The 130,579-nt window shown below is 44.1% G+C and overlaps 4 protein-coding genes and 1 long non-coding RNA gene across 9 annotated transcripts in view; 2 read left to right on the forward strand and 3 right to left on the reverse strand.

Annotated features, from left to right (window-relative positions):
• The window catches only part of LOC139416935 (S-adenosylhomocysteine hydrolase-like protein 1), a 52,301-nt gene extending 22,899 nt beyond the window's left edge, over positions 1–29,402 (reverse strand). Inside the window, exon 1 of one of the 2 annotated variants that reach the window (XM_071166119.1) lies at positions 28,962–29,402. In XM_071166119.1, coding sequence (XP_071022220.1) covers positions 28,962–29,153 — 192 coding nt within the window. In that variant the 5' untranslated portion in view covers positions 29,154–29,402. Of the gene's footprint in view, positions 1–4,542; positions 4,737–28,961 lie in introns of those variants that run through there. The other variant, XM_071166120.1, reaches the window with a different exon arrangement.
• A 7,285-nt stretch (positions 29,403–36,687) lies between these two features.
• LOC139416937 (nuclear transcription factor Y subunit alpha-like) lies at positions 36,688–55,395 on the reverse strand. Of its 3 annotated transcripts, XM_071166123.1 has the most exons (10): positions 55,295–55,366; positions 50,710–50,836; positions 47,108–47,254; positions 46,738–46,914; positions 45,063–45,168; positions 44,672–44,826; positions 43,049–43,192; positions 42,770–42,799; positions 39,751–39,855; positions 36,688–37,934 (listed from the first exon to the last, which is right to left on the reverse strand). In XM_071166123.1, the coding sequence occupies exons 2-10, from the start codon at positions 50,785–50,787 to the stop codon at positions 37,869–37,871; spliced, it is 1,008 nt and encodes a 335-aa protein (XP_071022224.1). In that variant the 5' UTR covers positions 50,788–50,836; positions 55,295–55,366; the 3' UTR covers positions 36,688–37,868. The 3 variants fall into 3 exon arrangements, with proteins under 3 accessions (XP_071022224.1, XP_071022223.1, XP_071022222.1); XM_071166122.1 differs by lacking the exon at positions 42,770–42,799 and having other exon boundaries at positions 43,019–43,192; positions 55,295–55,395; XM_071166121.1 differs by lacking the exon at positions 42,770–42,799 and having other exon boundaries at positions 43,019–43,192; positions 44,672–44,844.
• Positions 55,396–56,695: 1,300 nt separating this feature from the next.
• On the forward strand, positions 56,696–58,235 carry LOC139416938 (uncharacterized). Its single transcript, XR_011635146.1, has 2 exons — positions 56,696–56,975; positions 57,149–58,235. It is a non-coding gene; the product is annotated as an uncharacterized lncRNA (long non-coding RNA).
• Positions 58,236–60,442: 2,207 nt separating this feature from the next.
• LOC139416939 (sortilin-like) lies at positions 60,443–95,118 on the reverse strand. The gene is made up of 19 exons (XM_071166125.1): positions 94,568–95,118; positions 86,200–86,259; positions 84,153–84,226; positions 83,940–84,042; positions 83,490–83,651; positions 82,690–82,763; positions 80,042–80,091; positions 78,851–78,978; positions 78,542–78,686; positions 77,720–77,875; positions 76,072–76,281; positions 70,970–71,138; positions 70,319–70,509; positions 69,921–70,110; positions 69,272–69,388; positions 68,779–68,890; positions 68,311–68,423; positions 62,086–62,209; positions 60,443–61,886 (listed from the first exon to the last, which is right to left on the reverse strand). The coding sequence occupies exons 1-19, from the start codon at positions 94,829–94,831 to the stop codon at positions 61,872–61,874; spliced, it is 2,457 nt and encodes an 818-aa protein (XP_071022226.1). The 5' UTR covers positions 94,832–95,118; the 3' UTR covers positions 60,443–61,871.
• A 6,907-nt stretch (positions 95,119–102,025) lies between these two features.
• Positions 102,026–121,524, forward strand: LOC139416940 (synaptophysin-like protein 2). Of its 2 annotated transcripts, none has more exons than XM_071166126.1 (6): positions 102,026–102,196; positions 102,381–102,458; positions 105,439–105,560; positions 106,166–106,367; positions 119,117–119,308; positions 119,919–121,524. In XM_071166126.1, the coding sequence occupies exons 1-6, from the start codon at positions 102,179–102,181 to the stop codon at positions 120,051–120,053; spliced, it is 747 nt and encodes a 248-aa protein (XP_071022227.1). In that variant the 5' UTR covers positions 102,026–102,178; the 3' UTR covers positions 120,054–121,524. The 2 variants fall into 2 exon arrangements, with proteins under 2 accessions (XP_071022227.1, XP_071022228.1); XM_071166127.1 differs by having other exon boundaries at positions 102,039–102,196; positions 102,390–102,458.
• Positions 121,525–130,579: the final 9,055 nt, after the last annotated feature.

A 130,579-nucleotide genomic window follows, 5' to 3' on the forward strand; every position in this document is an offset into this window, starting at 1 on the left:
CTGTAGTGGGTCAGAGATAGTCAGTGAGCCTGTAGTGGGTCAGAGATAGAGTATGTGACATAGAATTCCCAACTATGGACTTTTATGTAGACCTGGTACAGTGTTTAATGAGGAAGGGACCAGATCTATGGAGTTCTATGGCTATAATATTTTATGGGTAGCAACCAATCAGTCAACCCAGGTTTGGGCTCCCCCAAACCTGTTCCTGGAGAGCTACCCTTCTGTAGGTATTTAACCCAAACCTGTTCCTGGAGAGCTACCCTCCTGTAGGTATTTAACCCAAACCTGTTCCTGGAGAGCTACCCTCCTGTAGGTATTTAATCCAAACTTGTTCCTGGAGAGCTACCCTCCTGTAGGTATTTAATCCAAACATGTTCCTGGAGAGGTACCCTCCTGTAGGTATTTAATCCAAACCTGTTCCTGGAGAGATACCCTCCTGTAGGTATTTAATCCAGCCCCAGTTTAACTAACCTGATTCAGTTGATTAATCAGATAATTATTAGAATCAGGTGCACTAGATTAAGGTTGTAGTGAAAACCTACAGGACAGTAGCTCTTCAGGAACAGGGTTTGTGTTAAAATTAATGAATTCAAACATTTTTACCCATATACCAATAGGTTCCCTTCTTTGCGAGGCATTGGAAAACCTTGCCAGTCTTTGTGGTTGAAACTTTGTTTGAAATCCACTGTTTGACTTATGTATGTGTGGGGTACAGTTAAACACTATTATCGCATAAGTCCAAGCAACTTATTACATGACTTGTTAATCTAATATTTACTCCTGAATTTATTTAGGCTTTCCATAAAAAAGGGGATGAATACTTATTAACTCGAGACATTTCAGCTTTAGATGTTTAATTAATTTGTAAAAAATTATAAAAAACATAATTCCACTTTGACATTATGGGGTATTGTGTGAAGGCCAGTAACACAAATTCAAGCTGTACAACAAAATGTGGAAAAAGTCAAGGGGTGTGAAATCATTTCTGATGGCACTGTATGGTGAGCAATATGTTTGGAAAATCAAATCACAATAAAATCAGTCTTGAATCGCAATACTCTCTTTCCATCAATTCGTTGACATATATGTTGAAGACAGTGGGGCTTAAACTGCATCCCTGTCTCACCCCACCTCTCAGTGGAAAGAAATGTGTGTTTTTTTTTGCCAATTTTAACTGCACACTTGTTGTTGGTGTACATGGATTTAATAATGTCGTAGGTCCCCCCCAACACCACTTTCCATCAATTTGTATAGCAGACCCTCACGCCAAATTGAGTTGAAGGCTTATTTGAAATCAACAAAGCATGAGAAGACTTTGCCTTTGTTTTGGTTTGTTTGTTTGTCAATTAGGGTGTGCAGGGTGAATACGTGGTCTGTCGAATGGTCATTTAGAAAAAAGCCAATCTGACTTTTGCTCAGTACATTGTCTTCACTGAGGAAATGTACGAGTCTACTGTTAATGATAATGCAGAGGATTTTCCCAAGGTTGTTGTTGATGCATATCCCACGGTAGTTATTGGGGTCAATTCCACTTCAACTCCAGTCAATTTACAAAGTGCACTGAAATTCCAATTCTCTTCAATGCCGTTCCATTCTGAATTGAATGCAATTTAAATTTAATTGACTCCAACTGCATACAAGTAGATGTGTCATGGCCTCCCGCATCGCATGGTACATCACATCACATCACATTATTATGTAGTAAGACACGTTCTGATTGAACCCACATTGTCAGGTGTAGATGATTAAAAAGACACATTGTGATCTTTCTGCCCACCTCCAAAGGTCTAACTGTGTGGCACTGCATCTCAGTGTTAGAGGCGTCATTACAGACGTGGTTCGATTCCAGACTGTATCACAACCGGCCGTGATTGGGAGTCCCATAGGGCGGCACTCAATTAGCCCAGTGTCGTCCGGGTTAGGGTTTGGCCGGGGTAGGCCATCAGTGTAAATAATATTTTTTTTCTTAACTGACTTGCCTATAAAAATACAAAATGTATTTATCATTATACCGGCCCCTAAAATCATTGACAGGTTGACCTAAAACAAATAAATAAATCTTATTTTGAAATAATAATTTGCAATTTTCCTGAAAGAGACCATACAGTCATTATCTACAGGGAGCCTGCACAACAACCTGAAGGAGACCATACGGTCATTATCTACAGGGAGCCTGCACAACAACCTGAACGCAGGTGACAGACAGGTCAGGAACACCTAGATAGAATGGTGAAGACAGCGATCAGACTGGTTTCATCAGGATAACAGAATGGCGAAGACAGCGATCAGACTGGTTCCATCAGGATAACAGAATGGTGAAGACAGCGATCAGACTGGTTCCATCAGGATAACAGAATGGTGAAGACAGCGATCAGACTGGTTCCATCAGGATAACATAATTGTGAAGACAGCGATCAGACTGGTTCCATCAGGATAACAGAATGGTGAAGACAGCGATCAGACTGGTTCCATCAGGATAACAGAATGGTGAAGACAGCGATCAGACTGGTTCCATCAGGATAATAAACATTGAAACCTGCCCTGGACCTAAAGTAGACCCCAGAAATAGAATAGATCTTTATTGTCCACTTGCATGGGATAGCCTTATATTTTAGTTGTTGTCGGCACACCCAACCTGACACCAAACACACACAACACGACAGGCTGGGAGCAGCATAGGGTCAGACACAGAGCATCGTCCCTGGCCAGCTTGCAACTCAGCCTTCAGACACTGATGTAACAGTGATTTCCCTGTGGTCATTTCACCTCATAACGTTTAATTAATAGATAGTGTCCTCACTCCTCAATGACACTTCAACAGAACCACACTGTCCAATGTCCACCAAAACTCTACTTCAACAAGTATGCCACACTAGGTCTGTCTGTCTGTCTGTCTGTCTGTCTGTCTGTCTGTCTGTCTGTCTGTCTGTCTGTCTGTCTGTCTGTCTGTCTGTCTGTCTGTCTGTCTGTCTGTCTGTCTGTCTGTCTGTCTGTCTGTCTGTCTGTCTGTCTGTCTGTCTGTCTGTCTGTCTGTCTGTCTGTCTGTCTGTCTGTCTGTCTGTCTGTCTGTCTGTCTGTCTGTCTGTCTGTCTGTCTGTCTGTCTGTCTGTCTGTCTGTCTGTCTGTCTGTCTGTCTGTCTGTCTGTCTGTCTGTCTGTCTGTCTGTCTGTCTGTCTGTCTGTGTGTGTGTGTGTGTGTGTGTGTGTGTGTGTGTGTGTGTGTGTGTGTCTGTGTCTGTGTCTGTGTCTGTGTCTGTGTCTGTGTCTGTGTAATGTCTATAGGTTTGATCCCTAAGCAAGAGTTGCAGACATTACTTCTTTAAAAATGTGTCCCTCAGCTATTAACGTACGCAACTCAACACAACGTGACAACCTTCCTGAACCCCGGCCAACCAACCATACATACATAGGTCAGCTTCCTGTACGGTCTTGTTGTTATATTTGAGACGTCTGGGGGTCGTGTTTATACTGAAAACGACATGTGTGAAGATGGATGAGTTGACACAACATGTAAGAGATAAGGCAGACTAATAACTACAGTCACTTGGCTATTATGGGTCACATTGACGTATGAAGCACACTCATGTGTTTAGGGTCAGTCATTGCAGAGTCATCCATGCTTTATAATAAAAAGGTACCTAAGTCAAAACCAGTATTTTGAGTGACAATATTATAGAGAGATCTAACCCAAAACATAGAAACAAATGTCATGTGTTGACACTTACAACCATGGCTGAAACTCTTAAAAGATGGCCTGTTAGTGATAAGTAGAGTTGGTTAGTTATAGTTATATACTTAGTTAGTAGTTTCAAGAGTAGGAGCTAGTAGCCTACATCTAGCTATCCATTGAACTTTCATAACCTAACTACAAACTCTGTTTAAAGACAGAAAACAGCATGGAGCGGGGAACTCTGCATGTGGCTGTTTTGGCAACTGGATGTGTGGCCTATAGTGGGCTCTCTCGTTTTAGTGGGAAAGCATTTGGTGTTTGCTTTGCATCTAGGTAGGGTGCATTTCAATGTTCTTCCTTCCCTAACATGGTCTCTCTGTCTCTCTCTCTGTGTATCTCTCTCTCTCTGTGTGTCTCCCTGTGTGTGTGTCTCTCTCTCTCTCTCTCTCTCAAAACCATAGTTGTTACAGAGTAATAATCATGGAACTAGTGATCTCCTGTTTCTATGGCAATAACCACTACTCCAACAGTTTTTCCTCTTAACCTTGATCACAGTGAATTAGAGAATCCTGACCTCTACATTCTATCTGCAATCAAATCTGTGCCTCTTATAACACAAGCTAATCATCTACAATTCAATTTAGTTTCAAACTTGAAGAGATGGCCAACGATTAAACCCAGATGAGAGCGTGAAAGCCAGAGCCAATCAGTACAGAGAAGAACACAACTGTAAAGGTCTTATCCAGTAGGTATCTGATAACAGAATACAGACATATTCTGGACTAAAACAATTCAACTATTGAATAACTGAGTCTATAGGTCTAGATAAAGAGTCATTACGGTAAGTGACTTCATATGGAGTAGGTTACTTACCTGCTCCATCCCGTGCCGATGCCCAGGCCCATATCCATGTTGTGGGTTTCTATGTGTTATGGTTCCCTGTTTGTCCTTCTCCATGATCAGCTCTTGGTCTCTAGCTCTTTCCCTCTGTTTCTCTGTCTGAGTGATGGTCCCTGTGTTTCTCTGTCTAAGTGATGGTCCTGTGTTTCTCTGTCTGAGTGATGGTCCTGTGTTTCTCTGACTGAGTGATGGTCCTGTGTTTCTCTGACTGTGTGTCCCTGATGTTACGTTGCTACTGGGTTATTATTACTGAACACACACACACCTCAGACCAGACAGATAGGGGGAGGTTTCTGTGTGGAGATTACCATCATTTCTAATGGCCAACATGTAGGAGGCGAGGGTGTCCAAACTATCTGACCTGAACAATCCCTCCTCTCTCCCTCTGTCGGTCTTGGTCTCGTCCTTGGCAACTACATGCTAGCTAGAACCGCAGGCCATTTGTTTGACACCCCTGCACACAGCACACAAAACCCCACAGACACACAGCACACACACACACACAAAACCCCACAGACACACAGCACACACACACACATCACACACACACACACAACCCCACAGACACACACACACAGCACACACACACACAAAACCCCACAGATACACACACACAAAACCCCACAGACACACAGCACACAAAACCCCACAGACACACAGCACACACACACACATCACACACACACACACAACCCCACAGACACACACACACAGCACACACACACACAAAACCCCACAGATACACACACACAAAACCCCACAGACACACAGCACACAAAACCCCACAGACACACACACACACACAGTACAAACTATTTGTCCTGCCTTGCTTAATCTATTCGTGCTCGTCATTTTCCTGCACCTCTCTGATTCAGAGATGCGGAAGACATTTAATATAGATATCCCCTTTCCTTCCCGATCTACCTGAGGCAAGATTATAAAGCTGTTGTATGTTCCTAATCAGACAGGCCTTCTAGCTAATAAAAAGGGAAATGAGGGCAGGGTTGGCAGTATCCAGATGTTCATATCGTCATACAGTCCTTCTCTCATCACGCGAGTTATGGTATTAGCGGCTTAGTACACAAGGGGATGCCCAAGAAATACTCTAAATAGCCCATTGGGCATCTATTACCAGAATGCTAAAAAAATTAGCACAATTACATGCGAATTTCAACGGTGGCTGATAGCTAAATATGCTAAGGAGCATACTGGGGCGGCAGGGTAGCCTAGTGGTTAGAGCGTTGGACTAGTAACCGGAAGGTTGCAAGTTCAAACCCCAGAGCTGACAAAGTACAAATCTGTCGTTCTGCCCTTGAACAGGCAGTGTTCCTAGGCCGTCATTGAAAATAAGAATTTGTTCTGTAATATACAAGATCTGGGACCTAGTTAAATAAAGGTTAAATTAAAAAAATATATATATCCACCTGAGTTTGTGGGATCTTGTTTTCTGTTTAGTTTTTTTGCCTGACAGATAGATCTGTGCGCTTTCGTTTTCACTTTTGTTATTTTGTTTGAGTGTTTTTGCATATTAAAATCATGAACACTTCAGACGGGGCGAAGGTTCACCTTCCAAAAGGACAAAGACCCTAAGCACACAGCCAAGATAAAGCAGAAGTGGCTTCGGGACAAGTCTCTGAAGGTCCTTGAGTGGCCCAGCCAGAGCCCGGACTTGAACCCGATCGAACATCTGTGGAGAGACCTGAAAATAGCTGTGCAGCGACGCTCCCCATCCAACCTGACAGAGCTTGAGAGGATCTGCAGAGAAGAATGGGAGAAACTCCCCAAATACAGGTGTGCCAAGCTTGTAGCGTCATACCCAAGAAGACTCTATGCTGTAATCGCTGCCAAATGTGCTTCAACAAAGTACTGAGTAAAGAGTCTGAATACTTATGTAAATGAGATATTTCAGTTTGACATTTTTGATACATTTGCAAAAATGTCTAAAAACCCGTTTTTGCTTTGCCATGATGGGGCATTGTGATGTCATGATGGGGTATTGTGATGTCATGATGGGGTATTACGATGTCATGATGGGGTATTGTGATGTCATGATGGGGTATTGTGATGTCATGATGGGGTATTGTGATGTCATGATGGGGTATTGTGATGTCATGATGGGGTATTGTTATGTCATGATGGGGTATTGTGATGTCATGATGGGGTATTGTGTGTAGATTGATGAGGAAAAAAACAATTTCATGAATTTTAGAATAAGGCTGTAACGTAACAAAATGTGGAAAAAGTCAAGGGGTCTGAACACTTTCCGAATGCACCGTAGGTAGGAGCTACCGAATGTCATTTTTGGTGAGTTTGGATATTTACAAGCGTATGTGAATCAGAGGCATTGTCCAAATGAACAAAGTTTCGATGCATGCTTGTCTAAAGGAACAACAGTTCTGGCTCCGTGTGTGTACACTCTGGATCTGTGTGGAGTCGCTAGGGCAACAGGCCTGACTGATCTGTGGGAGGTGCAGACAGGCCAGAACAGAGGAGAAAAAAAATCAAGAAAATCAAGATAGCAGTGTCAGCTGTACAGATAACTGATCCAAAGGGCTTTAACTTCTCAAACACGGCAGAAAGCTAACCCAATATGATGCCCCGTCCTTTATAGCCAACCTGGTCCCAGATCTGTTTGTTCTTTATAGCCAACCTGGTCCCAGATCTGTTTGTTCTTTATAGCCAACCTGGTCCCAGATCTGTTTGTTCTTTATAGCCAACCTGGTCCCAGATCTGTTTGTTCTTTATAGCCAACCTGGTCCCAGATCTGTTTGTTCTTTATAGCCAACCTGGTCCCAGATCTGTTTGTTCTTTATAGCCAACCTGGTCCCAGATCTGTTTGTTCTTTATAGCCAACCTGGTCCCAGATCTGTTTGTCCTTTATAGCCAACCTGGTCCCAGATCTGTTTGTTCTTTATAGCCTAACCTGGTCCCAGATCTGTTTGTTCTTTATAGCCAACCTGGTCCCAGATCTGTTTGTTCTTTATAGCCAACCTGGTCCCAGATCTGTTTGTTCTTTATAGCCAACCTGGTCCTGCCTAACCTGGTCCCAGATCTGTTTGTCCTTTATAGCCAACCTGGTCCCAGATCTGTTTGTTCTTTATAGCCAACCTGGTCCCAGATCTGTTTGTTCTTTATAGCCAACCTGGTCCCAGATCTGTTTGTTCTTTATAGCCAACCTGGTCCCAGATCTGTTTGTCCTTTATAGCCAACATGGTCCCAGATCTGTTTGTCCTTTATAGCCAACATGGTCCTGCCTAACCTGGTCCCAGATCTGTTTGTGCTGTAATATACAAGACCTGGGACCAGGCTATAGTCTAAGCCTCAATAAGCAGCCATCCATTCCTATAGCCGTCATCATCTTATAGCTAGCTATATCTGTCTCAGGGACCATAGGCCTATAAGCCTACACTGCAGTCCAATACCCATATAGTCATTCTATAACAAAAAATATTCTTCCGTCTCTTAGATGGCTGAGCAGGTCACAGACTTCGGCTCCCCTGGCCTCTGTGATCCCCTAGTGAATGTCAATAGAACGTGTAACAGTAGACAACAGGCTAAGTATAGAGGAAGGTGTAACAGTAGAGAACAGGCTAAGTATAGAGGAAGGTGTAACAGTAGACAACAGGCTAAGTATAGAGGAAGGTGTAACAGTAGACAACAGGCTAAGTACAGAGGAAGGTGTAACAGTAGAGAACAGGCTAAGTATAGAGGAAGGTGTAACAGTAGAGAACAGGCTAAGTATAGAGGAAGGTGTAACAGTAGAGAACAGGCTAAGTATAGAGGAAGGTGTAACAGTAGACAACAGGCTAAGTATAGAGGAAGGTGTAACAGTAGACAACAGGCTAAGTATAGAGGAAGGTGTAACAGTAGACAACAGGCTAAGTATAGAGGAAGGTGTAACAGTAGAGAACAGGCTAAGTATAGAGGAAGGTGTAACAGTAGACAACAGGCTAAGTATAGAGGAAGGTGTAACAGTAGACAACAGGCTAAGTACAGAGGAAGGTGTAACAGTAGACAACAGGCTAAGTATAGAGGAACGTGTAACAGTAGAGAACAGGCTAAGTATAGAGGAAGGTGTAACAGTAGACAACAGGCTAAGTACAGAGGAAGGTGTAACAGTAGACAACAGGCTAAGTATAGAGGAAGGTGTAACAGTAGAGAACAGGCTAAGTATAGAGGAACGTGTAACAGTAGACAACAGGCTAAGTATAGAGGAAGGTGTAACAGTAGACAACAGGCTAAGTACAGAGGAAGGTGTAACAGTAGACAACAGGCTAAGTATAGAGGAAGGTGTAACAGTAGAGAACAGGCTAAGTATAGAGGAAGGTGTAACAGTAGACAACAGGCTAAGTATAGAGGAAGGTGTAACAGTAGACAACAGGCTAAGTAGAGAGGAAGGTGTAACAGTAGAGAACAGGCTAAGTACAGAGGAAGGTGTAACAGTAGACAACAGGCTAAGTATAGAGGAAGGTGTAACAGTAGACAACAGGCTATGTATAGAGGAAGGTGTAACAGTAGACAACAGGCTAAGTATAGAGGAAGGTGTAACAGTAGAGAACAGGCTAAATATAGAGGAAGGTGTAACATCAGTATAAGTATAGAGGAAGATGTAACAGTAGACAACAGGCTAAGTACAGAGGAAGGTGTAACAGTAGACAACAGGCTAAGTATAGAGGAAGGTGTAACAGTAGACAACAGGCTAAGTATAGAGGAAGGTGTAACAGTAGACAACAGGCTAAGTATAGAGGAAGGTGTAACAGTAGAGAACAGGCTAAGTATAGAGGAAGGTGTAACAATAGAGAACAGGCTAAGTACAGAGGAAGGTGTAACAGTAGACAACAGGCTAAGTATAGAGCAAGGTGTAACAGTAGACAACAGGCTAAGTACAGAGGAAGGTGTAACAGTAGACAACAGGCTAAGTATAGAGGAAGGTGTAACAGTAGACAACAGGCTAAGTATAGAGGAAGGTGTAACAGTAGACAACAGGCTAAGTATAGAGGAAGGTGTAACAGTATACAACAGGCTAAGTACAGAGGAAGGTGTAACAGTAGACAACAGGCTAAGTATAGAGGAACGTGTAACAGTAGAGAACAGGCTAAGTATAGAGGAAGGTGTAACAGTAGACAACAGGCTAAGTAGAGAGGAAGGTGTAACAGTAGAGAACAGGCTAAGTACAGAGGAAGGTGTAACAGTAGACAACAGGCTAAGTATAGAGGAAGGTGTAACAGTAGACAACAGGCTATGTATAGAGGAAGGTGTAACAGTAGACAACAGGCTAAGTATAGAGGAAGGTGTAACAGTAGAGAACAGGCTAAGTATAGAGGAAGGTGTAACATCAGTATAAGTATAGAGGAAGATGTAACAGTAGACAACAGGCTAAGTACAGAGGAAGGTGTAACAGTAGACAACAGGCTAAGTACAGAGGAAGGTGTAACAGTAGACAACAGGCTAAGTATAGAGGAAGGTGTAACAGTAGACAACAGGCTAAGTATAGAGGAAGGTGTAACAGTAGAGAACAGGCTAAGTATAGAGGAAGGTGTAACAGTAGACAACAGGCTAAGTATAGAGGAAGGTGTAACAGTAGAGAACAGGCTAAGTATAGAGGAAGGTGTAACAGTAGAGAACAGGCTAAGTATAGAGGAAGGTGTAACAGTAGACAACAGGCTAAGTAGAGAGGAAGGTGTAACAGTAGACAACAGGCTAAGTATAGAGGAAGGTGTAACAGTAGAGAACAGGCTAAGTATAGAGGAAGGTGTAACAGTAGACAACAGGCTAAGTATAGAGGAAGGTGTAACAGTAGACAACAGGCTAAGTATAGAGGAAGGTGTAACAGTAGAGAACAGGCTAAGTATAGAGGAAGGTGTAACAGTAGAGAACAGGCTAAGTATAGAGGAAGGTGTAACATCAGTATAAGTATAGAGGAAGATGTAACAGTAGACAACAGGCTAAGTACAGAGGAAGGTGTAACAGTAGACAACAGGCTAAGTATAGAGGAAGGTGTAACAGTAGACAACAGGCTAAGTATAGAGGAAGGTGTAACAGTAGACAACAGGCTAAGTAGAGAGGAAGGTGTAACAGTAGAGAACAGGCTAAGTATAGAGGAAGGTGTAACAGTAGAGAACAGGCTAAGTATAGAGGAAGGTGTAACAGTAGAGAACAGGCTAAGTATAGAGGAAGGTGTAACAGTAGACAACAGGCTAAGTATAGAGGAAGGTGTAACATCAGTATAAGTATAGAGGAAGATGTAACAGTAGACAACAGGCTAAGTACAGAGGAAGGTGTAACAGTAGACAACAGGCTAAGTATAGAGGAAGGTGTAACAGTAGACAACAGGCTAAGTATAGAGGAAGGTGTAACAGTAGACAACAGGCTAAGTAGAGAGGAAGGTGTAACAGTAGAGAACAGGCTAAGTATAGAGGAAGGTGTAACAGTAGACAACAGGCTAAGTATAGAGGAAGGTGTAACAGTAGAGAACAGGCTAAGTATAGAGGAAGGTGTAACAGTAGAGAACAGGCTAAGTATAGAGGAAGGTGTAACAGTAGACAACAGGCTAAGTAGAGAGGAAGGTGTAACAGTAGACAACAGGCTAAGTATAGAGGAAGGTGTAACAGTAGAGAACAGGCTAAGTATAGAGGAAGGTGTAACAGTAGAGAACAGGCTAAGTATAGAGGAAGGTGTAACAGTAGACAACAGGCTAAGTAGAGAGGAAGGTGTAACAGTTGACAACAGGCTAAGTATAGAGGAAGGTATAACAGTAGAGAACAGGCTAAGTATAGAGGAAGGTGTAACAGTAGACAACAGGCTAAGTATAGAGGAAGGTGTAACAGTAGACAACAGGCTAAGTACAGAGGAAGGTGTAACAGTAGACAACAGGCTAAGTATAGAGGAACGTGTAACAGTAGAGAACAGGCTAAGTATAGAGGAAGGTGTAACAGTAGACAACAGGCTAAGTATAGAGGAAGGTGTAACAGTAGACAACAGGCTAAGTATAGAGGAAGGTGTAACAGTAGACAACAGGCTAAGTATAGAGGAAGATGTAACAGTAGACAACAGGCTAAGTATAGAGGAAGGTGTAACAGTAGAGAACAGTCTAAGTATAGAGGAAGGTGTAACAGTAGAGAACAGGCTAAGTATAGAGGAAGGTGTAACAGTAGAGAACAGGCTAAGTATAGAGGAAGGTGTAACATCAGTATAAGTATAGAGGAAGGTGTAACAGTAGACATCAGTATAAGTACAGAGGAAGGTGTAACAGTAGACAACAGGCTAAGTACAGAGGAAGGTGTAACAGTAGAGAACAGGCTAAGTATAGAGGAAGGTGTAACAGTAGACAACAGGCTAAGTATAGAGGAAGGTGTAACAGTAGACAACAGGCTAAGTATAGAGGAAGATGTAACAGTAGACAACAGGCTAAGTATAGAGGAAGGTGTAACAGTAGAGAACAGTCTAAGTATAGAGGAAGGTGTAACAGTAGAGAACAGGCTAAGTATAGAGGAAGGTGTAACAGTAGAGAACAGGCTAAGTATAGAGGAAGGTGTAACATCAGTATAAGTATAGAGGAAGGTGTAACAGTAGACAACAGGCTAAGTATAGAGGAAGGTGTAACAGTAGACAACAGGCTAAGTATAGAGGAAGGTGTAACAGTAGACAACAGGCTAAGTATAGAGGAAGGTGTAACAGTAGAGAACAGGCTAAGTATAGAGGAAGGTGTAACAGTAGACAACAGGCTAAGTATAGAGGAAGGTGTAACATCAGTATAGGTATAGAAAAACATTAAAACCACTTAAAGTGCCACCACTAATACCACACCATTTGACAGAATAGGACATGACAGAACAGGACATGACAGAACAGGGCATGACAGGACAGGACATGACAAAACATGACAGAACAGGACATGACAGAACAGGACATGACAGAACAGGGCATGACATGACAGAACAGGACATGACAGAACAGGACATGGCAGGACATGACAGAACAGGACATGACAGGACAGGACATGACAGAACAGGACATGACAGGACATGACAGAACAGGACATGACAGGACATGGCAGGACATGACAGAACAGGACATGGCAGGACAGAACAGGACAGGACAGGACATGACAGGACAGGACATGACAGAACAGGACATGACAGAACAGGACATGGCAGGACAGAACAGGACAGGACATGACAGAACAGGACAGAACAGGACAGGACATGACAGGTATTGACAAATTTGGAAATGACAGAACAGGACATGCCAAGACAGAACAGGACATGACAGTACATTACAAAACAGGACAAAACAAGCCATGACAGAACAGGACATGACAGGTATTGACAGAACAGGACAGGACAAGACAGAACAGGCCATGACAGAACAGGTCATGACAGAACAGGTCATGACAGAACAGGACCTGACAGAACAGGACATGGCAAGACAACACAGGAGCAGAGCAGGAACTGACAAAAAAAGGACAGAACAGGAAATGACGGCGGCAGGTTGCAGGTTGCAAGTTCAAACCCCCGAGCTGACAAGGTACAAATCTGTTGTTCTGCCCCTGAACAGGCAGTTAACCCACTGTTCCTAGGCTGTCATTGAAAATAAGAATTTGTTCTTAACTGACTTGCCTAGTTAAGTAAAAGTAAAATAAAATTTTAAAAATGACAGAACATGACAGGACAGAAGAGGACATGACAGGTATTGACAGAACAGGACATGACGGAACAGGAACTGACAAAAAAGGACAGAATAGGCCATGACAAATCTGAACATGACAGAACAAGACATAACAGAACAGGAAATGACAGGACAGGACATAACAGGACATGATATGACAGAACATTTTATGACAAGGCAGGAGAACACAGGACCTAACAGAACAGGACCTGACAAAAACGGACAGGACAGGACATGACAGAACAGGACATGACATGACAAAACAGGACAGAACAGGACAGGACATGACATAACAGGAAATGACAGGACAGGTATTGACAGAACAGGACAGGACATGACAGAACATTTTATGACAGAACATGGAAGGACCAAACAAGACCTGACAGAACAGGACCTGACAAAAAAGGAAAGAACAGAACAGGACATAACATGACCTGACAGAACAGGAAATGACAAGACAGGACAGGTATTGACAGAACAGGACAGGACAGGAAGTGTAAATCAATAATCCCTCCACAGCCAACGAAGGGCCACCAGAATTACACTAAAATCTCTCGCTATCTCGCTCTCTCTCATAAAACACATCACACACAAACGTCACCTGTGTCTACATTCCACAGAGGCATGACGGCTTAGACCCAACTAGTGTTATGAAAAACAGACAGGCTGATAAACCCCCCTCTTCACTCTACGACCTTCAAGACCACACTGTGGCCTTTATAGCTGCTGTGTCCTGACTGAGTGTCAAGAGGACACTAGGCTATGCAGCCGTTATGCACATAGGCCAAGCTGCCAACCAGACGAATCCATGTGAGAGGAACAGTGTAACAGCAGGGATGGTGAATTGTGTTTTCAGATGGCATGTCTTTCTTTTAGCGTCAAAACATGGAGAAGACAAGGCCAAATGTCAAGGACCCTGAGAACTCAACTGACCCGAGACAGGTAGGCACCGTTAACAGACCTGAGACAGGTAGGCAACGTTAACAGACCTGAGACAGGTAGGCAACGTTAACTGACCTGAGACAGGTAGGCAACGTTAACAGACCTGAGACAGGTAGGCAACGTTAGCAGGACTGAGACAGGTAGGCAACGTTAACAGACCTGAGACAGGTAGGCAACGTTAACAGACCTGAGACATGTAGGCAACGTTAGCAGGACCAAGACAGGTAGGCAACGTTAACAGACCTGAGACAGGTAGGCAACGTTAGCAGGACCGAGACAGGTAGGCAACGTTAACAGACCTGAGACAGGTAGGCAACGTTAACAGACCTGAGACAGGTAGGCAACGTTAACAGACCTGAGACAGGTAGGCAACGTTAACAGACCTGAGACAGGTAGGCAACGTTAACAGACCTGAGACAGGTAGGCAACGTTAGCAGGACCGAGACAGGTAGGCAACGTTAACAGGAACCGAGACAGGTAGGCAATGTTAGCAGGACCGAGACAGGTAGGCAACGTTAGCAGGACTGAGACAGGTATGCAAAGTTCAATTTGGAGACATTTGCCTGTGTCATGATGTTGGCCTCTTTGGGTATAGCAAGCCCCATCCCCCTCTCCCTGCCTCCCCCTTTCCTCCTTCAACTAGGTTGCTGTGGTCAGAGAGACGTCGTAAATTCCTGAGGATCTCCTCATGGACACACAGTATAGAGAGAGTAAATTTTCATAGAGCACAAAGCAATTCCTTCCACCTCACAGAACTTGAGGTACGAACAAATTTCATGTTCCGGAGAAAGTATAAAAGATCGGTGAAGAATCCAGCTATGAACTGGTCCATTTGTCACAACTTGGGGAAGCTCTTGGGAGACGGTGTGGCCACATTACCATAACTCTGTTTATATAATAGCCTCAGATATGAGGTTTACATCTAATTGTTGTATAAGATGAACGAGTGAGTATGATACTGTTTGTAAAATTGTGTAATATGATTTTGGACTGTTTAATGAAGGAAAACTCAAAAGGGGGATTGGAGTTAACTAAATCAGAGGACCGCCCCTGGGCCCAGCGTCCTGGGACAGCCCTCTTCGGCCCTTCCGAATATAACCCCCACTGGGGTTTTCAATCAGCAGACCGAGCTTACCTCAATTACGAGATGGCTAAAGGTTGCAGACCATGTTTTTCTCCATTAGGACGACAAAGGTTGCAGACCATGTTTTTCTCCATTAGGACGACAAAGGTTGCAGACCATGTTTTTCTCTATTAGGACGACAAAGGTTGTAGACCATGTTTTTCTCTATTAGGACGACAAAGGTTGCAGACCATGTTTTTCTCCATTAGGACGACAAAGGTTGTAGACCATGTTTTTCTCCATTAGTAGGACAAAGGTTGCAGACCATGTTTTTCTCCATTAGTAGGACAAAGGTTGAAGACCATGTTTTTCTCCATTAAGAGGGACAAAGGTTGCAGACCATGTTTTTCTCCATTAGGATGACAAAGGTTGCAGACCATGTTTTTCTCCATTAGTAGGACAAAGGTTGTAGACCATGTTTTTCTCCATTAGGACGACAAAGGTTGCAGACCATGTTTTTCTCCATTAGGACGACAAAGGTTGTAGACCATGTTTTTCTCCATTAGTAGGACAAAGGTTGCAGACCATGTTTTTCTCCATTAGTAGGACAAAGGTTGCAGACCATGTTTTTCTCCATTAGGAGGGACAAAGGTTGCAGACCATGTTTTTCTCCATTAGTAGGACAAAGGTTGCAGACCATGTTTTTCGCCATTAGTAGGACAAAGGTTGCAGACCATGTTTTTCTCCATTAGTAGGGACAAAGGTTGCAGACCATGTTTTTCTCCATTAGGACGACAAAGGTTGCAGACCATGTTTTTCTCCATTAGGACGACAAAGGTTGCAGACCATGTTTTTCTCCATTAGTAGGACAAAGGTTGCAGACCATGTTTTTCTCCATTAGTAGGACAAAGGTTGCAGACCATGTTTTTCTCCATTAGGAGGGACAAAGGTTGTAGACCATTGCTGAATCTTTTAACCATACCACGTGGTTAAACTCTTAGACTATCGATACCGACAGAATAAGAACAAGTCTATAACAAATGAATGAATGTCACTCTGAACTATCCACTATAACCACGACAGAGAGAGAGGGAGAGAGACTGACAATTCTACGAAAGACGACACACCGAGCGTAAATATATATATTGATTGCAATTGTTCCCGATTGAGTGAGCGTTCATGTGCAAAGGATTAGCATTTCCATTGTTATAATTATCACTCTGTAGTGACTTCTTAGTCGACCCCCACTTCCCCTTTGGTCGAACAAGCCACCATGCTGGTTTAGCCCACTAGGGCGCATTCTCCTATCATTGCTTGTAACCACATTTACCTTGTTTGTTTGTTTGTTTATGCATTTCTGTGAATTACTTAGTTAGTAATAAATAAATGATTTAAGACAATTGATGTATGGATGACTCATAGTGAAGACTGGATTCGTGCAGATAACCAACAATTTACGACGTTTGGAATGAGACTAACGTGAGGTAAAGTAAATAATTAATTAATTCGAAGACTAATTGATCAGATAAAATATCTGAAAAGTTATTTTAGGAAATGATAACTTTGTAATCTGAATATTTTTCCTTGGTGCCCCGACTTCCTAGTTTATTACAGTTGCATGATTAATCAGTCAGCGTAATAACTAATAACTAATTACAGAGAATCTTTGATTAAAAAACTATCAGTCTTCAGTTAATGATAGTAGAGACATGACACCTGCATTACAAATGGCATCGAATTCCCTTTATGAGGCACTAAATCTGTCGCTCTGCCCCTGAACAGGCAGTTAACCAACCCACTGTTCCCAGGCCGTCATTGAAAATAAGAATTTGTTCTTAACGGACTTGCCTAGTTAAATAAAGGTAAAATAAAATTAAAATTAAAAACTTGTTTTGACCAGGGCCCATTGGGCTGTAGAGACGTTCTAAATGTCAGGACATTACTTCAAAACGAGAAAGAAAAATGTTCTTGACCAGTCAGTATGAATGTGCCAAATGTCTCCGTTTATCGCTACTTTCTCTCAGCGTTAAATGACTCCTACGCTGATAGTCAAAACACTGTGTGAGCAGCATAGCACTGCAGCACGACACATTCAGTACTGTGTGAGCAGCATAGCACTGCACAGCACTGCACAGCACGACACATTCAGTACTGTGTGAGCAGCATAGCACTGCACAGCACTGCACAGCACGACACATTCAGTACTGTGTGAGCAGCATAGCACTGCAGCACGACACATTCAGTACTGTGTGAGCAGCATAGTACCGCAGCACGACACATTCAGTACTGTGTGAGCAGCATAGCACCGCAGCACGACACATTCAGTACTGTGTGAGCAGCATAGCACTGCAGTGTGACACATTCAGTACTGTGTGAGCAGCACAGCACGACACATTCAGTACTGTGTGAGCAGCATAGCACTGCAGCACGACACATTCAGTACCGTGTGAGCAGCATAGCACCGCAGCACGACACATTCAGTACTGTGTGAGCAGCATAGCACCGCAGCACGACACATTCAGTACTGTGTGAGCAGCATAGCACCGCAGCACGACACATTCAGTACTGTGTGAGCAGCACAGCACGACACATTCAGTACTGTGTGAGCAGCATAGCAGCACAGCACGACACATTCAGTACTGTGTGAGCAGCATAGCACTGCAGCACGACACATTCAGTACTGTGTAAGCAGCACAGCACGACACATTCAGTACTGTGTGAGCAGCACAGCACGACACATTCAGTACTGTGTGAGCAGCACAGCATGACACATTCAGTACTGTGTGAGCAGCATAGCACCGCAGCACGACACATTCAGTACTGTGTGAGCAGCATAGCACCGCAGCACGACACATTCAGTACTGTGTGAGCAGCATAGCACCGCAGCACGACACATTCAGTACTGTGTGAGCAGCACAGCACGACACATTCAGTACTGTGTGAGCAGCATAGCACTGCAGCACGACACATTCAGTACTGTGTGAGCAGCACAGCACTACAGCACGACACATTCAGTACTGTGTGAGCAGCATAGCACTGCAGCATGACACATTCAGTACCGTGTGAGCAGCACTGCGCAGCAATGCACAGCACTGCACAGCACTGCACAGCACGACACATTCAGTACTGTGTGAGCAGCATAGCACTGCAGCATGACACATTCAGTACTGTGTGAGCAGCATAGCATGACACATTCAGTACTGTGTGAGCAGCACAGCACTGCACAGCACTGCACAGCACGACACATTCAGTACTGTGTGAGCAGCATAGCACTGCAGCATGACACATTCAGTACTGTGTGAGCAGCATAGCACCGCAGCATGACACATTCAGTACTGTGTGAGCAGCATAGCACTGCAGCATGACACATTCAGTACTGCTGGTAATGTCAGACATAGAGAAGTTCCTCAGAGGAATAGGTTCCAGAATAAACATTTCTATCAATAGAGTTACTGTGTGGTATCAGTGTTGAAATTAGATTCTAGATGTACGAGGCACCAGAACCTTGCTCTCATTAAAGCTTCAAGTTCCTCAGTGTCCACATCACCAACAAACTAACATGGTCCAAACACACCAAGACAGTTGTGAAGAGGGCACGACAAAGCCTATTCCTCCTCAGGAGACTGAAAAGATTTGGCATGGGTCCTCAGAAAGTTCTACAGCTGCACCGTCAAGAGCATCCTGCCTGACTGGTTGCATCACCGCCTGGTATGGCAACTGTTCGGCATCTGACCGCAAGGCACTACAGAGGGTAGTGAGAACGACCCAGTACATCACTGAGGCCAAGCTTCCTGCCATCCAGGACCTCTATATCAGGTGATGTCAGAGGAAGGCCCCAAAAATTGTCAAAGACTTCAGCCACCCAAGTCATAGACTGTTCTCTCTGCTACCGCACGACAAGAGGTACCAGAGCGCCAAGTCTAGGTCCAATAGGCTTCTAAACAGTTCTACCACCAAACCACTAGACTGCTGAACAATTAATCAAATGGCCACCCAGACTATCTACTCACTGTTTATTTTCTATACAGTCACTTTCATAACTCTACCTACGTGTACATATTATCTCAATTACCTTGACTAACCGGTGCCCCCACACATTGACTCTGTACCAGTACACCCTGTATATAGCCTCACTATTGTTATTTTATTGCTACTTTAAAAAATAAAACAAATATTGAAAATACAACAATATTTTCTTAAAACTGCATTGTAAGTTAGCATTTCACAATAAGGTCTACCTACACCTGTTGCATTCAGTGCATTGTGACAAATTGAATGTTGATTTGATAAAGACCAACAGAGACAATAGAATAGACTGCTGTACATTAACATAACATCTCTTTCTATGGCTATATGGTATTCCATTCTGTGTGTTCTTTAAACACATGTTAATTACATGTAATTGTAATTAATAAAAATGTATTAACTGTATACTAAAATGTCCTGAACTTGACCTCGACATAAACCAAAGTGCAATGTACCATACGATTCTATCACCAAATAAAGTAGGTTGAACGTTACAGAAATTGTTACGGCTTTCTTCCGTCCAAGGAGAGGCGGACCAAAATGCAGCGTGGTTATTTCAATACATCTTTTAATAAAAGATAATAAACACAAACAATACAAAAAACATAACGTGAAAACCTAAACAGCCTTATCTGGTGCAAACAAACACTGAGACACGAACAATCACCCACGAAAACACTCAAAGAATATGGCTGCCTAAATATGGTTCCCAATCAGAGACAACGATAAACACCTGCCTCTGATTGAGAACCACTCCATAGACTTTTCTAGACAACCCTACTAACCACAATCCCATACCTACAACAAACCCCTAGACAAAACACACCACAAAAATAACCCATGTCACACCCTGGCCTGATCAAAATAATAAAGAAAACACAAAATACTAAGACCAGGGCGTGACAGAATGTCGGAGAACATTTCCTAAGAGGTCATCTTTCATGATAAGTGACAACAAAGACAAAAGCATGAATAGATGTAATATAATAATGAATCCATTCTTGGTCACCTCCCAGGAGGTGTGTTGTGTAACTATAGTGGGTAGATTAATAAAGAGGAGGGAGTGCTATTGTGTGCACACAACACGCACACACGGACACACACACACACACACACGGACACACAGACATGGACACATAGACGGACACACACACACACACACTGGAGATTCGGTGGGTGAAACTCAATTCCATGTTGTGGCTAGTAACAGTGTAGTGACAGTGTAGTGACAGTGTAGTGACAGTGTAGTGACAGCGAATACACTAAATATGCCTAGAATTACACTCCCAACTTGCATAACTGTCCAATTTACTGTCATGTGGTATGGAGAGGGAGACCCCGGTTGGTAAGGGGAGAGAGACCACGGTTGGTATGGAAAGAGAGAGAGAGACCACGGTTGGTATGGAGAGAGCAAGACAACGGTTGGTATGGAGAAAGAGACCACAGTTGGTATGGAAAGAGAGAGAGAGACCACGTTTGGTATGGAGAGAGAGAGAGAGAGAGAGAGACCACGGTTAGTATGGAGAGAGAGAGAGAGAGACCACGGTTGGTATGGAGAGAGAGAGAGAGACCACGGTTGGTATGGAGAGAGCAAGACCACGGTTGGTATGGAGAGAGAGACCACGGTTGGTATGGAGAGAGAGAGAGACCACGGTTGGTATGGGGAGAGAGACCATGGTTGGTATGGAGAGAGAGAGAGAGACCACGGTTGGTATGGAGAGAGAGAGAGAGAGAGACCACGGTTGGTATGGAGAGAGCGAGAGAGAGAGACCACGGTTGGTATGGAGAGAGCGAGAGAGAGAGACCACGGTTGGTATGGAGAGAGCAAGACCATGGTTGGTATGGAGAGAACGAGACCACGGTTGGTATGGAGCGAGAGAGAGAGAGACCCCGGTTGGTATGGAGAGAGAGAGAGAGAGAGAGAGAGAGAGAGAGAGAGATCACAGTAGGTATGGAGAGAGAGCGAGACCACAGTTGGTATGGAGAGAGAGAGAGACCACGGATAGTACGGAGAGAGAGAGAGACCACGGTTGGTATGGAGAGAGACCACGGTTAGTATGGAGAGAGAGAGAGACCACGGATGGTATGGAGAGAGAGCAAGACCACAGATGGTTTGGAGAGAAAGAGAGAGACCACGGTTGGTATGGAGAGAGAGAGAGAGACCACGGTTGGTATGGAGAGAGAGAGAGACCACGGTTGGTATGGAGAGAGAGAGAGACCACGGTTGGTATGGAGAGAGAGAGAGACCACGGTTGGTACGGAGAGAGAAAGAGACCACGATTGGTATGGAGAGAGAGAGACCACGGTTGGTATGGAGAGAGAGAGAGACCACGGTTGGTATGGAGAGAGAGAGAGACCACGGTTGGTATGGAGAGAGAGAGAGACCACAGTTGGTATGGAGAGAGAGAGAGACCACGGTTGGTATGGAGAGAGAGAGAGAGACCACGGTTGGTATGGAGAGAGAAAGAGACCACGGTTGGTACGGAGAGAGAGAGAGACCACGGTTGGTACGGAGAGAGAAAGAGACCACGATTGGTATGGAGAGAGAGAGACCACGGTTGGTATGGAGAGAGAGAGAGACCACGGTTGGTATGGAGAGAGAGAGAGACCACGGTTGGTACGGAGAGAGAAAGAGACCACGATTGGTATGGAGAGAGAGAGAGACCACGGTTTGTATGGAGAGAGAGAGAGACCACGGTTGGTACGGAGAGAGAGAGAGACCACGATTGGTATGGAGAGAGAGAGAGACCATGGTTGGATAAACAAATAAATATTCTATTGGACATGTCTTTTGTTTTAGAAAACCATAACACTTATTTATCTTCCCTCCTCACTGCAGCAAAATAATGATTTTCTTAAAATAATTGCCATAATCCATGTTCAACTTCAGTGTTTTAGATAGTCTTATTCACTATTTTGACCCTGTAAATCCATCTTCTTACTCAATACTTTAACACTCTACAGGTGTCACAGTTTGACCACAGCAGGGAGCCCTGGCTCTCAGCCTCTCACATGAATTCATAACACAGAGATTTATTTTCCATAAGAGTCGAGACCACATTCCTCCCATATCCAGTGTGTTTAAAACCCGTAATCACAAAGAACATCAGAGCAGGAATGCTGATCTAGGATCAGATCCCCACTGCTCATGTAATCTTTTTTTTTTTTTTGTACGATCTAAAAAGGGAAAATTTATCCTAGATCAGCACTCCTACTCTCCCTGCAGACTGAGGCTCTGGGAAACTCAGTCCACATATTGCCAGGTCTAAGAGGGGCTCTGCAGCAATAAGTTCTGGGTTGTATAAGCTCTGTGATGTGTTCCAAACAGCAGCCTAGTATTCCCATATGGAAGCCCTGGTCAAAAGTAGTGGACTATAACAAGGGAATAGTGTGCCATGTGGGACGTATCCCTGGCTGTCATGCTACAGTATAAACCAAAGACTTGGGTTGTATACATTCTGGGGATACTAATCATTCAAATCCAGACAGTGCAGTACAGTACAGTGCATCTCAGTCAGTGCAATTGGCAATTAGATAGTACTCAGTCCATATATTGTCATGGCTAATCAAGGGGTTTCAACTCTCAGCAGTGATATGTTCTGTTTTTAATGAATCCAAACCCAGAACTAGGCTCCCGAGTGGCGCAGATGTCTAAGGCAACTGCATCTCAGTGCTAGAGGCGTCCCTACAGACCCTGGTTAGATTCCAGGCTGTATCTCAAACGGCCGTGATTGGGAGTCCCAATAGGGTGACGCACAATTGGCCCAGCGTCGTCCGGGTTTGGTCAGTGTAGGCCGTCATTGTAAAATAAGAATTTGTTCTTAACTGACTTGCCTAGTTAAATAAAGTTTAAATAAAATGTTAGATAAATGTTAACTAAATGTTGAATAAAGGTAAAATAAAGGTTAAATGTTAATAGTCTATCACAGTATGCATCGTAAATGGCTCCTTTTTGGCCATGGCCCATAGTGCTCTTGGGGAAATGCCATTTGGGACCCGGATACAATCGAGAGTTACATAAGCTCAGTGCACCTCAGTCTATCGTTGTAATGCACATCCCTCCGTGATATTGAAGCGAGTGTTTCCTCCTATAAGCAGCCTACTGTCCTCCCTTCACTATACTGGCTCTGTCTTTACTGAAACACTCTGGGGATTCAACTACTTAGTCTCTAGCGGTTGTTTGCCAATGTTTTTTTCCTAAATTGGTCAAGGCAGGGAACGGGACATATTTAGGTACATACAGGGAACACATTCCTAATAATAAACAAGTTATACATTATTTTTTGAATAAACAATATAAACTCTCTGAATTTTTAATTTTAACTTTATTTATTTAACTAGGCAAGTCAGTTTAAGAACAAATTCTTATTTTCAATGACGGCCTAGGAACAGTGGGTTAACTGCCTGTTCAGGGGCAGAGCGACAGATTTGTACCTTGTCAGCTCGGGGATTTGAACTTGCAACCTTCCGGTTACTAGCCCAACGCTCTAACCACTATGTTCCTCAATATGTTGTAAACATGTTTAAACAACGGCATGTTTTAACAACAGCAATCTGTTATCAACCAGAACATAATAAAGAATACGCTAATGTGTCATTACAGACACTGATTCTCATCCTCAAAATGGTCTCTTATATATGCACATCCCTAAAGCCTTCCTTCAGTCTCTGACTGCAAGGCACCTGCAAGGCACCGTGTCAAAAGTCTGGAACTTTTGGAACTTTTGACACGGGTAGCCTAGTGGTTAGAGCATTGGACTAGTAACCGAAAGGTTGCAAGTTTATATCCCCGAGCTGACAAGGTACAAATCTGTCGTTCTGCCCCTGGACAGGCAGTTAACCCACTGTTCCTAGGCCGTCATTGACAATAATAATAATAATAATAATAATTGTGATTGTTTTTGCTGTTCTCTGAATAGTATTTTAGAGTTTTTAAATTGTGTAGAAATACAGTAAATGAACTTCAACACTGTAATTTTGCCATACCCTAAGTTTATGTGAACTGACCCCACTTTGCCATACCCTACATTTATCTGAACTGACCCCACTTTGCCATACCCTGTTCAGCTGAAATCATGTCCCAATTTAGCTGCATTTCAAAATAACTGGCCAAAACAAACTGGCTACAATTGAGAGCAGGGGTGCAACTTTCCCTGGCCACATGGGAAAGACCATCTCAGAGCGGTCGAGTAGGCTGTTTGGTTGTTTCAGCCAGCTGGATTTAGGACCACGTGGACACCACAGAGCATGCAGACAGGCTGTGCAGCTTCTGACCAGCACGGTGCTGCTGTCTGTGTGTTGCACTTTTCCTCAGGGTTGTAAAAGCAAGCAGAGCAGAAACTGGCTAATCTTTATTTGGCTGATGTAGCTGGCAAGGTAACAGCTGTTTGACTTAACTGGGAAAAAAAGTATTTATTCCCAGTGCTGAGCTAGTAGTGTAACTAACATGAAACGTTAGTGGTTGAAACATGGCTAACGTTAGCTAGCTAGCTCACTTACTTTAGGTATTATTTAACGTTAGAGGATGAAACATGGCTAACGTTAGCTAGCTAGCTCACTTACTTTAGGTATTATTTAACGTTAGAGGTTGAAACATGGCTAATGTTAGCTAGCTAGCTCACTTACTTTAGGTATTATTTAACGTTAGAGGATGAAACATGGCTAACGTTAGCTAGCTAGCTCACTTACTTTAGGTATTATTTAACGTTAGAGGATGAAACATGGCTAACGTTAGCTAGCTAGCTCACTTACTTTAGGTATTATTTAACGTTAGAGGATGAAACATGGCTAACGTTAGCTAGCTAGCTCACTTACTTTAGGTATTATTTAACGTTAGAGGATGAAACATTATCTCTCGACTAAAGTTCTCTCTGAAGAAAATGAACTAGCTAGCTAGCTAGTAGCTACCACAGCCAGTTCAGCTCTAGCTATCGGTCAGTGTTGTAGCCTTTTTGTCCCGTTTCAACAAAAGTAAATTAACTTGGTTAGTTTTCACCAGTAGATGTATCATTAGAGCTAGTTGGCTAAAAGTTGGCTAACGTTAGCTAGCTAGCTCACTTACTTTCGGTATTATTTATGCCTCAATCACACCACAGTAGACTTGAATCAAACGATGAAACCTGAGGTCAAACGATCAAAGACCGATATTCAGACGTTTTTTTGACAGCGCAATGTGAGTTTTTAATTAGATTCAGTATAGTATTGTAATGTTATTGATCTGTCAGTTTCCCTAGCTAATTCCCTAGTTTTCACACTGACACGGCATAAACAGCTCTACAGGCTTCACTGTCATGGTGCACAGTCAGTACACAACGCAATATTGATGATGATGAATGGATACAGATACTGTATGTTTGAATGCCCAGTCCTGTTCATATAAATTCAGACATCAATGACTGCAGTTTCAGGCCATCCATAGAACATACTATAAGCAAGTGAAACTGAATATCATGCCCACAGAAATGTTATTCCTCTGCTGGAAGTGTAAAACACAAAAGGGGACATGCTGTATTTGCATTATGTGAAGGCTGGAATATTTGTTGTTGTTGTGGAGCAGTACCAAATAGATACCCCCCCCCCCCCCCCCCCCCCCCCCTCTCCGACCCCATGGCACACGAGTCACCCGTGGGATTTTGCCCCTGTCCATTGAGGAGGCCCGCTGGGGATGCCACGTTCCAAGGAATATGGGGTTTGTGACCCTAGATGCACAAGGCACGCCTCTCTCTCTCTCTCTCGCCTCGAATGAGCTCTCTCCCGCCATTTCATGGCTATTCATTGTTTCATAACATTCATTGTGTACAGTGTTTTTTGCTGTGTCTGTCAAATCACCAGTAGTGAGTCTACATTTACCGTTAATTCCCATCATTTATCATCTGCCATGCTTGTTTGGTTATGGTAATTTATGTTAATGCATTCAATATAGTACTAGTACAGTCATTTACAGATGTCATTGTCGGGAGTAGACATGTATTCAGCAGATGTTAAATGATACCCTCTTGAGAAACACGTTTTGTTTATTTCATTTCATTTACAAGTTTTGACAATTTATTTATTCATTTTTTTTTGTTTGAAACGCGCCTGTCATTGTTGAGTAAAGACGCACACCTGATTATGCATATAGAAGTAGGACTAGTCTACCTGGCCTGTGTGCAAATGCAGGCCTATAAATGTGCCCATTTGAGGATGTCTGACAGTATTTCTGACTGTCTTGACGAACCAACACTAATGAGCTGTGGAAGTAATTTTTTCTTCACCTCAAACAGCAAGTAAACAAAGTCTGTTTTTAGAATGAATTGAGAATGACAATAGTTTCGAACTCTCTCCCTTTTGATAACCCCTCTGCATAAAAAGGGAAAAATGTAATGCTCTGATCCAGTGGAAACGTCATACAATACCTGATTACCTCTTATCCTTTGCACAAATAGTCTACAGCTGTGTCCTGCCTCAAGCTCACTGGAGCTGGAAACTGAATGCCCAGAATATTTGATATAATGTCTCAAGATTGCTAGTCTTAGTTTTGGGGCCACCCAGTTGATAGCTGATACAATGTCTCAAGATTGCTAGTGCTAGTTTTGGGGCCACCCAGTTGATAGCTGATACAATGTCTCAAGATTGCTAGTGCTAGTTTTGGGGCCACCCAGTTGATAGTTGATACAATGTTTCAAGATGGTTGAAACATTGGTTATTTTCTACCTGCTGGCTGAAATGTTTTTGCGTTGGCTTTATGTAGGTTATTATTACATAGTTGGCAATAAAAGTTACTTTTAGATGTTGTATCATTTTCATTTAGATTTTAGATCGTCTGTGGTTAATCAACGTCCTGTGATTTTGAGATACAAAGACTATTATAAATTAAATGAAACTGTTCCAAGAAAAAGTGCATTATGCAAATCATAACTGGGCGAGCAGATGGATAAAAATGGCGAGATAAATTGACACCGCAGATGGAAAAGGTTGCCGACTGTTGGTGTAGCCTTTTAACCGGCAACGTCAGGAGCAACGAGAGGGTTGGGAACAGGGTTTTTTTTTTTTTTCATTTTTCTGGTTAGGCTATCTCGATCTCTGGCTCCCTCGAGTCATTTGTGTGTCGTCATTATTTAATCAAACATCGTGCTTAAAGCATCAGACAAGGTCAGTACAAGTTCAAACACACAGGATGTGTCTATATAGGCCTGTGGGAAAAAAATAGACATTTTAAACTTTTGACTAATCGGTTGGAAAAGACCACACTTGGTAGATCAATATTTATTTTATTCAGGGACAGTCCTAGTAGAAATGCAGGAAATTAGCTTGAGACAATTCTGAACCCCCCCCTGAGAGATTCTGTCCCGCCCAAAAGCAAAGTTACATGCCTGATTGGGAGTATTGTAGAGTTTGGTCATTGTTTTTGAAGTAGCCTACTGATGAATAATGCAGTTAATGAATTACAATTATGCAGAGGTTTAGCTTGTCTATCTGGGTCTGAGTAATAGATAGATCAAGATGCTCACTGCTCAGCTGGGACACTGACTGGTAGCACTTGCATGGGTCTTGAATAGCCTTATATCTCAAATGGATTCAATTGTTTTTCTTTAAACTCATCAATCTACACATAATACCCCATAATGACAAAGAAAAAAAAGTGTTATGAAATTTTTGCAAATGTATAAATAAAAAATTTAAAAAAAACAGAAATACCTAATTTACATAAGTATTCATACCCTTTACTCAGTACTTTGTTGAAAGCACCTTTGTCAGTAATTACAGCCTCACATCTTCTTGGGTGACGCTACAAGCTTGGCACACCTGTATTTGGGGAGTTTCTCCCATTCTTTGCAGATCCTCTCAACCTCTATCAGGTTGGATGGGGAGTGTCGTTGCACAGCTATTTTCAAGTCTCCCCAGAGATGTTCGATTGGGTTCAAGTCCGGGCTCTGACTGGGCCACTCAGGGATATTCAGAGACTTGTCCCGAAGGCACTCTTGCGTTGACTTGGCTGTGTGCTTAGGGTCGTTGTCCTGTTGGCCGTTGTCCTGCCAGCTCCAAGAATAGTCTTGGTGGTTCCAAACTTCTTCCATTTAAGAATGATGGAGGCCACTGTGTTCTTGGGGACCTTCAATGCTGCATATTTTTTTTGTACCCTTCCCCCAGATCAATTCCTTTGACCTCATGGCTTTGTTTTTGCTCTGTCATGCACTGTCAACTGTGGGACGTTATATAGACAGGTGTGTGCCTTTCCAAATCATGTCCAATCAATTGAATTTACCACAGGTGGACTCCAATCAAGTTCTAGAAACATCTCAAAGATGATCAATGAAAACATGATGCACCTGAGCTCAATTTCATGTCTCATAGCAAAGGGTCTGAATACTTATGTAAATAAGGTATTTCAGTGGTTGCTTTTTTATAAATTTGCAAACCTTTCTAAAAGCCTGTTGTCATTATGGGGAATTGTGTGTAGATTGATGAGTATTTTTTCTATTTAATCTATTTTAGAATAAGGCTGTAACATAGTACATTTTTATTTTATATTTTAGAAGGTCAGAGACGCAATAGGATGATTTTTCTTTAAGAAACATTAGTCACTATGGTACAGCAGGCAGATCCTGCACCCATCCATCCATAATACCGCATAGATGCAGTTTTCCTACAATTATCCTATACTGTACTGAATGTTGATGACGGTGCTCAGTGCTCACGCTTTTGGCAGTCTTACCTTCTTGACAGATTTGAGAGTGGGCACCGCAGTGAATGCGGCGGACTGCAATTCACCGACATTCATGTTCATGTCGCTGTTCTTGCTAACGGTCATCGCAGAATATTTTTCCGCGACGTTCTCGGTCTCTTTTACATATTTCGTTGCCTGTTTCACCAGCTCCAATTTACCGTCTACGACCGCGTCTGTCATCTTCGCATTCAAGTGATTCCGACCTCTTGGTTGAGAATTGTGATAATGTCCGACTTGGTAGGCTAGTCTTCTCTCTGCTGCTCGCTTTTCGTTGACCGGTGAGCTTTACTGCTTCGTGTTTGGATTTTCTGAACCGAAACAGTCTGCTGAGCGCAAAATCAAGAGATGGACCATGTAACGTTACTATACTGAATATTATTAGTTGGCGTGTAAGCACTGAGCAGTGGAGAGTGTGTCGTCAACTGTTGTTGTCGGTCATCCGCCGGTTTACCAGTTACAGTCGGTTGTCTCAGTCACAAGCTCAGCATCCGATGTGGGCGTCTTTTTAGAATCAGTCACCTGAATGAGTGGGCGGGATGTGGAAGGCTCTCGGGCAATGGCCAGCCGAGAAGGTGTGAAGGGACCGCACGTGTGCCCAATGAGAGCTGGACTGGACCCGTCTCACTTTTGAAAGCATCATGACCACTGCTAACCCACAGTCAATTTTGTTCAAGTTAAGATTTTTTGTGTATTGATGATCAATGAAGTGTATCAATAGCTACACACCATGTTAGTATAATTTAATGAACAGATGTTACCCGAAAGAGTTCACAGTCAAATAATTTGTTATCCAAAAACGTGAATCTCCTGTGGACAGATTCAGTGTAAATTACAAACTTTAGCAATAATTTTACTTTTTGAAAGCCGAGATTAGTTAACCACAATTTGTTTGATCTATCATCCCTGAAGGACTGCATCAAAATATGACCAAAAAAATACCCCTTAAATTAAAACCCGTTTTTTTCTGATTGATGAGATAAAGATGGTGAAGAGTCGGTCCTCTTTTACTCCATCACAATCGTACACTGACTCGTTTATAGCATAAGGTGGTCATAGCAAGGGGCAGTAGGGGTGCTGCAAAACAGTAGTTGTATAGTTAAGAACAGTATCTTGCAGGATTCAACCGTTGGAATTGTAAAAGTGAATCCTGAAAGAACAAAAACCTGTCCTTTTCTCTGTGATGTCATTCTAATGGAATCCTGAAAGAACAAAAACCTGTCCTTTTCTCTGTGATGTCATTCTAATGGAATCCTGAAAGAACAAAACCCTGTCCTTTTCTCTGTGATGTCATTCTAATGGAATCCTGAAAGAACAAAACCCTGTCCTTTTCTCTGTGATGTCATTCTAATGGAATCCTGAAAGAACAAAACCCTGTCCTTTTCTCTGTGATGTCATTCTAATGGAATCCTGAAAGAACAAAACCCTGTCCTTTTCTCTGTGATGTCATTCTAATGGAATCCTGAAAGAACAAAAACCTGTCATTTTCTCTGTGATGTCATTCTAATGGAATCCTGAAAGAACAAAACCCTGTCCTTTTCTCTGTGATGTCATTCTAATGGAATCCTGAAAGAACAAAACCCTGTCCTTTTCTCTGTGATGTCATTCTAATGGAATCCTGAAAGAACAAAACCCTGTCCTTTTCTCTGTGATGTCATTCTAATGGAATCCAGAAAGAACAAAACCCTGTACTCAAAACGTTTACATCCAAAAGGTGTAAAGTTAAGAGGCAAAGACACAAAACATCCACATTAAATTAAAGATGTTTCTTTGATCAAATAGCATGTAAAACAACCACTTTTTGTGCATTATTAATTTACCATGCTTACAGACCACTTAATGTATTGTGCACAGGCTGGTCATCTAGGTTTGTACATGTATACTTTCTATCACCATGGAGATAAAGCAATGTACAAATACAGTAATTTAGTACATTGCGATAATGTGATGATGTGGCTCAGTTGGTAGAGCATGAAAATGTATGCACTTGCTACTGTAAAGTGCTTTGGATAAGAGTGTCTACTAAAAAGGAATGAATAGCTGGCAGCACCCCCCAAACAGACACCTTCACATGTAATATCATAAAAGGACAAAAGTTTACAACAATTGCAAAGGTGTGGGGAAACCTCTTCTATAGTAGTGATGTGTTACTGACTGGGTCAGAGAATAATGAGTGTTCTTTAGTCCAGCTGATCTTCTGGAGGGGAGTTACTGTGGGTCTAGTGGTACATGTTTGAAAAGTGCATCATCATAATATAACACTAAACAAAATACACCCGGATCCACCCCCCAAAAGTCACTGGTTCTCTTCCTCTTGACAGACCATGTGACCACACCCAGGTGCCAGTGTATGTTCTTCCACTTCTCAGCTGTGTCCCCTGAGTTAAATCCCTAAGAGCCTAGTACACACTCAAGGTAATCAAACCTCTCTGTGTGTTGTCAGGAAGCTGCTGTCTCTCAACACTGGTCAGGTCCTCAGACAGGTTGGCAGTGTTGGAGTCCAGAGTCACAGAAGCTCAAACAGAAAGAATAGAGGATCTCAATACTAGACAGTACCAGTCAAAAGTTTGGACACACCAACTCATTCCAGGATTTGTCTTTATTTGACTATTTTCTACATTGTAGAATAATTGTGAAGACATCAGAACTATTATTAGGGGTTTCTTTGCAGCAATTAGACCATGAATGCCTGATTCACACAGTCTCCTCTGAACAGATGTTGAGATGTGTCTGTTACTTGAACTCTGTGAAGCGTTTATTTCGGCTACAATCTGAGGTGCAGTTAACTCTAATGAACTTATCCTCTGCAGCAGAGGTAACTCTGGGTATTCCTTTCCTGTGGCGGTCCTCATGAGAGCCAGTTTCATCATTGTACTTGATGGTTTTTGTGACTGCTTTTGAAGAAACTTTCAAAGTTCTTGACATTTTCCGTATTGACTGACCTTCATGATCTTCAAGTAATGATGGACTGTCATTTCTCTTTGCTTATTTGAGCTGTTCTTGCCATAATATGGACTTGGTCTTTTACCAAATAGAGCTATCTTCTGTGTACCACCCATACCTTGTGTTAGGGTTTTCTTTCTCCTCTTCCTCTGACGAGGAGGTGTAGCAAGGAAAAACAAGAAACGTAACACGAAAACCTAACAGCCTATACTGGTGCAAAACAAACACTGTTCCTGTCTCTATCACCCACGAAACACTCAAAGAATATGGCTGCCTAAATATGGTTCCCAATCAGAGACAACGATAAACACCTGCCTCTGATTGAGAACCACTTCAGGCAACCATAGACTTTCCTAGAGAACCCCACTATACCACAATCCCAATACCTACAAAACCCCAAGACAAAACACACCACAAAATAAACCCATGTCACACCCTGGCCTGACCAAAATAATAAAGAAAACACAAAATACTAAGACCAGGGCGTGACAGAACCCCCCCCCCCTCCAGGTGCAGACTCCCGGCCGCACACCCAAACCCATAGGGGAGGGTCCGGGTGGGCGTCTGTCCACGGTGGCGGCTCCGGCGCGGGACGTGGACCCCACTCCAACAAAGTCTTAGTCCCTTTGCATCGCATCCTTAGATAGGCGACCTTCGCCGCCGACCTTGGACTAGTAACCCTCACCAAGGACCCCACTGGACTGAGGGGCAGCTCGGGACTGAGGGGCAGCTCGGGACTGAGGGGTAGCTCGGCACTGAGGGGTAGCTCGGCACTGAGGGGTAGCTCGGCACTGAGGGGTAGCTCGGCACTGAGAGGTAGCTCGGCACTGAGGGGTAGCTCGGCACTGAGAGGAAGCTCGGCACTGAGAGGAAGCTCAGCACTGAGAGGAAGCTCAGGCAGGTAAATGGCACTGGCAGATCCTGGCTGACTGGCAGTTCTGGCAGATCCTGGCTGACTGGCGGATCCTGGCTGACTGGCGGATCCTGGCTGAATAGCGGATCCTGGCTGAATAGCGGATCCTGGCTGACTGGCGGATCTGGAAGATCCTGGCTGACTGGCGGATCCTGGCAGACTGGCTGCTCTGGCTGCTCCATGCTGACTGGCGGCTCTGGCTGCTCCATGCTGACTGGCGGCTCTGGCTGCTCCATGCTGACTGGCGGCTCTGGATGCTCCATGCAGACTGGCAGCTCTGGCGGCTTCTTGCAGACTGGCAGCTCTGGCGGCTCCTTGCAGACTGGCAGCTCTGGCGGCTCCTTGCAGACTGGCAGCTCTGGCGGCTCCTTGCAGACTGGCAGCTCCGGCAGCTCAATGCAGACTGGCAGCTCCTTGCAGACTGGCAGCTCTGGCTGTTCCTTGCAGACTGGCAGCGCTGAACAGGCGGGAGACTCCGGCAGCGCTGTAGAGGAAGGCTCTGACAGCGCTAAACAGGCGGGAGACTCCGGCAGAGCTGGAGAGGAGGAAGGCTCTGGCAGTGCTGGACAGGCGAGGCGCACTGTAGGCCTGATGCGTGGTGCTGGCACTGGTGGTACTGGGCCGAGGACACGCACAGGAAGCCTGGTGCGGAGAGCTGCCACCGGAGGGCTGATGCTTGGAGGTGGTACTGGATAGACCGGACCGTGCAGGCGCACTGGAGCTCTTGAGCACTGAGCCTGCCCAACCTTACCTGGTTGAATGCTCCCGGTTGCCCTGCCAGTGCGGTGAGATGGAATAGCCCGCACTGGGCTATGCAGGCGAACCGGGGACACCGAGCGCAAGGCTGGTGCCATGTAAGCCAGCCCAAGGAGACGCACTGGAGACCAGATGCGTAGAGTCGGCTTCATGACACTTGGCTCGATGCTTACTCTAGCCCGGCTGATACGCGGAGCTTGTATGTACCGCACCGGGCTATGCACCCGCACTGGAGACACCGTGCGCACCACAGCATTACACAGTGCCTGCCCGGTCTCTCTAGCCCCCCGGTAAGCACAGGAAGTTTGCGCAGGTCTCCTACCTGGCGTAGCCATACTCCCTGTGAGCCCCCCCCCCCAATACATTTTTGGGGCTGACTCTCGGGCTTCCATCCGCGTCGCCGTGCTGCCTCCTCATACCAGCGCCTCTCCGCTTTCACCGCCTCCAGTTCTTCTTTGGGGCGGCGATATTCTCCAGGCTGTGCCCAGGGTCCCTTTCCATCCAATATCTCCTCCCATGTCCAGAAATCCGGATTTCGCTGCTCCTGCTTCCGCTGCCTGTCACCACGCCGCTTGGTCCTGTTGTGGTGGGTGATTCTGTTAGGGTTTTCTTTCTCCTCTTCCTCTGACGAGGAGGTGTAGCAAGGATCGGTCCAAAATGCAGCGTGGTAATTTTCATACATCTTTAATAAAGATAACCTAACAGCCTATACTGGTGCAAAACAAAACACAGAGACAGGAACAATCACCCACGAAACACTCAAAGAATATGGCTGCCTAAATATGGTTCCCAATCAGAGACAACGATAAACACCTGCCTCTGATTGAGAACCACTTCAGGCAACCATAGACTTTCCTAAAGAACCCCACTATACCGCAATCCCAATGCCTACAAAACCCCAAGACAAAACACACCACAAAATAAACCCATGTCACACCCTGGCCTGACTAAAATAATAAAGAAAACACAAAATACTAAGACCAGGGCGTGACACCTTGTCACAACACAACTGATTGTCTCAAACTTATTAAGAAGGAAAGAAATGCCACAAATTAACTTTTAACAAGGCACACCTGTTAATTGAAATGCATTCCAGGTGACTACCTCATGAAGCTGGTTGAGAGAATGCCAATAGTGTGCAAAGCTGTCATCAAGGCAAAAGGTTGGCTACTTTGAAGAATCTAAAATCAAAAATATATTTTGATTTGTCGAACACATTTTTGGTTACTACATGATTCCATATGTGTTATTTCATAGTTTTGATGTCGTCACTATTATTCTACAAAGTAGAAAATAGAAAAATAAAGAAGAACCCTGGAATGAATAGGTGTGTCCAAACTTTTGATTGGTACTGTATGTTTAAGCATATTTCTACAGATGCTTCATCTATTGGGATGCAGTCATGCTTTTTATGTTTCTTTGAAGTCTAACACACCAAACAGGCTGTTTATCATCCAGACAGCAGAGCTTGACTTTCTCGCTGTGCAGACTGCAGAGCACCTGAGACCCAGCTGAAGCTCTGCCTCCCCTCCTGTACCTCAGACCCAGCTGAAGCTCTCTGCCTCCCCTCCCCTCTTATACCTCAGACCCAGATAAAGCTCTCTGCCTCCTCTCCCCTCCTATACCTCAGACCCAGCTGAAGCTCTGCCTCCCCTCCTGTACCTCAGACCCAGTTGAAGTTCTTTGCCTCCCCTCCCCTCCTATACCTCAGACCCAGATGAAGCTCTGCCTCCCCTCCTATACCTCAGACCCAGCTGAAGCTCTCTGCCTCCCCTCCTGTACCTCAGACCCAGATGAAGCTCTCTGCCTCCCTCCCTCAGACCCAGCTGAAGCTCTCTGCCTCCCCTCCTATACCTCAGACCCAGCTGAAGCCCTCTGCCTCCCCTCCCTCCCTCAGACCCAGCTGAAGCCCTCTGCCTCCCCTCCTGTACCTCAGACCCAGCTGAAGCTCTCAGACTTCTATCCTACAAAGACCTAACCACAGGTTTCTTTATTAAGACCAGGTCACAGGAAGGTCCATTGAAAATATTTTTTGAAACACTGAAAAATTCCTGAGATTTCTTCTGTTTCCAGAATTTTCCGCAGACAAGACTTTACAGATGCTGTGGGTACATGGTAGAAAAACTAAATCCTTGAAGATGTTACTGCACACAGGACAGGAGAAATAGTCTTCAGAGAGAGCAGGTTCAGAAGATGCCATTTTGTCGCCACCTTCCCTCTTCTGTAATACGATTCTGAGAAGACGATTATTATTTTGAGAAGTTGTAGCAGTGGAGTCAGTAGCTAGAGGTTTTGATGTTCTTTAATTGTTGTTTTGAATCTTTAGATGGATTTTAATAATGACAAAAAAAAAAGTTTTTTCACCTTTATTTAACTAGGCAAGTCAGTGAATAAGAACAAAATCTTATTTAGAATTGACGGCCTACCCCGGCCAAACCCTAACTTGGACGACGCTGGGCCAATTGTGCCCCGCCCTATGGGACTCAAAATCACGGCCAGTTGTGATACAGCCTGGAATCGAACCAGGGTCTGTAGTGATGCCTCTAGCACTGAGATGCTGTTGCCTTAGACCGCTGAGCCGCCCGATAAGTCATATGTTGTGTTCTGTAGGTTGAATTCTGAATAGCTGAATGTTAGTGCTATTCTGAACATCCTTCCTGCTAACAGGTTTGTCAGGGTTGGAGCTACCTGGAACGTATGAGACTGTGTACATGTACAAGGGTCACAAGGATACAGTAGTTCTCTGCAGTTGTTTTATCTACTGTTAAAAGTGCTAAGATACTGTGTGTGACCACTGGCCACCAATTACGTGCCTCTCCTGTCACCTGCCGGGCGAGACAGAGGAGAGGAGCATCATTGGTGGCCACCGGTCAAGGTTCGCAAGTATAGTTCTCTGTGACTGTGTTATCTACTGATAAAAGTGTTAAGATACATTGATAAATTCATCCTCACTAGAACCTAAACAGGAGGAAATCAACACACACACGCGCGCGCACGGACACACATGGACACACACACACACACACACTACACACACACACACACACACACACACACACACACTAAAATATGATCAATGAAAACATACAGAACCAGAAAAGTGACTTCAAGTCAACGTAATAGAATTTAATGAACAGATGAGCTCTTTGAAACAATGGTGTCAACCACAAAAAAAACAAAACAATAATGTTTTGGAGGACTGCTTCAGAAGAATATAAAACGTACTCTTCAAATAAAAAATAAAAAAGACGCCCTAAAGTAAATCAGACAAAGTACACGGGTCACTCAGACGTCGTGTCAACATCAATGTGTCTATTAAAAAAGAAGTCATATAAAATACACATTCCCTGTACAGACAATAACTGGGGGCTGGATATTGAAAACACATCTGAAATGCAAGACTTGGGGTCACTTTCATTTCAATTCAGGAAGTAAACTGAAATTAAAATGTTCCTCTATGAGAACATTTTGAAATTGGACCCTGCTGAGAAGTGCTTACAAAAAAAACGTTCTAACTAATATCCATTTTGGAGACAATATTTGACAATCCTTATGGACCAAGGCTGGGCTTCTATGGTGTTGCATGTTTCAACAAAAGACACATACAGGGCAACAATAAAGTGTTCCATCATTTTGACTCTTTTACAGCTGAATTTGTAAACAGTTTTTTTTGCATTTGTGAAACACACCGACAACAACAAAAATTAGCTGCTTTTACGACCAAACAAAATGTATTCTGCAACTAACTACCGTCAGTTATGACTTCGTCAGCAAACATGAAATCATTGACCGGTGGTATTATGCAGGTGAAACATCTCATCGTTGTCTTGGTTTCCAGGACAGAGCGCTACAGTCCCAGTAAATCTTAACTTTCACATCTTACTGAATACCTCAGGCACTGCAGTCAGTCACAGAGCCAGGTCTGGAAGACCAGGGAGTTGGGCGGTCAAGGGTTAAAGTTAACTCATAGTGACCCATCATGGAGGACACCAATCATAGGGATATCATATTGTTGAGTATAGGGGCAAGAGGTGGTGGGAGAATACAGGTTTATGTCTGCCATGGTATTATCCGGATAGGAGCTACATATTTGTAGTTCTTGGATGAGTTTCCTCCTTACATTGTAAAGAACTTTGAGTGTCTGGAGAAGTGCTCTATCAATCCAATCCAATTATTATTATTCTTAGGAGATGAGAGGTGTAGCTGGGTGCTGGCTAGCTGGGTGGGGGGGGGGGGCTCAGAGGGCCTCGACTGGCTGACGGAGGAGTGGTCGGGGGTTGTAGGTGCTAAGAAACTCGGACCATCTGTGCTACATCGTCTTCCCCTGCCTGGGCGGCCAGCTCTGCCTGTTGCTGAGGAAGAGAAGGCGAGAGAGTGGAAGGATGAAGGTACCAGTCAACCTAAACATGTATCATGTACATTCTATAACATCATGTACAGAAAGTATTCAGACCCCTCGACTTTTTCCCTCACATTTTGTTACGTTACAGCCTTGTTCTAAAATGGATTAAATAGCAATGAATCTACACACAATACCCCATAATGACAAAGCGAACAGGCTTTTAGAGATTTTAGCAAATGTATTAAAAATTTAAAAAACAAATACCTTATTTACATAAGTATTCAGACTATGCTATGAGACTCAAAATTGAATTCAGGTGCATCCTGTTTCCATTGATCATCCTTGAGCTGTTTCTCAAGTCCACCTGTGGTAAATTCAATTGATTGGACATGATTTGGAAAGGCACACACCTATAAGGTCAAACAGTTGACAGTGTATGTCAGTACAAATACCAAGTCATGAAGTCGGAGGAATTGTCCGTTGAGCTCCGAGACTGGATTGTGTCGAGGCACAGATCTGGTGAAGGGTACCAAAAAATTATGCAGCATTGATGGTCCCCAAGAACACAGTGGCCTACATCGCTCTTAATTAGAAGATGTTTGGAACCGCCAAGACTCTTCCTAGAGCTGGCCACCCGGCCAAACTGAGCAATCGGGGGAGAAGGGCCTCGGTCAGGGAGGTGACCAAAAACCCGTTGGTCACTGACAGAGCTCCAGGGTTCCTCTGTGGAGATGGGAGAACCTTCCAGAAGGACAACCATCTCTGCAGCACTACACCAATCAGGCCTTTATGGTAGAGTGGCCAGACAGAAGCCACTCCTCAGTAAAAAAAGGCACATTTTCAATAGGCACCTAAAGACTCTCAGACCATAAGAAACAAGATTCTCTGGTCTGATGAAGCCATGATAGAATTATTTGGCCTGAGTGCCAAGCTTCACGTCTGGAGGAAACCTGGCACCATCCCTACGGTGAAGCATGGTGGTGGCAGCATCATGCTGTGTGTAGGTTTTTCAGCGGCAGGAACTGGTAGACGAGTCAGGATTGAGGGAAAGATGAACTGAGAAAAGTACAGAGAGATCATTGATGAAAACCTGTTCCAGAGCGCTCTCAGGACCTCAGACTGGGGCAAAGGTTCACCTTTCAACAGGACAACGACCCTAAGCACACAGCCAAGACAACGCAGGAGTGGTTTTGAGACAAGTCTCTGAATGTCCTTGAGTGGCCCAGCAAGGGCCGGACTTGAACCCGATCTAACATCTCCAGAGAGACCTGTAAATAGTTGTGCAGCAATGTTCCCATCCAACCTGACAGCGCTTGAGAGGATATGCAGAGAAGAATGGGAGAAACTCCCCAAATACAGGTGTGCCAAGCTTGTAGCGTCATACCCAAGAAGACTCTAGGCTGTAATTGTTGCTTCAACAAAGTACTGCGTAAAAGGTCTGAATACTTATATAAATGTGATATTTCATTATTATTATTTATTTTTAATTTGCAAAAATGTATTGTGTGTAGATTGATGAGGGGAAAAAACAAATTAATTCATTTTAGAATAAGGCTGTAATGTAACAAAATGTGGGTCAAGGGGTCGGAATACTTTCCGAATGCACTGTACATTACAGCATTTCCCATTCTAAAAGCTATTATTATTATTATTATTATTATTATCATTATCATCTATGTGTATTTTTATAAAACCTGAAAAGGCTGGCACTAGTAAGGATTCTTTAAATTGTATAATGGCGGTTATAGTGAGGAAGCAGCCAGTAGAACCTCAACTCGTCCCCTCCTGAATGTCTGGTTGTGGTTCCCCTTCACCGGCTCTCTTACCAGGGCCAGGGCCATCTCCTCCCTCTCCTTGGGAGAGAAGAAGCGTCCTCCGTCTCCCCTCTTGCGCTGCATGGCGTGACGGTGACGGGACTCGTGCAGGTATTTCTGCAAAACAGAGACAGACAAATGTTAGTCACTAACAACACTGTTTTTTTTTCAGTCCAGCATCAGAAGAACATAATCAATTCCCATACTCCATAGTGACAGCCCTTCAGAAAAGTGTGAGACCATTCTGACTCATCCTCCTCTCTTTGGGGGGTCTTTCTCTCAGCCTCTAGCTTGGCGCTGTCATACTCTACTACGTCAGCTGATGCTCGCAACTATCACAGATAACAAAGAGAAACACTGCCGCAAGCTGCCCCGTGACGCGAGCCTACCAGACCAGCTAAATTCCTTCTTGCTTCGAGGCAAGCAACACTGAACTGTGCATGAGAGCCCTAGTTGTTCTGGACGACTGTCTGATCTCACTCCCCATAGCTGATGTGAGTAAGACCTTTAAAACAGGTTAACATTCACAAGGAAATACAAAATAAAAATGTGTTCACAAAATAAAAAAACACATTCAAAATGCCGCGGAGCCAGACAAATTACCAGGACGCATACTTAAGAGCATGCCCTGATCAGCTGGCAAATGTCTTCAGACATTTTCAACCTCTCCCTGACCCAGTCTGTAAGAACTACATGTTTCAAGCAGACCTCCATAGTCCCTGTGCCCAAGAACGTCAAGGTAACCTGTCTAAATGATTATCGCCCCGTAGCACTCAACTCTAGCTATGAAATGCTTTGAAAGGCTGGACAGGGCTCACATCAACACCATCATCCCAGAAATCCTGGGTCCAATCCAATTCGCATACCGCCAGACCACAGATGATGCAATCTCTATTGCACTTCAAAAGACCTTCGCTTGAAAAAGCAATAGTACTATTTTGAGAAGCTGTAGCCAGTATACACTTCCTCAAAAGTCAGAATTTATCTAAAATAACTCACTCAATAAATCTGTCATTAACTTTGATGTTTTTGCCAAGGAGAGCTTAGCCTCGCAATTTTACATCTAACTAATTTATTATTAACCGTTTTGAGTAGATGTCCTGGATGGGTGGAAGCACGGTCCCAGTGATGTATTGGGCCGTTTTTACCACCCTCTGGAGGGCCTTGCGGTAGTGGATGGAGCAATTCCCTTACCGGGCCATGATGCAACCAGGACACTCTCGATGGTGCTGGGATAGTATTTGGAGGACCTGGGGCGGCATGTCAAATTTCTTCAGATTGTGCAAAGCCTTCATCAAGGCAAAGGGTTCTTTGAAAGAATCTTTGAAGAATCTCAAATATGTTTTGATTTGTTTAGCACTTTTTTGGTTACTACATGACTCCATATGTGTTATTTCATAGTATTGATATCTTCACTATTATTCTACAATGTAGAAAATAGTCAAAATAAAGAAAAACACTCTGCATATAGTGGGGTCGCCATTTTAGCATCAGAAACTCCAGGACGAGTGAACAGCAGCTCGCAATGTTTTCATCTTCGGTATGCTAGGAACTGTTTATGAGGAAACATTCCCCGACCGACCGACTCTTACCAGAAGCCACTGTTCGAGTCATTGGAAATACGGAGAAGACATCTGGTTGAATAGCAGAGTCGAGTGTGTTGTCCGTAAGACACGCCTCAGTAAAAATAAAGACATCCCTGATGTCCCTTTGCGTTTGAAGCCTTGATTAGCCATCAGAATATGAGGAAGACGAGGCCGTGTAGCCCGTCTTTTCAGCCTAGCTAGGAGTCCCGCTTTCCTTCCTCTTCTCCGTCGTCGTCGGCGTTGCCTTAGGTCATCAGAAGGAATTATCATGGTCCACATATACAGTCTCGAAGATGGCACGACAACGCCTATCCCCCCCTCAGGAGGCTGAAAAGATTTGGCATGGACCCTCAGATCCTCAAAAATGTCTACAACTGCACCATTGAGAGCATATTGACTGGCTGTATCACTGCTTGGTACGGCAACTGCTTGGCATCTGACCGCAGGGAGCAACAGAGGGTAGTGCGTACGGCCCAGTACATCATTGGGGCCGAGCTCCCTGCCATCCAGGACCTATATACCAGGCGGTGTCAGAGGAAGGCCCTAAAAAAAAAGTCAAATACTGCAGTCACCCAAGTCATAGACCGTTCTCTCTGCTGCCGCAATGCAAGAGGTACCGATGCACCGAGTCTGGAACCAACAGGACCCTGAACTTTTACCCCCAAGCCATGAGACGGATAAATAGTTAAATAGTTAATCAATAACAAACTGGACTATCTGCATTGATCATTTTAGCAATAACTCTGGACTCATCACATTCGCTGCTGCTACTGTTTATTATATATCCTGTCGCCTAGGCACTTTAACCCTACCTATATGTACATATCTACCTCAATTACCTCCTTTCCCTGGTACACTGTGCAACTTATTGTTAAACCAAAGTTAAACCCTTGAATGAGGAGGCGTGTCCAAACTTTTGACCGGTACTGTAGCCAAGTTCTCGTTACTCATTGTGTATTTATTCCTGTGTTAAATTATGTATATTTTCTTTTTTCTCTCCTCATTGTTGGGAAGGGACCTTAAGTAAGAATTTCACTGTTAGTCTGTTGTTTACGACGCATGTGACAAATAACATTAGATTTGAAGCCCTACCCTAACCCAGGCTACTCACCCTCCTCTCCTTGGGGATCTTGCCCTCTGCCTCCAGCTTGGCTCGGGCCTGTCGTCACACACTAACACTAACCCAGGCTACTCACCCTCCTCTCCTTGGGGATCTTGGCCTCTGCCTCCAGCTTGGCGCGGGCCTGTCGTCACACACTAACACTAACCCAGGCTACTCACCCTCCTCTCTTTAGGGATCTTGCCCTCTGCCTCCAGCTTGGCGCGGGCCTGTCGTCACACACTAACCCTAACCCAGGCTACTCACCCTCCTCTCCTTGGGGATCTTGCCCTCAGCCTCCAGCTTGGCTCAGGCCTGTCGTCACACACTAACCCAGGCTACTCACCCTCCTCTCCTTGGGGATCTTGCCCTCTGCCTCCAGCTTGGCGCGGGCCTGTCTTCACACACTAACCCAGGCTACTCACCCTCCTCTCTTTAGGGATCTTGCCCTCTGCCTCCAGCTTGGCGCGGGCCTGTCTTCACACACTAACACTAACCCAGGCTACTCACCCTCCTCTCTTTAGGGATCTTGCCCTCTGCCTCCAGCTTGGCGCGGGCCTGTCTTCACACACTAACACTAACCCAGGCTACTCACCCTCCTCTCTTTAGGGATCTTGCCCTCTGCCTCCAGCTTGGCGCGGGCCTGTCTTCTCTTCAGGATGCGATGGTACTGTTTAGCGTTGACATACAGAGGTTCCTCCTCTAACATCTCAGCCCCGGGTAGAGGGATACGCTGCATAGCAGGCACCGCACCTCCACTAGGCATCATCTAGCAGGGAGAGACAAACTAGTTAGAGGGACAAACACACACATGGCATGTGCCTGACAAGAGACAATTCTTTCCAATAAAACACCCCCATACCATAGAGATTGTGTAATATCTAATTCACTGGCAAATACCTTACTGAGTCTAGGTAAGAATTATGTGTGTGCGAATTCAGTTTGGGCTCTAATAACCAGGAAATGACACACTACAGACTCTGTAATAACCAGGAAATGACACACTACAGACTCTGTAATAACCAGGAAATGACACACTACAGACTCTCTAATAACCAGGAAATGACACACTACAGACTCTGTAATAACCAGGAAAGAGCACACTACAGACTCTGTAATAACCAGGAAATAGCACACTACAGACTCTGTAATAACCAGGAAATGACACACTACAGACTCTGTAATAACCAGGAAATGACACACTACAGACTCTGTAATAACCAGGAAATAGCACACTACAGACTCTGTAATAACCAGGAAATAGCACACTACAGACTATGCAAGGACACACTACAGGCTCTGCAACGACACACTACAGGCTCTGCAACGACACACTACAGGCTTTGCAACGACACACTACAGGCTCTGCAACGACACACTACAGACTCTGCAACGACACACTACAGACTCTGCAATGACACACTACAGACTCTGCAAGGACACACTACAGGCTCTGAAACAACACACTACAGACTCTGCAATGACACACTACAGGCTCTGAAACGACACACTACAGGCTCTGCAATGACACACTACAGGCTCTGCAACGACACACTACAGGCTCTGCAACGACACACTACAGGCTCTGCAATGACACACTACAGGCTCTGCAACGACACACTACAGGCTCTGCAACGACACACTACAGGCTCTGCAACGACACACTACAGACTCTGCAATGACACACTACAGGCTCTGCAAGGACACACTACAGGCTCTGCAAGGACACACTACAGGCTCTGAAACGACACACTACAGGCTCTGCAATGACACACTACAGGCTCTGCAATGACACACTACAGGCTCTGCAATGACACACTACAGGCTCTGCAATGACACACTACAGGCTCTGCAATGACACACTACAGGCTCTGCAATGACACACTACAGGCTCCGCAATGACACACTACAGGCTCTGCAATGACACACTACAGGCTCTGCAATGACACACTACGGGCTCTGCAACGACACACTACGGGCTCTGTAACGACACACTACAGACTCTGCAGCGACACACTACAGACTCTGCAGCGACACACTACAGACTCTGCAGCGACACACTACAGACTCTGCAACGACACACTACAGACTCTGCAACGACACACTACAGACTCTGCAACGACACACTACAGACTCTGTAATGACACACTACAGGCTCTGCAACGACCAGGAGATAACAGACCCGGTGATCCAACCCCCTCAGTGATCTAGGTAACAGGATGTCTGGGTGTATCTGCTGGTGCCTTACCATGACCATGCCACCGGTGTTCATCATGTTGCCTGAGACCGGCAGGGTGACGGTCACGGTTCCCTGCTGTCCACTGTTGGTAGTGGTGGTGCTGGCGCCCCCTGTCTGTACCATCTGGGCCCCCGTCAGACTGCCTGCTGGGATGGTGATCATTCCTGGGGAGAAAAAGCCTCCTTATCACCACCACCATCACCGTTACTATAGTCATCAGATTGACATTTCACTCACGGCACCAGAAGGTACAGTATGTGACAGCATTTAACTAACATCTTGTGAGAATGTACAGAACGTATATTACTGGAAGTGTGTGAGTGTGTGAGAGTGTGTTGAGTGTGTGTGTGTGTGTGTGTGTGTGTGTGTGTGTGTGTGTGTGTGTGTAATGTAAACAAACCCTGTTGCAGGACGGTGCCGTCTGCGTTGACCGGCTGGTAGACGATGGTCTGGCCGTCAGCCGTCTGAGCCAGCTGCTGGCCCTGCTGCAACTGGATCTGCTGGCCCTGTAGGAACACACCGGAACACACAGGACTGGGTCATATAATGACTACTGGACTACTGCAACTGGATCTGCTGGCCCTGTAGGAACACACTGGAACACACAGGACTGGGTCATATAATGACTACTGGACTACTGCAACTGGATCTGCTGGCCCTGTAGGAACACACCGGAACACACAGGACTGGGTCATATAATGACTACTGGACTACTGCAACTGGATCTGCTGGCCCTGTAGGAACACACCGGAACACACAGGACTGGGTCATATAATGACTACTGGACTACTGCAACTGGATCTGCTGGCCCTGTAGGAACACACCGGAACACACAGGACTGGGTCATGTAATGACTACTGGACTACTGCAACTGGATCTGCTGGCCCTGTAGGAACACACCGGAACACACAGGACTGGGTCATGTATGACTACTGGTAAAGTACGTAGCATGAGCCTTGGCTTGTGCGAACTGGAACGGCTCATAGGAGTAGGAACCCGTCTCCTGTTTCTGTAGCGTGAGACAACTTGATGTACAAGAACAGGACCTTCCCCCCCCCCAATTTTTTACATCTGCGTGTGTAACGGACGTGAAACGGCTAGCTTAGTTAGCGGTGCGCGCTAAATAGCGTTTCAATCGGTGACGTCACTTGCTGAGACCTTGAAGTAGTGGTTCCTCTTGCTCTGCAACGATGCTTCGTGGGTGACTGTTGTTGATGTGTGCAGAGGGTCCCTGGTTCGCGCCCGTGTATGGGCGAGGGGGCGGTCTAAAGTTATACTGTTACACGTGCAGTTTGAAGGGAGTTGCTAACTAGCGCAGTTGCCAACTAGCGTTAGCATAATGACTGTCAGTCTATGCTAGCAGATAGTGCAATGACTGTCAGTCTATGCTAGCAGATAGCGCAATGACTGTAAGTCTATGGGTAACGCTAGTCAGCAATGGCTCACAAAACGACCTCGAACTTCCTTCTGGGGAAGTAGATAGTGGGCTTCATTGCCAAAAATCCAGAAGAATCCCTATAAATAACGCCTCAATTGGAAAGGAATTACTGAAAGAGCCACTCCTGACCCTACATACGGTAACACACAGTACGGGGCCACTCCTGACCCTATATACGGTAACACACAGTACAGGACCACTCCTGACTCTATATACAGGAACACACAGTACAGGGCCACTCCTGACTCTATATACAGGAACACACAGTACAGGGCCACTCCTGACTCTATATACAGGAACACACAGTACAGGACCACTCCTGACCCTACATACAGGAACACACAGTACAGGACCACTCCTGACCCTACATACAGGAACACACAGTACAGGATCACTCCTGACCCTACATACAGGAACACACAGTACAGGACCTCTCCTGACCCTACATACAGGAACACACAGTACAGGACCCTCCTGACCCTACATACAGGAACACACAGTACATGTGTTTGTTTGTGTGTGTGTGAGTGTGTGTGTGTGTGTGTGTGTGGGAGAGTGTGTACATGTGCATGTGTGTGTGTGTGTGGGAGCGTGTGTGTGTGTATATGTGTACATGCGCCTGTGTGTGTGTATATACCTGGTTCTGTCCGGCTGTGATGGCTTGTTGTGGCTGTTGGATGATGATCTGTTGGGTTTGACCCTGCTGTCCCCCGAGCTGTAACATCTGTCCACCCTGCAGCTGGATCTGCTGTCCCCCTAGATGGATCGTCTGGCCGTTCTGCAGCTGGATCTGCTGTCCACCCTGCAGCTGGATCTGACAGTGAAACATGATCAGATGATAGCTTTGTGTTCATAATATCGTTTCAACTCCTGAATCTGGCTCGAAGAAATATGATTACTAGAATGGGAAAAGCCACTAAGACCACTGCAATTTGACTGCATCCTCATTGAATGGGTTCTAGTAAATATATTTCTATATGTTTTTTCTTCTTCATCCCATTCCTCACCTGTTGTAGTCCCTGTCCTCCAGACACAGGCACTTGCATGATGGTCTGTCCCTGTCCCCCACCCATAGCCTGCACCATGATGGGTTGCCCTGACGACGTGATCAACTGCCCTCCGCTCACCTGCACCATCAGGGGCTGACCCTGGACCTGTGTGGGGAGGGGAGGGGGGAGGGGGGGTTTAAGTTCATTGCTTTATTTGTTTTTTAAATTGTCAATAAAAATCATCCAATGTATAGCTTGATATAAAGTAACCGTTTCATGGCACAGCCAGAGTTCCATAGAATGACATGCATGCCATTCAGGCGTATGAATTGACATTTCTGACAAAGCATGGCTGCTTATAGGAAATAAAATGATAAATACACACACACACAGAATGGAGCCAGTTCTTTGAGTTGACACTACGAGGAAAACAGAGTCAAATACGATGAACAACAAGATGGCCCCGAATTATTGTTTCCAAAATGTTGATACCTCCATTAAAAAAGGAGTTACAACGCAGTTCAGAACAGCGATAGCCTAATTAGCATGCTAGCGGTGCTCAGGGCACTGAGATGGGTGGGTGGACGAGGGTCATGCAAGTACACTGTGACACTGAGTGACAGTCAGGCCGGCGGTCACACCACTACCTGGAGTGTCTGCACCTGCTGGCCAGAGGCCGTCATTACGGCCGCCTCCGTCTGCAGCTGCACTGCCGTCACTGTGCCCTGAGTCTGCAGACAAGGCAGCATACAAAGCATACCGTTGGATCACTTTGAGCAAGGCGAGGAGCAGAATCGCTCATCTTGATCACATCACCGAGTAGATATATTTGGGGATACAAGGCGATGTTGATATCAGTGATTCTCCATAACAAGAGACGCCTCATCCCAGAGAGGTGTAACAAGAGACACCTCATCCCAGAGAGGTGTAACAAGAGACACCTCATCCCAGAGAGGTGTAACAAGAGACACCTCGTCCCAGAGAGGTGTAACAAGAGACACCTCGTCCCAGAGAGGTGTAACAAGAGACGCCTCGTCCCAGAGAGGTGTAACAAGAGACGCCTCGTCCCAGAGAGGTGTAACAAGAGACACCTCGTCCCAGAGAGGTGTAACAAGAGACACCTCGTCCCAGAGAGATAACAATTGTTTGATAATATAAGCAGTATAATTGCATTTCCATGTAAAATGTCCCATGAGCAATAACAAGTGAAATTCACCAAATTGGGTGTCAAATGAAAGCTAATATATATATTTGTTTTTTATTAAGGCATATATTCATTTTTTTTTTATACCACTTTCCATCCTAAAAATGAGGACTAAGCAAAGGCTTTGATTTCTGGTCAAACAGATGAAAAAGAGCCTTAGAAAACTAGCATCTAGCATTATACATCTAGCATAACATTTAGCATCTAGCAAAACATCTAGCATCTAGCATAACATCTAGCATAACATTTAGCATCTAGCATAACATCTACCATTATACATCTAGCATCTAGCATAACATATAGCATTATACATCTAGCATAACATCTAGCATCTAGCATAACATCTAGCATAACATTTTTGGGTGACCCGACCAAATTCACATAGAAATGTGAGTTGTAGATCTGCCATTCTCATTGAAAGCAAGTCATGAGGTGGTAGATCAGTTCTGTGTGTTCTATTTCTATGCTTCCCATTCTTAAAAGTAGTTTTTTTTGCATCTTTTACTTTCGGGTTTTGTCCACCAGGTACAAACAGCTAAAGATACAATATTTTTGGTTATTGAAAATATATTTCCCAGCAGTTTAGATGGTACAATGAATCTACACTATACATGCTTGTTGTGTCACATAACCTGAAATTAGGCAAACTACTAGAATTTCAGCAACCAGGAAATGGCGGTCAATATTAGAATACATTTTTTTATTAAAGTTCTAGAAGACAATCAATCACAGTACCAATAATTGCTTCTATTACACTCGAGGTGTGTACACTACATGACCAAAAGTATGACCGAACATGGGCATTTATATGGAGTTGGTTGTTCCACACCGATCTCGACAAACCATTTCTGTATGGACTTTGCTTTGTGCACAGAAATGGAAATGGACTTCCACAAACTGTTGCCACAAAATTGTAAGCACAGAATTGTCTAGAATGTCATTGTATATTGTAGCGTTTACATTTCCCTTTACTGGAACTAAGGGGCCTAGACCGAACCATGAAAAAACAGCCCCAGACCATTATTCCTCCTCCACCAAACTTTACAGTTGGCACTATGCATTCGGGCAGGTAAATTTCTCCTGGCATTCACCAAACCCAGATACTTCCAAAAGACGACCAGATGGTGAAGCGTAATTCATCATTCCAGAGAATGTGTTTCCACTGCTCCAGAGTTCAAAGGCGGCGAGCTTTACACCACTCCAGCTGACGCTTGGCACTGCGCCTGGTGATCTTAGGCTTGTGTGCGGCTGCTCGGCCACGGAAACCCACTTCATGAAGCTCCCGACAAACAGTTGTTGTACTGACGTTGCTTCTAGAAGCAGTTTGAAACTCGGTAGTGAGTGTTGCATCCTATGATGGTGCCACGTTGAAAGTTACTGAGCTCTTCAGTAAGGCCATTCTACTGCCAATGTTTGTCTATGGAGATTGCATGTCTGTGTCCTCGATTTTATACACCTGTCAGGAATGGGTGCTGCTGAAATAGCCGAATCCACTAATTTGAAGGGGTGTCCACATACCTTCGTATATATAGTGTACTTGAACCAATTATTTTATTAAATAATGTAATTGTAAAATATATATTGTAAAATATATATATATAAATCGCACACAGAAGAAGTTTGAAGGATAACTTAGTTGCTAATGGCAGCCTGCAGTACCCTGGTCAGCCTTCAACATGAGTAACTCAATGAGAGCGGGCAGCACAGAGCTACCCTACAACGTCATTTCCTGGAGTAGAGCTACCCTGCAACGTCACTTCCTGGAGTAGAGCTACCCTGCAACGTCACTTCCTACTCACTTCCTGGAGTAGCACTGCATGAAACAGAGGCGTGCTTCAAAAGAGTTCATAAGAGTTCATAAGAATTAAACTGTTCTACCTTGTTAGCGAGCAAATAGATCCAAGTCGGAATAAAGATTAGCTGGCTACTCACTAGCACATGAGCTTATGCTTGAGAGATTGTTTATGAGACCTGTGTTAATTTTCTATAATGCCTGCTACACAAAGTTGGTAATTATTAGTGAATATGCATTATGCATGGTTCTGGTTAAATTTGGAACAAAAAGGGCATTTTCAGAGACTGACTTGAAAGCCAGATCAGTCATTATTGCCAAAAAAAAATCTGGTTAAACTGTTACATTATTAGTGGGTGTTATGGTTGTGGAAGGCTTATATTTAGCCTAGGTGTACATTTCATCAGCTCCAAATTCATTAGATTATTGCGGACTGTTTGAAATGCAGTGTATTTGACCTTTTAAATTGTACAACAAATTTGATTTAGAGGTCAAGATATATATTGTTAAATCACCCATAAATTTGAAAGAAAATCTAGATATGATTTTAAGGCACAACTGATTGAGAGGTTTGAACATGAATTAATTCAAACCAGCAGCAGCTCATAGTAGATAGTTACCCACCTGTTGTTGTATCTGTCCATTGGATGTCTGCACGACTATCTGCTCCCCAGTCGAGGTGGTGGCGGTGGTGTACTCCATGGTCAGCTAGTCACTTCCTGTTATTGTCACTTCCTGTTATAGCCACTTCCTGTTAAGTACAGAGTTTTGTCAATAAAATGTGAAGCAGGTTGGGATGTCAATACCAAGGTTAGGGTCACAAAAGCAATAATAGCCTATGACAGTGTTTTCCCAATATTAATTTAGCAGCAGAGGCCTCATTGTTCCCACTGCTGCATTTAAAAAAAAATTTAGTCATATATGTTTCTGCCAAGACTCGCTTAATTTGATAGTTGTTGGCTCAATGACTGGAAGTCTATAGGAACAGGTAGCATGTAATTGCTAACATTAGTGGCAATGAAACACCATTTTCCAACAGCATGCTAGCAATAGATAGAACAATGAGCCAGATATTTCACCGGAAAATATAAAATGTGCTTCCGGTTGCCGTTTCCACTCACTACCAAATATGGGGATGAGGGGAAGCCCAGTGGCCGGCAGTGGGAGAAGATGGACTTGGGTTGACATTTAGCAAATGTTCTCCTCAATTAAATATTTTGATGTCAATGCAGTTTTCAAAAAGTGGACTACATTTTGTAGACTTTACCAAAGTTAAAAAAATTTTTTTTTTTTTAAATGATTGTTTAAAAGGAGTGCAAGGGTGAATTGAGTTATTGCACACGTGCACTTCACAGAGTAGGCGTTCTCTGATGGAAATATGCACATAAAATGCTAGAAAATGCCAAAAAGATCTCGCTAGCTCGTGCTTGGCTCTGCCCACCTCCTTGCTTGTTCTGCCCACTATGTTTCATTTGCTCCCATTGGAAACTCCAGGCTCTGGTCTATCTTGGGTTAGTCCCGGATGTTGTGTATAGACTACCACAGTATGAGTCATAATACCCATAAAAACCTAGTGGTCAAACAGGGAAATGGTTGCGATCGTTTTTTCCCCCCCATCATTCATTTGTCCCCATAGGGGATTTTAGAAACACTTAAAATAGGGGCTGTTTCGTGTAGGCTTTACCCTGACGTGACGTTTTTATAATCGTGTAAATCCGTCTAGCACAACGTGACTTTTATCAATATATTTGCCTCTATTTACCCCCCAAAAATTAGATGCTAAAGTGGCTGCCATAAAGAACTAAAAATGCCATGATAATCTGGACGAGACTGCCGAACGGAGGCAAAGGTTAAACAAAATCTCTGGATAATGTTAGCTACATGTAGTAATGAATAAATTGGCGAAAAAAAATAAAAGAATGGACAATTGTGTGAACTGTCTTGTGCAAGTTTTAAAATTTACAAAATACCAGTTTGCAAAGGTGTCCGCTAGAGATGACGTGCAAGAGCTGGCTGGGATTTGTAGTTTTGCATTTACATGGTCATCAAAACATCACGCCAGGGTAACCTCATCTGGCATTTCTACTTGCCTTGTTATATCTGCCAAGTTGCTCTCTCAGAATATCATAATGGACCTGCAACTTTGACTTTTTCCACTTCCGCTCTACAATCTCTCTTTAATGGATGAGGTGAGGAAACAAATACAAGGGGCTCTCTGTTTGGATGTGGCCATTTTCAACCTTACTGGAGATCTGGCATCGGTGGTATCCCTTCATTTGTTATTAAAAGTTATCAACTAAATCCTCACAAGAGGAAGGCAGAATAGGTGATGGTGTATTGTTCAGACACAATAATAAAATATGTAGCAACTTCAGAGGTCAGATAGTGCTTCTTAATAATGTGTTCAGGTACGTAAAAAAGTTTGTAAAATATACAGTGTTGATCAGATAAAGCAACATCAACAATAGAGGATATGTCAATAGAAAGCCCCTTGGTAATAACCAGGTCCAGTAGAAAGCCCCTTGGTAATAACCAGGTCCAGTAGAAAGCCTCTTGGTAATAACCAGGTCCAGTAGAAAGCCCCTTGGTAATAACCAGGTCCAGTAGAAAGCCTCTTGGTAATAACCAGGCCCAGTAGAAAGCCCCTTGGTAATAACCAGGTCCAGTAGAAAGCCCCTTGGTAATAACCAGGTCCAGTAGAAAGCCCCTTGGTAATAACCAGGCCCAGTAGAAAGACCCTTGGTAATAACCAGGTCCAGAGTATGGCTGTGGTTATGGCTGGGCCCAGTAGAAAGCCTCTTGGTAATAACCAGGCCCAGTAGAAAGCCCCTTGGTAATAACCAGGTCCAGAGTATGACTGTGGTTATGGCAGGGCCCAGTAGAAAGCCTCTTGGTAATAACCAGGTCCAGTAGAAAGCCTCTTGGTAATAACCAGGTCCAGTAGAAAGCCCCTTGGTAATAACCAGGTCCAGTAGAAAGCCCCTTGGTAATAACCAGGTCCAGAGTATGACTGTGGTTATGGCTGGGCCCAGTAGAAAGCCCCTTGGTAATAACCAGGTCCAGTAGAAAGCCCCTTGGTAATAACCAGGTCCAGTAGAAAGCCCCTTGGTAATAACCAGGTCCAGAGTATGGCTGTGGTTATGGCTGGGCCCAGTAACATTTTGGATAAAGTCCATAGAGCCAAAAACAAAACATAAATTCAATGGCCTTGGAGTCAGTCTGTCAACATGAATATTAAAATCACCCAACACAATGATTTTTATCATAGTTCTCAAGGACAACATACAATAATTCAGAGAAATCAGTAAAGAAAGTGGGGCAGCACTTTGTTGTCCTATACAGGGTTATAGTCAGTATAGCATGATGCTCAAAATACCCAAAGTTGCCAAATTAAATGTCCTTACAGCTGAGAGCATTAATACCTGTTTTCCGATCGAGTATGAAAAGCTGTAGTCCAGGGGGAGGCTTCAATAAGAGCAGCACTAGTCGGATGACAGCCATGTTTCAGTGAGAAACATGCAATCAACTTTGCGCTCGGTAAAGAGGTCATTCACAAGAAAGGTTTTTTACTTGTGATTCCTCTAACATTTAAAAAGCACCACATTCAAATGAGTGTGGGCCACTCCCTCGAGGTAACCAATGGAATACCAATCAAATAATGAAAGTTACAACCACATTTTCTGACAGTCTCCAATCTTTTAGAATGGTAGGAGATGAGTTTGTATAAACTCACTAGAGTTAGAGGAACCTAAACTAGGTTACTCACAATAACCGAAGTGCCATTTCTACAGGAGTCCATTTGCTTTCCAAGTCCTCTGGTTGCTTATTCTGACAGGGAGAACTGGAGCACTACCAGGCCCTGTCTGTCGTCAGTCTCTAAAAACAGTTTGATGTCGCTGGAAATAATCCAGGAACTCCATGCGGTTAGTGTGAATCCTGTCACTTTTAACTTTAACCTCCCTCTCCTAAACCCTTGGAGAAATGAATTAGAGAAAGACGTTGAGGAAAAAGTAACTAAAACATGTTTTATTATGAACTGAAACCTTCACTCTTTGTTTGCTACTGTTGTGAGCAAAGCGTTTCCCTTAGGTACTGTACATCGCTAACGACAGTTAGCTTGAGAAAAGGCCAAAATATGATCTTACTGGATAGTTTACTAACTAGCAAGAAAACACCTGAAACTGTCTTGAATGAAAAGGTCATATTTTTGCAATTTCCCAAAACCAATGCGATCTCTGAGGAGAGACTGTCCATCTTGCATTAAACACTACAATTGTCTGTAGTGGGGCACTACTCAGTTTACATGTTGATGTACAGAGTAATTAAATCATTTAGCAGCATTTGGTTAGGGGTGAGAGAGAAAAAAATACTGCTGCAACCAGACTGGCTAAACATTCAGGATTAGCATTTAGCCACAGGTGGTTGAAAATTGTGTTTCATAAGGAAAGTATGCAAATGTTATCCCATTAAAAGTTAAAATGAGTAAATCGAAGCTTATCCAGCCTGAATGGAGAATGTTTTAGATACGAATGTATTGCCGGCTGCAATACAATGCGTTTAGACAGCAAAATGAAACGACTCGGCATCGCCATCTGCCGACCATAGAATGCAGAATGGCCTGCATACAACAAACACCATGCAGCAAATCAATACAAAAGATAGCCACGTTTGTCGAAGGGCATATTGTGGCGCCGAGTTTTGTCTCGTCTTTGTTCTAGCTAGCCAACAATTACTGTAGCCTACCAAACCTTCAGTCTTTGTTTGATACTGTTGCTAGCAAAACGTGTCGCTAGGTACTGTACACCGCTAACGTTAGTTAGCTTGAGAAAAGGCCGAAAATATGATCTTAGTTGGCTAACTGGATAGTTTACTAGCTAGCAAGTAAAACAACTACGGTAGTCTGTAGAAAGTCTCACATACAGAGCGGAGGCATGTTGGAAATGCATGCATGTTTGGGTATATCACTAGCTTGCTTACAAAAAAACGAAACCATTAATTATTGGCTTCATTCAAACGCAACGTTGCATTTATCGTGCAACTCTTATCTCGGTCGCGCCAGTTGACTAGCAAGCAATTAGTTTCTATTAACATCACACTGAAATCATTAAGAGTTGGTAATTTAAACATTCGATTCCTGTATTTTGTAGCGTTTAGTAATTTGGTTGGTCAATGACAAACCAATCCGTGCCTTCAATCGGACTTCTCTTACCGTGTCTCCGCTGTCCGGTATCCTTCTGATTGGCTCCAGTACAGGGTTCTAAAGCCCAATCACCAAAGTGAGCGAACAAAATGGCGCAAATGGAAAAACAACAGCGATGCCGAAGAGACTCATGTGATCTTTTAGACGAAGATAGACGAAAATGGCCGATCTATCACCCGGTATTTATTTTAGTATGTAATCTCTAACAAGCGTTACAACTGCATAAATTAGTTTTTTTTTAAATGCATCAATATCAATGCATTTAGGAAAATAATGGTTTGTGGTCTGGTATTTTCGACCAAGTAGAGACTTTTTTTTACATGTATTTTTATATCCCGCTCCAGTAGATGGCAGTGTGTGCAGATGTAGGCTGTAGAATGTTTGCGGAAGTGCCACATTGTTTCCACGAGATAAGCAAGCATAGCCAGATATTTTTAAGCAAATTATATCTGGTCTAGCATGAGAATATTATTTGGTTGAATAAAACGGTTATTTTGTCTATCCATGTTAGCTAGACACCTGGTTGTTGAACACGTTGTGATATGTTAAATGGATGTAAGTTAGCGGAAAGGAGTATGCATCTAGATATCTAAGGCGTTCGGCTCTGTATACTAGCTACGGTTACTTTCCATTGCATTGGGGTTACCTTTTTAGCTAGATCTAACCAGGGGGAAATAAATCTGCCAGATTTAGAGTTTTGTTCAAGTAGTGTCTGGTAACCAGTGGTGAGCCTTCAGGTCTCCCTGATAGCCTCCAGGCTTGGCACCCTTGTCACTGAACCAGTATGCCTGGATGAAACAGAGGCAGACACACAGGGCCTCGGCCCACATAGACAGTGGGCGGGAGGAGAGGTTTGAAGAAGATATGGGTGATGTAGGTGACAAGGTCCAGACTGGGGCTCAGTTGAGAAACAGCTATCCTAAAAACTGAACCATAGGCATAGCCTGGTCCCACGGTGACAAGGTCCAGACTGGGGCTCAGTTGAGAAACAGCTATCCTAAAAACTGAACCATAGGCATAGCCTGGTCCCACGTCTGTTTAAGCGGTCATTCTGACAACCACCGTGAGACAGTTGGTGACGAAAAAACAGATCTGGGACCACCAGGCTATTGAAGGGTGCCTATCCTAATGTAGGATACCTGTTACTGTAGCAGAATGACATGTTGATGTGTTGGTTAAAAGCACTGCCACAATGGTAGCTTACATGGTACACTAGCCACTTTCACCCCGTCACAATGGTAGCTTGCATGGTACACTAGCCACTTTCACCCCGTCACAATGGTAGCTTGCATGGTACACTAGCCACTTTCACCCCGTCACAATGGTAGCTTACATGGTACACTAGCCACTTTCACCCCCTCACAATGGTAGCTTGCATGGTACACTAGCCACTTTCACCCCGTCACAATGGTAGCTTACATGGTACACTAGCCACTTTCACCCCGTCACAATGGTAGCTTACATGGTACACTAGCCACTTTCACCCCGTCAGCGATCGGTCCACACTGCATCTAAGATGATAAATATGATATTAAGTCATCACTCTAGGCCTAATGCCTACTGTCACCTTCCCTGTTTTCAGTGAAGGGAGGAGGAGACAGGATGGTTAAGTACCATATTGTCAGGAAACAGCTGACTGAGTCTAAAGCTCCAGGAGGGGGCTGAGCTGGGACTCCATGTAGTAGATCAGGTGAGGCAAGGGTGAAATGTTACTAAATAGTCAGAAAGAAATGTAATGTGTATGACATATTTGATTGTTAGGTAGAAGAGAGAGTCATGTTAGCTTTATTTCTTACATTTCTATCTGCAACTGTGTGAATGTTTTGCCTCAAAAGACTGACCACACCAATGACTGCACCCCAGGTATCTGAAGCAGGAGCTACCAGAGGAATGGACCGTTGACCATCTGGCCGAGGGCTTCTCCTTGCATCGTGACATCTTCCTCAGAGTCCTCCGAAGCAAGTTCACCCCCACCCCAGAGAGGAAAGCGAAACAGGACTCCAGCGTGTGGGCCAGGCTGAGACAGCAGGCCATACCTGGAGGTGGGACAGGGTAGACAACAGGCCCTACCTGGGGGTGGAGGAACAGGGGGACACGGTAGGCAACAGGTCCAACCAGGGGGTGGAGGTGGGACAGGGTAGGCAGCAGCTGCCTGGCTCTGGAGACAGCAGCAGTAGCACACCAGCCATGCCACCCAACGGAAGTGGCACCGGTGCTTTGGTCCTCCTAACCAGCCAGAGTCTGATACCCAAGGAGGGGAGGATTGCCCTAGACCCATGACTATTGGAAACAGCCCTGCTCCTCTGGCCTCACTACCCACCCTGCACAGCAGACGCACCTCAGGACAAAATAACTCTAGGGAGGAGGAAGATGAGAAAGATCCAGAGGACAATGTGTCGGAGAAGGTTGAGGAGAAAGACGAGCAGATGGAGAGATGGGATGGGAACAGTGTTATCAGAGGAAGAACTGGAGGAACTAATGCGGTCTACAAAGCCCTGGCCTGTGCTACAGAATGGAAAATAGTTCATTTTCTTCTGAGGGAAACTTCCTGTACAGAATCTGAAGTTGAGATGTTTATAGTTTGAAGATTTTTCTGTAATGCAGTAATATGCAACCTTTATTTAAAGATGACAGACTGATAATGTCACTTTATTCACCATTCATCTGTTAAGGTTTGATTTTACATTCTTGTATCAAGTTGTTTTTCCTGAACATTAACAAAATAAAATCTACTCTTATGCAATATATATATATATATATATATGAGCAGAAAACCTATCAAAGGAACAAGTTGATTTATTAGCCAATAACCCAAAGCAAAATCACCTCAATAATATTGAACTACACAGCAGATACAAAGATGTAACGATTCCAGAACTTTCTCACATTGTATTATAACTTTATACAGCCATTTTAAAATGTAATAAAGATGTCACCTTTCAAATCTCAATACATAAAACCTTCATGATTTAAATATGAATTAATCATTCAGAACAAGTGTCTTCCTCGTGTTTTAGCAGCTACAGTATGTGTTGGCTTGGTTCTGCCAATTGAGATTTTGCTAATTCTTTCAATCCTGTGCAAATGTGGGTACAGTAATGTACAAACCAAACACCAAATATAGGTTGGATGAAACATTGCATTTGTCTGTTTCACAATGGACAAATAAAGCTGTATTGCATGATCAGTGAGTAAAATGAAATTGGGTTATGTTGTTCCCATTGCATTATGGGTAGAGGAGAAGTCTGAGGACTATTCTACATAACAACAGGGTAGTTGGTATTGCAGGTCAACATGTAACGTCTTATTGGTTTGAATTCAAGGAATGGAATCATTAAAATTGCTCTTACATAGTTAGCCAATCTAGGGGTGTCTCCCCCCCCCCCCAGGACAGACCCTCCTAGACAGACCCTACCCCTCTACTAGACAGACCCTCCTAGACAGACCCTACCCCTCTACTAGACAGACCCTCCTAGACAGACCCCCCCCCCCCCACACACACACACAGGACAGACCCTACCTCTCTACTAGACAGACCCTACCCCCCTCCTAGACAGACCCCTCCCCCTCCTAGACAGACCCCACAGGACAGAGCCCTCTACTAGAGAGACCCTACTAGACAGACCCTCCTAGACAGACCCTCCCCCCTCCTAGACAGACCCCCCCTCCTTCTAAAAAGACTACTAGACAGACCCTCATAGACAGACCCCCCACACACACACACACACACTGGACAGACCCTACCCCCTCTACTAGACACTTTACAAGCATTTGTGTATGTGACCAATAAAATGTGATTTGTATAACCATCCACACAATAAGTTACATTACTGCACTCCGAATCAATCAGATCATTCTAAATAAATACCAGTTCACCGTGTAAAGGGGCGTAGAAGACAACAGAAGAGAGGAAGAGGAAAGGATGGCGCAACAAATGTTTTAAAACGGCAAACTATTGAGAGAGAGATCATGTGACTCCACAGTATTTAAAGTAGCCTAGTTCAAATGGGAAGCTATCATCAGCGCCTTGTTTTTCCAACATTCAAGCCTACAAGAACTGTTAATTTAGCTTCTACTCTCTACATGTATTATTCTAAAAACAATTGTATCTGACTATAGTATTAGGAACAAATGGAAACCGCCTGTCAGGTGCATACTCCCAGTTAGAAGGACCCTAGTCTCCCAAGGCCATCGTTCCAAATGGGTTTCCGAGGCTAGAATAACCCTAGTCTCCCAAGGCCATCGTTCCAAATGGGTTTCCGAGGCTAGAATGACCCTAGTCTCCCAAGGCCATCGTTCCAAATGGGTTTCCGAGGCTAGAATGACCCTAGTCTCCCAAGGCCATCGTTCCAAATGGGCTTCCGAGGCTAGAATGACCCTAGTCTCCCAAGGCCATCGTTCCAAATGGGTTTCTGAGGCTAGAATGACCCTAGTCTCCCAAGGCCATCGTTCCAAATGGGCTTCCGAGGCTAGAATGACCCTAGTCTCCCAAGGCCATCGTTCCAAATGGGTTTCTGAGGCTAGAATGACCCTAGTCTCCCAAGGCCATCGTTCCAAATGGGCTTCCGAGGCTTGAATGACCCTAGTCTAGGTGAAACTTAAGTCAATGACATTTTTCAGGTAATGTGGTGACCACAATAAAAATGTGTAATTCAGTAGTATTAGCTCATCATATTCAGATAGGAGCGTACAGTACATACAGACAAGAGGTCTGTTCTACACACTGAACACAGACACGCCAGTGGCAAAACTGCTAGACATCCATACAACGTTATTAAGTTTCTAAAACAATTTATTCTAACAAAAAATGGCTTCGTTAAAGATGTCCAGATCTATGTGACAGTTATTACATTTCTAAAAACAAAATGTGGCCTTAGCGCCTGTGTTTACGTTCAATTGATTCCTATAGTCCTTCCTTCACATTGGGGTCTACTTTCACTAGTGTAGGATTAGCTCAACATATTAAACATCATTTGTGTAGAGAAATGAGGAGGCATGAGGTGAATAGCTATTTGTATACTGCATTTCCCCCCTCTGACTCAAACTAAACAGACGTTTTTTTTCACTGCTTCTGGCAGTCACAACTGCATACAATGTTTAGATAGACTTATTCTATTGTTCCAATATAGGAAAATCATAACTTGAGTTTAAAAAAAAAAAAAAAACGAATTTTCACACCATTGACATCAATGCATGATTTAGAAGGTGAATGTTTGAGTTAGGTACACAGTTCTCATGTTAGGATTAAATCCCTTTAGTTTAGAGGAGGAGGTTGATTCCTGCTATGAAAGCTTAACGTGTTGATACAGTGGATCTAAACATGTTATTGCTATCCAACTTTAAATGCTTATAAATATTTCCACTTGCATCTTATCATTTAGGCAAAATAGTTAAAAATAGTTAAGAATAGGGTGGCTTGGTAGAATAATTTTACCAAGCCACAGTAACTAACTACAACCTATTTACCATAGTCCCAACCCCGAATCACATCAATGAAAAATGAAAGATCTTTATGTAAGTGCAGGGGAGGGGGAAAAAAGGACATGTCTTCAATAGAAACGTATACGTAATATTTCCCATGATCCCCAGTCCCAAGCAATGAGAGAGGCATGTATAACCCGTAATGTCATCATGGTGCTGTTTACATTCACTTGTTTTGAAGAGTCTAGCTACAGTAGATATTAAGAGAAGCTCCCAAAGACCATAAAACAGATTCTAAAACAACAGTTCCATGATTCCAGATTCACCAGCATTCCAGAACCATCACACCATTCCATCCCAACAGAAAAGGAACTTGGAGAATATATATTTTTTTTTTTAAATCAACCATAACAACCCGACTGGACCTCTGCTCTCCTGCTGAATTCTGGCTGTGTCTCACTCAGATCACAAAGCCTCATTGGATACCTCACTGATGAGAGCTGCACTGGAACAACTCTCTGCCAGGCGCTGGAAGGTCAGGGGTTAGAGGTCAAGGGTCATGGTGGAGGGAGGGAAGTAGGAAGTAGCAGGAGACGAAGAAGAGAGCAGCAGCAGCGAGCCTCTGGTTGTACAAATAGAAGAAACATGTTCTTCGATGTAGAGCAGTGAGCCTCAGGACAGACAGGAGACTAGATTCCTCTTGTAGCTGCAGGAGTCTCTGAGTTGTAAAGGACAGACAGGAGACGAGTGGGTCCTCTTGTAGCTGCAGGAGTCTCTGGGTTGTAAAGGACAGACAGAAGACTAGATTCCTCTTGTAGCTGCAGGAGTCTCTGGGTTGTAAAGGACAGACAGGAGACTAGATTCCTCTTGTAGCTGCAGGAGTCTCTGGGTTGTAAAGGACAGACAGGAGACTAGATTCCTCTTGTAGCTGCAGGAGTCTCTGGGTTGTAAAGGACACAGGAGACTAGAATCCTCTTGTAGCTGCAGGAGTCTCTGGGTTGTAAAGGACAGACAGAAGACTAGATTCCTATTGTAGCTGCAGGAGTCTCTGGGTTGTAAAGAACAGACAGGAGACTAGATTCCTCTTGTAGCTGCAGGAGTCTCTGGATTGTAAAGGACAGACAGGAGACGAGTAGGTCCTCTTGGGAGCTGCATGTTCAACCTGTTACTCCAGAAGATCCTACAGAAGCACAGAGAACAAAAACATTTCTATGAAAGTGGACTTTTCACAGAAAGGACTAGAGAAAACACTGAGGCAATGGAGAGACGGCCATTCCCATACCCAAGTATTGACCTATATTGTATCTGTTCAGTACGTGCTAAGGACACACAAATAACCAAACAAAAAGGACGTGTAAGTGTTTTTATGGTAACATTACCTCGTCTGAATCGTCGTGGAAGTCGGCCATGTTTCTGGTCTGAGTGTAGTTGCTGTCTAGGGGTTCGTCTAGTCCCTGGGCCTCAGCATGCTGCTGTAGGACAGAGTAGCTGTGTACCAGGAACCTGGGGGAGCCAATCAAAACACAGATACACTGAGCCCCTTAAACCCCTTTCACATGATTGTTGTGCCAGAAACTAGGGTGCATGAGTAACGGCTTAGTATAGCTTGGGTCAGTATAGCTTGGCTCGGATCATTAGAAGCTCTCTACAGCTCTCCCCTAAACTACTGATCAGCCTCTTTGCTCTCTGCACTTATTTGTGCACTTCATACAGTACTAAAACAACATAATGAATCAGAAAAACAGCTTCGGGAAGTATTCAGGCCACTCAAGGACCTTCAGAGACTTGTCCAGAAGCCACTCCTGCATTGTCTTGGCTGTGTGCTTAGGGTCGTTGTCCTGTTGGAAGGTGAACTTTCACCCCAGACTGAGGTCCTGGGTGCTCTGGAGCAGGTTTTCATCAAGGATCTCTCTGTACTTTGCTCCATTCATCTTTGTCTTGATTCTGACTAGTCTCCCAGTCCCTGCCACTGAAAAACATCCCCACAGCATGAATGCTGCCACCACCATGCATCACCGTAGGGATGGTGCCAGTTTTCTTCCAGACGTGACGCTTGGCATTCAGGCCACAGAGTTCAATCTTGCTTTCATCAGATCAGATAATCTGGTTTCTCATGGTATGAGTCCTTTAGGTGTCTTTTGGCAAATTCCAAGCGGGCTGTCATGTGCCTTATACTGAGGAGTGGCTTCCGCCTGATTGGTGGAGTGCTGCAGAGACGGATGTCCTTCTGGAAGTTTCTCCCATCTCCACAGAGGAAATCTAGAGCTCTGTCAGAGTAACTATCGGGTTCTTGGACACCTCCCTGACCAAGTCCCTTCTCCCCGATTGCTCAGTTTCGCCGGGAGGCCAGCTCTAGGAAGAGTCTGTGGTTCCAAACTTCTTCCATTTAAGAATGATGGAGGCCACTGTGTTCTTGGGGACCTTCAATGCTGCAGAAATGTGTTGGTACCCTTCCTCGGATGTATTGCCTCGATACAATCATGTCTCGGAGCTCTACGGACAATTCCTTCGAACCTCATGACCTGGTTTTTGCTCTGACATGCACTGTCAACTGTTGGACCTTATATAGACAGGTGTTTGCCTTTCCAAATCATGTCCAATCAATTGAATTTACCACAGGTGGACTCCAATCAAATTGTAGAAACATCAAGGATGATCAATGGACACAGGATGCACCTGAGCTCAATTTCGAGTCTCGCAGCAAAGGGTCTGAATACTTATGTAAATAAGGTATTATTATTATTATTTATACATTTGTAAAAATAAAAAAAATAAAAAAAACAACAACCTGTTTTCACTTTGTCATTATGTGGTTTTGTGTGTAGATTGATGAGGATTTTATTTATTTATTATTTATTAGAATAAGACTGTAACGTAACTAAATGTGGAAAAAGTCAAGCTGTCTGAATACTTTCCGAATGTGTACCTGGCTACAACTGGACATACAGTACTAAAACAACATAATGAATCATAGAAACAGCTCTACTGTCCTGATCTAAAACAACATAATGAATCATAAAAACAGCTCTACTGACCTGATCTAAAACAACATAATGAATCATAAAAACAGCTCTACTGACCTGATCTAAAACATAATGAATAATAAAAACAGCTCTACTGACCTGATCTAAAACATAATGAATAATAAAAACAGCTCTACTGACCTGATCTAAAACATAATGAATAATAAAAACAGCTCTACTGACCTGATCTAAAACATAATGAATAATAAAAACAGCTCTACTGACCTGATCGAAAACATAATGAATAATAAAAACAGCTCTACTGACCTGATCTAAAACATAATGAATAATAAAAACAGCTCTACTGACCTGATCTAAACCATAATGAATAATAAAAACAGCTCTACTGACCTGATCTAAAACATAATGAATAATAAAAACAGCTCTACTGTCCTGATCTAAAACAACATAATGAATCATTAAAACAGCTCTACTGTCCTGATCTAAAACATAATGAATCATTAAAACAGCTCTACTGTCCTGATCTAAAACATAATGAATCATTAAAACAGCTCTACTGACCTGATCTAAAACAACATAATGAATAATAAAAACAGCTCTACTGACCTGATCTAAAACATAATGAATAATAAAAACAGCTCTACTGACCTGATCTAAAACATAATGAATAATAAAAACAGCTCTACTGACCTGATCTAAAACATAATGAATAATAAAAACAGCTCTACTGTCCTGATCTAAAACATAATGAATAATAAAAACAGCTCTACTGACCTGATCTAAAACATAATGAATAATAAAAACAGCTCTACTGACCTGATCTAAAACATAATGAATAATAAAAACAGCTCTACTGACCTGATCTAAAACATAATGAATAATAAAAACAGCTCTACTGACCTGATCTAAAACATAATGAATAATAAAAACAGCTCTACTGACCTGATCTAAAACATAATGAATCATAAAAACAGCTCTACTGTCCTGATCTAAAACAACATAATGAATCATTAAAACAGCTCTACTGACCTGATCTAAAACAACATAATGAATAATAAAAACAGCTCTACTGACCTGATCTAAAACATAATGAATAATAAAAACAGCTCTACTGACCTGATCTAAAACATAATGAATAATAAAAACAGCTCTACTAACCTGATCTAAAACATAATGAATAATAAAAACAGCTCTACTGTCCTGATCTAAAACATAATGAATAATAAAAACAGCTCTACTGACCTGATCTAAAACATAATGAATAATAAAAACAGCTCTACTGACCTGATCTAAAACATAATGAATAATAAAAACAGCTCTACTGACCTGATCTAAAACATAATGAATAATAAAAACAGCTCTACTGACCTGATCTAAAACATAATGAATAATAAAAACAGCTCTACTGACCTGATCTAAAACATAATGAATAATAAAAACAGCTCTACTGACCTGATCTAAAACATAATGAATCATAAAAACAGCTCTACTGTCCTGATCTAAAACAACATAATGAATCATTAAAACAGCTCTACTGACCTGATCTAAAACAACATAATGAATAATAAAAACAGCTCTACTGACCTGATCTAAAACATAATGAATAATAAAAACAGCTCTACTGACCTGATCTAAAACATAATGAATAATAAAAACAGCTCTACTGACCTGATCTAAAACATAATGAATAATAAAAACAGCTCTACTGTCCTGATCTAAAACATAATGAATAATAAAAACAGCTCTACTGACCTGATCTAAAACATAATGAATAATAAAAACAGCTCTACTGACCTGATCTAAAACATAATGAATAATAAAACAGCTCTACTGACCTGATCTAAAACATAATGAATAATAAAAACAGCTCTACTGACCTGATCTAAAACATAATGAATAATAAAAACAGCCCTACTGACCTGATCTAAAACATAATGAATAATAAAAACAGCTCTACTGACCTGATCTAAAACATAATGAATAATAAAAACAGCTCTACTGTCCTGATCTAAAACATAATGAATAATAAAAACAGCTCTACTGACCTGATCTAAAACATAATGAATAATAAAAACAGCTCTACTGACCTGATCTAAAACATAATGAATAATAAAAACAGCTCTACTGACCTGATCTAAAACATAATGAATAATAAAAACAGCTCTACTGACCTGATCTAAAACATAATGAATAATAAAAACAGCTCTACTGACCTGATCTAAAACATAATGAATAATAAAAACAGCTCTACTGACCTGATCTAAAACATAATGAATAATAAAAACAGCTCTACTGACCTGATCTAAAACATAATGAATAATAAAAACAGCTCTACTGACCTGATCTAAAACATAATGAATAATAAAAACAGCTCTACTGACCTGATCTAAAACATAATGAATAATAAAAACAGCCCTACTTACCTGATCTAAAACATAATGAATAATAAAAACAGCCCTACTTACCTGATCTAAAACATAATGAATAATAAAAACAGCCCTACTGACCTGATCTAAAACATAATGAATAATAAAAACAGCCCTACTGACCTGATCTAAAACATAATGAATAATAAAAACAGCTCTACTGACCTGATCTAAAACATAATGAATAATAAAAACAGCTCTACTGACCTGATCTAAAACATAATGAATAATAAAAACAGCTCTACTGACCTGATCTAAAACATAATGAATAATAAAAACAGCTCTACTGTCCTGATCTAAAACATAATGAATAATAAAAACAGCTCTACTGACCTGATCTAAAACATAATGAATAATAAAAACAGCTCTACTGACCTGATCTAAAACATAATGAATAATAAAAACAGCTCTACTGACCTGATCTAAAACATAATGAATAATAAAAACAGCTCTACTGTCCTGATCTAAAACATATTGAATAATAAAAACAGCTCTACTGACCTGATCTAAAACATAATGAATAATAAAAACAGCTCTACTGTCCTGATCTAAAACATAATGAATAATAAAAACAGCTCTACTGACCTGATCTAAAACATAATGAATAATAAAAACAGCTCTACATAATGAATAATAAAAACAGCTCTACTGTCCTGATCTAAAACATAATGAATAATAAAAACAGCTCTACTGACCTGATCTAAAACATAATGAATAATAAAAACAGCTCTACTGTCCTGATCTAAAACATAATGAATAATAAAAACAGCTCTACTGACCTGATCTAAAACATAATGAATAATAAAAACAGCTCTACTGTCCTGATCTAAAACATAATGAATAATAAAAACAGCTCTACTGACCTGATCTAAAACATAATGAATAATAAAAACAGCTCTACTGACCTGATCTAAAACATAATGAATAATAAAAACAGCTCTACTGACCTGATCTAAAACATAATGAATAATAAAAACAGCTCTACTGTCCTGATCTAAAACATAATGAATAATAAAAACAGCTCTACTGACCTGATCTAAAACATAATGAATAATAAAAACAGCTCTACTGTCCTGATCTAAAACATAATGAATAATAAAAACAGCTCTACTGACCTGATCTAAAACATAATGAATAATAAAAACAGCTCTACTGACCTGATCTAAAACATAATGAATAATAAAAACAGCTCTACTGACCTGATCTAAAACATAATGAATAATAAAAACAGCTCTACTGTCCTGATCTAAAACATAATGAATAATAAAAACAGCTCTACTGACCTGATCTAAAACATAATGAATAATAAAAACAGCTCTACTGACCTGATCTAAAACATAATAAATAATAAAAACAGCTCTACTGACCTGATCTAAAACATAATAAATAATAAAAACAGCTCTACTGACCTGATCTAAAACATAATAAATAATAAAAACAGCTCTACTGACCTGATCTAAAACATAATGAATAATAAAAACAGCTCTACTGACCTGATCTAAAACATAATGAATAATAAAAACAGCTCTACTGACCTGATCTAAAACATAATGAATAATAAAAACAGCTCTACTGACCTGATCTAAAACATAATGAATCATAAAAACAGCTCTACTGACCTGATCTAAAACATAATGAATCATAAAAACAGCTCTACTGACCTGATCTAAAACATAATGAATCATAAAAACAGCTCTACTGACCTGATCTAAAACATAATGAATAATAAAAACAGCTCTACTGTCCTGATCTAAAACATAATGAATAATAAAAACAGCTCTACTGACCTGATCTAAAACATAATGAATCATAAAAACAGCTCTACTGACCTGATCTAAAACATAATGAATAATAAAAACAGCTCTACTGACCTGATCTAAAACATAATGAATAATAAAAACAGCTCTACTGACCTGATCTAAAACATAATGAATAATAAAAACAGCTCTACTGTCCTGATCTAAAACATAATGAATAATAAAAACAGCTCTACTGACCTGATCTAAAACATAATGAATAACAAAAACAGCTCTACTGTCCTGATCTAAAACATAATGAATAATAAAAACAGCTCTACTGACCTGATCTAAAACATAATGAATAATAAAAACAGCTCTACTGACCTGATCTAAAACAACATAATGAATAATAAAAACAGCTCTACATAATGAATAATAAAAACAGCTCTACTGACCTGCCACCACAGACATACTTCTTGACGATGAGGACCCCAGCTGTGATTGTGAGCAGCACAATGATTAAAACAGTCACTATGATGGGTGCAGAGCTGGACAGATGGCCGTCTATCTGTAGGAGCGGAGAGATACAGACAGAGATAGAGAGAGCAGAGTAAGACTTACAGCAGCAAATAAGAAAGTCATGTTAACATTACTACTGACAGTGGTGCAGCATCACCTCCATAGACATGTTGCAGTGGTCAATTGTTACATAACAGGACCAATGAGATCCATTGGTAGTCTGGGGAGTTTTGACTCCACCCCCAGCAGGCTAAACTGGTTGATAGAACGTCATTATGACCCAATTCAACTGGATGTAATTGACTGCTTTTCTGCTTGGAGTCAAAACTCACCAGATTACCAATGGATGATGGTCCATTGTAGACCAGGACCAATGAGATTCACTGACATATATTTCTACTAACCAGTCGTTCCTGAGGTCCCAGCAGATCACTGACACACCTCTTACTGAGGTCGATCTCTTTTCTCTCCGGCTGTTTTCCTCCCTCACACTTATCCCCGGGGATCTTCCTATAGCTGTGGACCAAGAGGACATGCTTAGTGGTCAGTCGTGCATCTTAATCTTGTTTGTTGTTTACTCCATGTGTAACTCTGTGTTGTTGTCTGTTCACACTGCTATGCTTTATCTCTGCCAGGTCGCAGTTGTACATGAGAACTTGTTCTCAACTAGCCTACCTGGTTAAATAAAGGTGAAATAAAAAAATAAAAATAAATAAAAAATTGAGGTAATGGAGGTGGTTTGGTGAGCCACACTTGTGTGATGAGTAGCTCTGTCTTGAGACTTGGAATGCTTGTGTTAGCATCCCCAAGCTAATGCCTAGGCTTTCACTCAGTGGGCTAACACGGTCTCGTTATGCACAGGAGACCCAGGTTGGAACACAGAGACTAAAGCCTTACCCTCTGGTCTGCAGCAGCTCCTCCTTGCCTTGCAGACAGAACTCCAGAAGGTGGCCCTTCAGGTCCGGCTGCTCCACACACTCAGAGCTGTTCTCTTTACGATAGTACCCAAAGTCACTAAAGGTGGGGCAGCGTGGAGCAGGTTAAACAAGGACAGACCGAGTGAGACCGGGACATAGACAGACAGGGACAGAGACAAACAGGATGGGAGAGACAGAACGGGAGGGAGGGATAGACCGGGACAGACAGGGACAGACAACATTGTGAATTGTTTGTATGTTTCTGATGTGCTGACCTGAACAAAATAAATTAAGCTAGTCTAGTTGAATCTAGTCTAGTTTAATCTAGTCTAGTTGAATCTATTCTAATCTAGTCTAGTTGAATCTAGTCTAGTTGAATCTATTCTAATCTAGTTGAATCTATTCTAATCTAGTCTAGTTGAATCTATTCTAATCTAGTCTAGTTGAATCTATTCTAATCTAATCTAGTCTAGTTGAATCTATTCTAATCTAGTCTAGTTTCATCTAATCTAGTCAAGTTGGATATATTCTAATCTAGTCTAATCTATTCTCCTTTACAATACACAACTGCAATATGCCCATGAATTTACAGTTTACAAAACAACAGTTGAAGTAATTAAACCACTGACCACAGGAAGTCATCCAGGGTGCAGAGGCAGGGGGTGGGTTGTTTGTTGACCTCATAGTCCCGTCCGTTCCAGCAGACCGAGGCCTTCCTCAGACGCAGTAACTTCTCCTTGTAACCCAGCATACAGCCGTCGTTAGGGTCGCTGATGTCATCAGAGTGCGCCAGCCACTGCACGTAGTCCTGGTCCTCACCTGAGAAACAGACATGAGGCTTTTGCTCAGCGGGCCGACACAGTTCTTTGAGGTGTGAAAGACAACCAGGTTTGAACCCCAGTCAGTCCCATCTATATTACATCAGTTTCCTTTAGACTGGTGGTGCGGATGTGCAACCAGGCCAATACAGTGCATCTCAGGTTGGCTAAGTAGTGTGAAGTGTTTAATTGTATCTCCTGGTACTCACAGGTTCTAGTGAGCAGCTCTCGGAAGTCAACGGTGACAGATACCCAGTACTGACTGAGCAGAGAGTCTCTGTAGCCCCAGACACTGACGTTCATAGACCTCGCCCCCGGCTCCACCGCTAGCCCTGTGAAGTGGATGGGATCGCTGGTGAACTGGTGAACGTGCCAGCACTGGCCCTCGTCTGTGGAAAACCTGACAGGAAAGAACACATTACCCTAAGTCAGAACATTTGCCACAGGGTGTGTTAAATCGTAACGTGGTTTTCTATGGAAGCCCTAGCAGATGTTTCAGTTCTTTCTCTCTTTCTTTAGGTTTTTTCGAGGCCTCTGCATTCTAGCCTGGATACCAGTATTGTCTTACAGCAGAATAGCCTGAGACTGGGATCCAGGCTACCTGCATCGCCTCGCCCTCTGAAATGACTCCCTGGCCTATTCCCTATATAGTACACTACTTAGAACAGAACCCTTATTGTTCCTATATATAGTACACTACTTAGACCACATAGCCCTTATTGTTCCTATATAGTACACTACTTAGAACACATAGCCCTTATTGTTCCTATATAGTACACTATTTAGAACACATAGCCCTTATTGTTCCTATATAGTACACTATTTAGACCAGAGCCCTTCTTATGGACACACAGACGTACTTGATGTCTTTGATGAGCTGAGCAGAGTGCTCCACGGCCACCAGGAGTCCACCAGAGTCCAGGATGGCATAGTGGTGAGGTCCCTCCAGGGCCTGTAGCCAGGTGTAACCTCCATCATCTGACACGAATACGTCAGGCTTCATCACAGAGATGGCATCGCCCACACTCCCTGAGAGGTTAGGGGGTCAGAGGTCAAGTAAAATAGACAGCAAGTTATATTCTTCAAGAATCAATGGCTATACAGTATATCATATTTTTAAGGTACATTTTTTTTTTTACAAAAATTGATGAACCAATCCCAGACTGACCCTTTAATTATATTCAAATATATTAATTATATGGTAAATCTTCAGCACCATTTGACCTGGAACGAAAAACTCCCAACCATACCCATGACACATCCATAGTACACAACATGGCATATAGTGGCGTGATATAGATTACATTTTGCATGTCAACATTTGCATATCGGGTGTGGTCCATCAATGTAAAGACACAGGCGTGTGTGTGTGTGTGTGTATTGCAGCACTCAAGCATCATCTTGTCTATGTAATGTCTCCTCAACACCTTCCAGACCAGAGGAGAACTCCGTCCATTCAGGTGTGTTCCTTTTATCTCTGACACTGTCTAATGTAAGAAAGGGTTAGTTTTGTGGAATTTAGATGTATCAGATGTGATGAATAAGATGGGAGTTAATTTGATAACATATAATTTAGTTAATTCGATAACATATCATTTTGTGCTGCTAATATCGATTGATTTCTTGAATTGGCTGAGTAGAAATAGAATTGACTCTTGATATCCTTTGATTGATTCATGTTTTACCGTGGCATTGCAATAGGACCAATGCTAGTAACAACTCTTTATCACTGTCGAAGCGTGTTGAAGCCCACAACACATTAACATCTCAGAGACAAACAGAACTTTCAGTTAGCTGACTTTTATGCACAACGGATTTTCATCAACACTTTCACTTCCTGTGAAATCAATCTCACCCTGAGTGTCCCCACCAATGGCTACTTCCTGTGGCTGATAGTGACCGGAGCGAGTTCTTCTTCTCTCAACCTGGCCGTGTGTCCGACGTCCTCTTCTACCCGCCTTCCGTTTTCTTCTGTTTTCAGCATACCACATCAAAACAACTGCAGTCTCAAGTCTTGCAGCGTTTGGTATGGGTCTCTTGTTCATTGGTCGACCCCTGTTCCAGTGCTGCATCTGCGTGGAGCACAAACCCCTGACACAGCTAGGGTGAGCTGTTGTCGTGTTGCCTGGCTGATAGTTCTGGGGGCCGGTTTGTTCGGTGTGCTTCTGATTGAAATGTCTACATTCAACTATGCTGACGTCTGTGATGTTCTGCTGCCTCTCAGTTCTCAGGGTTCTGAAACAACCTGGGCCCGGGGGAAAGGGACAGGGAGGGGACAAATAACATGAAGATGAGGACGTTCAAGATCATTTCGATTATCCTGGTGAATATTTTGGTGAATTACCTCCCTGTGATTTTAAATTATGTCTTTGTCCATCGTCCTCAACCATGTTGAAGCGCAGTACTCACATTCCATTGGCTTGTCCATTAATGTAATCACCGGGTTTGTGCAGCCCCTGCTCTGCCTCCACAGGGCAGAGCAGATCTCTACAAAGACTCAGCCCTGCCACTTCCACGCTGACAGATCGTAGCCTCTGCTCAGTCAGTTTGCGGTTCAAGATGTTTGTTCCTGCATAGAGCTTGTTATCCTGTTGTGCCAGTTCTTCCCCTAGCCTGACACTGCTTTTCTCTTCGCTACAGTTCCATCCGCTCTGACTCTGGTCCCTGTCTCCAGTCCCTTGTCTCATCAGTCCTGCTTCCCTGCTCTACTGCTTCCTTCGATTCCGCTCTTGACCTGCTTACCCTGCCCCTACTCCCCTTGCCTCAGTTACTGGTTCCCTGCTACCCGCCCGAGTTTCCCCTGGCCTGCACCCATCTCCCCCCCTGCTTTTCAATAAATACCTTAGTTACCTTATCCCTGTCTCCTAGTCTGAGTCTGCACTTGGATTAACCTGCTCCGCCCGCCTAACAGTAAGATCTGGCCACAGATAGGAACCCAGCAGACTTAGATCCTCTCCACCAAACCCTCGCCGGCCAAGGCGCCCCGCTCGAGCAACATGACCAAGCCCTGAAAACCCTTCTGGAGCACGTCAAGGAGTTTTCACTGAGCTTTTCTGACCTGCAGAGCAACAGCCCTACTCTTACGCTAGCGAACAGGCCAAGATTTCCTTCCTGATTGGATGCCTCTGTGGAGCAGTGCTTTCCTGGGCCACGGTGTTATGGTAGAAACAGTCCCCCTTTTGCTTTCCTACTCCAGCTTCACAGAGGAGATGAAGAGTCTTTGACCACCCTGTCTGCAATAAGGATGCCGCTAAACGACTTCTGTCCCTCCGTCAAGGCTCCCATAGTGTCACTGAAATGGCAAATGAGTTTCGCACCCTCACTGCTGAGAGCGGCTGGAATGAGGTCCGCCCTTCAGGGAGCATTCCAGAATGCTCTCACTGAGACTATCAAGGACGAGTAGGTGTCCAGGGATGAGTCTGATGGACTCTATGAGCTCATCTCTCTCGCCATCCACATCGACAACTGTCTCCGGGAGCGTCAGAGGGAGAGGGAAAGTAAGATTGCATGCCCCATAACATCTGCTTCCTTGCCTTGTTCTCCTACTCCGACTGCCTCCCTTCCCAAGTCTCTTCCAGAACATGAACCCATGCAGCTCGGCCGGGCCCGTCTCTCTTCAGAAGAGATGCAGCGCCGAATCAGCACTAGGAGCTGCCTATACTGTGGCCAGGTTGGTCACTTTGTCTCTACTTGTTCCCTGCGTCCAGCAAAAGAGGTGGCTCAGCAGTAGTGGGGGATATACTGTTGAGCCAAATCGCCTGCCGATCTCCCCCCAGACCCGTGCTTGACGGCACCCTTGTGTGGTAGAGCCAGGCTTTTCCTCTGCCTGCTCTCATCGACTTGGGCACCGACGAGAGTTTCCTGGACCGTGGTGTCGTTACCCAGTTGGGCCTGGACACTGTTCCACTCGATTCATCCCTCGATGCCAAAGCTCACAATGGACAGTTCCTCGCCCGTGCCTGTGAGGGAATCGTCCCTGTCCTCCTGCGTCTCTCTGGAAACCACCAGGAAAGGATCAGTTTCCACATAATCGATTGCCCTCACTTTCCTCTCGTTCATGGCCTTCCATGGTTAAAGCTGCACAACCCACAGATCGGCTGGACCGCCAGAAATGTACCCACTTGGAGTTAATTTTGTCACTCTAATTGTCTACATTCTGCCTTTGCCCCTCCCTTGTCTGTGCCCCAGTTCATTCCAGAACCTCCGGACCTGTCATCAGTTTCTCCCGAGAATCACGATCTAGCTCCTGTGTTCAGCAAGCACCGCACCCTGTCGCTGCCACCTCATTGGCCGTACGACTGCATCATTGACCTCCAGCCTAGAGCTCCTCTCCCCAGTAGCAGGTTGTTTAACCTCTCTCACCCCGAGCACGAGGCTATGGAGAGGGAACATCCAGGATTCCCTGGCTGCAGGACTTATCAGGCCTTCCTCTCTGGTGGGTGCTGTTTTTTTGGTAAATAAAAGGATGGGTCACTGAGGCCGTGCATAGACTTCTGTGGGCTGAAAAATATCCCAGTGTGGGACAAGTATCCCTTGCCACTCATTAGTTCTGCTTTTACCCTCCTCCATGGTGCCACAGTGTTCACCAGACTCGACCTACGGAATAACAATCACCTTGTCCGCATCAGAAAGGGGGACGAGTAGAAAACTGCATTCAACACACCACTAGGCCACTGAATATTTGGTCATGCCTTTTGGTCTTACTTACTACTGTTTTCCAGAACCTAATCAATGATGTGCTGAGGGATGTGATTGGACGCTTCGTTTTGGTCTATTTGAATGACATTCAGATTTTTTTTTTTTAAGGACGATGAGGCTCACCAGCAATATGTTCTCCAATGGCTGTGGGAGAATAAGCTTTTTATTAAAGTTGAGAAAAGTGAGTTCCATGCTTCCTGTGTCTTTCCTGGGTTATATTCTTGCACAGGGACAGTTGCGTATGGACCCTGCCAAAGTCATGGCAGTCCGAGTGGCCTGCGCCCTCTAACCTTAAGCAGCTACAGCATTTCCAGGGGTTTGCCAATATTTACAGACGTTTCATCCGCAACTACAGCCGTCTGGCAACACCTCTCACCTCCACTCCGTTCCACTGGGCCCCTGAGGCAGAGGTAGCGTTCCTGGAAACTCAAACGCTGCTTCCCTTCCGCTCCTCACTCAGCCAGACCCAAAACTCCAGTTCATCGTGGAGGTGGACACCTCCGACACAAGGGCAGGTGCGGTTCTTTCTCAACATTCCCCCTCTGATCAGAAGCTCCACCCATGTGCATTCTTTTCTCGTAAACTCTCACCTGCAGAGAAAAATGTTGACATGGCATTCCCACTGACATCGTTTCCGACAGGGGACCCCAGTTTACATCAAAAGTATGGAGATCCTTCTTTTCAGCTCTTCGTATCAATGTCTGTCTTTCTTCTGGATATCACCCCCAGACCAACAGCCAGACCAAACGGCCAACCAGGAGATGGAGACTGCCCTACGCTGCGTGACTTCTGGTAACCCTTCCTCCTAAAGCGCCCAGCTACCCTGGGTTGAATATGGTGTTTCCTCCGACACATTGGTGTGGCTGACTTCGGGTTAAGTGGGCATTGTGTCAAGAAGCAGTGCGGCTTGTTTGGGTTGTGTTTCGGAGGACGCACGGCTCTCGACCTTCGCCTCTCCCGAGTCCGTATGGGAGTTGCAGCGACGAGACAAGACTAACTACCAATTGGATACCACAAACGGGGTAAAATAAAGAGCGTCTGCTGAATGACCAAAACATATTGGGTATTATCACAGAGATTGTATCGCCCACACTCCCTGAAGGCGGGAGTCAGAGGCTAGGGGTTAGGGGTCAGGAGATGGTCGCGCCTGGAACTCCGAGTGTTAACGCTTGATCAGACTCCGGCACGACGACCTGGCTTTTTTTGCTTAGTCAAATTGACAGTCATGAACAGGTGAATGACTAAGGAGATGTGTGCGATTTACCGTGAGCCATGATGAGTCCTACAGCGTTTGGTTCACTGAGAGGCAGCATGGGGACGTTCAGCTTCATAGCCGCGCTGTAAGCTGCGTGGATGTGGAGACTGCACTTGTCGGGGTCTTTGGCTGTGGAGTCACACTTGGTGTTGGCAGGCTTCTGCAGGGGCACCCATTCCCCTCCCTGGTCGAAGGACACCACGGACTGCACCGAGCCATCTGGACAACAATACAACAAGAGACATTTACACCCCCCCTAACAATATTTATTTGGACAGCGAAGCTATTTTTTTATGTATTATTTGTCTCTATACTCCAGCATTTTGGATTTTCAATCAAATATTTAATGAGGCGACTGTACACAAACGAAAGCAATTGATGTGTCGTGTCCCTCCATTTGAATAAGCATTGGGACAAATTCACATAGTGCAAGAACAAGGATCTCACCCCCCCCAAAAAAAAAAAAATGCTATCCTCCCCTGTTAGTGGTAATACTGAGAGGTTAACATGTCTTGGGGGTATGATCTCTACCCCTTGTAACTTTCTCACTCATCATTATTCCCAATTATTTTTGCTAATCATGGTTAGCATCCACTTTAAAATGTGTTCAGAAACACATTTTATTCTTATGTACAATAAAACTGTGACTCCAAAATGACACAATACATTATTTACCATTCATTTCTATTGGGCGCACATGTAGTCATTGTATGCTAGGTAAAATGGGACCAAATACTAAACTTTTGACTACATTATAATACACACAAGTGAATTTGTCCATATACTTATTACATCTTCAAATGGGGGGACTAGATACAGTAAAACAAATATGCATGAAAATACCCTAAAATACCCTAAAATAAAAAGGTGACATTCTGTACTGTCGCCCTCATATGAAACAAATCCCAAATACTAGCGTAAAGAGAATAAAAGTTGTAGCTTCACTGTCCACATAAATACTTATTTCTTATATTTCACCTTTATTTTAACCTGGTAGGCCAGTTGAGAACAAGTTCTCGTTTACAACTGCGACCTGGCCAAGATAAAGCAACGCATTGTGACAAAAACAACAGAGTTACACATGGGATAAACGTACAGTCAATAACACAAAATAAAAGAAAAAGATCTATGTACAGTGTGTGGAAATATAGAAGAGTAGGGAGGTAAGGCAATAAATAGGCCCTAGAGCCAAAATAATTACAATTTAGCATTAATACTGGAGTGATAGATGTGCAGATGATGATGTGCAAATAGAGATACTGGGGTGCAAAAGAGCAAGAGGATAAGTAATAATATGGGGATGAGGTAGTTGAGTGTGCTATTTACAGATGGGCTACGTACAGGTAGAGTGATCGGTAAGCTGCTCAGACAGCTGATGCCTAAAGTTAGATGGAGTGTATATATAACCCAGTGTATACATGGGTCCACTGGTCTTCCTGAGCTGCTGTAGACATGCAGCTGATCTCACACTGAACAGCTAAGGAGAGTCATACTGGGCCTCATAACTGGCATATAATACACAGGAGTCTGAGGACACAGGAGTCTTGAGGACACAGGAGTCTGGGGACACAGAAGTCTAAGTGCTCTGAGTGTTGGAGCATTTAAAGCAGGTGTGTGTGTGTGTGTGTGTGTATGTATGTGTGTGTGTAGTCCCTACCCTCTGCCAGTATACTGGTGATGAAGACCCCTCGTAGAGAGGTAACGTTGGTGAAGTCAGTGTCTCCCCCTGTGGTGCTGTAGAGGTGACGCTCCAGAGACTTAGAGTACACTGTACCCCTGTCGTCTGACACGTAGATGCTGCCATAGCCTGTGTCTGGGGACATATAGGAGAGAGACAGTTATATTACTGTATTAAGTGAAGGAGAGGAAGAGAGGAGGTGATGAGGAAAGGAAAGGAAAGGAGGAACAGAGGATGGGAGGAGTAGAGTAGAAGAGGAAGGGAGATTAACTCTCTAAAACAGATGGATTATAATGGAGATTTTTTTAAATTTAGGGACAGGAAGAGGACAGAACATTGGTCCTGTTAGGGTCATATCCAACATGGTTAACTAGAGGGACAGGAAGAGGACAGAACATTGGTCCTGTTAGGGTCATATCCAACATGGTTAACTAGAGGGACAGGAAGAGGACAGAACATCGTTCCTGTTAGGGTCATATCCAACATGGTTAACTAGAGGGACAGGAAGAGGAGAGAACATTGGTCCTATTGGGGTCATATCCAACATGGTTAACTAGAGGGACAGGAAGAGGACAGAACATTGTTCCTGTTAGGGTCATATCCAACATGGTTAACTAGAGGGACAGGAAGAGGAGAGAACATTGGTCCTATTGGGGTCATATCCAACATGGTTAACTAGAGGGACAGGAAGAGGACAGAACATTGTTCCTGTTAGGGTCATATCCAACATGGTTAACTAGAGGGACAGGAAGAGGACAGAACATTGGTCCTATTGGGGTCACAGTATGGGTATTGACTCACCTCCTGGTTCGTCCACGTGCATGAACACCATGTCCTCATTGGCTGCCAGGATGGAATAGAACTCCTCGTGGCCAACCGGAGGCAGCTGAGCCATGTTCCACTCCTCCCCCTGGTTAGTCGACACATGAATCCTCCTCAGAGTGCCCTGGGGGAGGGTCGTAGAAAAACAGAGAGAGAGAGAAACAGAGAGAGAGAAACAGAGAGAGTGAGAAGGGCCTTAGGCTTAGTGAACAAGCTTACATTCAAAGCAGGAACACAAACATTATGCAAACAAGTAGACCACACACACACACACTTCCTCATACTTACAGTTCCAGTCATAACAGAGGCAAACAGAAACTTCCCCCCCAGGCCGAAAGAGAAGATCTTAGTGGCAACAGTCTTGATGGTCTTCCCATAGTCCGTCGTCCTCCTCAAGTCCAGCATCCCTCTGTCATCTGAGAGGGAGAGACAGATGTTCTCCTTATCTATTCTTAAAGTTAGATGTCAATTTATTTATCTTGCAATCCAGAACCACATTAATTATTTATGACAGTCTCTCACAAGAGGCTATAGAGACTACAACGACTAGAGAGACTACAGCGACTAGAGAGACTACAACGACTAGAGAGACTACAACGACTAGAGAGACTACAACGACTAGAGAGACTACAATGACTAGAGAGACTACAACGACTAGAGACTACAGCGACTAGAGAGACTACAACGACTAGAGAGACTACAACGACTAGAGAGACTACAACGACTAGAGAGACTACAACGACTAGAGAGACTACAACGACTAGAGAGACTACAACGACTAGAGAGACTACAACGACTAGAGAGACTACAACGACTAGAGAGACTACAACGACTAGACTACAGCGACTAGAGAGACTACAGCGACTAGAGAGACTACAACGACTAGAGAGACTACAACGACTAGACTACAGTGACTAGAGACTACAACGACTAGAGACTACAACATCTAGAGACTACAACGACTAGAGACTACAACGACTAGAGACTACAACATCTAGAGACTACAACGACTAGAGAGACTACAACGACTAGAGAGACTACAACGACTAGACTACAGTGACTAGAGACTACAACGACTAGAGAGACTACAACGACTAGAGAGACTACAACGACTAGAGAGACTACAACGACTAGAGAGACTACAACGACTAGAGAGACTACAACGACTAGACTACAGTGACTAGAGACTACAACGACTAGAGACTACAACGACTAGAGAGACTACAACGACTAGAGAGACTACAACGACTAGAGAGACTACAACGACTAGACTACAGTGACTAGAGACTACAACGACTAGAGAGACTACAACGACTAGACTACAGTGACTAGAGACTACAACGACTAGAGAGACTACAACGACTAGACTACAGTGACTAGAGACTACAACGACTAGAGACTACAACGACTAGAGACTACAACGACTAGAGAGACATTCTAGAAGTTATTAGCTATTGAATGGGTGTCGGTGTCACTCACTGCAGGACCCATTGAGGCTGGTGGTGAAGAATATGTTACTGTCCATCCCCCTGGAAACAGAGAAGACGACAAGCCTTTGTAAACATGTATTTTAAAATGTAACGAGGCAAGTCAGTTAAGAACAAATTCTTATTTACAATGACTCCCTACCGGGGAACAGTGGGTTAACGTCCTTGTTCAGAATGACATATTTTTTTTTACCTTGTCCACTTGGGGATTTGATCCAGCAACCTTTCGGTCACTGGCCCAACGCTCTAACCACTAGGCTACCCTGCCGCTTTACCCAAACCAGTTTAGTTGCTAGTGCAACACCAAGATCACTGTTTTCAATGTATACTGGACTGATATAGTTTGGGACACACTGGTACAGCTGGAGATATGATGGAAGTTGAGACAGGCTGTAGAGACAAACAGCTGATCCTGCTGTCCTAAAAGGACCTTGGTGACTTGCGTTATCGTCTTGGTTACAGTTTAATCACACATTCCCTCCCACATACAGTACATACTGTACAGCCATGCCCTTCTCAAATATCTACTTTTCTGTGTTTGTCTTCAGAAAGTCTTGTCATGCCATAGTTAAGTTTAAGTTTGACCTATATTCCTGTGTTTCTATCAAGGTTAGGTCTTTAGGGACTGGGAGAAGAGGCTGGGTGGTGTGATATCGCTGTGTGTGTGTGTGTACTGTACACTACTTGTGACGCTCTGGGTGTCGCAGCGCTAGAAAATGAACCAGCGAGGGTAAACAAACACTCAACAGCTACTACTGACGCCCTTTCATCACAATGCAGGCAGAACCAGGAAATACCTCTACAGAAAAATAGAGCTTGTGCAGGGTAGGGCTTGGCCCACAGAACACATAGTCAAACACTAACATAATTGCAATTCCAGTTTACTGCCTGCTTTTACAGTGTGTGTTTTACGGTGTGTATGGTGCCCTGATAACAGTCGGGGAAATATTGATGTTTATTTAGTATGTTTATTCAATATATTACATCTAAAAACTAATCAGCTAGCTGATAGGTATATTCATAGAGATCCTATTAAATTACTAGAGGGACTAAACCCTCAAAGTTCCATAAATGGGTGAAAATGGCAGCCATCTTGGTCAGGGAGAAATCCAAAACCAGTCAAATTGGATTGAATGGCAGTAGAGGCATTGGTGATGCAATTCCTGCTTTTACTGAAGCAGGACAATACAAGTAAGGCATGTGATGTATCGCAAATTGTGTAATGGAATTATAGTCAAACTAGGATATTGTCATATAATTACAAATACAGTTCATACATGTTTTAAACACATTTTCTATATAAATAGAATCTAAAAAATATATGTTAACAGACCATAAATGTCTCAGATTGTGTTTTCTTGGAAAGCTGCAAGTGCTATTATATGATACAATATCAGTACTTGTTGGATTTACAACTGTATACAAAATATATATATATATATATATTTGTTACAGTGAAATGTGTTGTTTTACAGGATCAGCCATAGTAGTACGGCACCCCTGAAACAAATTAGGGTTAAGTGCCTTGCACAAGGGCACACCGACAGATCTTTCACTTTGTTGACTCGGGTTTTCAATCCAGCAACCTTTCAGTTACTGGCCCAATGCTCGAACCGCCAGGCTACCTGACCATTCTGGCTACCTGCCAGTCTAAATCCTGTCATAAACTGAGTCGAGCCAGTGTATGGCTGTGTATTGACTGCATTGTTAGAATGGAATATTGGCATATTGGCAGTTAATTAGAAATATTCATGGACTCATTCCTCTAGCTAACGTACATACAGTGCAGATACATTCTTCACATTCATTGTTTTAAACAATATCTTAGCACAGTACTGGCAGAACGTGGTCGACCATCTCCCTGACCAATATATCTGACCTTTGAACCCTCATAAGAAGGTTCATATCCATTTTAGCATTCAAATTCTATGGGTTTATTCAACATCTACAACTAGCTGCCCGAGGGAGCAGAAGTCAAGCTAATATAATGCCACCAAATCAACCACAGGGACTGAGCTATAGTTAAGAGAGGGAATGAACATACAGTTCAGTCTACATAACAACAGTGGTCATTATAGGAACTCAAAACAGACCATGAGCAATGGGATAACTGGCTGCTAATAGTTCCTAACTTTTACAAACTCTTACCCTGTGGGCAGCCATGTAAGGATGGGTTCTTCTCCTACTCTAGTACTATATCTTTACCCAAAGTTGATGTCTCTTTGCTATATATCTTTACCCAAAGTTGATGTCTCTTTACTATATATCTTTACCCAAAGTTGATGTCTCTTTACTATATATCTTTACCCAAAGTTGATGTCTCTTTACTATATATCTTTACCCAAAGTTGATGTCTCTTTGCTATATATCTTTACCCAAAGTTGATGTCTCTTTGCTATATATCTTTACCCAAAGTTGATGTCTCTTTACTATATATCTTTACCCAAAGTTGATGTCTCTTTACTATATATCTTTACCCAAAGTTGATGTCTCTTTACTATATATCTTTACCCAAAGTTGATGTCTCTTTGCTATATATCTTTACCCAAAGTTGATGTCTCTTTACTATATATCTTTACCCAAAGTTGATGTCTCTTTAATATATATATATATATATATATATATCTCGTAGTCTCTTACCATTTGAACAGACACACCATGTCATGGATCTTCCTCCAGTTCTCTCCAAAGTCCTCTGACAGCCAGAGCTCGTTCTGTAAAGGGGTTAAAAGGAATTATAAATACGTCAACTGGGCCTCCCGAGTGGCGCAGCGGTCTAAGGCAATGCATCGCAGTGCTTGAGGCGTCACTACAGACCAGGGTTTGATCCCAGGGTGTCACAACCGGCCGTGATCGGGAGGCTGAATGCAGAATGTGCCTGGGGTTGTTCTGAACAGAATGTGCCTGGGGTTGTTCTGAACAGAATGTGCCTGGGGTTGTTGCACCTACCCCACATTATCCAGACATTCTTATCATGCTAATGAATGTATTCAGACAATTTTCAGATTTCTATATCAACAAATGCAGTAAAAAGTACAGTAAATGTAAAATCCTCCCCAAATATAAAGTGTAATGTTTGTATTCAGTCTTGTGTCAGGTGAACTGTTGTGTCCTCAACTTTTCCCATGATCTCCAAACTGTTCCCATTCACTTGCTACCACGCTCATGTATACGTTTCTCATATTTCTTCTGTAAAAAAAAAACATTTCAATTTAGCTCTAAAATAAAGTGATTTAGACAGAGAGGATCGGAACAGCTCCTATCAACCCTGAGAGGTAAATGATGAGGCTGACTAGACCACTGGTGTTGTAAAAGTACTGATGAGTTGTGTGTGTCGATGGGCCTGGGTTTTAGGAGAAGTAAGAACACTTTGTAGTACTCCTCACCCTCCACACGCCCCCTTGACCCCCCCGACCCCTCCCACCCCCCCCCAGACTCACAGTGTTGCCGATAACCAGGAGAACGTTGGCGTCTCTGGGGTTGTATGTGATCTGCATCAGGGGGTTGAAGGGAAGGTCCTGCTGCTCAAAGCTGTTCCCAAAGTCTCTGGAGATAAAGATACGAGATCCCAGGCTGCCAGACACATCACCTGTCAGGATCACCTGAGAGGAGCAGGACGGGCAAACCAAATGATGATATGTCCCATTGAACTCATAGAACTATTCTGAACATTGAACAGTGGTCTACAACATCACACGTCTTTTGATACATTAGATATAACATATTAAAGGCTTTGATACGTGACAGTAAACGTTTATACATGCTTAGAAAACAAACGAAGTTACACCTGCAGTCTTTCCTGCAGTGTTGCCATTATTTTCAGAGGCGTTTCTTCTAGAACATGCCATTAGCACATAAGATAGTTCCCAGGCTCTAAAAAGGCATCTTACCTTCCCAGAGTTCTCTGGTCCGATGGCGATCCCGAACTCTGTCCTGATGAAAGTGTTGTTGATGAGGTTTGTGACGTCCTGGAACGACTTCCCATAGTTCTCACTGAGGAAGCACACTTAATATTCAACAACTCATCAGCTCAAATAATATCTGGCTATATTTTACCACAGAAAATCTTTGACACAACAGGTGATGAATCAGTCTGTTCTTACCTTCGATAGAGTTTGGACTGGGCGAATCTCAACATGAAGAATGGAACCTGGAATGTTGTCAAAGCCAGGATGACCTGTACAGAAAAAGTCTAGCTTTAAGACTAGTATAGAGCGCCCGTGAGGACTGGTATAGAGCGCCCGTGAGGACTAGTATAGAGCGCCCGTGAGGACTGGTATAGAGCGCCCGTGAGGACTGGTATAGTGCACCCGTGAGGACTGGTATAGTGCGCCCGTGAGGACTGGTATAGTGCGCCCGTGAGGACTGGTATAGAGCGCCCGTGAGGACTAGTATAGTGCGCCCGTGAGGACTGGTATAGAGCGCCCGTGAGGACTGGTATAGAGCGCCCGTGAGGACTGGTATAGAGCGCCCGTGAGGACTGGTATAGAGCGCCCGTGAGGACTAGTATAGAGCACCCGTGAGGACTAGTATAGAGCGCCCGTGAGGACTAGTATAGAGCGCCCGTGAGGACTAGTATAGAGCGCCCGTGAGGACTAGTATAGAGCGCCCGTGAGGACTGGTATAGAGCGCCCGTGAGGACTGGTATAGAGCGCCCGTGAGGACTGGTATAGAGCGCCCGTGAGGACTGGTATAGTGCGCCCGTGAGGACTGGTATAGTGCGCCCGTGAGGACTGGTATAGTGCGCCCGTGAGGACTGGTATAGTGCGCCCGTGAGGACTGGTATAGAGCGCCCGTGAGGACTAGTATAGTGCGCAGGTGAGGACTAGTATAGAGCGCCCGTGAGGACTGGTATAGAGCGCCCGTGAGGACTAGTATAGAGCGCCCGTGAGGACTAGTATAGAGCGCCCGTGAGGACTAGTATAGAGCGCCCGTGAGGACTAGTATAGAGCGCCCGTGAGGACTAGTATAGAGCGCCCGTGAGGACTAGTATAGAGCGCCCGTGAGGACTAGTATAGAGCGCCCGTGAGGACTAGTATAGAGCGCCCGTGAGGACTAGTATAGAGCGCCCGTGAGGACTAGTATAGAGCGCCCGTGAGGACTAGTATAGAGCGCCCGTGAGGACTGGTATAGAGCGCCCGTGAGGACTGGTATAGTGCGCCCGTGAGGACTGGTATAGTGCGCCCGTGAGGACTGGTATAGATCGCCTGTGAGGACTGGTATAGATCGCCCGTGAGGACTGGTATAGAGCGCCCGTGAGGACTGGTATAGAGCGCCCGTGAGGACTGGTATAGATCGCCCGTGAGGACTGGTATAGATCGCCCGTGAGGACTGGTATAGATCGCCCGTGAGGACTGGTATAGATCGCCCGTGAGGACTGGTATAGATCGCCCGTGAGGACTGGTATAGAGCGCCCGTGAGGACTGGTATAGAGCGCCCGTGAGGACTGGTATAGAGCGCCCGTGAGGACTGGTATAGAGCGCCCGTGAGGACTGGTATAGAGCGCCTGTGAGGACTGGTATAGAGCGCCCGTGAGGACTGGTATAGAGCGCCCGTGAGGACTGGTATAGAGCGCCCGTGAGGACTGGTATAGAGCGCCCGTGAGGACTGGTATAGAGCGCCCGTGAGGACTGGTATAGAGCGCCCGTGAGGACTGGTATAGTGCGCCCGTGAGGACTGGTATAGTGCGCCCGTGAGGACTGGTATAGTGCGCCCGTGAGGACTGGTATAGTGCGCCCGTGAGGACTGGTATAGAGCGCCCGTGAGGACTGGTATAGAGCGCCCGTGAGGACTGGTATAGAGCGCCCGTGAGGACTGGTATAGAGCGCCCGTGAGGACTGGTATAGAGCGCCCGTGAGGACTGGTATAGTGCGCCCGTGAGGACTGGTATAGTGCGCCCGTGAGGACTGGTATAGTGCGCCCGTGAGGACTGGTATAGTGCGCCCGTGAGGACTGGTATAGTGCGCCCGTGAGGACTGGTATAGAGCGCCCGTGAGGACTGGTATAGAGCGCCCGTGAGGACTGGTATAGAGCGCCCGTAAAGATAATTATATTATACTTATATTCCATCTATAAGTTTGAGAGCCGGTTTGACATAACGATAATTTAGTTATATCGGTACGTAACAGAATAGAACATAGTAGAACTCACCCCGGTGGCGTCTCCAACCCAGGCCAGTGACACGGACCCACTCAGGTCATTGAAGGAATACTGAGAGGAAAAGAGAGAAAAGCAGACATGTTCTGGTTATTGTTCACAGACTGATATCCATCACAACATCATGTATAAGAGGCAAGCCGTCACATTACTCATGCAGTGTGTGAGTCATCCAGAAATGATTTAATTCATACATGAACTTTAATATTAGCAGCAGTGGATCTGATAATGTAGGCCTCATATAGTAATAAAGGATAATGCAATAAAGTAATTCCCCTAATCTGATTTTAAAGTGTCCACATACCTAAAAGTGTTCACATACAAGTAGCTCCAGTAGAATGTGTTCACCCAGCCGTGAACCTAATGCTGTACCATACCTCTCCCTCTCCCAACCTAATGCTGTACCATACCTCTCCCTCTCCCTCCCTAATGATGTACCATACCTCTCCCTCTCCCAACCTCATGCTGTACCATACCTCTCACTCCCTAATGCTGTACCATACCTCTCCCAACCTAATGCTGTACCATACCTCTCCCTCTCACTCCCTAATGCTGTACCATACCTCTCCCTCTCCCAACCTAATGCTGTACCATACCTCTCCCTCTCCCTCCCTAATGCTGTACCATACCTCCCTCTCCAAAGCTGTACCATACTTCTCCCTCTCCCAACCTAATGCTGTACCATACCTCCCTCTCCAAAGCTGTACCATACTTCTCCCTCTCCCAACCTAATGCTGTACCATACCTCTCCCTCTCCCAACCTAATGCTGTACCATACCTCTCCCTCTCCCTCCCTAATGCTGTACCATACCTATCCCTCTCCCTCCCTAATGCTGTACCATACCTATCCCTCTCCCTCCCTAATGCTGTACCATACCTCTCCCTCTCCCAACCTAATTCTGTACCATACCTCTTCCTCTCCCTCCCTAATGCTGTACCATACCTCTCCCTCTCCCAACCTAATGCTGTACCATACCTCTCCCTCTCCCAACCTAATGCTGTACCATACCTCTCCCTCTCCCAACCTAATGCTGTACCATACCTCTCCCTCTCCCAACCTAATGCTGTACCATACCTCTCCCAACCTAATGCTGTACCATACCTCTCCCTCTCCCAACCTAATGCTGTACCATACCTCTCCCTCTCCCAACCTAATGCTGTACCATACCTCTCCCTCTCCCAACCTAATGCTGTACCATACCTCTCCCAACCTAATGCTGTACCATACCTCTCCCAACCTAATACTGTACCATACCTCTCCCAACCTAATGCTGTACCATACCTCTCCCTCCCTAATGCTGTACCATACCTCTCCCTCCCTAATGCGGTACCATACCTCTCCCTCCCTAATGCTGTACCATCCCTCTCATTCTCCCTCTCTAATGCTGTCCCATACATTATCTCAATCTCTTCATTCAAAGACTCAATCATGGACACTCATACTGACAAATTGATGTAAAAAATGTATCACTAGCCACTTTAAACAATGCCACTTAATATAATGTTTACATACCCTACATTACTCATCTCATATGTATTAACTGTACTCGATACCATCTACTGTATCTTGCCTATGCCGTTCTGTACCATCACTCATTCATATATCTTTATTTACATATTCTTCATCCCTTTACACTTGTAAAGGTAGTTGTTGTGAATTGTTAGGTTAGATTACGCGTTGGTTATTACTGCATTGTCGGAACTAGAAGCACAAGCATTTCGCTACATTCGCATTAACATCTGCTAACCATGTGTATGTGACAAATAAAATTGGATTTGATTTGACAGTTGTGGCAGCTTTGTGTGATGTGTTGTTGTCTCTACACTCTTGCCCTTTGTGCTGTTGTCTGTGCCCAATAATGTGTGTATCATGTTTTGTGCAGCTGCCATGTTGTGTTGCTACCATGTTGTGTTGCTGCCATGTTGTGTTGCTGCCATGTTGTGTTGCTACCATGTTGTGTTGCTGCCATGTTGTGTTGCTGCCATGTTGTGTTGCTACCATGTTGTGTTGCTGCCATGTTGTTGTCATGTTGTGTTGCTACCATGTTGTGTTGCTACCATGTTGTGTTGCTACCATGTTGTGTTGCTACCATGTTGTGTTGCTGCCATGTTGTTGTCATGTTGTGTTGCTACCATGTTGTGTTGCTACCATGTTGTGTTGCTACCATGTTGTGTTGCTGCCATGTTGTTGTCATGTTGTGTTGCTACCATGTTGTGTTGCTACCATGTTGTGTTGCTGCCATGTTGTGTTGCTGCCATGTTGTTGTCATGTTGTGTTGCTACCATGTTGTTGTCATGTTGTGTTGCTGCCATGCTGTGTTGCTGCCATGTTGTTGTCATGTTGTGTTGCTACCGTGTTGTGTTGCTGCCATGTTGTGTTGCTACCATGTTGTTGTCATGTTGTGTTGCTGCCATGTTGCGTTGCTGCCATGTTGTTGTCATGTTGTGTTGCTACCATGTTGTTGCCATGCTGTGTTGCTGCCATGTTGTTGTCATGTTGTGTTGCTACCATGTTGTGTTGCTGCCATGTTGTGTTGCTACCATGTTGTTGTCATGTTGTGTTGCTGCCATGTTGTCATGCTGTGTTGCTGCCATGCTGTGTTGCTGCCATGTTGTTGTCATGTTGTGTTGCTACCATGTTGTTGTCATGCTGTGTTGCTACCATGTTGTTTTGCTACCATGTTGTCATGCTGTGTTGCTGCCATGCTGTGCTGCTACTATGTTGTTGTAATGTTGTGTTGCTACCATGATGTTGTCATGCTGTGTTGCTGCCATGTTGTGTTGCTACCATGTTGTTGTCATGCTGTGTTGCTGCCATGTTGTGTTGCTACCATGTTGTTGTCATGCTATGTCATGCTTGGGTTATATCCTTCCTGTTTGGCCCTGTCCGGGCCACAGTGTCTCCTGACCCCTCCTGTCTCAGCCTCCAGTATTTATGCTGCAGTAGTTTATGTGTCGGGGGGCTAGGGTCAGTTTGTTATATCTGGAGTACTTCTCCTGTCCTAATCGGTGTCCTGTGTGAATTTAAGTGTGCGTTCTCTAATTTTCTCTCTCTCGGAGGACCTGAGCCCTAGGGCCATGCCCCAGGACTACCTGACATGATGACTCCTTGCTGTCCCCAGTCCACCTGGCCGTGCTGCTGCTCCAGTTTCAACTGTTCTGCCTTATTATTATTCGACCATGCTGGTCATTTATGAACATTTGAACATCTTGGCCATGTTCTGTTATAATTTCCACCCGGCACAGCCAGAAGAGGACTGGCCACCCCACATATGCTCTCTCTAATTCTCTCTTTCTTTCTCTCTCTGAGGACCTGAGCCCTGATTATTATGATATTTTTTTTATAAACACACAGAAGAAGTTAAGGATAATTGAGTTACTCCCGGCAGCCTTCAGTGCCCAGGTTGGCCTTCAACGTGAGATCCTCAATGAGTGGGGGCAACACTGAGGTAGCCTTCAACGTCACTTCCTGGACTAGCTCAAAACTGGGCATGTTATGTCTTGAAAGTATTCTCCACGAGATGCCATCTTTGTTGGTAAAAATCTACTTCCTTGATTTCAAATGCGCCATTGAGTCATAGGAATGAATGGTGTGACGTCAATGGGTTTATCCATTTATATACTGAACAAAAAATATAAAACACAATATGTAAAGTGTTGGTCCCATGTTTCATTAGCTGATCCCTCTCAAATGTACACCTCGTGCTGCAGACAATAAAAGGCCACTATAATGTGCAGTTTTGTCATTGCAAAGCTGTCAAGGCAAAGGGTGGCTACTGAAGAATCTCAATTCTAAAATATATTTTGATTTGTTTACACTTTTTGGGTTACTACATGATCCCATGTGTTATTTCATAGTTTGGAGGTCTTCACGGTTATCCTACAAAATATAGAAAATAGGGGGGGGGAAAAAAAATAGGTCAAATAGGCTAAATATTTTAATTCAACCACAGATGATATTTTTGGGGGGGATTAAGTTATCAGAAGCACATACAGGTTTCTGCCAAAACTAAGGAGAAGCCACAAAGCGTCTTAAAACGGGTGTTGTGATGCCACAAGCGGTCTGAACAGCATCAATGAAGCCACAAAGCGTCTTAAACGGGTGTTGTGATGCCACAAGCTGTCTGAACAGCATCAATGAAGCCGCAAAGCGTCTTAAACGGGTGTTGTGATGCCACAAGCTGTCTGAACAGCATCAATGCACCTTGGAATAGGCTTATTTTCCTCTTTTTACATTACAGCCTTATTCTAAAATGGATTACATTGTTTTTCCCTCCCCCCACATCAATCTACACTCAATACCTCACAATGACATCACAATACCCCATAATGACATCACAATACCCCATAATGACATCACAATACCCCATAATGACATCACAATACCCCATAATGACAAAGCAAAAACAAGTTGACATTTTTGCAAATGTACTACAAATAAAAAACTGAAATTTCACATTTACTTATTAAGTATTCAGACCCTTTATTTATTTATTTATTTATTTAACCTTTTATTTAACCAGGTAGGCTAGTTGAGAACAAGTTCTCATTTACAACTGCGACCTGGCCAAGATAAAGCAAAGCAGTTCGACACATACAACACAGAGTTACACATGGAATAAACAAACATACAGTCAATAATACAGTAGAAAAAGTATATATACAGCGTGTGCAAATGAGGTATGGGAGTAAATAGGCCATGGTGGTGAAGTAATTACAATCTAGCAATTAAACACTGGAGTGATAGATATGCATAAGATTAATGTGCAAGCAGAGAAACTGGGGTGCAATGGAGCAAGATACAGTGATCTGTGAGCTGCTCTGACAGCTGGTGCTTAAAGTTAGTGAGGGAGACATAAGTCTCCAGCTTCAGTGATTTTTGCAGTTTGTTCCAGTCATTGGCTGCAGAGAACTGGAAGGTACTCCGTACTTTCTTGAAGCACCTTTGGCACCAATTACAGCCTAGAGTCTTCTTGGGTATGACGAGTCAAGCTTGGCACACCTGTATTTGGGGAGTTTCTCCCATTCTTCTCTGCAGATCCTCTCAAGCTCTGTCAGGTTGGATGGGGAATGTCACTGCACAGCGATTTTCAGGTCTCTCCAGAGATGTTAGATCGGGTTCAAGCCCGGGCTCTGGCTGGGCCACTCAAGGACATACAGAGACTTGCCCCGAAGCCACTTCTGTGTTGTGTTGGCTGTGTCCTTAGGGTCATTGTCCTGTTGGAAGGTGAACCTTCACCCCAGCCTGAGGTCCTAAGAGCTCTGGAGCAAGTTTTCATCAAGGATCTCTCTGTACTTTGCTCCATTCAGCTTTCCCTCGATCCTGGACTCGTCTCCCAGTCCCTTCCACTGAAAAACAACCCAACAGCATGATGTTGCCACCACCATGCTTCACCATAGGGGATGGTGCCAGGTTTCCTCTAGATGTGACGCTTGGTATTCAGGCCAAAGAGTTCAATCTTGGTTTCATCAGACCAGTGAATCTTGTTTCTCATGGTCTGAGAGTCTTTAGGTGCCTTTTAGAAACTCCATGTGCCTTTTACTGAGGAGTTTCTTCTGTCTGGCCACTCTACCATAAAGGCCTAATTGGTGGAGTGCTGCAGAGATGGTTGTCCTTCTGGAAGGTTCTCCCATCTCCACAGAGGAACTCTGTCAGAGTGACCATCGTGTTCTTGGTCACCTCCCTGACCAAGGCCCTTCTCCCCCGCTTGCACAGTTTGGCCGGGCGACCAGCTCTAGGAAGAGTCTTGGTGGTTCCAAACTTGTTCCATTTAAGAATGATGGAGGCCACTGTGTTCTTGGGGACCTTCAATGCTGCAGAAATGTTTTGGTACCCTTCCCCAGATCTGTGCTTCGACACAATCCTGTCTCGGAACTCTACAGACAATATCTTTGACCTCATGGCTTGGTTTTTGCCTTTCCAAATCATGTCCAATCAATTGAATTTACCACAAGTGGACCCTGCTAAAGGAAAATCCCCATGTGGAAGTCCTAAAAACACCTCTGCTAAACTGTAGTTGTCTATGCCACATGGCAACAATTAATATGATTATATTATAAAAGGGTATTTTTCTCCAACAGTAAATTTGCATCGAATTGCATCTTGGTGCACAGATTTGTTTACAGAAAACCTGTGTCAGAGGTGGTGACACTGCTCTTTTCCCTCAGGTCCTGGCGTGCCATTCGGGGTCTTTAGTCCTCCTCCTCTGGCGCATGTCGAGCTGGCTGATGTAATTATCATGACATCATGCACAGTCAGACATAAGAGGAACACATTATTTAGAAGGACATATTATAAATAAAAAGGTACTAATTCCAACTAAATGTTTATACTAAATGCAATTTGTGTTGCTACTTGCAACAAGGACATCAAGAACTTGACATACACAAATTCTTAGCAGGAACTACGAACTAACTCAACGGGTTGTCTGTGGGTATGCTGTTTGTTTGCGGAGTAGAATGCGGATGCATTGGGTAGGACGTTGTTAAGCTGGTCTATCTGTCCAGTGTTGACACAGCCGGATAGTAAGATAACCCTGCCTCCAAAACATATCTGGTGATCCTAAATTACACTATGTCCTTAGTTAGAGCTGGCTACACAGTGGTTGAGGACAACATCATTAAGAAAGACAGTCAGTCAAATGTATTTATAAAGTCCTTCTTACATCAGCTGATGTCACAAAGAGCTGTACAGAAACCCAGCCTAAAACCCCAAACAGCAAGCAATGCAGGTGTTGAAGCACAGGTGCTAGGAAAAACTCCCTAGAAATGCCAGAACCTAGGAAGAAACCTAGAGAGGAACCAGGCTATGAGTGGAAAGAACTTCATAATATACTCCCAATTTTAAAATCACTTCTGCCTACAGTATAGGCCTACTGCATAGTCTAAATGTTAAGAATGTATAGTCAAGAACATAGCAATATGGGTGTAGCCCCAATGCATCTGTTCTACTGTATAGTCTAAATGTTAAGAATGTGCTCTCAAATGCAGAAACACTTTGCATGTGTGTATCTTGTAACCTAATTGCCAAACAACCAAACGCGCGCACACACACACACACACTTCCCTTACAAAGAAACACTTCCTCTATACACACAGGCAATAGAACTTCATGAAAAACCAGATTGCCTTTTTAAAACCACCCATAGGCCTCCAGACACACGGAGGCAGATCACGAACACTAAGAAGTCAGGCCAGGCCTAGTCAGAAGTATAGGTAGCAGAATTCTATGAGTCACCTAAATTGCCAAACAAACACTAGGTTTCACCTGTTCTCTTATTGAAAAATAATGCTAATTTCCCCCTCTGTACACACTGAAGCAGAAAAATGAAAAGCAGGCAGTTAGGCCAGGCCTAGTATGAAGGACATCATCATCATCATTCCTAGGAGGAAATATAGGGCAGACTCCTAACCACTAGAGAACAGGTGAGAGACACATACAGCAGGGTCTGAAATTATTGACACCCTTTGATAAAGATAAGCAAATAATGACTGTATAAAATAAACAATTCAAATGCTTAGCTATTGTATGCTCAAATCAATGTGGAAATTATATTATTTTATACTGATACAATTTCTCTGAGAAATATATTTTGTTTTAACAAGTAAAAAGGTAGGGGTCCAAATTATTGACAGGCTTAAAGATTCTTATAAATAAAGTAGTCAAAAGTTTAGTATTTGGTCCCATATTCCTAGCACGCAATTACTACATCAAGATTATGACTCTACAAATTCGCCTAAACACTTCTACATTAATGTGGATGCTACCATTATTAAGGAAAAAAAAAAAAGTGACGACACGATACATTATTACCATTCATTGCTAAACAAGCACAAACTTCTGAAACACAACCAATACACTAGACTGACTAGATAATGGCCTCAATGCAGTTAGGGCAAGATACACCATTAGAATTGATCATTGTATCTACTGTATTACAACTGTATTACAGACCAACTGGATGCGAAACTCACTAAAGATTAAACTTGATAAATGACTTACAGGTACCCTTAAACAATTAGCTACAGAGATGCTAAACTGAATATTAACCCGTAATCCTGCTCTGTATGGGGTTGAAGTAATCTTTAAATACAGTAGCCTACTTGTGTCAGTATCAACTGGCTTGACTACAATTGAGTGAGCTGTGAAACATGACAGATTGGTGTCATGCAAGAAGCTGGCGAATAGATCATGTGTGGTGAGTTGCATGTTAACGGTTTAAAAAAAATCAGCTGTACTGTTAAAACCCAAGTCATTTTCTTATTGTGAGGATAATTGTCCAGGTAACGTGTCACCTGCAGGACATTAGCCTATTATACCGATGAGAAGAGAAGTCAAACCGGACCTGCAGGGTTAACTTACGGTGTGGGTGTTGTTAGTCAACTTGGTGTCGAATCCCTGGAGACTTTTACAGTCCCCTTGATCAGCGCTTCTCCTGCTCCGAATGTGTTCGGATGATTCAGAGTCAAACTGGAATAATTCTACATCTGCAGATCTCTTTTCGATATTCAAACTAGGATCTTTCACAAATGCATACTGTCCGTTGTCTAGTTCTTCTTTAAAATCATAAGCGGACGTCAAATGCTGGAATAAGAAAAGTAAAACACAGCGCGTTAGAATTCCCATACTCACTGTGCGCACAAAAAAAAACCTAGTTACTTTTTTATTGTAGGCTTTATTTTGTTATTCTAGTAATCCTGACTATAAATTGACGGTCGCTCCGGTTCGAACACGGCTACCGATGACATCAACAAAAAACCAGTAGCCCTGACAGCGAATGGTAGCCTCCTGCGGCTCTGTATCCTCTCCACCGACCGGTCATAAACTCCGTTTCTAAAAACAAATCAGGCGCATTAATTTGCCGAGATGCATTACGTCCAATTGTCCACCGTGCAACTGCTTGGCCAGAAATTGTGTCAATGGCATTGATATTGGATAGCCCTTTGCAGACAGCCCACTGTGATTGGCTTTTGCTGTGTTTGACACGAGAAATTCGTCTTCTGATTGGTTAAGACCTCAATAGCACATCCCACCTCACAATAGCTTTCCCATGCTTGGTTGAGGGCACGACAGCTATTATATTATGGAATGATTTGTCCCTTCAGTGAGCTTGATCAATATTTGTTAATATGTATGATTCCGAATATGTACAATTATCAAATTAAATATACATCAATAGGAATACATGTTTATAAGCATGCAAAACATGAGAAAAATAAACATGAGAAAACAAGTTTATGTAATGGCAAAGCCAGCCTAGTTGTGTCAGGTTCTTTAGATATCAGGTGTAGTTTATATGATGGCATAGCCAGCCTAGTTGTGTCAGGCTCTTTAGATATCAGGTGTGGTTTATATGATGGCATAGCCAGCCTAGTTGTGTCAGGCTCTTTAGATATCAGGTGTAGTTTATATGATGGCATAGCCAGCCTAGTTGTGTCAGGCTCTTTAGATATCAGGTGTAGTTTATATGATGGCATAGCCAGCCTAGTTGTGTCAGGCTCTCTAGATATCAGGTGTAGTTTATGTGATGGCAAAGCCAGCCTAGTTGTGTCAGGCTCTTTAGATATCAGGTGTAGTTTATATGATGGCATAGCCAGCCTAGTTGTGTCAGGCTCTCTAGATATCAGGTGTAGTTTATATGATGGCATAGCCAGCCTAGTTGTGTCAGGCTCTCTAGATATCAGGTGTAGTTTATGTGACCATGTTGGATCAGTGGGTGTAGTAGGAAACATATAGGGGGACTGAAATCGATAAATCAATTAAAAAGGATGGTTGAGAAAAAGCCAATAAAAAGGGATGGTTGAGAAAAAGCCAATTAAAAGGGATGGTTGAGAAAAATTGTAAAGGTCATGTTAATATCCTTGCCTTTGATGTTTGCAAACTGAACCAAGTGAGTCAAATAGAATCCAAGGCTCTCAACAACAACATAACCACAAGTCTTGTGTCATTATCCCCTTCTCAAATGCTTCAATGGTTCGGCATTTTTAAACAACAAACACAGGCGTGCCTTCCACAGATCAAAAGAGTGTAGAGCCCATGGCATGATGAGTGACAGGCTGAGAGAGGATGAACATTTGGACATAGCCAGAGATGATCAGATATACTCAGCTTGAATAAACCCTCAGTAAACAGCAAACAGGCCTGCCCTGTCGGTCTGTCTGTCCGTCTGTCTGGCCACTCGCCTGTCCTGTCGGTCTGTCTGTCTGTCTGGCCACTCGTCTGCCCTGTTGGTCTGTCTGTCTGGCCACTCGCCTGTCCTGTTGGTCTGTCTGTCTGTCTGGCCACTCGCCTGCTCTGTCGGTATGTCTGTCTGTCTGGCCACTCGCCTGTCCTGTCCTGTCGGTCTGTCTGTTTGTCTGTCTGGCCACTCGCCTGCCCTGTCTGTATGTCTGTCTGTCTGGCCACTCGTCTGCCCTGTCTGTCTGTCTGTCTGTCTGTCTGTCTGTCTATCTGTCTGTCTGGCCACTCGCCTGCCCTGTCTGTCTATCTGTCTGTCTGGCCACTCGCCTGCCCTGTCGGTCTGTCTGTCTGGCCACTCGCCTGCCCTGTCGGTCTGTCTGTCTCTCTGGCCACTCGCCTGCCCTGTCGGTCTGTCTGTCTGTCTGGCCACTCGCCTGCCCGTCTGTTTGTCTGGCCACTCGCCTGCCCTGTCGGTCTATCTGTCTGTCTGGCCACTCGCCTGTCTAATGGGCTGCCTGTCCATACGCCTGTTACTTACATCATTCCATAGGCTAAATTGATAGAGGTGCTGGCAAGGGTGGGTCAAACGTTAAACCTTGCCTATTTGACCCTACTATGCTCTCCTGTTTGTTCCTGAAATAACTCACATAAGAGCGGAATTTGTTCACCGTACGCAACCTTAAATGAGATTTAATTTATTTTACGAGATGGAGTGGGTCAGAAACAGATTTTAAATGTGCCATGTGATGAGACACCCCTTGTGCCAGGGTGAACCCATGACTGGATATCATGTGGTGTTGGAGAGAAAGAAAGGACTGGAGTCTCTCGCCAGCCAGCTGGCTTTAAAATTCAGTGACCACCACAACCACGGGACCTTCACCAACACCTATCCCTCTTCCCAGGCAGCGGAACGTCGAGCCCGATGAAAGACATTCTAGAGTCGCCCAGAGTTTCAGAATGCTGAGTCAGGCAGCGGAACGTCGAGCCCGATGGAAGACATTCTAGAGTCGCCCAGAGTTTCAGAATGCTGAGTCAGGCAGCGGAACGTCGAGCCCGATGGAAGACATTCTAGAGTCGTCCAGAGTTTCAGAATGCTGAGTCAGGCAGCGGAACGTCGAGCCCGATGGAAGACATTCTAGAGTCGTCCAGAGTTTCAGAATGCTGAGTCAGGCAGCGGAACGTCGAGCCCGATGGAAGACATTCTAGAGTCGTCCAGAGTTTTAGAATGCTGAGTCAGGCAGCGGAACGTCGAGCCCGATGGAAGACATTCTAGAGTCGTCCAGAGTTTTAGAATGCTGAGTCAGGCAGCGGAACGTCGAGCCCGATGGAAGACATTCTAGAGTCGTCCAGAGTTTTAGAATGCTGAGTCAGGCAGCGGAACGTCGAGCCCGATGGAAGACATTCTAGAGTCGTCCAGAGTTTTAGAAATCTGAGTCAGGCAGCGGAACGTCGAGCCCGATGAAAGACATTCTAGAGTCGTCCAGAGTTTTAGAATGCTGAGTCAGGCAGCGGAACGTCGAGCCCGATGGAAGACATTCTAGAGTCGTCCAGAGTTTCAGAATGCTGAGTCACATTCCACTCCTGGAATAGTTCCACAACAAGTCACTGAGAGGACATTCACACTACCAGTGTTGTGTATAGGAGTTGTGCCGCAGAGCATCATGGGAGTTGTGTGTGTTGAGATGAGCGTGTTCATATAAATGGTTGAACTGAATTCCTGTCTCCCGTCTCATCGTTATTTAATTGGTATAAAGACGTGGTTATGAAACCCACAAGACGTAACAACCAGGATGATGAAAACTCTAGCCAGCTGATGTTAGAGGAGCTAACATCCATCCAATCCACAACAGTAGTTTCAGGCAGATGTTACACGTTGGTTTAAACTGTTCATTTTGATCCCATGTTGTCACGCCCGCAAACATGTGTATCGTGAAAACATAAACATAACAGTTCCAGAACTCCAAATGGTCAACATAAACAACATGGGTCAGACAAACCTGTTTGGCTACCTGACTCATTTTCTGACCCGTTCTGTAAACCTGATCCTAACCACAGTCTCTTTTGAGAATTTAGATGACAGTGATGACAACCCTGCTACAGCCTGTGTGACCTGTTGTCCAAAAACACTGCAACATCCAAACAGTCAGAGAGGATCCACACAATCCCCACCCGTAGATTGAGTGTAATTTTCCCCAAATTGTGTTGGACTCTCGATACCATATCTAAGCCCACTATTTAACATCTGCTGGTGACAATAGTTTCAGAACTAGAGACAGGAGGACAGACACACGGTAAACAAACAACGAGAGCCAGATATACTGAAACTGTTGAAGTTGGCGAACCAGAACCAAAACTTGACCCTAATAGTCTATTGAAGTAAGGTCACACAGTGTCTCTGTGTGACCTACTGTCACAACATTGGCCACGTGAATACATTGTGGTGAGTTATCCGGCGTGGTGAGTTACTTCTCTTTCTGAAAAACAACCCCAACCACTCTGTAGTGGTTACCGGCTACGTATCTCTCTCTCTCTCTCTCTCTCTCTCTCTCTCTCTCTCTCTCTCTCTCTCTCTCTTTCTATTCGACCGAAGCTCACAGCAGCACAATGATCTGCAGAGCAGCATTCCTGTGAGATGGAATTCATATCCCAAATGGAACCCTATTAACTACAAAGTGCACTACTTTTGGTCAAAGGTGGTGCACTACGTAGAGAAAAGGGTGCCATTTGGGACGTATCCCCAGAACTGTACAATACACAGGCAACTCCTCCCCCACGGCCCCAGAATGGCCGCCCAGTCAACTGTCAGAAGGTGGAGAACAAAGAAACTCTTATTCCTTCTTGGAGATGTGCTCCACGATATGAAGACTGTGACTGTGCACTTTCTAACAATAATTCCTGGTCTGGCCACAAGGTGGGCTAGGCTTTTGTGTTCAGGGAGAAACCAGTGAATTGAGTCATAGATATTAGAGGAAGGAAGGTTCGTCACTGAAGTTTGTCGACTTGTTCAACAGAGGACATAGTGATCAATAGTGTGAATCACGTTTTATTGTCTTGCATCTGTCTTTAATATGTCATGAGTAAACCGATTAGCCTACCTACTTCATAACTGACTAACTGTCAAGAACTGGAAAGAGTAGATATGGGACAGAACTGTTAGAGGCTGGTTATAAAACACTCTAATCTTCTGATATGAATGAGATAGGACAATTTCATCAAATACATTTGCCTTGCTGTATGTAGAAATAGCGCCCCCTTGTGATGAAGAGCTGCCTATCCCCTTGACATTATTTAGTGTGGTAACACAGCACACCTAATCACCATTGTGATCAGGGACATTTCCAATTTAAATTCAGTCATATCAGGCATTTAAATCCCATGAAAAATCCTAAATTCTAGTCAAATTGAATGTGTTTATCTCCTAGATTGGCTGAATTGAAATTATTATTAAGAGTTGAATAGATGCCATGCAATTGAATGTCTGTTCACATCACAGCTGTTCATAACGGTTGTCCCCAGCTGCTCCTAGTGGGATGATTGAATAGAACAGCCAAGTGGTCTGAGGCAGTCGGCAGATAACGAGGGTTTTCAAGTGCAACTTTATTAATGGTCGTTTTGGGAAACAGCTCGGAGATTTAACGATGCATCTATGAAGGTTCTAAGGATGAACTTAGCCTTAAGATGCTTTTGGGAAACTGGGCCCTGGACAATAAATTATGTGAGACAAAAACATCTTTTATTTTTTTTATTTTTTTTACCAAATTTGAAGCGCAAATGTAATTTTTGAAAGACACAAAACTTTTTATAATCACCATCCAGTGTAAAAAAACATGTAAATTAAAAACATAATACTGTGTTTTAAGTGAAAAGTAGGCATTGGCCTGAAGCCAAAAAGTAAAGGAAATTCACATGAGCGCTAAAATGCGTACCATGCTCTACCAAGGTTTTCCAGCACACAGCTTTGACCTACTACAGTAGCTATGTTGGTCTATTGTACTTCAAACGATGTGTATGCAAGTTGCTATGGATTCAAACTTTCTAAAACAGCCTAATTCATACTCTTCAGAGGGGGAAATCTGTCCTTTGGTCTGATGAGTCCAAATTTGAGATTTTTGTTTCCAACCGCCATGTCTTTATGGGAAAAAATTTGAACGGATGGTGAACGGATGATGAACGGATGATCTCCGCATGTGTGGTTCCCACCGTGAAGCATGGAGGAGGAGGTGTGATGGTGTGGGGGTGCTTTGCTGGTGGCACTGTCAGTGATTTATTTAGAATTCAAGGCACACTTAACCAGCATGGCTACCACAGCATTCTGCAGGGATACACCATCCCATCTGGTTTGCACTTAGTGGGACTATCATTTGTTTTTCAACAGGACAATAACCCAACACACCTCCAGGCTTTGTAAGGGCTATTTGACCAAGAAGGAGAGTGATGCAGTGCTGCATCAGATGACCTGGCCTCCACAGGCTTCTAATAGTAAAGTTTGACCAGCTGGAGAGGAGGGCATTACAGTAGTCTAGCCTAGATGAAACAAATGCATGGGCCAGTTTCTCGGCATCTGGGGCGACAGGTAGCCTAGTGGTTAGAGCATTGGGCCAGTAACCGAAAGGTTGCTAGATAGAATCCCCGAGCTGACAAGGTAAAAATCTATCGTTCTGCCCCTGAACAAGGCATTTAATCCACTGTTCCTAGGTTGTCATTGTAAATTGCCTAGTTAAATAGAAGTGGATTTTTTTGGGGGCTGAGAGATGAAGTGTGTAATTCTGGAAATGTTCCTGAGATGGAAATATGCTGTTTTGGATGTGCTCTTTATGTGGTTGTCAAAAGTTAGGCCGGGGTCAAAGGTAACACCAAGGTTTTTAACAACCATGTTTGGTGTAATGAGGCAACCATCAATGTTGAGTGTGAGGTCTGACACTTTGTTTGTAAGTTTCTTGTGGCCAGGTTGCATAATTTCCATCTTATCAGAATGTAAAAGCAAGAAGTTTGGTTGGCATCCAGTGTTTAACATCTTTGATGCAAGTCACAAGGTGGGCTGACTGTAAAACATTGTCTGGTTTAAAAGATAAATACAATTGGGTATCATCAGCGTAGCAACAAAAGTGCATGTTGTGCTTACTTAAAGGCATTACCAAAATGTAGAATGTGCAAGGAAAATAAAAGGGGTCCAAGCACAGAACCTTGGGAAACGCCACTTTAAACTTTGGAGCGTTCAGATGAATTGTTGCCCTCCTGAACAAATTGATACCGCTCAGAGAGGTATGATTTGAACCAGTTGCGAACCTGTCCTCGTAGATCAACCAAGTCTTCTAGTTTCACTCTATTTGAAACCCATTATGCTGCTATGCAGGGTGGCTGGTGACAAGGTGGCTACTTTAAAGAATCTCAAATATTTGTTTAACACTTTTTTGGTTACTACATGATTCCATATGCTTTTTCATAGTTTTGATGTCTTCACTATTATTATACAATGTAGAAAATAGTACAAATAAAGAAAAACCCTGGAAGGAGTAGGTGTGTCCAAACTTTTGACTGGTACTGTATATTCCCCATGTACCTTTTGTATGGATGTATTCTTGTTAATACAAACGAATACAATTAGGTGGACGTGTCACTTTAAGAACGTCGGTGAACACGTGTGCAGCGCTCTTCACTTGGAGAAAAAAAAAGTTTGACATAAGTTTCTGAAATTACCAAGCAAGTCATCCAATTTCTCCCCCCCTACCAACAATTGTCTAAAGAGAAAGTACTGCATACTGTCCGAGAAAATTAACTTGCGACAGTGGGACAATGGACGGGATATCCCAGGTAAAAACAGCGTTAGAAAAAAGTGTTTATGTTTGCTAAATAACATTTTCTATTGCGCAAAAGAATTGCGTGGTATTTCTATTTGTGTATTTGGTTGCATGCCTATCCTCGAATGACAACTCCACTTTGTCTACTTAGTCAGCTAATAAACTGTTTACATTTTTTGTCTCTTGAATATCAAAATAACATTCAGACTTCAGGATTTACTTTGGACTTGGGACCCCTGAAAGAGCCCTTGGCATTTATTAGAGTGCTCGAATGGGTAAGTTTTGTTTTTCTAGATACTTATTATGCTATGTAGCCCAAATGTACTCTTAAGGACCTTAACTAGACGATTACTCCTTATAAGGACCAATGATGGGTAGTCGGTCTTTGTAAATAAGAACGTGATCTTAAACTGACTTGCCTAGTTAAATAAAGGTGTGTATCAATTGAACGTTAAGTGTTTTTATATAGTTCCTTGCTGATATGAAAGATAAGGTTTTTAGGCAAGAAAAACCGTACCGCAAGCAGTACGTGTTAATGTTCAGTCTCAGTTTCTAGCTCTTAAAACACCCCCGTACAGAAGATTTAGTCCAATTACCCTTATGTGTAATGTAATTGATCAAGGGCTCACTATCATCTGGCATGTTATGGGGAGAACTTCAATGCCTTGAAATTCATGTTTTTTTTGCATAAATATATAGTGGTAGTCTGCTTTAATCGGACTGTAATACACAATTAATTGGTAAATGCAGCGTGAAAATAAGACTGTAAAATCGTGTAAATGTTCTTTATACGTCAGATGGTCGAATACAGTTACATTTGAAATGACTCTACTGGTTGTCTGTGGCGTTTTGTCCAGATGGCTGAAATTTGAGACAAAATATCCAAAGGAAAGCATTATGTTTACCCAACTTTTTTTTTTTTAGAGTGCTGGTATGGATGTTGAAATTTCTTTCACTTCCAACATGTTTCAAACCAAGTAAACACCTGCTGACTTCAGTTTGTATCACTACGGTATGGTTAGTATGTGTGCATTGTGTGCATGTACTTACGTCTAGTGCACATACCTTCAGTCACGAGCAAACGTGTGCACGCGATGCACTAACTTAAAATCAGCAGGTATTCACATGGTCAAGGTTAGAGAAATGTCAACTTCAATGCCGGCACTCGAACAAGTTGGGCAAACAATACTTTCCTGTGGATATTTTGTCTCAAATGAAATATTAAAATGCCTAGATGATTGGTAGAGTAAGTTCAAATGTAATTCAACTCATCATTCTGGTTTGTAAGGAACATTTGCATGACTTTGCAAGTCATTTGATTCAGGATGTGTGTATTACAGCCTGATTAAGCAGACTAATGCAGACGGTGCCTTTTTAAATAAAAATAAATTTAATAAAAACATGTCACCAGCCGCCCTGCATAGCAGCAGAATGGGTTTCAAATGAATTGAAACTAGCTGGTGTTGGGGCGTACTGTAGGCCCGTGGTGTTGGGGCGTACTGCAGGCCCGTGGTGTTGGGGCGTACTGCAGGCCCGTGGTGTTGGGGCGTACTGTAGGCCTGTGGTGTTGGGGCGTACTGCAGGCCCGTGGTGTTGGGGCGTACTGCAGGCCCGTGGTGTTGGGGCGTACTGCAGGCCCGTGGTGTTGGGGCGTACTGCAGGCCCGTGGTGTTGGGGCGTACTGCAGGCCCGTGGTGTTGGGGCGTACTGCAGGCCCGTGGTGTTGGGGCGTACTGCAGGCCCGTGGTGTTGGGGCGTACTGTAGGCCCGTGGTGTTGGGGCGTACTGCAGGCCCGTGGCGAACCAGGGACTCTCTGCACACATCAACAACAGTCACCCACGAAGCATCGTTACCCATCGCTCCACAAAAGGGGAAGGGGGAACTACTACTTCAAGGTCTCAGAGCAAGTGACGTCACTGATTGAAACGCTATTTAGCGCTGCACCGCCGCTAACTAAGCTAGCCGTTTCACATCCGTTACATCAGCTCGGGGATTTGAACTTGCAACAAATACTAGTACAACCCTCTAACCACTAGGCTACGCTGCCGCCCCGAGCTACTACCACTAGTTGTTTTCTCTACTGTTTTTTTTCTTCTTTTCTATAGGCTAGTGATAAATCACTTCCTGTGAGGAAAGGATGCCCTTCTGTAGAGGAAATGTTGTGTGTGTGTGTGTGTGTGTGTGTGTGTGTGTGTGTGTGTGTGTGTGTGTGTGTGTGTGTGTGTGTGTGTGTGTGTGTGTGTGTGTGTGTGTGTGTGTGTGAGAAGCCTGTGAATCATCCACGATGACTCGCTGGGCATGATTTGAGTTCTAGTTGTCTTGTTCAACATTCTACTGTTACCAGACCGTTCAACTCCTGTCACAACACCTTCACACTGCTTTGAACCTGTAAAGCAAACTGCCCTTAGTTATAGCACAGGGTACCCTACTGCCCTACCAAGCGAAAATACACAAACTGCCCTTAGTTATAGCACAGGGTGCCCTACTGCCCTACCAAGCGAAAATACACAAACTGCCCTTAGTTATAGCACAGAAAATGCACAAACTGCCCTTAGTTATAGCACAGGGTGCCCTACTGCCCTACCAAGCGAAAATACACAAACTGCCCTTAGTTATAGCACAGAAAATGCACAAACTGCCCTTAGTTATAGCACAGGGTGCCCTACTGCCCTACCAAGCGAAAATACACAAACTGCCCTTAGTTATAGCACAGGGTGCCCTACTGCCCTACCAAGCAAAAATACAAACTGCAACAAACTGCTCATAGAGTGGAACTGAGGGGTGGGGGGGGATGGCTTTTATTTACATTGGTATCACAGTAACTTTATACAATAACTACTAACATGACCCCCATTTTAATCCAAAACACAACACAATAGAGGCAGGATAGGATACTTGTCCACATGATTGTCCACATGATGTTCTCAATGTAGCAAAAAATGACATTAACACATTTTTGACCAAATTACCAGTTACTGCCTTTTTTTTTTTGCTTGGTAGGCCAGCATAGTCACATGTTCTAATCTGCACTGTTTGAACTGAATGTAATTTCAGGAAGAGGTGTGTGTGTGTGTGTGTGTGTGTGTGTGTGTGTGTATATATATATATATATATATATATATATATATATATATATATATATATATATATATATATATATATATATATATATATATATATATCCAGTTATAAGCTGTCAACTGTTTCTTTAATTTCATTGTGTCATGTCCTAATTTGGCTTTGTCTGTCTGCAGATCTTCTCCATATTTGCCTTCGCTACGGCGTCGGGTTATGCCGGCGCTACGAGCATCAATGTGCAGTGCCAGGGTCGCAGCACCAGCCAAGAAATCACTGCTGTCTTTAACTACCCGTTCAGGTAAGCAGAACAGAAGTCAACGGGTGAATTGTATGGATGTGTGATGTTTCTGTTCAAAGGGGTGGCAGGGTAGCCTAGTGGTTAGAGTGTAGAGGCGGCAGGGTAGCCTAGTGGTTAGAGCGTTGGACTAGTAACCGGAAGGTTGCAAGTTCAAACCCCCGAGCTGACAAGGTACAAATCTGTCATTCTGCCCCTGAACAGGCAGTTAACCCACTGTTCCTAGGCCATCATTGTAAATAAGAGTTTGTTCTTAACTGACTTGCCTGGTTAAATAAAGGTAAAATAAAAATAAACATATATTTTTTTAAAGTGGCTTGTTATAATTTGGTCGTGTTCATCGGGGCACACTGAATCAAAATGTTTTGCAACAAAACATGAAAATCTATATTTTTACTGGACAAGCTCAGCCGAGTATCTCGCTGTTTTTCCTCCGATATAAAACATTTCCTAAACGTACGTAAACCTACCGAACATGACCCTATACTACATGTGACACTCAAAAGATCATGTGTTCTTATTGGACAGTTTCTGGTAGTACATCCCTGTTTCACTTTTTCTCCTTACTGAACACCACCCTCTCTCTCTACATATCTCTGTTCTCACAGGCTGATGGCCCATCCATACATCGTCCCCTCCTGTAACAACGACTCTAGTACTATCCAGCTCTATCTGACCGGCGACCACTCCTCCTCAGCTGAGTTCTACGTCTGTATCGGGGTGTTTGCCTTCCTCTACAGCACCGCCAGCCTGGTGATCTACCTGGGCTACCAGCACGTCTACAGGCAGACCAGCCGCGGCCCCATTGTGGTGAGTTAACTGGGAATTGTTCTGTTCATGCTCTTTGTAGTGTTCAATGGAAGGTGTTGATGTTAGGCATTGAGCAAAATCCCAGTCTATAGAATGACTTAGAATAGCTGTTGGGTTTTAATTCTGAGTAAAGACTCGACCGACACTATGAAAGCTCAAAGCAAGTTTATTCTTCCCAGAGTGTCAATACAGCTGCATTAGACAAAGACATTTGTTCACACAAGCACTGATATTTAACCCTTTCACCTAGGCTGAGTCTCCTCCTACACATCTGTACAAACACTGATATTTAACCCTTTCTCCTAGGCTGAGTCTCCTCCTACACATCTGTACAAACACTGATATTTAAACCCCTTCTCCTAGGCTGAGTCTCCTCCTACACATCTGTACAAACACTGATATTTAACCCTTTCTCCTAGGCCGAGTCTCCTCCTACACATCTGAACAGCCAATGCATCTCTGTTGCTAGACAGAACCTTAGTGATATATGTTCTTCCTCACTTCATCTAACCAGACCTCTACCCCAAAGTGCTCACTCCTCCCCAACTCAACGCTGTCATGGTGATTGGTACCAGACTGTGTCTCTTCTCCTCGCAGAGGATCCCTGATGGCTAACAATAACATAACCTGACATAATGTAAACTTTATACATTACCCTCTCTCCCTCAGTAACATGAATAAGTTTATTTAATATTCTCAGAACCCAACAAGGTTAAAGAGCTTGAGCAGATAGACACTTGACGTCTGCGTGTGATGTGTACTTAACGAGAGAAAGGGCACTTAACGAGAGAAAGGGCACTTAACGAGAGAAAGGGCACTTAACGAGAGAAAGGGCACTTAACGAGAGAAAGGGCACTTAACGAGAGAAAGGGCACTTAACGAGAGAAAGGGCACTTAACGAGAGAAAGGGCACTTAACGAGAGAAAGGGCACTTAACGAGAGAAAGGGCACTTAACGAGAGAAAGGGCACTTAACAGGTGGTCTGTAAATGAAGAACCAGAACTGGGTAGGGTCAGGGGTGTGTTCCTCTGGAACTGGTTAGGGTCAGGGGTAGAGGTCGACCGATTAATTGGAATGGGCGATTTAAATTAGGGCCGATTTCAAGTTTTCATAACAATTGGAAAGCTGTATTTTTGGACGTCAATTTATAAAATAAATAATAATATATCAATTTTTTAACAACTTTATTTAACGAGGCAAGTCAGTTAAGAACACATTCTTATTTTCAACGACGGCCTAGGAGCGGTGGGTTAACTGCCTGTTCAGGGGCAGAACTACAGATTTTTTACCTTATCAGCTCGGGGGATCCAGTCTTGCAACCTTACGGGTAACTAGTCCAACGCTCTTTTCACCTGCCTCACGAGGAGCCTGCCTGTTACGCAAATGCAGTAAGAAGCCAAGGTAAGTTGCTAGCTAGCATTAAACTTATCTTTATAAAAAACAATCAATCATATTCATGAGTTAAGTACACATGGTTGATGATATTACTAGTTATTATCTTGCGTGTCCTGCGTTGCATATAATCTGACTAAGCATATAAGTATCTAAGTATCTGACTGAGCATCTAAGAATCTGACTGAGCGGTGGTAGGCAGAAGCAGGCATGTAAACATTCATTCAAACAGCACTCATGCGTTTTGTCAGCAGCTCTTTGTTGTGCGTCAAGCATTGCGCTGTTTATGACTTCAAGCCTATCAACTCCCGAGATGAGGCTGGTGTAACCGAAGTGAAATTGCTAGCTAGTTAGCGCACGCTAATAGCGTTTCAAACGTCACTCGCTCTGAGCCTTCTAGTAGTTGTTCCCCTTGCTCTGCATGGGTAACGCTACTTCGAGGGTGGCTGTTGTCGTTGTGTTGCTGGTTCGAGCCCAGGGAGGAGCGAGGAGAGGGACGGAAGCTATACTGTTACACTGGCAATACTAAAGTGCCTATAAGAACATCCAATAGTCAAAGGTTAATGAAATACAAATGGTATAGAGGGAAATAGTCCTATAATTCCTATAATAACTACAACCTAAAACTTCTTACCTGGGAATATTGAAGACTCATGTTACTGTAAAAGGAACCACCAGCTTTCATATGTTCTCATGTTCTGAGCAAGGAACTGAAACTTTAGCTTTCTTACATGGCACATATTGCACTTTTACTTTGTTCTCCAACACTTTGTTTTTGCATTATTTAAACCAAATTGAACATGCTTCATTATTTATTTGAGGCTAAATTGATTTTATTGATATATTATATTAAGTTACAACAATACTGAATGAACACTTATTTTATCTGTCATCATTACAAATAAATGTAAAAATCGGCCGATTTAATTGGTATCGGATTTTTTTGGTCCTCCAATAATCTGTATCGGTATAAGCGTTGAAAAATCATAAACGGTCGACCTCTAGTCAGGTGTGTGTTCCTCTGGAAGGATCAGGGGTGTGTTCCTCATGAAGTCAACTCTAGCAATAATGAAGCCACTAGTCATGTTCAATGACAGTTTCTTGGAATATTTTGGTTGCTTGTGGACCAACGGATCTGGGTCAAGTACGTTGTCAGATATTTGAGGTGCACTTGATTTCGTTTTTCCCAGTACAATGGAACCAATGTATTAGTTCCAAAAGTGCAAAATCGAAGCTGAATCAAGCAAACAGCAAATACTTTCAAATCTTTGACGTTCACTAATTCAAGTTTCACACAATCGGATGCATAACAATTCAAATCAAAAAGCGTGCTGGGATGCAGGTGTTACCAACATGTGAGGTTGTTTATATGGGTGGTGGGATGCAGGTGTTACAACGTGAGGTTGTTTATATGGGTGGTGGGATGCAGGTGTTACAACGTGAGGTTGTTTATATGGGTGGTGGGATGCAGGTGTTACCAACACGTGAGGTTGTTTATATGGGTGCTGGGATGCAGGTGTTACAACGTGAGGTTGTTTATATGGGTGGTGGGATGCAGGTGTTACAACGTGAGGTTGTTTATATGGGTGCTGGGATGCAGGTGTTACAACGTGAGGTTGTTTATATGGGTGGTGGGATGCAGGTGTTACAACGTGAGGTTGTTTATATGGGTGCTGGGATGCAGGTGTTACAACGTGAGGTTGTTTATATGGGTGGTGGGATGCAGGTGTTACAACGTGAGGTTGTTTATATGGGTGGTGGGATGCAGGTGTTACCAACACGTGAGGTTGTTTATATGGGTGGTGGGATGCAGGTGTTACAACGTGAGGTTGTTTATATGGGTGCTGGGATGCAGGTGTTACAACGTGAGGTTGTTTATATGGGTGGTGGGATGCAGGTGTTACAACGTGAGGTTGTTTATATGGGTGGTGGGATGCAGGTGTTACAACGTGAGGTTGTTTATATGGGTGGTGGGATGCAGGTGTTACAACGTGAGGTTGTTTATATGGGTGGTGGGATGCAGGTGTTACAACGTGAGGTTGTTTATATGGGTGGTGGGATGCAGGTGTTACAACGTGAGGTTGTTTATATGGGTGCTGGGATGCAGGTGTTACAACGTGAGGTTGTTTATATGGGTGCTGGGATGCAGGTGTTACAACGTGAGGTTGTTTATATGGGTGGTGGGATGCAGGTGTTACAACGTGAGGTTGTTTATATGGGTGGTGGGATGCAGGTGTTACAACGTGAGGTTGTTTATATGGGTGCTGGGATGCAGGTGTTACAACGTGAGGTTGTTTATATGGGTGCTGGGATGCAGGTGTTACAACGTGAGGTTGTTTATATGGGTGCTGGGATGCAGGTGTTACAACGTGAGGTTGTTTATATGGGTGGTGGGATGCAGGTGTTACAACGTGAGGTTGTTTATATGGGTGGTGGGATGCAGGTGTTACCAACACGTGAGGTTGTTTATATGGGTGCTGGGATGCAGGTGTTACAACGTGAGGTTGTTTATATGGGTGGTGGGATGCAGGTGTTACCACGTGAGGTTGTTTATATGGGTGCTGGGATGCAGGTGTTACAACGTGAGGTTGTTTATATGGGTGGTGGGATGCAGGTGTTACAACGTGAGGTTGTTTATATGGGTGGTGGGATGCAGGTGTTACCAACACGTGAGGTTGTTTATATGGGTGGTGGGATGCAGGTGTTACAACGTGAGGTTGTTTATATGGGTGCTGGGATGCAGGTGTTACAACGTGAGGTTGTTTATATGGGTGCTGGGATGCAGGTGTTACAACGTGAGGTTGTTTATATGGGTGCTGGGATGCAGGTGTTACAACGTGAGGTTGTTTATATGGGTGGTGGGATGCAGGTGTTACAACGTGAGGTTGTTTATATGGGTGCTGGGATGCAGGTGTTACAACGTGAGGTTGTTTATATGGGTGCTGGGATGCAGGTGTTACAACGTGAGGTTGTTTATATGGGTGGTGGGATGCAGGTGTTACAACGTGAGGTTGTTTATATGGGTGGTGGGATGCAGGTGTTACAACGTGAGGTTGTTTATATGGGTGGTGGGATGCAGGTGTTACAACGTGAGGTTGTTTATATGGGTGCTGGGATGCAGGTGTTACAACGTGAGGTTGTTTATATGGGTGCTGGGATGCAGGTGTTACAACGTGAGGTTGTTTATATGGGTGCTGGGATGCAGGTGTTACAACGTGAGGTTGTTTATATGGGTGGTGGGATGCAGGTGTTACAACGTGAGGTTGTTTATATGGGTGGTGGGATGCAGGTGTTACCAACACGTGAGGTTGTTTATATGGGTGCTGGGATGCAGGTGTTACAACGTGAGGTTGTTTATATGGGTGGTGGGATGCAGGTGTTACCACGTGAGGTTGTTTATATGGGTGCTGGGATGCAGGTGTTACAACGTGAGGTTGTTTATATGGGTGGTGGGATGCAGGTGTTACAACGTGAGGTTGTTTATATGGGTGGTGGGATGCAGGTGTTACAACGTGAGGTTGTTTATATGGGTGGTGGGATGCAGGTGTTACCAACGTGAGGTTGTTTATATGGGTGGTGGGATGCAGGTGTTACAACGTGAGGTTGTTTATATGGGTGGTGGGATGCAGGTGTTACAACGTGAGGTTGTTTATATGGGTGCTGGGATGCAGGTGTTACAACGTGAGGTTGTTTATATGGGTGCTGGGATGCAGGTGTTACAACGTGAGGTTGTTTATATGGGTGCTGGGATGCAGGTGTTACAACGTGAGGTTGTTTATATGGGTGGTGGGATGCAGGTGTTACAACGTGAGGTTGTTTATATGGGTGGTGGGATGCAGGTGTTACAACGTGAGGTTGTTTATATGGGTGGTGGGATGCAGGTGTTACAACGTGAGGTTGTTTATATGGGTGGTGGGATGCAGGTGTTACAACGTGAGGTTGTTTATATGGGTGGTGGGATGCAGGTGTTACAACGTGAGGTTGTTTATATGGGTGGTGGGATGCAGGTGTTACAACGTGAGGTTGTTTATATGGGTGGTGGGATGCAGGTGTTACAACGTGAGGTTGTTTATATGGGTGCTGGGATGCAGGTGTTACAACGTGAGGTTGTTTATATGGGTGCTGGGATGCAGGTGTTACAACGTGAGGTTGTTTATATGGGTGCTGGGATGCAGGTGTTACAACGTGAGGTTGTTTATATGGGTGGTGGGATGCAGGTGTTACAACGTGAGGTTGTTTATATGGGTGGTGGGATGCAGGTGTTACAACGTGAGGTTGTTTATATGGGTGCTGGGATGCAGGTGTTACAACGTGAGGTTGTTTATATGGGTGGTGGGATGCAGGTGTTACAACGTGAGGTTGTTTATATGGGTGGTGGGATGCAGGTGTTACAACGTGAGGTTGTTTATATGGGTGGTGGGATGCAGGTGGGTTATGCAGGTGTTACAACGTGAGGTTGTTTATATGGGTGGTGGGATGCAGGTGTTACCAAACGTGAGGTTGTTTATATGGGTGGTGGGATGCAGGTGTTACAACGTGAGGTTGTTTATATGGGTGCTGGGATGCAGGTGTTACAACGTGAGGTTGTTTATATGGGTGGTGGGATGCAGGTGTTACAACGTGAGGTTGTTTATATGGGTGCTGGGATGCAGGTGTTACAACGTGAGGTTGTTTATATGGGTGGTGGGATGCAGGTGTTACAACGTGAGGTTGTTTATATGGGTGGTGGGATGCATGCAGGTGTTACAACGTGAGGTTGTTTATATGGGTGCTGGGATGCAGGTGTTACAACGTGAGGTTGTTTATATGGGTGCTGGGATGCAGGTGTTACAACGTGAGGTTGTTTATATGGGTGCTGGGATGCAGGTGTTACAACGTGAGGTTGTTTATATGGGTGCTGGGATGCAGGTGTTACAACGTGAGGTTGTTTATATGGGTGCTGGGATGCAGGTGTTACAACGTGAGGTTGTTTATATGGGTGGTGGGATGCAGGTGTTACAACGTGAGGTTGTTTATATGGGTGGTGGGATGCAGGTGTTACAACGTGAGGTTGTTTATATGGGTGGTGGGATGCAGGTGTTACAACGTGAGGTTGTTTATATGGGTGGTGGGATGCAGGTGTTACAACGTGAGGTTGTTTATATGGGTGGTGGGATGCAGGTGTTACAACGTGAGGTTGTTTATATGGGTGGTGGGATGCAGGTGTTACAACGTGAGGTTGTTTATATGGGTGGTGGGATGCAGGTGTTACAACGTGAGGTTGTTTATATGGGTGGTGGGATGCAGGTGTTACAACGTGAGGTTGTTTATATGGGTGCTGGGATGCAGGTGTTACAACGTGAGGTTGTTTATATGGGTGGTGGGATGCAGGTGTTACAACGTGAGGTTGTTTATATGGGTGCTGGGATGCAGGTGTTACAACGTGAGGTTGTTTATATGGGTGCTGGGATGCAGGTGTTACAACGTGAGGTTGTTTATATGGGTGCTGGGATGCAGGTGTTACAACGTGAGGTTGTTTATATGGGTGGTGGGATGCAGGTGTTACCACACGTGAGGTTGTTTATATGGGTGCTGGGATGCAGGTGTTACAACGTGAGGTTGTTTATATGGGTGGTGGGATGCAGGTGTTACAACGTGAGGTTGTTTATATGGGTGCTGGGATGCAGGTGTTACAACGTGAGGTTGTTTATATGGGTGCTGGGATGCAGGTGTTACAACGTGAGGTTGTTTATATGGGTGGTGGGATGCAGGTGTTACAACGTGAGGTTGTTTATATGGGTGGTGGGATGCAGGTGTTACAACGTGAGGTTGTTTATATGGGTGGTGGGATGCAGGTGTTACAACGTGAGGTTGTTTATATGGGTGCTGGGATGCAGGTGTTACAACGTGAGGTTGTTTATATGGGTGCTGGGATGCAGGTGTTACAACGTGAGGTTGTTTATATGGGTGGTGGGATGCAGGTGTTACAACGTGAGGTTGTTTATATGGGTGGTGGGATGCAGGTGTTACAACGTGAGGTTGTTTATATGGGTGGTGGGATGCAGGTGTTACAACGTGAGGTTGTTTATATGGGTGGTGGGATGCAGGTGTTACAACGTGAGGTTGTTTATATGGGTGCTGGGATGCAGGTGTTACAACGTGAGGTTGTTTATATGGGTGCTGGGATGCAGGTGTTACCAACGTGAGGTTGTTTATATGGGTGGTGGGATGCAGGTGTTACAACGTGAGGTTGTTTATATGGGTGCTGGGATGCAGGTGTTACCAACACGTGAGGTTGTTTATATGGGTGGTGGGATGCAGGTGTTACAACGTGAGGTTGTTTATATGGGTGGTGGGATGCAGGTGTTACCAACACGTGAGGTTGTTTATATGGGTGCTGGGATGCAGGTGTTACAACGTGAGGTTGTTTATATGGGTGGTGGGATGCAGGTGTTACAACGTGAGGTTGTTTATATGGGTGGTGGGATGCAGGTGTTACAACGTGAGGTTGTTTATATGGGTGGTGGGATGCAGGTGTTACAACGTGAGGTTGTTTATATGGGTGGTGGGATGCAGGTGTTACAACGTGAGGTTGTTTATATGGGTGCTGGGATGCAGGTGTTACAACGTGAGGTTGTTTATATGGGTGGTGGGATGCAGGTGTTACAACGTGAGGTTGTTTATATGGGTGCTGGGATGCAGGTGTTACAACGTGAGGTTGTTTATATGGGTGCTGGGATGCAGGTGTTACAACGTGAGGTTGTTTATATGGGTGCTGGGATGCAGGTGTTACAACGTGAGGTTGTTTATATGGGTGCTGGGATGCAGGTGTTACAACGTGAGGTTGTTTATATGGGTGGTGGGATGCAGGTGTTACAACGTGAGGTTGTTTATATGGGTGGTGGGATGCAGGTGTTACAACGTGAGGTTGTTTATATGGGTGGTGGGATGCAGGTGTTACAACGTGAGGTTGTTTATATGGGTGGTGGGATGCAGGTGTTACAACGTGAGGTTGTTTATATGGGTGGTGGGATGCAGGTGTTACAACGTGAGGTTGTTTATATGGGTGGTGGGATGCAGGTGTTACAACGTGAGGTTGTTTATATGGGTTGTGGGATGCAGGTGTTACAACGTGAGGTTGTTTATATGGGTGGTGGGATGCAGGTGTTACAACGTGAGGTTGTTTATATGGGTGGTGGGATGCAGGTGTTACAACGTGAGGTTGTTTATATGGGTGCTGGGATGCAGGTGTTACAACGTGAGGTTGTTTATATGGGTGGTGGGATGCAGGTGTTACAACGTGAGGTTGTTTATATGGGTGCTGGGATGCAGGTGTTACAACGTGAGGTTGTTTATATGGGTGGTGGGATGCAGGTGTTACCAACACGTGAGGTTGTTTATATGGGTGGTGGGATGCAGGTGTTACAACGTGAGGTTGTTTATATGGGTGCTGGGATGCAGGTGTTACAACGTGAGGTTGTTTATATGGGTGGTGGGATGCAGGTGTTACAACGTGAGGTTGTTTATATGGGTGCTGGGATGCAGGTGTTACAACGTGAGGTTGTTTATATGGGTGCTGGGATGCAGGTGTTACAACGTGAGGTTGTTTATATGGGTGGTGGGATGCAGGTGTTACAACGTGAGGTTGTTTATATGGGTGGTGGGATGCAGGTGTTACAACGTGAGGTTGTTTATATGGGTGGTGGGATGCAGGTGTTACAACGTGAGGTTGTTTATATGGGTGCTGGGATGCAGGTGTTACAACGTGAGGTTGTTTATATGGGTGCTGGGATGCAGGTGTTACAACGTGAGGTTGTTTATATGGGTGGTGGGATGCAGGTGTTACAACGTGAGGTTGTTTATATGGGTGGTGGGATGCAGGTGTTACAACGTGAGGTTGTTTATATGGGTGGTGGGATGCAGGTGTTACAACGTGAGGTTGTTTATATGGGTGGTGGGATGCAGGTGTTACAACGTGAGGTTGTTTATATGGGTGCTGGGATGCAGGTGTTACAACGTGAGGTTGTTTATATGGGTGCTGGGATGCAGGTGTTACCAACGTGAGGTTGTTTATATGGGTGGTGGGATGCAGGTGTTACAACGTGAGGTTGTTTATATGGGTGCTGGGATGCAGGTGTTACCAACACGTGAGGTTGTTTATATGGGTGGTGGGATGCAGGTGTTACAACGTGAGGTTGTTTATATGGGTGGTGGGATGCAGGTGTTACAACACGTGAGGTTGTTTATATGGGTGCTGGGATGCAGGTGTTACAACGTGAGGTTGTTTATATGGGTGGTGGGATGCAGGTGTTACAACGTGAGGTTGTTTATATGGGTGGTGGGATGCAGGTGTTACAACGTGAGGTTGTTTATATGGGTGGTGGGATGCAGGTGTTACAACGTGAGGTTGTTTATATGGGTGGTGGGATGCAGGTGTTACAACGTGAGGTTGTTTATATGGGTGGTGGGATGCAGGTGTTACAACGTGAGGTTGTTTATATGGGTGCTGGGATGCAGGTGTTACAACGTGAGGTTGTTTATATGGGTGGTGGGATGCAGGTGTTACAACGTGAGGTTGTTTATATGGGTGCTGGGATGCAGGTGTTACAACGTGAGGTTGTTTATATGGGTGGTGGGATGCAGGTGTTACAACGTGAGGTTGTTTATATGGGTGCTGGGATGCAGGTGTTACAACGTGAGGTTGTTTATATGGGTGGTGGGATGCAGGTGTTACAACGTGAGGTTGTTTATATGGGTGGTGGGATGCAGGTGTTACAACGTGAGGTTGTTTATATGGGTGGTGGGATGCAGGTGTTACAACGTGAGGTTGTTTATATGGGTGGTGGGATGCAGGTGTTACAACGTGAGGTTGTTTATATGGGTGGTGGGATGCAGGTGTTACAACGTGAGGTTGTTTATATGGGTGGTGGGATGCAGGTGTTACAACGTGAGGTTGTTTATATGGGTGGTGGGATGCAGGTGTTACAACGTGAGGTTGTTTATATGGGTGCTGGGATGCAGGTGTTACAACGTGAGGTTGTTTATATGGGTGGTGGGATGCAGGTGTTACAACGTGAGGTTGTTTATATGGGTGGTGGGATGCAGGTGTTACAACGTGAGGTTGTTTATATGGGTGGTGGGATGCAGGTGTTACAACGTGAGGTTGTTTATATGGGTGGTGGGATGCAGGTGTTACAACGTGAGGTTGTTTATATGGGTGGTGGGATGCAGGTGTTACAACGTGAGGTTGTTTATATGGGTGCTGGGATGCAGGTGTTACAACGTGAGGTTGTTTATATGGGTGCTGGGATGCAGGTGTTACAACGTGAGGTTGTTTATATGGGTGCTGGGATGCAGGTGTTACAACGTGAGGTTGTTTATATGGGTGCTGGGATGCAGGTGTTACAACGTGAGGTTGTTTATATGGGTGCTGGGATGCAGGTGTTACCAACACGTGAGGTTGTTTATATGGGTGGTGGGATGCAGGTGTTACAACGTGAGGTTGTTTATATGGGTGCTGGGATGCAGGTGTTACAACGTGAGGTTGTTTATATGGGTGGTGGGATGCAGGTGTTACAACGTGAGGTTGTTTATATGGGTGCTGGGATGCAGGTGTTACAACGTGAGGTTGTTTATATGGGTGCTGGGATGCAGGTGTTACAACGTGAGGTTGTTTATATGGGTGCTGGGATGCAGGTGTTACCAACACGTGAGGTTGTTTATATGGGTGCTGGGATGCAGGTGTTACAACGTGAGGTTGTTTATATGGGTGCTGGGATGCAGGTGTTACAACGTGAGGTTGTTTATATGGGTGCTGGGATGCAGGTGTTACAACGTGAGGTTGTTTATATGGGTGGTGGGATGCAGGTGTTACAACGTGAGGTTGTTTATATGGGTGGTGGGATGCAGGTGTTACCAACACGTGAGGTTGTTTATATGGGTGCTGGGATGCAGGTGTTACAACGTGAGGTTGTTTATATGGGTGGTGGGATGCAGGTGTTACAACGTGAGGTTGTTTATATGGGTGGTGGGATGCAGGTGTTACAACGTGAGGTTGTTTATATGGGTGCTGGGATGCAGGTGTTACCAACACGTGAGGTTGTTTATATGGGTGGTGGGATGCAGGTGTTACAACGTGAGGTTGTTTATATGGGTGCTGGGATGCAGGTGTTACAACGTGAGGTTGTTTATATGGGTGGTGGGATGCAGGTGTTACCAACACGTGAGGTTGTTTATATGGGTGGTGGGATGCAGGTGTTACAACGTGAGGTTGTTTATATGGGTGCTGGGATGCAGGTGTTACCAACACGTGAGGTTGTTTATATGGGTGGTGGGATGCAGGTGTTACAACGTGAGGTTGTTTATATGGGTGCTGGGATGCAGGTGTTACCACGTGAGGTTGTTTATATGGGTGGTGGGATGCAGGTGTTACCAACACGTGAGGTTGTTTATATGGGTGGTGGGATGCAGGTGTTACAACGTGAGGTTGTTTATATGGGTGCTGGGATGCAGGTGTTACCACGTGAGGTTGTTTATATGGGTGGTGGGATGCAGGTGTTACAACGTGAGGTTGTTTATATGGGTGGTGGGATGCAGGTGTTACAACGTGAGGTTGTTTATATGGGTGCTGGGATGCAGGTGTTACAACGTGAGGTTGTTTATATGGGTGCTGGGATGCAGGTGTTACAACGTGAGGTTGTTTATATGGGTGCTGGGATGCAGGTGTTACAACGTGAGGTTGTTTATATGGGTGGTGGGATGCAGGTGTTACAACGTGAGGTTGTTTATATGGGTGCTGGGATGCAGGTGTTACCAACACGTGAGGTTGTTTATATGGGTGGTGGGATGCAGGTGTTACAACGTGAGGTTGTTTATATGGGTGCTGGGATGCAGGTGTTACCAACACGTGAGGTTGTTTATATGGGTGCTGGGATGCAGGTGTTACAACGTGAGGTTGTTTATATGGGTGCTGGGATGCAGGTGTTACAACGTGAGGTTGTTTATATGGGTGCTGGGATGCAGGTGTTACAACGTGAGGTTGTTTATATGGGTGGTGGGATGCAGGTGTTACAACGTGAGGTTGTTTATATGGGTGGTGGGATGCAGGTGTTACAACGTGAGGTTGTTTATATGGGTGCTGGGATGCAGGTGTTACAACGTGAGGTTGTTTATATGGGTGCTGGGATGCAGGTGTTACAACGTGAGGTTGTTTATATGGGTGCTGGGATGCAGGTGTTACCAACACGTGAGGTTGTTTATATGGGCTCTTTCCATACTGTTTGTTTGTATGCGTGTTTGTCTGATTTTATGTTCCAACTTTCCTCTTGAACCTGCATTTTATATACTTTTATTTACAATGTCTCGTGTCCTTTCAACAGGACCTGCTGTTGACAGCAGCTTTTACCTTCCTGTGGCTGGTGTCCTCCTCTGCCTGGGGTAAAGGCCTGACTGATGTGAAGTGGGCTACCAGCCCCTCTAACCTGGTAGGCTTAATCTCCACCTGCAAGGACGTCGGTAACAAGTGCACACCAGGAGCAGTGCCTCACATGGGGCGACTCAACTCCTCTGTGGTAGGCTATATTACCTGTAGTGTTGTTAATGGTGGCTACTTATAGTGCCCTCCTGAATTATTGGCACCCTAGATGAATATGAACAAAAGGGGGGGGGGTATTTGTTGATCAGCTTGATCTTACACTCAAAATATCATATGAATCTAACATTTTAATTGCGTTAAAATTATTCAAACATGTTATGTCATCAACAAATGTTTAAAAGATACAGTGAAATAATCTGTGCAAACAACTGTTGGAAAAATGACTTGTCATGCAATAACACAATTATTTTTGGATTTTTTTATTTTATTTGGTACCCAGGGAGCCAATAATACTCCTGAATTATCTGTACATGCTTGGAATCGGGGAAATCACCCTGGGATCTCGACTCAAAAACAAGTTTTACATGTCAACCTGAGCTTTTGCTTGAGAACCGAATTCCCATTGTGTTTTCCCTCAATTACAACCCTGGCTACAGAATTGAATCCATGTATCTTACACATACCCTCAATTAATTTTCAAGAAATTGTAACGTGGAGCCATTGAGAAATGTGATTGTTCTTTACTAAGAAACATGTTTTTTTTTGTCCTGTCTAAAATATGTGTTTTTGTCCCCCTCTTATGGCAGATCTTTGGATTCCTCAACCTGATATTGTGGGGTGGTAACTGCTGGTTCATCTTTAAGGAGACGCCCTTCCACAAGTCAGCCAACACCCTTGGTGACGCCGAGGAGGGTTTAGGTGTCAAGCCCATGACTTCCTAACTGGGCAGCAGTTCCCTGCTGTCAACGGCTACGTTCCAGACTGCATGCAAAGCAGTTGCACTGCACAAATTAACCAATCTTGGGGGCGAATCTTAACTTTGACTCAAATTTGCACTTAGTCATATGCATCGATGCCTATGGTAGACAATGTGCCTTTTGTGGAAGTGAAGATTTGCCCCTAATGTGATTTCTGACTTGTTAAACACTGGTGTTTTGAGGTGTGTTTTGAGATTTCGTTGTGTGTGCTTTTTTGCTGCCGATCTGTACCCGGGCCTGAAATTCCCTCCAACCAAGTAGTTCCTACATTATACCGTTTCCAAATGCCTTGTAAAGTCGCATGTCTCATTCGGTGCAAAACGCTGCTTAGAAATGTCTTCTAGTAGGTTATTAAGTTGGAAACTGTTTCTTTTCATGCATTGACAGCGCCACATCTATTATTACAAAGTGTTCGAAGTGGTCCATTTTTAAGTTCTCTAAATAGGTACAAAACCGAACCCAGCTATTACGGAAGGGGGAACGCCATACAATTAGGTCAGAACTAGTTTTGGTTCATGCAGGTAATTGTTTAGTTTCACAGTATATCCAACGATCAAATGCATCCCTCCGTTTTATTCAGAGTCAAGACGTGTGAATTTCTTTTGTTGATCAGAAACCTTTTTTATTTTTTTATTTTATGCTGTTACTTTGAGGATGGTTTAGTGTTTTTGTTGTGTGTGTGTATATATAAATAATAAAAGAAGCAGTGCTTATATCAATGTTACAACAAGAATAACAAGCTGTTATTCTCTCACACTGCTTGTTATTTGGCAAATTAAAATAAATATTCACTCCGTTTTTGAAATGGTTTGACATTTCAAGTGATGCCAAAAGCCAGGGATCATCAACTAATGTAGATTCAGCTGCAGGCAGATTGATTTTTATGTCATTATTATTTGTTTTGTGGATGATGAGGGGGGGCAGGAGAACATTAATTACAAATAATTTATAGATTGCAAGAAATCCAAACAGATGTATTTGATTGAAACATTACAAACCTTGCTTACATTTGAATATGATCACATATCTCTCTGATGCGTGGGACTACTTTGAAAAGATGTTCAAAATTAAAAGCACTTGGTGCTGATTCGCTGGTGGTTTTTTTCTTAGTCTTATGTCCAACAATTTAGATCAATTGCTCAGTAAGCTTTGCAGGCCAAATAAGTACTTCCTGCCATAAGCAATCCTACAGTACTTCCTGCCATCAGCAATCCTACAGTACTGCCTGCCATCAGCAATACTACAGTACTTCCTGCCATCAGCAATCCTACAGTACTTCCTGCCATCAGCAATACTACAGTACTTCCTGCCATCAGCAATCCTACAGTACTTCCTGCCATGTCTTTGAAATGTGCCTTTTTGTCCCTCTGTTGTGCAGCATGGTTTGCCATATTGTTTTAACAATGTTGTAAGAAAATAAAGCCATCAAAACTCCTGTTTTTTCACGCTGACCTCCCAGTATTGATGATAAATCCCTTGGTCACCTGACCTCCTGACCTTCCAGTATTGATGATAAATCCCTTGGTCACCTGACCTCCTGACCTCCCAGTATTGATGATAAATCCCTTGGTCACCTGACCTCCCAGTATTGATGATAAATCCCTTGGTCACCTGACCTCCCAGTATTGATGATAAATCCCTTGGTCACCTGACCTCCTGACCTCCCAGTATTGATGATAAATCCCTTGGTCACCTGACCTCCTGACCTCCCAGTATTGATGATAAATCCCTTGGTCACCTGACCTCCCAGTATTGATGATAAATCCCTTGGTCACCTGACCTCCTGACCTCCCAATATTGATGATAAATCCCTTGGTCACCTGACCTCCCAGTATTGATGATAAATCCCTTGGTCACCTGACCTCCTGACCTCCCAGTATTGATGATAAATCCCTTGGTCACCTGACCTCCTGACCTCCCAGTATTGATGATAAATCCCTTGGTCACCTGACCTCCTGACCTCCCAGTATTGATGATAAATCCCTTGGTCACCTGACCTCCTGACCTCCCAGTATTGATGATAAATCCCTTTGTCACCTGACCTCCTGACCTCCCAGTATTGATGATAAATCCCTTGGTCACCTGACCTTCTGACCTCCCAGTATTGATGATAAATCCCTTGGTCACCTGACCTCCCAGTATTGATGATAAATCCCTTGGTCACCTGACCTCCTGACCTCCCAGTATTGATGATAAATCCCTTGGTCACCTGACCTCCTGACCTCCCAGTATTGATGATAAATCCCTTTGTCACCTGACCTCCTGACCTCCCAGTATTGATGATAAATCCCTTGGTCACCTGACCTCCTGACCTCCCAGTATTGATGATAAATCCCTTGGTCACCTGACCTCCTGACCTCCCAGTATTGATGATAAATCCCTTGGTCACCTGACCTCCTGACCTCCCAGTATTGATGATAAATCCCTTGGTCACCTGACCTCCCAGTATTGATGATAAATCCCTTGGTCACCTGACCTCCTGACCTCCCAGTATTGATGATAAATCCCTTGGTCACCTGACCTCCTGACCTCCCAGTATTGATGATAAATCCCTTGTTCACCTGACCTCCTGACCTCCCAGTATTGATGATAAATCCCTTGGTCACCTGACCTCCCAGTATTGATGATAAATCCCTTGGTCACCTGACCTCCTGACCTCCCAATATTGATGATAAATCCCTTGGTCACCTGACCTCCCAGTATTGATGATAAATCCCTTGGTCACCTGACCTCCTGACCTCCCAGTATTGATGATAAATCCCTTGGTCACCTGACCTCCTGACCTCCCAGTATTGATGATAAATCCCTTGGTCACCTGACCTCCTGACCTCCCAGTATTGATGATAAATCCCTTGGTCACCTGACCTCCTGACCTCCCAGTATTGATGATAAATCCCTTTGTCACCTGACCTCCTGACCTCCCAGTATTGATGATAAATCCCTTGGTCACCTGACCTTCTGACCTCCCAGTATTGATGATAAATCCCTTGGTCACCTGACCTCCTGACCTCCCAGTATTGATGATAAATCCCTTGGTCACCTGACCTCCTGACCTCCCAGTATTGATGATAAATCCCTTGGTCACCTGACCTCCTGACCTCCCAGTATTGATGATAAATCCCTTTGTCACCTGACCTCCTGACCTCCCAGTATTGATGATAAATCCCTTGGTCACCTGACCTCCTGACCTCCCAGTATTGATGATAAATCCCTTGGTCACCTGACCTCCTGACCTCCCAGTATTGATGATAAATCCCTTGGTCACCTGACCTCCTGACCTCCCAGTATTGATGATAAATCCCTTGGTTACCTGACCTCCCAGTATTGATGATAAATCCCTTGGTCAACTGACCTCCTGACCTCCCAGTATTGATGATAAATCCCTTGGTCACCTGACCTCCCAGTATTGATAATAAATCCCTTGGTCACCTGACCTCCTGACTTCCCAGTATTGATGATAAATCCCTTGGTCACCTGACCTCCTGACCTCCCAGTATTGATGATAAATCCCTTGGTCACCTGACCTCCTGACCTCCCAGTATTGATGATAAATCCCTTGGTCACCTGACCTCCTGACCTCCCAGTATTGATGATAAATCCCTTGGTCACCTGACCTCCTGACCTCCCAGTATTGATGATAAATCCCTTGGTCACCTGACCTCCTGACCTCCCAGTATTGATGATAAATCCCTTGTTCACCTGACCTCCTGACCTCCCAGTATTGATGATAAATCCCTTGGTCACCTGACCTCCCAGTATTGATGATAAATCCCTTGGTCACCTGACCTCCTGACCTCCCAATATTGATGATAAATCCCTTGGTCACCTGACCTCCCAGTATTGATGATAAATCCCTTGGTCACCTGATCCCTTGGTCCTGACCTCCCAGTATTGATGATAAATCCCTTGGTCACCTGACCTCCTGACCTCCCAGTATTGATGATAAATCCCTTGGTCACCTGACCTCCTGACCTCCCAGTATTGATGATAAATCCCTTGGTCACCTGACCTCCTGACCTCCCAGTATTGATGATAAATCCCTTTGTCACCTGACCTCCTGACCTCCCAGTATTGATGATAAATCCCTTGGTCACCTGACCTGGTCTGACCTCCCAGTATTGATGATAAATCCCTTGGTCACCTGACCTCCTGACCTCCCAGTATTGATGATAAATCCCTTGGTCACCTGACCTCCTGACCTCCCAGTATTGATGATAAATCCCTTGGTCACCTGACCTCCTGACCTCCCAGTATTGATGATAAATCCCTTTGTCACCTGACCTCCTGACCTCCCAGTATTGATGATAAATCCCTTGGTCACCTGACCTCCTGACCTCCCAGTATTGATGATAAATCCCTTGGTCACCTGACCTCCTGACCTCCCAGTATTGATGATAAATCCCTTGGTCACCTGACCTCCTGACCTCCCAGTATTGATGATAAATCCCTTGGTTACCTGACCTCCCAGTATTGATGATAAATCCCTTGGTCAACTGACCTCCTGACCTCCCAGTATTGATGATAAATCCCTTGGTCACCTGACCTCCCAGTATTGATAATAAATCCCTTGGTCACCTGACCTCCTGACTTCCCAGTATTGATGATAAATCCCTTGGTCACCTGACCTCCTGACCTCCCAGTATTGATGATAAATCCCTTGGTCACCTGACCTCCTGACCTCGCAGTATTGATGATAAATCCCTTGGTCACCTGACCTCCTTACCTCCCAGTATTGATGATAAATCCCTTGGTCACCTGACCTCCCAGTATTGATGATAAATCCCTTGGTCAGCTGACCTCCTGACCTCCCAGTATTGATGATAAATCCCTTGGTCACCTGACCTCCTGACCTCCCAGTATTGATGATACATCCCTTGGTCACCTGACCTCCTGACCTCCCAGTATTGATGATAAATCCCTTGGTCACCTGACCTCCTGACCTCCCAGTATTGATGATAAATCCCTTGGTCACCTGACCTCCTGACCTCCCAGTATTGATGATAAATCCCTTGGTCACCTGACCTCCTGACCTCCCAGTATTGATGATAAATCCCTTGGTCACCTGACCTCCTGACCTCCCAGTATTGATGATAAATCCCTTGGTCACCTGACCTCCTGACCTCCCAGTATTGATGATAAATCCCTTGGTCACCTGACCTTCTGACCTCCCAGTATTGATGATAAATCCCTTGGTCACCTGACCTCCCAGTATTGATGATAAATCCCTTTGTCACCAACCGTTTCCGTTTTTACCACTCCAGTTACCCAAAAATACTGAGGACTGGTTTAAGTTACTTGTATGTTTTTTGGTGCCTCTCTTCTACCTCAATGTGATGAGAAGGCAGAACTACTTCTAGCTGTCAATGAACTCCTGTTCTGCTTTTAATTCACCTTGTATTTTATGTTTCAAATGATCACCTTCTTTCCCAAATTTTATTTGGAGAGAAAGGTAAAATGTTATGTATAATTTTTTTGTTTTTCAAATGCTATAAATTATTAAAGGGGAAAGAGTTGGTAAAGAAGGCCAAGGTAACCTGTCTGAATGACTATCGCTCCGTAGCGCTCACATCTGTAGCCGTGAAATGCTTTGAAAGGCTGGTTGTCATGGCTCACATCAACACTATCATCCCAGAAACGTTGACCAGCCTTTCATCAGCATTTATTAGTTACAGATGTGAACGCTACAGGGAGATTGGTAATGTAAGCAGGTTACCTTTTGAGTTCTTAGGAACAGGGACAATGGTGGTCAGTTTGAAACAGGCTAGGACAAGGAGATCAGTTACATCATTTCAACACCAGGTGGCACTAAAACATTACGTTTTATACAGAGTATCTGGTCAGTATCAGTATCAAACCCCCTGACATTAATCCATTGTCACTAGACTGTCTAGATTTAAAAAATAAATAAATTAAATATTATACTTAATTAAAAAGGACAGATATTCAAATCTATTTTACTCGATACTGTACATGAATATTCTATAATGTTCTACTTTCCTGAACGAGGCCTACTGTAGCAAAACATTTCCATGTAGTTTCCCTGCCTGTTTGAGACAGTTTGCTTCCATTTGGTCCATAGTGAAAACCATCTTAACGTCCCAGCATACACCTCACCAGACACAGGTCGTCATACTCATAGTGGTGTTCCAAAATAAAAACAGACCTGAAGGTATGAAGTTGCTAGCATCTCAAATTTCAGAGGCCGAATGTTTATAACTATTATTATTATTATTATTATTATTAAAATCAGTAGTAGCTGCAAGGAGTTGGGAAAAGAGAAGGAAGCGAGGCTGAAACACAGCCTTCGTAATCCACAGAGAAGAGAGTTCAGCCAATCATTGAACATCATAAAGGAAGGTGCAGGATCTTGGTCAGCTCCAGAAGGCTAGAGAGGCCAATGTGAGTCAGCACCATGGACAGCTCTACAGGGCTAGAGAGGCCAAGATGAGTCAGCACCTGGACTGAGGGCTTGTAGGCCTGTTGTAAGACAGGTCCTCACCAGACATCACCAGCAACAACATCGCCTATGGGCACAAACCCACCGTCGCTGGACCAGACAGGACTGCCAAAAGTGCTCTGACGAGTTGCGGTTTTGTCTCACCAGGGGTGATGGTCAGATTCACGTTTATCGTTGAAGGAATGAGCGCTACACCGGAGGCCTGTACTCTGGAGCGGGATGACAGCATGACAATGCCACCACCCACACTGCTCGTTCTGTGCGTGATTTCCTGCAAGACAGGAATGTCAGTGTTCTGCCATGGCCAGCGAAGAGCCCGAATCTCAATCCCATTGAGGATGTCTGGGACCTGTTGGATCGGAGGGTGAGGGCTATGGACATTCCCCCGCAGTGGGGTAACATCTCACAGCAAGAACGGGCAAATCTGGTGCAGTCCATGAGGAGGAGATGTACTGCAGTACTTAATGCAGCTGGTGGCCACACCAGGTACTGACTGTTTCTTTTGATTTTGACCCCCCCTTTGTTCAGGGACACATTATTCAATTTCTGTTAGTCACATGTCTGTGGAACTTGTTCAGTTTATGTCTCAGTTGTTGAATCTTGTTATGTTCATACAAATATTTACACATGTTAAGTTTGCTGAAAATAAACGCAGCTGACAGTGAGAGGACGTTTCTTTTTTTTGCTGAGTTTACGTACTCGTAGCTCGTCTATTTTACTATCGACTGATTGTACGTTGCCTAATAGGACCGATGGTAAAGGTAGATTACACAGTGTCTCCTGACCCCTCCTGTCTCAGCCTCCAGTATTTATGCTGCAGTAGTTTATGTGTCGGGGGGCTAGGGTCAGTTTGTTATATCTGGAGTACTTCTCCTGTCCTATTCGGTGTCCTGTGTGAATCTAAGTGTGCGTTCTCTAATTCTCTCTTTCTCTCTCTCGGAGGACCTGAGCCCTAGGACCATGCCCCAGGACTACCTGACATGATGACTCCTTGCTGTCACCAGTCCACCTGGCCGTGCTGCTGCTCCAGTTTCTTTCAACTGTTCTGCCTTATTATTATTCGACCATGCTGGTCATTTATGAACATTTGAACATCTTGGCCATGTTCTGTTATAATCTCCACCCGGCACAGCCAGAAGAGGACTGGCCATCCCACATATGCTCTCTCTAATTCTCTCTTTCTTTCTCTCTCTCGGAGGACCTGAGCCCTAGGACCATGCCCCAGGAATACCTGACATGATGACTCCTTGCTGTCCCCAGTCCACCTGACTGTGCTGCTGCTCCAGTTTCAACTGTTCTGCCTTATTATTATTCGACCATGCTGGTCATTTATGAACATTTGAACATCTTGACCATGTTCTGTTATAATCTCCACCCGGCACAGCCAGAAGAGGACTGGCCACCCCACATAGCCTGGTTCCTCTCTAGGTTTCTTCCTAGGTTTTGGCCTTTCTAGGGAGTTTTTCCTAGCCACCGTGCTTCTACACCTGCATTGCTTGCTGTTTGGGGTTTTAGGCTGGGTTTCTGTACAGCACTTTGAGATATCAGCTGATGTACGAAGGGCTATATAAATAAATTTGATTTGATTTGATTTGATTACCCTCTCGGCGACGGATCCTTACAAGGCATTCGGACCGTCGTCCATGATATCTCAGTCTTTTCCTCCTGCGAATGACGGGAATTAGGGCCCTGTCGGGCGTCCGAAGTAAATCCTTCCTGTCCGACTTCTTGAAGAAGAATTCCTCCAGTACGAGGTGAGTAATCCCTGATATCAAGAAGCTCTTTTAGGTCATAAGCCACGGTGGTTGAAACATTGTGTACAAAATAAGTTACAAATAACGCAAAAAAACACACACAATAGCACATTTGGTTACGGGATCGTAAAATGGCAGCCATCTCCATTATTTTCAATCATCTCTCCTAACGACCGGCATATGGAAACTCCCTCTAGCCCGTGCCTACACCAATCCAATGCTTTTAAACTAGTGAGGAGTAGTGAACAGGGGCACACTTCAGGTTGAAGGAGAGACTATTGGGACGCAGCCATAGAGAGAGAGGTGATGAGGTGCCAGGGGATTGGCTGGTGATGAAGATAGATTAGGCCTGTTATCTGTTATCTGTAATAAGGATAAAACACACAGGGTTGTGGGGGTCAGTATGTGATAAATTCCAGCATTGTCTGTCTGATATCTCCCTACTGGGCAGTAGGGAGACAGACAGGGGAGGAGAGACAGAGAGAGAGACAGACAGACAGAAACAGACAGACAGGGGAAGAGGGTCAGACAGAGAGACAGACAGGGGAGGAGAGACAGACAGACAGAAACAGACAGACAGGGGATGAGGGTCAGACAGAGAGACAGACTGACAGAAACAGACAGACAGCCAGACAGACAGGGGAGGAGAGACAGAGAGAGAGACAGACAGACAGAAACAGACAGACAGGGGAGGAGGGTCAGACAGAGAGACAGACAGGGGAGGAGGGTCAGACAGAGAGACAGACAGACAGACAGACAGAAACAGACAGACAGGGGAGGAGGGTCAGACAGAGAGACAGACAGACAGACAGACAGACAGACAGACAGACAGACAGACAGACAGGGGAGGAGGGTCAGACAGAGAGACAGACAGGGGAGGAGGGTCAGACAGAGAGACAGACAGACAGGCAGACAGAAACAGACAGACAGGGGAGGAGGGTCAGACAGAGAGACAGACAGACAGACAGACAGACAGGGGAGGAGGGTCAGACAGAGAGACAGACAGGGGAGGAGAGACAGAGAGAGAGACAGACAGAAACAGACAGGGAAGGAGAGACAGACAGGGGAGGCGAGACAGAGAGAGAGACAGACAGACAGAAACAGACAGGGAAGGAGAGACAGACAGGGGAGGCGAGACAGAGAGAGAGACAGACAGACAGAAACAGACAGGGAAAGAGAGACAGACAGGGGAGGAGAGACAGAGAGAGAGACAGACAGACAGAAACAGACAGGGAAAGAGAGACAGACAGACAGAAACAGACAGGGAAAGAGAGACAGACAGGGGAGGAGAGACAGACAGAGAGACAGACAGACAGACTTGCAGAGAGAAAAATAAAAACTCTGTCCTCGCTGCCGGATCCTTCCTTATCTTCTGAAACGCTGTTGTGTGATGGGTGAAATTATTGGAGAGTCACATGCTTTTTCACTGTCATTCTATTACATTATACATTCAGTGATTGTCTGTCAGCCACTCGGTTCCTTGTTCCTATTCAGTACAATCTCATTCATACATTTCTCCATTACATCAGAAATAACTTACCGGTGTTACTATGACAACATCTGTTGTAATGTTTTCATTGGACAAGCATGTCACTGTTGAATAAAAGAAAAGCCTGGTAAAGTCACTGTTCAATTCAAGATCAAAATGCTGTCATCACCACAAGTAAATCCCAAACCGGTGAGCACAGTAGAGTTCTACAGCATCGCTTATCATGCCAACCCAGTCCCTCCTTCCTGTGTCTGTATCTCCCTCCAGCCCCTCCTTCCTGTGTCTGTATCTCCCTCCAGCCCCTCCTTCCTGTGTCTGTATCTCCCTCCAGCCCCTCCTTCCTGTGTCTGTATCTCCCTCCAGCCCATCCTTCCTGTGTCTGTATCTCCCTCCAGCCCCTCCTTCCTGTGTCTGTATCTCCCTCCAGCCCAGTGGAGACAGTGGAGACAAAACACATCCCTGAGGAGAGCCTGTGTTGGTGGTGGAGTGGAGACACAACACATCCCTGAGGAGAGCCTGTGTTGGTGGTGGAGTGGAGACACAACACATCCCTGAGGAGAGCCTGTGTTGGTGGTGGAGTGGAGACACAACACGTCCCTGAGGAGAGCCTGTGTTGGTGGTGGAGTGGGGGACAGAACACATCCCTGAGGAGAGCCTGTGTTGGTGGTGGAGTGGAGACAAAACACATCCCTGTGGAGAGCCTGTGTTGGTATTGCGTGTGTCCGACACGTGGGGACCTATTTTGACTCGCTGTCAGTGTTGGCTCAGGAAGTCCAACAGCCACTTAACC

This window comes from Oncorhynchus clarkii, chromosome 9 (genome assembly GCF_045791955.1).
Source record: "Oncorhynchus clarkii lewisi isolate Uvic-CL-2024 chromosome 9, UVic_Ocla_1.0, whole genome shotgun sequence".
Classification (NCBI taxonomy): Eukaryota; Metazoa; Chordata; class Actinopteri; order Salmoniformes; family Salmonidae; genus Oncorhynchus; species Oncorhynchus clarkii.

What these genes read in the sequence shown, in the direction of transcription:
- LOC139416937 (XM_071166121.1), bottom strand. Translation starts at nt 50,787, where the DNA reads ATGGAGTACACCACCGCCACCACCTCGACTGGGGAGCAGATAGTCGTG. An exon ending in GAGGACAGGGACTACAACAG is followed by an intron (nt 46,915 to 47,107) that starts GTGAGGAATGGG and finishes TTTCACTGTCAG; the next exon opens with ATCCAGCTGCAGGGTGGACA. An exon ending in ACACCGGTGGCATGGTCATG is followed by an intron (nt 43,193 to 44,671) that starts GTAAGGCACCAG and finishes TCTCCCTGCTAG; the next exon opens with ATGATGCCTAGTGGAGGTGC.
- LOC139416940 (XM_071166126.1), top strand. An exon ending in CCAGCCGCGGCCCCATTGTG is followed by an intron (nt 106,368 to 119,116) that starts GTGAGTTAACTG and finishes TCCTTTCAACAG; the next exon opens with GACCTGCTGTTGACAGCAGC. An exon ending in GGCGACTCAACTCCTCTGTG is followed by an intron (nt 119,309 to 119,918) that starts GTAGGCTATATT and finishes CTCTTATGGCAG; the next exon opens with ATCTTTGGATTCCTCAACCT.
- LOC139416939 (XM_071166125.1), bottom strand. Translation starts at nt 94,831, where the DNA reads ATGGGAATTCTAACGCGCTGTGTTTTACTTTTCTTATTCCAGCATTTG. An exon ending in GACCAGAGAACTCTGGGAAG is followed by an intron (nt 83,652 to 83,939) that starts GTAAGATGCCTT and finishes TGCTCCTCTCAG; the next exon opens with GTGATCCTGACAGGTGATGT. An exon ending in AAGTATGTCTGTGGTGGCAG is followed by an intron (nt 62,210 to 68,310) that starts GTCAGTAGAGCT and finishes TGGCTCCCCCAG; the next exon opens with GTTCCTGGTACACAGCTACT.